The sequence below is a fragment of the Notamacropus eugenii genome, chromosome 1 (assembly GCF_028372415.1).
Source record: "Notamacropus eugenii isolate mMacEug1 chromosome 1, mMacEug1.pri_v2, whole genome shotgun sequence".
Taxonomy (NCBI): Eukaryota; Metazoa; Chordata; class Mammalia; order Diprotodontia; family Macropodidae; genus Notamacropus; species Notamacropus eugenii.
This window is the reverse complement of record NC_092872.1, coordinates 619,398,171-619,542,349: the sequence shown is the minus strand read 5'-3', so window position 1 is coordinate 619,542,349 and position 144,179 is coordinate 619,398,171. Positions and strand designations below refer to the sequence as shown.

Sequence of the window (144,179 nt, the reverse complement as noted above, 5' to 3'; positions counted from 1 at the left end):
TGGGGAGGGTGTTGTTAGAAAAATCTTGCCTCTGCAAGAGGTCTGATCATGTTTGACTTTAGTGCGTGCTCTCTCTCTCTCTGTCTCCCTCTCTCTCTCTCTCTTTCCCTCCCTCTCTCCCTCCCTCCCTCCTCCTGCCTAATCCACAGTGTGGTGAACAGAAGGTGGGGGGGGGGGGGGGGGGAAGCTGTCTGTGAAGACTTTTCCATTGAGCGGCCACGAAACTGCGTAAGTGATTTTAGGACCAAGAATGAACCCCACCCAGTGCTTCCTCCCCATATATTCCCACTCTGAAAAGCTTCTCTTGGCCAAGGGACTTGAAAGAGAGATGGGGCCCTGTTTTCCACTCACAGCATTTCTACCTCTGTTCCCTAGATACCATTACATAAGCAAGCACCTAGAGAAAGCCACTGCTCCCTTTTCTAAGGCTTTTTAGAGATTTACAAAATTCTTTCTTCATTAGAGTCCTATGGAATAAGTATTAATAATAATAATAGTAAATATATTAAATAAAATTTTATATTATTACTATTATGGCTAGCATTTATATAGTGCTTTAAGATTTGGGCAGCTCGGTGGTGCAGTGGACAGAGCACCAGTGCAGGAGTCAGGAGGACCTGAGTTCAAATCCCACCTCAGACACTTGACACACACTAGCTGTGTGACCTTGGGCAAGTCACTTAACCCCAACTGCCTCATCCTGGGTCATCTCCAGTCATCCTGATGAATATCTGATCACTGGATTCAGATGGCTCTGGAGGAGAAGTGAGGCTGGTGGCCTGCACAGCCCTCCCTCCCTCAAAACAAAGTCAAGTGCAAGTCATGTCATCACTTCTCTGATGGCATGGTCTTCTTCGGCAATGAAGGATGAACATACACACACACACTTTAAGGTTTGCAAAGCATTTTACAAACATGATCTCATTTGATTCTCACAAAAACCCTAGGTGCTATTGTTATCCCGATTTTACAGATGAGAAAACTGAGGCAACTAGAGGGTAAGCAACTTCTGTATGGTCACACAGCTAGTAAGTGTCCAAATCAGGATTCAAACTCAATTCTTCCTGATTCCACATTCTGCATTCTATCCAAGTAGCTGCAGATAATGTATGAATTGTTACCACCATCTTAAAGAGAAAATTGAATCTAAGGGAGGTAAACTTGCTGAGATTATGCAACAAATATCAGAGCCAGCACTTGAACCCAGGTTTTTAAATCCAGGGTCCTCAACACTGTGGCAGGCAATTTTCAATATACAGAAGATTCTTAGGGAAACTACTGTTTAGAAATCATGCCCCACCTCCATTCACCTTCCCTGGGTAGCTGAATATTTTATTATCTGCCTTTACTATTTAATATGTGTATATGACCATAGACAAGTCATTTAATCCTAGGGCTCAGTTTCCTTATCTGTAAAATAAGGGTATTGGACTAGATGGCTTCTGAGGTCCCTTGAAAACCTAGAACTATGATCTTATAATCTGTGGTCAGTCAGTCAATAAATGTTTATTAAGCACCTACTATGTGCCAGATACTTGGCTAAGCGCTTTGGTTACAAGAAAGGCAAAAGACAGTCCTTGTTCTCCAAAAGCTCACAGTTCATTGACTAGAAGACAGCAGCCTAGATGGCCATTAAATGCTCCTGAGAAGTATGCTATCCAACAGCCAACATTTTTAATTGTTCCAAAAAGATAAGAAGTTGAAAGCATCGTCTAAGAAGAAAGAATTCAAGGTCTGGCCCTGCTACTTTCTACGCCATAATTTTGATCCAGTGTCAGCTTCTGCACACTTTGCCAAAGAAATAAATACTGGGAAACCAGATTTCCTCTAATTTCATTTGTATGTCAGCAACTGATGGGCACCATCTGGGAGACGGGAGCAATCTAGAATACATCCAAATCTACTCAAATGAATTCACTGTTTTCCTTCTCATAAGGGAAAAGCAACCAAGTTAATTAGGGGTATAGGCAATGCAAGATGCCATCAGCACAGGGCAGAGGGCATAGTGTCTTTGGGAGAAGCTACTTGATTTTCTTGGGAAGTCCCCAAATATGTGCTCTTAGGGAATGTTATAATAGTTCACATTTCTAAGGTAGTTAAAGATTTACAAAGTATTTTTCTTATAATCACTCCACTCCTCTCCTCGCTCTTGATTCCTCTCTGGATTTCTCCTGCCCCCTTCACTGCCTGACACTCTTTTTAACTCCCTTTAATATATTTTTTGTTGGTCAGTCATTTTCAGTCACATCTGACTCATTATGACCCCCTTTAGGTTTTCCTGGCAAAGACACTGCAGTAGTTTACCATTTCCTTCTCCAGCTCATTTTACAGATGAGAAAACTGAGGCAAACAAGATTTCGTGACTTGTCCAGGGTCACATAGCTAGTAAGTGTCTGAGGCCAGATTTGAACTCATGGACATGAATCTTCCTGACTGTAGGCTCAGTGCTCTAGCCACTGTTCCACCTAGCTGTCCCTCTGATATATTTACTTTATTGCCTTCCCCTATTTGAGCATAACTTCCTTGAGGGAATGGGCAATTTTTCTTCTTCCCTTTATTTGTATTCCTAGTATTAAGAGCAGTGTCTGGTACACAGTAAATAAAATGAATGCTTTATCTATGCATTTACCAACCAGCCTATGAAGCAGCTCAAGTGTTATTAAGCCCCTTTCTATAGATGAGAAAACTAACTTGCCAAGGTGACAGAGTAATGAGCATCTAGACTCTCAGAGCTGGAAGAAAGCATGGATGCAATCTCATTGGACTCATACACAAATGAGAATCTCCTTTACAATGTCTCCAACCAGTTGGTCATCTGATCTTCACTTGTAGACCCCAGAGACATGGAGCCTCCTATCTCCCAAAGGAGCCTATTTCCCTTCCGGATGGCTTCAGTTGGTAGAAGTTCTCCCCTGAATCAAGTTGAAATCTGCCTCTTTGCCACTTCCACCCAATGCCCTTAGTTCTCCCCTCCCAGCCTCTCCAAGCAAAACAAACTGACCAGTCTTCAAATCCTTGAGGATAGCTGCCATATCTACCCAGTTCTTCTCTAAATAAACCATTTCTGGACTTCAGCTCCAACCTCTGACCCCTGAGGCCAGTGCTCTCTGTGCCACAGAGACCACTGAAACAAACCAACTCCAGAACTGGATTTGTTTCTACTCATCCCTCTTTTCTGTCTTCTCTCCCACACAGCAATAAATATCTCTCAGTCAGCAGGCTGTGTAGGTAAATGGGTGTGCTAGTAAATGTTTAACAACCCCTCATTGGGGAGCACAGTGGGGTGAAAATGGAGGGGAAGATGGCAAGGAACTTTATTAACATTTTCTCCATCATTTCTTAAGTCTAGACAATCAACAAAAACAATAAATCAAGTCCTGCCATATTTGGGAAGTATCAATGCTCGCCCCGAAAATTTATCAATTTTAAAGTGGCTTTAGCCACTGCATCTCAATCCTGTTCATACCCAAGTAAACAGTATTTGAATAGGGCATGGTTTATTCTAACCATTTCAGACATTCTTAGAACTAGAAAAGCTGTTGTTCAGCCATTTTTCAGTTGTGTCTCACTCTTGGTGACTCCCTTTGGGGTTTTCATGGCAAAGATATTGGAGTGGCTTGCCATTTCCTTTGCCAGTTCATTTTATAGATGAGGAAACTGAGGCAAAAAGGGGTTGACTTGCCCAGGATCATACAACCTGTGGCCAGATTTGTACCATCTAGCTGCCCTATTTTGAATCTAGTAGGTGCTAAATAAATGTTTCCTGAAAATGGATTTTTGTGGTAATTATTGCATGACTACCATGTGGTTAGTCCTTTAAGGAATGCAGAAAAAGTAAAAGATAGTCCCTAACCTGGAAAAGCTAAAAATTTAGTTGGGAAGGCAAGATAATAGGCATGAAACACCAATGCTAGATGCAAAACAGTATTCAATCTATACTAAATTGTTTGGTACAAGATCATACAAAATACAGCATAAGAAAGAAATTGGGCTTTGGGGTCTGACACCAAGATCTTAATCTTGCACCTGTGATTATACTTGCACAAGTCACTTAATTTCTAAGCTTATTTTCTTACCTATAAAATAGGAGATCAGTGGGAGAGCAGGTAGTACTTGCCTTAGGACATTACCTAACTATTATCAGAGAATATCCTTTATAAGGTTACAAATCCCTATGTAAAAGTGAGTTAAAGTAAATATTTAACAAGCTGCTCTCAGAAAACAAGTTGCTTTTAAATTTAATCTGCATTATGAACATTTTCTTAATCACTTTCTTAGGTCTAGACAATCAACAAAATGTTACATCAAGCCCTACATTATAGTTTGCTAACCTCCAAGGTATAACTTACACTAAAAATTTAACAACTGGCTGCTTAGCTGATCAGAGCTGGATCCAGTGCATGGTCTGGAAAACTGGAGTTCCAGAGTAATGTCTCAGCGTGGATAAAGTGCATGTATTCCCTAGGCAAGGTTTGATATCTGTTGTCCTATGTGTTTGTTGCTGTCCACTGGGGGCTTTGGGGTGCATTGTTGTTAAAATATTTAATTTGTCTCTCTTTTCTCATCTGTGTCTACATTCTCTCTCTTATTTATCGTACCATTCTCCTCCATTTAGTTATTATCTCTACATAGAGGACTCCTCGATTGACTTACTCAACCTTGGTCCCTCTCCTGATTCACAGTCCTACAGCCCCAACTTCCTATTGGGCATTTCCAACCAGACATCCCATAGGCATTGCAAACTCAACATGTCTAAAACGGAACTCATTATCTTTCCCTCTCCACTGCTCTTCTTAAATTCCTTATTTCTATCAAAGGTACCACCATCCTTCCATTTACCCAGATTTGCAATCTCAATCACTATATCTAATCAGTTACCAAGAGTTGTCAAGGGAAAGGAAGGGAATAAACCTTTATATAGCACCTACTATATGCTAAATACTGTCAATTCTATCTCCACACTCCCTCTTGCATCCATATCTTTCTCCTCCCACATCTACCACCCTATTTCAGTGCCACATAAACTCTCATATGAACTATTTTTATAGTCTCTTAATTCGTCTCCCTAACCCCAGCTGCCAGCATGACATTCCTAAAGTACTTCCATGCTTGAAAAGCTTTATTAGGTGTCTTCTTATTGCCTCTAGGGCCAAATTCAAGCTCCTTTGTATGATTTAACGCTCTCATAATTGGACTCCAGCCCACCTTTTCAGGTTTACTACCCATTACTCCCCTTCACACACTCTATGCACCAGTAAAGATAGTCGGTATTAAATAAATGTTTGCTGTCCTTCATGGTGGTTGTTGTCCTTCATTCTCGAAGAGGACCAAAATGACATTGCTCTGATAAAGTCAAGTTTCAATGTGTCCGACTGTGGCTGATCAGACCAATATGAGCTTGGAATGCTCTACCATAGATCAGGCACAAATACTCCATGTGAACATTTGGGGTGGATACTCCAAATTTATACATCTTGCATTTCCTTTGTGCTGTCTCAATTCTGCTTTGTTCATAGAGCACAGCACTTTCTCTGATGAGAGCATACCATGCTAAGAGGTCCTGTGCCTGTGTCTCCCTTATTACACAATCAATTCCAAAGTTCTTGAGAGAGACCCCAAGAGTGTCCTTGTATCACCTCTTCTGACCACTATGTGATCACCTGCCCTCTGTGAGTTCTCCATAAAACAGTCTTTTTGGCAAACGTACATTTTGCATTAAAACAACGTGGTCAGCCCATCAGAGTTGCGCTCTCTGAAGCATAGTTGAATACTTGGCAGTTCAGCTCGAGCAAGGACTTCAGTATCTGGTACCTTATCCTGCCAGGTGATCTTCAGAATCTTCCTAAGACAGTTCAAATGGAAGCAATTCAGTTTCCTGGCATGGCGCTGGTAGACTGTCCATGCTTCACAGGCATACAACAATGAGGTCAGCATAGTGGCTCTGTAGACCTTCAGATTGGTGGTCAGTCTAACACCTCTTCTCTCCCATACATTCCTTTGTACACAACAGTCTACTTCCCAATTCCATGACTAAAGACTATCCCTCATGTATGCAATTTCCTCAGTTTGCCTCTTAGAGCCTCTATTTGCCATCAAAGCTCGACTCCGTTGTTACTTACATAAAGAAGAAGAAAGGAAACATGCATTTATTAAGCACCTACTATGTGCTAGGCACTATGCTGATGCATTTTTTAAATGTTATCTCACTTGATTCTCACAACAACCCTAAAAATAAGGTGCAATCATGATCCCCTCTCTCCATTTGACAGTTAAGGAAACTGAGGTTTTATTACTTGCCCAGGGTCCTCTTAAATAATGTTAGGAGGCAATAGCAACTGGGGTGTGTGGGGGTAGAGGGAGAGGAGGTGTGAGGTCCTACTGCAGCTAGGTGTCTCACTGGATACAATGCTGGGTCTAGCTGGGTCAGGAGACCAGAGTTAAAATCCAGCCTCAGACACCACAAGTGTGACCCTGGGCAAGTCACTTAACCCTGTTTGCCTCAATTTCCTCATCTGTAAAATGAGTTACAGAAAGAAATGGCAATCCACTCTAGTATCTCTGCTAAGAAAATTCCAAATGAGGTCACAAAAAGTTGAATGTGACTGAAACCATATACTTGGAAGTCCTCCTCCCCTATACCTACAAGGTAGAGCTTTGAAACACATGAAACCTTTCAGACTATGATGGTAGCTTCCCCCCTGCCCCTTTCTCTTTTATTATCCTTTTTTTAAAAAAATTTTTTACAAAAGAAAATGAAATAAAGTCTAAGGGTTTCTTCCTATATTGTGGTCTTAGGTACTTTTGCAAGTACTTATGGGAGATGACATTGGCCTTCTCTCTCCCTCTGTGGCTCTGCTCTCGGGCTCAGCTTTGCTGAACAAAAAGGCCTGCCCTCTCTGAAAGTGGAAATTCTCTTTCCTTGATTTCACCTCGTACATTGAATAAACCCAACAAACAGCTTGGTTTTCCTGGCTAATACATTTTATCATAGGCTAGTGGCTTAAGCATGAAAGTAAACGTTTAGTAAGAGAACAAAGTTTCCACACCCTGTCTACCACTCAGAAAATTCTAGAAGAGACAATGGAAGCATGAAGTCCAAAGGACTGACTAGCAAACAGAGGAATTCTACTTCTCCTGGGAGAAATAAAGGGAGGCTAGAGTCTTATCTTATTTTTTTCTTCCCCTCACTCTATACTTGCTCAGCAATGTAGGTTCAGTTCAATCCACAGGTCAAACCCTCCACACCCCCATCATTCCTTTCCTGGTCATTGTCACCATACCATACCTAAATGACTCATGTGGCTTCACTACAAGAACTACACTGCAAGACCCTTATGGCATTCTCTTTATCCTGCCCTTCAATGCAAACTCATGGTCAGGGACAAGAACCCAGGAACACGGGAAATGTGCAGTCAAATGTGCAGGCAGATCCCTCCAAGTGATCTTGGAGAGAGCAATTCCACTAGCAATGGAAACCGTAAGTATCAGATTGCAGGAGTCCCAGGAGTGCACAGGCAGTGAGTCGGTGGGGACAGTGAATGTGTACCATGCTTGAGGAAAATTCAGCAACGATGGGAGAGAAAGAGAAAGAATAATCTCTTGAGGAAGTGGCAGGGTCAAATGGGAGGTTTTGTTTTTAGGACAAATGAGAGATGACCATGTTTGAAAGAAGAGGACCTAGTAGAGAAGGAAAGCAGTAATGGGTCATGGAGGAGAGAGCAGATTACAAAAGCAAGGAACAACTGGAAGAGTGAGCCTTTGACAAAGAGGAAAGAAAGCTATCCCAGTGAAAGAGAAGTGACTACATAAAGACTAGGTTTTGAGGTGTGGAGTAGAGGAGATCAAAGAATTCACAATGGATGACCTATGACCTCAATCTTCTTTGTAAAAGTTTGAGGTAAGGTCATTTGCAGAGAGAGACAGCTTTGGGGGAATATTGAAGATTCAAAGAAAGAGGAAAATTTGAAACAGGAACTATAGTGAATGTGATAGGAGTTAGAGATTAATAAAGGCAGACTAGGGTAATGGAAAAAGTGATGAATTTTGAGTCAGAGGGATTAGGTCTGAATTGTAGCTCTACTATTTACTACCTGTGTCACCTTAGGCAATCATTTGACCTCTCTGAGCCTCAATTTCCTCAACTGTAAAATAAAAAGGCTATCCTAGTTAACACTGAAGTTCCTTCCCAACTCTAAAGTTATGAGCATCAATGGCTCCCTATTTCCTTTAAGCGAGAATACAAACTTTGAAAGAGTATTGCATCAGAAGTCAGAGGACCTACTTTCAAATGCCGACTCAGCCACTCAGTACCTATGTAACCACAAGCAAGTTATTTCAGTCCTGCAAGCTTCATTTTCATCACTTATAAAATGAAGAAATTGTATTATATGACCTATATATTCCCTTCTAATTCTAAATCTATGATCATATTATGTTTCTTATGTAGGGCTAAGAACCAAGATGAGGTTACACAGTGGTTCTAGTCAGCACAGTTTGGTGATTTCCTCCATAAGCTTTTAGTTCTACATGCATTTGTAAAAATTTGTAAAACTAATTGTAAAATTTAATTATCCCTTATTGCCTACGACCCCATTCCAGCCTTTTCTTCTCAACATTACACTCAACTCTCAACTGCTCCAAAAAGCTGTAGCATGTGCAGCAGCCACACCCTTGTAAAAATCATCTCAGCAGACGTGCTAAACCAGGTTGAGTGTAACCAACAGGTTTCAGACTTGTTAGTAGGGAGCAGAGGGAGGTGTCTACCAGAGAACTGGAAGACTTCCCCAGGCAGAATTGGCAGATGAGAACAATTTGTTCCAACAACCATGAAGGCAGCTGGAGTAGGTTTTATGGAACACTTAGATCTTGGTTAGACATCTAAGAACACAAGGTCATCTACTGAATCCCAGGCCATCACCAGTACTCCTGAGTTTTGCTTTGTCACTTGACTTTGATGACTCTGGAAGAGAAAATGAGGCTAAAGACTTTGTGCAATTCTGCCTCACTTAAATCCAATCCCCATGTAAGCTGAGGCATCACCCAGTGATATTGATGGTCCTCTTTGAAGATGAAGAATGAACAACACCTCACTTGCCTTCCCCTTCGTCTTGACCTTGAGTAAGGGAGATGGAAGAAGAGTTGAGTGGTCAGAAAAGTCCTTGTGTCGGAATCAATGATGTAAAACATTCTAAAAACACAAACCAACCTGGAAACTGAATGCCATGATTTATAGAAAAACAAAGAACTTCCTCCTAGGAAGGCTTTATAAAAGAATTGTAAGAGGTTCGAAAGAATATTCATGGCCCAACTAGGAACAGTCAAGTTTGATCATTACTCAACTGAAACCTGCTCTGTATTATTCTACACATTAAAATGCATCCTGAGCACTTGGGGAATATTTCAAAAGAATAACTACCCTTCACAAATGACTCTAAGATTCTCCCATGAAAAGAAGGAAATCCAAAACCAAAATATTATTACTGGCATTTTTGCCATTATCCAGAGATGAAGAGGATAAGGGGTTGATAATTATTCGTATTTCTATAGTGCTTCAAAGTTTACAAAACACTTTTCTTAAAATGATTCCTTGAGCTAGGGAGTGACATTTCTCTCATTTCGCATATGGGGAAATTGGGCCTCAGGGTCTGAGCTATAACTTGGATAGGGTGACAGGGGCTTTTGTCACGGAGTGCTAGAATGTAAAGGTTACTTTTAAGATCATAGAAACAAACAACTGAGCCTTGCACCTACTTAGCAAAGATCATTTGAGTTGATCCAGAAAGGTATGAGAGCAAATCCTTCCTCTCCGAGGTGTTCCTACCTACCAATGGAATTTGGCTTGAAAAGATAATTCAAGAGTGTTCTATGCTTCTTGCTCCAGGTGCAGTTTTTTTATTGCCTGTCTCAGCAGCTCTGCCAAAAGAACTTAAATGAGTTGACCAAGGTCTTGTGGTTTATACATAGATACTAAAACTAGATCTCCCAATTATTCCAGTGATTAGAGTGTTTGGCCTGGAGTCATCAAGAACTGAGTTTTGGCCTCAGACACTTACTAGCTGTGTGGCCCTGGGAAAATCTCTTAACCTCTGTTTGCCTCAGTTTCCTCAAATGCAAAATGTGGATAATAATAGCACCTACCTCCAAGGGTTATTGTGAGGATCAAACGAGAAAATATTTGTCAAGGACTTGCCACATAGTAGGACCTCAATAAATGCTTGTTTCCTTCTTACTAACTCCCAGTCTCGAGTTCTTTTCACTATATTGCCTCTCCTCAGATGTAAGTTTATTCCTGTAAACTGACAATGAACCTTGCTTTCCATACAGCCTGGCTTCCTTTCAGTATAGGTCAAGTTCAAATACTTAATGCCTCCTGGCGAGTTATTGGGCCTTGAGAAAGTCCAGGTGGTTCTGATTAGGTTTGGGGAGTGCATACTTTGGCTTTGTCCAGTTTCAGAGCCCATTCTTATTCTACAGGTTCAACATTGCCCCCCTCTAAGGTTCAAGTTTCTTTCCTCATGGAATGCAGATTCCCATTTCAGAAAAGACTTCCTAGGGGAGGGAGAGTGGGGAGAGAGGAAAAAGAGAGCTTAGGAGAGGGGCCCCCAAATCCTTTCTGTACATCACATACCTCTTGCAAATCAACATATTGATGAGTTCTGTATGGAAATGAGTCAGAAACACATAGACTATTTTTCTCTGAAATTCACTGGATAGAGGAACACTTAAATTGATATAATCATGGGTCCCCTGGAGTATTGAGACACACCAGGTGGGATGTGAGAAGCATTTGTAATCTGTTGGTATCCCCAAACTTTTCTACAATAATGTGGGAGCCATATAGCCAATAAACAGTCTAGCCCCATAGCTCTCTGAGATTTAGCCACTTCCTGACCCAGCAAAAGCCCCTCCCACCAATTATTCCCTTCCTCTCACCCCTCCACCTCCACAAGTGACCCATGCAAAAAGAACTCACTGGAATTCCTGTGGCCTAGCATATGACAGGCACCTGATGGCTGGGAAAACAGGAATTGATGCTCTGATAATCAATCCCAACCTCAGGGTTGTGATTGGCTCTCCCTGGTCAGGAAGCGTGAGATGAGGAGAACAACATAAGAAAGCCTGACATCAAATTTTCGGTAGGAAACAAGCAATTACATGAGGACACACATTCCAAATGCCACTCATAATCATCTGAACACACAACAGTGCTTATAAAAAACGATAGCAACAAATTAAGACATGGAATGTTCCTGGCTGGGAAAGAATGTTCTCTTTGTGGGGGAGGGGGCCGTGATCCTCTCCCCACTCAGAGTGAGAGATGGAGTGTGTGTGCCCGTGCATGTTTTCAGCATATGAATTACATTTGTCTCAACTGGGAATCTGCAGTCTCTTCCCTTTGGCTAAAACTACTTGTCCCAAATAGAAACATTTCCATCCACTGGGATAAGAAGAAAATAATGACTTTGGAGGGAAAGAGAGAAAGACTTCCCCTGAACTGACCCTGGGCAGGATCTAGAAAGTGCTAAGTGCCCAGGCTTGAAAAGGAAGCTATTGTTGTGACTTGGGGTGTTGAGTTCACTTCCCATGACTGGCAAATTGCTAAAGTTGGAGTCATAAGGTAATATGCCAAAGGATCACAGATTTAGAGCTGGAAGAGACAACAGAGACCTTTGGGTCCAAGTCCCTCATTTTATAAATGAGAAAACTGAGGCACTGAAAAGTCAAGTGACTTATTCAGGATCACACAGCTAGTAAGTACCTAAAATGAGATTGGAGCCCAAGTCATCCTGACTGAAATACCTTAAGGATCAGGACTGGGGAAAGCCCATAGCCTTGAGCTTACTTTTTCTGTAAGTGAGCTCCATTCTTTTCTGTAAGCTCCAGTCTTGATTTCCCATGAACTCTTTCTTTTTTCTTCTGACTTGGGTTTACATACATACTTCCAAGTAGGGACCAAGATCCTAAAACATGACTTTTCAAATGCAAATACAGTTTAAGTTCATATGTACCTCTCTGGTCAATCTATTGGTCAATCATTCAATTTTCAACTCGTTAATAAGCTTTAATTGTGCACACCCATCTATATGACCTTACACAATAGAATCATAGAATTTAGGACTGGAAAGAGATCTTGGAACTCATCTAGGCCTAATCCTACCCCTCCTTTATTTTTATGGATGAAGAAACTTGCCAGAAAAATGACCACAGGTAGGGAGTTAGAAGGAAGTAGGTCAGAGAAAGTTTCACATTGAAGTTCATTTGTCTTCTTACATCCTTCAACAATGATTTTGTTGTTCAATTGTTTTCAGTTGTGTCTGACTCTTTGTGACACCTTTTTGGGGTTTTCTTGGCAGAGATGCTAAAATGGTCTTCCATTTCCTTCTCCAGCTCATTTTACAGATAAGGAAACCAAGACAAACAGGGTTAGTGACTTGCCCAGGGTCACACATCTAGTAAAGATCTGAAGCTGAATTTGAACTCAGGTCTTCCTGATTCCATGCCTGGCATTTACTACATGGCAGGTGCTGTGTTAAGTGCTTTTTAATTTTTTCTCATTATCCCACAACAACCCCAGGAAGTAGGTGCTATTATTATCTCTATTTTACAATTGAGGAAACTGAGGCAAAAAAGACATTTAAGTGACTTGCTCAGCATCATTCATCTAATAAGTATCTGAAACTGAATTTGAACTCAGGACTTTCTGACACAAGTCCTGGTACTCTTATTGACCATGCCACCAGTTGCCCCAGATGCAATGATTAAGAAGTTGTATGACATCATTGTCATGAATATTCCTTCTACAAGTGATGACTGTACCCTATACACGTCTTAGCAGACCATCTTCAGAAGTTGTCTTCACCAAAGATAATCAGTAATTGATCACTGACCTCTCTGAACTGAGCTAGGCAATCCTTGGAGAATCAATAGGGCTTATATTCAGAGCCTTTAGACCTAAGTAAGACTTGCCAGTGTTCTGCCAGCATGGCCTTGGAGTACACAAGGCTATAAGAAGTCATCCCATTTGTTCTTAAGTTCGCACAGGAGCAGTCATAAGGACTGGACCTGGGATTTTAGTGATTTTACTAGGAAGTTCAAGGGAGGAAATCCCTCCACCAATGCAGAGCAGCACTTTCTCAACAAACTACAGTCCTCCAGAGTAGCCTAGACGAAAGCATTAAGATGTTAAGTGACTTGCCCAGGTTCACACAATCAGTAAGTATCATAAAGAATCGAACTCAGGCTTTCCTGGCCTAAGGCGGCTCCCTACTTGCTCTGGCAGAGTGACTACGCCTTAGTTGGCATACTAATGCTAATTGTATTGTCTAATGCTAATTGTATTGTCTAGCATGGCTGCTACCTTCTTTTCTCCCTTCTCCAGCTGTCTTGGGTCTGAGCTAGGTCAATTGCCTTAATAATAATCTAAGAGAAATTCTGTTTCCAGTGTTCACTAAATAACCAGCCAGGAGAGATTTGACCAAACTTGAATCTTCCAGTGGCCCCGGTTCCCAAAAGTTGAGAGACACTGAATGTTGGTGACAGTCTGAATTACTAAGCAAACGTCTCTCTAGGACAATAATTTCTTTGGGCATTCAACTCTCTCCCCCAATCTGTGGGTCTCTACGCATTCACTTTTCTAAGGACTAAGCAAACTTACAATTTTGTTGTTCAGTTGTTTCAGTGTGTCAGTCATGTCTGACTCTTCTTGACCCCATTTGGGATTTTCTTGGCAAAGATACCAGAGTCTTTTTCCCCTTTCATCTCCAAAACTTACAACAGATAGCATCAACATAGGGCTTTAAGGTTAACAAAGTCCTTCAGAGGTGTTACCTTCTTTTATTCTCACAGCAACCCTAATTTAGAGATGAGGAACTGGAACAATGACAACTAAATGACTTGCCCAGTATCACACAGCTAGTAAATGTCTGAAGTCAAATTTGAATTCAGGTCTTCCTGGTCTCCAAGCTCAGAGTGCTTTCCACCATACCACCTGACTGCAAATTAACTGAAGCCTTCTCTAGAAGCACCTCTACACCTTCCTCCGTATTTCTTATAGATGAAAAAACAGGATGAGCTGTCAGAAAATGACAACAGACAGCTGAAAGAAATTAGAGAAGATTTTGTATTGGTGTCAATTATCGTGTTAATAATAACTAGATTTCTATAGCACTTTAAAGTTTGCAAAACACTTCACAAATATCTCATTTTATCCTTACAATAACCCTCAGAGGTAGGTGCTATTATGAACCTTAAGGCACTATATGAATGCTAACTCTTATTACTGATCTTCTTATTATTATTACAGACGAAGAAACTGAGGCAAACAGAGCTAAAGTGATTTGTCGAGGGTCAGACACTTAGGGTATGTCTGAGGCAGGATTTGAATTCAGGTCTCCCTAACTGATAGCCCAGAGCTCTTTCTATTGTGCCAGAAAGTAATATGATTTTAATGCTGTGAAAATTTGTTATTGATTTGTTTTTCAATCATATCCAAGTCTTTGTGACCCCTTTTGGGATTTTCTTGGCAAAGATACTGGAGTGGTTTGCCATTTCCTTTTTTAGCTCATTTTACAGATGAGGAAACTGAAGCAAACAGGGTTAAGTGACTTGCTCAGGGTCACATAGGTATTATCTGAGGCTGGACTTGAATTCAGGTTTTCCTGACCCCAGATCCTACAGTCTATCCACTGTGCCGCCTAACTGCCCAGCTGTGAATACACATTTCACCAAAGCAGATTAGCCACGGCCACTTAGGAAAAGAGTATACTGAGACTCAGAGGCGAGAACATCATATAATCAGCTGGTTGCTAGGTGTGTACAATCCTAACTCAGGTAGAGTGAAAAACTGGGAGGAGACTAAGTGCCACAGCAAGTGAACTACAGCAACCCACCCTAAGTATACAATTTGTGACGTGTTTGGATTTTGTTTACCTCCTCTTTTCTGAAAAATTCTCATTTACAGCCCCTGGTTTTAATTGCTAAACTCATATTTTTAGTTACAGATGATCAGATAATTCAAGGATAACTTGGTATATGAGCATGTGCACACACACACATATACACACACCATAGAAAATTAAATTAATGTCATGTTTGAGGTGTCAACTGATAATAGATCATAGAATCATAGATTTGGAGTCAGAATGGATCTTACAAGCCCCTGAGTTCAACCATTTCATTTTATAGATGAGGAAACTGAGGCATAGAGAATTTAAATGACTTAGGGTTGTGTAGGCAATAAGTTTCTGAGGCAGGACTTGAACTCATGTCCTCCTGACTCCCAGTCCAGCAGTCTAACCACTGAGACTCCATTATAAGGGTGCACTATCAGGTAATACTGGATGGCAGCTGTTTTTATCTTGGCCTCCCAAGGTTCCTTGATCCATCAAGATGGAATAAGGAAGCTAAGTAAGGGTTTATGGGTGAAGCCCTACTGAGCACTGAACACCTCACCTTCGGAAACAGAATCTTGGTGTTGGAAGAGATGTCAGAGTTGATCACTGACTTTATTTAGGATTGAAGGAGACCTCAGTGATCAACAAATCCACATTACAGGTAAAGAAATTATTGAGACCTGGAAAATTGAGATTTGCCCAATGCCTTACAGATAGTAAATGGAGCAACTGTGATTTAAACTTCAGGTTTCTGACTTTCAATCCACAAGTCTTTCCACTAACCTGAAAAAGTCTTCTATGTAAGAATGGGAAGTCCCTCTACAACATCTTAAACAAGTAAGTGATCTATTCAGTCTATGCTTAAAGATCTATAATAATGAGGAGCTCTCACCTTCTTCCTCTGTCCTACTTTTCAGAGAATATAGAGGCTATCCAAATGAAAACCACATGTCTAAGTTTCTGCCATGGAAAAACCCTGACACCCTTTCCCCCCCTCCTAACTTTCTCCTCTCTTCCTAATTCTCCTTAAGGGGGAAAAAAAGCGCAACTATCTATTTTTTAAGGAAACACCTCTCAATATAGTCACTTCTTATCTAAATAGTAGACAGATGTTATCAGGGCTTGGAACCTTTCTTTCCTGGAAGGCAGGTGTTCTGAGACCCATGTCCTTATCCTGATGGGGTCACCTGTTCCTCCCAATAGTGTCATAACTAAAGAATTTTCAAGAAACAACACAGTGCAGTAGGAAGGGTACAAGGCTGAAAGTTAAAATCCTGATGACCATACTTGCTACCTATGTGAGGAAGTTACTTAACCTCTCTGGACTTCAATGTCTTTATCCATAAGTGAGAGTGGTTGAAATAGAAGACTACTAAGTTTTCTTCCCTGTGGTCCTATGATTTTTGACTTTTTTTCACTGCCTCCATTTTACTCACATCTCACAATCTCACAAGCTTGAAGTTATCCAGAAGTGAACAGATGTCATGATGAGAAGCTCCAGTCCTGTTATCAGATTTTCAACCCTACTTTAACTGTCAGGTAAAACATTTAGGGAAAAGATGCCAGGTTTTCCCAATGGCCATGTTTGATGAGCCCTGATGACAGCATTGACAATGCAGGGTGCGTATCCTCTGCACTAGAGAAGAGTCCAAGTTGAACAAGGGGATCCCCTGTGTTGCTGCAGTACTGGCTGAAGAAGAAAAGGAAGAGATTGACTGAGGGAGGGCTCTCATTTAGAATCACAGAGTCAGTAGCAGTCAGTTTCCTAAATGGAAATAAGCAGGCAACAGTGCCGTGTGTGGAAGGAGGTATAACTTAACTGGCAAGGTTGTGTGGTTATAGTTGCCCCAATGTAGGATCTATTGCTTACTTCTGTTAGGGGAGCTAGAGAACAATTCCCCATTGGTATATTCACCACAGTCATTCTCAAGTTCCCCAATAAGTGATCTTAAAACACAAAGAATTTCCAGATTCTGATACCTTATGTAGAGGCACAGGTATGGCATTGCCATTAAAAGCCAACAGATGGGTAAGATCATTCTTACATTCAACCACATTCTCCATAGGGAGGCACTTATCAGTTACCTTACAAAAGGTTCATGGTCCATGAATTCATCAAATTGGTCAGGGAACTCCACAGCTCAACTCTTCCACCTAACACCTAAACTATAGAACACAATGTGATATTATAACTATGTGTAAATTGTATATGTGTGTGTGTATGTATATGTATGGGTATATATATTATATATGTATATCTGTGTGTGTTGTGTGTATGTTTGTATATAATATACATATTATATATATAAACCAGGGAGGAGGTGGAACCAAGATGGTAGAGAGAAGTCAGGAAGTTGCCTAAGCTTTCCCCAGTTTCCCACACAGACAATGTTAAATCAAGCCTCTAAAAGAATTCTGAAGTGATCAAATTCACAAAAAGACAGAGTTAAAAAATTTTCCAGCCCAAGATAATTTAGAAGCACTTCAGGAAAGATTTGTCTCACTTGGGTAAAGGTGGAGCAGATCCTAGTGCAGGTGGTGTTGGAGCAAGCTAGTGGGAGGTTCTTTAACACAGCATAGATCAGCAATTGAGGCCCCATGGTCCTGGCTTAGCAGTCCAGTGGTACAGCAGTCCAGCTGTGAGGACTCCAGCCCCAGCAAAGCCAGCAAACTGCCAGCCCCAGAACCCAAGGCACAACAGGCATAACTGGGCCACCAGGCTGGGTCACTTAAGCTCAATGGGCAAGCTGCCAGCCCTGTAGGTCAATCCACAGAAAGCCAGTGACCAGATTCCTGACCTCCAATACAAGAAGCTCGAGACAATGTCTCTTGTACCCCAGGAGCAGAGCTCAGCTTTTAAAAAGGAGCAAAAAGCCAGAAAAAAGCCCTGACCATAGAAAGCCACTATGTTGACAGGGAAAACCAAAACACAAATTCAGAATAGGGCAACAATGCCAAAATACCTACTTGCAAAACTTTAATAATATAAATTGATCTCAAGCCCAAAAAGTCCTATTGGAAAAACTCAAAAAGGACTTTAAAAATCAAGGAAGAAAGGTTGAAGAAAAATTGGGAAAAAATGAGAGTTGTGCAAGAAAAGTATGAAAAAAAGAGTCAACAATCTGGAAAAGGAAGCATAAAAATGGACTAAAGAAAACAACTCCTTTACAAATAGAATTGGCCAAATGAAAAAAGAGGTATGAAAGCTAACTGAAGAAAATAATTCCTTTAAAATTAGAATTGGGGAAGTAGAAGCTCATGACTCTATAAGACATCATGAATCAGTCAAGCAAAACCAACAGAATGAAAAAATAGAAGAAAATATAAAATATTTCACTGGAAAAGCAACTGACCTGGAAAATAGATCCAGGAAAGATAAGTTAAGAATTATTGGACTGCCTGACAGGCATGATTAAAAGATCCTGGACAACATCTTTCAAGAAATTATCAAGGAAAACTGCCCTAATATCCTAGGACCAGATGGCAAAATAGTCATTGAAATAATTTACCAATCACTTCCTGAAAGAGATCCCAAAATGAAAACTTCAAGGAATGTTGTAGTCAAATTCCAGAACTATCAGATCAAAAAGAAAATACTGCAAGCAGTCAGAAAGAAACAATTCAAATTGAAGGGATCACAATCAAGATTACACAGGACTTAGAAGCTTCTATGTTAAATGATGAGAGGGCTTGGAATATGATATTCTGGAAAGCAAAGGAGCTAGGATTACAACCAATAATCAACTACCCAGCAAAAGTTATCATAATCTTTCTGGGGAAACAATGAATTCAATGAAATAGGGGATTTTCAAACTTTCCTGATGAAAAGACCAGGGCTGAACACAAAATGTGAACTTCAAATACAAGACTCAAGAGAAGCATAAAAAGGCAAACAGGAAAGAAAAAAAAGCACAGTATTCAATAAGGTTAAACTGTTTACATCCCTACATGAGAAGATCATACTTGTAACTATTAAGAATTATATGTCTATTAGGGCAGTTAGAGGGAATATGCATAAACAGAAGTTAGAGGTAAAAGTTGTCTTTGATATGATGATAAAAAATTAATTAAAATTAATTAAATTTTTTAAAATTTTTAAAAATTAAGGGAAGATAAAAAGGATTATACTGGGAGAAAAGTAAAGGGGGAGGCAGAATAGGGTAAATTATATCACCTGAAGAAGCATGAAAGACCTATTACAGCAGAGGGAGCTTTGCTCTCATCATATTTGGCTCACAGAAGGAATAACATACACACTCAGGTAAAGAAATCTATCTTACCATATAGAGGAGTAGGAAGGGAAGGGGAAAAGAAGAGAGGGAGAAGTTGATAGAAAGGAAGGCAGCTTGAGAGAGGTGGTAGTCAGAAGCAAAACACTGGTAAGGAGGGACAAGGTAAAAGGAGAGAGAGAAAAAAAGTATAAATCGGGGGGGAATAGGATGGAAAGAAATACACAATTAGTAATCATAACTGTGAATGTGAATAAGATAAACTCTGCCATAAAATGCAAAAAGATAACAAAGTGGATTAAAAGCCACAATCCTGCAATATGCTGTTTACAAGAAACATATCTGAAGCAAAAAGACACATAGAGTAAAGGTAAAAAGCTGGAATAGAATATATTATGCTTCAGTTGAAGTAAAAAAAAAATCAGAGGTGGCAATCCTGATCTCAGACAAAGAAAAGCAAAAAATAGATTTAATTAAATAGACAAAGAAGGAAACTACATCTTGCTAATAAAAAAAAATACCATAGACAATGAAGTAATATCAACACTAAACATATATTCACTGAGTGGTATAGCATCCAAATTCTTAGAGGAGTTAAATGAGTTACAGAAAAAAAAATAGACAGCAAAACTATACTAATGGGAGATCTTAATCTCCCCTCTCAGAACTAGATAAATCTAACCACAAAATGAACAAACAGAATTTAGGAAGGGGGATAAAATTGTAGAAAAGTTTTGTGATAAACCTATGGAGAAAAGTGAATGAGGATAGAAAGGAGTACAGCTTTTTCTCAGTGGCACATGGCACCTACACAAAAATTGACCATGTATTAGGGCATACAACTTCACAATCCAATGCAGAAAGGCAGAAATACTAAATGGATCCTTTTCAGCTCATGATGCAATAAAAAATTATATGTAATAAATGGTCATGGAAAGAGAGATTAAAATTAATTGGAAACTCAAATCCTCAAGAATTAAACAACAAATCATAGGAACAATAAATAATTTCATCAAAGTGAATGACAGTAATGAGACAACATGACAAAATTTAAGGAATGCTGTCAAAGCAGTTCTTAGGGGAAATTTTATATTGGTAAATCTTACATGAATAAAATAGAGAAAGAGAAGATCAATGAATTGGACCTGTAACTAAAAAATATAGAAAAAGAACAAATTAAAGACCCCTAATTAAACACCAAATTAGAAATTTTGAATATCAAGGGAGAGAGTAATAAAATTGAAATTAAGAAAACTATTGAATTAATCAATAAAACTAAGAGCTGGTTTTATGGGAAAAAAACAATAAAACAGATAAACCTTTGGTTAATTTGATTAAAAAAAGAAAGAAGAAAATCAAGTTACCAGCACCAAAAATGAATTCACCACCAATGCAGAGGAAATTAAAACAATAGTTAGGAGCTATTTTGCCCAACTGAATGCAAATAAATCTGACGATGTAAGTGAAATGGATACTTACAAAAATATAAATTGCCCAGATTGACAGAGGAGAAAATAAAATACTTAAATAGCTCCATTTTAGAAGAAATTGAATAAGCCATCAATGAGCTCCCTAAGAAAAAAATCTCCGGGGCCAGATGGATTTACAAGCAAATTCTACCAAGCATTAAAAGAACAGTTAATTCCAATGCTATATAAACTATTTGGAAAAATAAGTGAAGAAGGCCCCAAACTCCTTTTGTGATACAAATATGATGATGATTCCTAAACCAGGAAAAGCCAAAACAGGGAAAGAAAATTTTAGGTCAATTTCTCTAATGAATATTGATGCAAAAATTTTAAATAAAATATTAGTAAAAAGACTATAGCAATTTATCAAATGATAACACACTGTGATTGGGTGGAATTTATACCAGGAATGCAGGGTTGATTCAATATTAGAAAAACTATTAGCATAGTTGACCATATCAATCAGAAAACCAATAGAAATCATGTAATTATCTGAATAGATGCAGGAAAAGCTTTTGACAAAATACTCCTATTTAAAAAAACACTAGAGAACGTAGAAATAAATGGAACTTTCCTTAAAATGATAAGTAGTATCTATCTAAAAGCATCAACAATCATTGTCTATAATGGGGATAAGCTAGAAGCCTTCCCAGTAAGATCAAGGGTGAAACAAGGATGCCTGTTATCACCACTGTCATTCAATTTTGTGCCAGATGTGTTAGAAATAAGAAAGGAGAAAGAAATTGAAGAAAAATCGAAAGGGCAAAGAGGAAACAAAGCTATCACTCTTTGCAGAGGATATAATGGTATACTTAGAGAATCAGCTAAAAACTACTTGAAATAATTAACAGCTTTAACAAAGTTTCAAAATATAAAAATAAATCACAGGAATCATTAGCATTTCCATATGTTACCAACAGAGTTCAGTAGGAAGAGATAGAGAAATTCCATATAAAATAACTATAGACAATATAAAATATTTGAGAGTCTACTTGCCAAGACAAATCCAGGAACTATAGGAACACAATTACAAAACACTTTTAGCACAAATAAAGTCAAATCTAAACAACTGGAAAAATATGAATTGCTCATGAGCAAGCCAAGCTAATATGATAAAAATGGCAGTTCTACCTAAATTAATTTATTCACCACCATGCCAATCAAATGACCAAATAATCATTTTATAGAGCTAGGATAAAATAATAACAAAATTCATCTGGAAGAATTAAAGGCAAAGAATGTCAATGGAATTAATGGGGGGATAATGCAAAGGAAGGTAGCCTTGCTGTACTAGATCTAAAACTATATTATGAAGCAATAATCATCAAAACTATTTGGAACTTGCTAAGAAACAGAGTGGTATATCAGTGGAATAGGTTAGGTACACAAGACACTAATAAATGACTATAAAAAACAACTATTTGATAAATCCAGACTCCTGCTTCTGGGATAAAAATTCACTATTTGACAAAGACTGCTGAGAAAACTGAAAAATAATATGGCAGAAACTAGGCATAGACCAACGTCTCTCAGTGTACTGAGATAAGGTCAGAATGGGTACAGGATTTAGACATAAAAGGAGATACCATAAGCAAATTAGGAGAGCAAGGAATAGTTTACTGGTCAGATTTACAGAAAAGAAAAATGAATAATTTTGATTATGTTAAATTAAAAAGGTTTTGCATAAAATCAATGCAACTAAAGTTAGATGAAAAGCAGAACGATGGGAAACAATTTTTGGAGGGGGGGAAGGCAAGGAAATTGGGGTTAGGTGACTTACCTGAGGTAACACAGCTAGTAAGTGTCAAATGTCTGAGGTTCTCCTGACTCCAGGGCTGGTACTCTATTCAACTGCACCACCTAGCTGCCCCAAAAACAATTTTTACAGCAAGTATTTCTGATAAAGGCCTTATTTCTCAAGTATATAAAGAACTGAATCAAATTTATAAGAATATAAGTAGTTCCCCGACTGACAAATTCTCAAAGGAAATGAACAGGCAGTTTGCAGATGAAGAAATTAAAGCTATCTATAATCATCTAAAAGAGTGTTCTAAATCATTGTTGATTAGAGAAATACAAATTAAGACAATTCTGAGGTACCACCTCACAAATTGGCTAATATGATAGAAAATGTTGGAAAAGATATGGAAAAATTAGAACACTAATGCATTGTTGATGGAGTTGTGAGCTGATCCAGCCATTCTGAAGAACAATTTGGAATATGCTCAAAGGGCAATCAAACTGTGCATACCTTTTGACTCTGCAATACCACTACTAGTTCTATATCCCATAGAGACCATAAAAAAGGGGAAAGAACCTACACGAACAAAAATATTTCTAGCAGTCCTTTTGTGGTGGCAAAGAATTTGAAATTGAGGGAGTGCCCATCATTTGAGGAATGGCCAAACAAGTTGAGGTATATGAATGTAATGCAATATTGTTGTGCTATAAGAAATGTTGAGCAAAGGGATTTCAGAAAAACCTTAGACGTACATGAACAGATGCTGAGTGAAATGAGCAGAACCGGGAGAATACTGTATTAGGCAACAGCAACATTGTAAGATGATCATCTATGACTGACTTTGCTCTTCTCAGCAATACAATGATCCAAGACAATTCTAAAAGACATGTAAAAAAATACTACCCACATCCAGAGAAAGAACTATGGAGTCCGAATGCAGATCAAAGAAAACTGTTTTCACTTGTTTTTTGTTTTTGTGGCTTTTCCCTTTTGTTCTGTTTCTTCTTTCACAACATTACTAATGCAGAAATATGTTTACATAATTGCACATGTGTAACCTATATCAGATTGCTTGCAATCTTGGGGAGGGAGGATGGAAGGGAGGGAAAAAAAATTTGGAACCATATTGAAAACTATCTTTACATGTAATTGAAAAAATAAAATACTATTTAAATACATATGTGTGTGTATAAGGATACACACACAGCGATGAGGTGGCACAGTTGACAGAGTGTTGGGCCTGAAGTCAGGAGAACCTGACTTCAATTCTGGGCTCAGACACTTACTAGTTGTGTGACCCTGGGCAAGCCACTTAACCCCAATTGCTGCCAAAAAATGTGAAGTTAGATATTATTATATATTAATATAATATATGATCATGTTATATAATATCATATAATTATATCACATATAATATTTTATATAGTATAATAATATGTTTTTATATAAATCATTAGGTAACTGATTTAAAAAGAAAGAGGAAAACCAAATATCAAATGAACAGAACATGAAATAGAAAATTTAACATCTTGATTTATTTAATTAAAGTTTTTGGTTTTGTTCTCATATAGTTGGGCAAAATATATTATTTTCTAATATTATCCTTTATTTCTTCTTCACTTGTTGCAAATTATTTTTTCTTTTTGATACTGATGATTTGATCTTCCTCTTTCATTTTAATCAAGTTAATTAATAGGTTTTTTTTTAATCTAATTTTACTTGGTAATTCAATGGTTGTTTTGGTTTTGTTTTGGCTTTTGGTTTTCAATTTTTGTTCATATCAATTTTTAATTGTTAAATTTAAATTTTCAGTTTTTGTTGACTCATTCCTTTCTTCTTTATTTTTTTAATTTCAATTCTTTAATTTTCAGGATTTATATATTTATATTAATTGAGGTTTCTAAAGTTAATTTTCTAGTATTTTTAAATGCATCCCTAATTTATTGGTGTTTATTCTCTTTTTTATTAAAGGATTTAGAGATACAAATTTTCCCCTAAGAACTGTTTTAACAGAATATCAAACATTTTGGAATGTTACCTCATTATTGTCATTATCTTTAATGATGTTTTCTATTATTTCTATGATTTGTTCTTTGACTCAACAAACACTGTCTTATATTATGTCTTCCTTTGGCTGCCTCCTATAAAACGAGAGTTTGAGTTGCACACCTCACCTTCCCCTGCCCCTTCTTCCCCTTTCCATTTCCCTTCCCCTTCCCCTTCTTTTCCTTCCCCTTTCCCCCCATAGGAGTCCTTCATATGCCTGCTCAGTTGCACCTCACCAGCCAGGGAAAGAGGCCCTTTCTTTCCCAGGCAGTCAGCAAGCAGGAGATAGTCATAGAAGACTGAAGTACATATTAAGAATGCCATCAGGCTGAGCACACTTTTCATGTTCGTAAGAGCTGGGCTCTAATTTCCCCATCACATCAAGAAATAGAGGGTGGGAGGGGAGACAACAGAATCTTGATTCCTCCTGATACAGTTATTTGGATAGTGCATGTCCAATTCAAATACATTTACCTAGACCATGGTACCCAAGTATGCATTCTTTCTAGGGGAAGTCTAATTTATGGACAGTTTTACAAATATGGGAGAGATTATGTGAGACCTCTAGGAGACCTAGGGATTCATCACTCTGTTGCCCCACCAGCAACCCCAAGTTCAGCTCCTCCTGAGGGTATGGTATCATGGGGCTCTGGAAAAGAAGGCTGGATTTGGAATGAAATGGCCTGGGATCAAATCTCAGCTTTGCCATTTGTTTCTTGTGTAAATTTGGGCAAGTCTTTTAACTTCCCTCTGCCTCATTTTCTTCATCTATATAATGAAAATATAATAAAAAATACTCCTATAACAAAATTATAGAACCTTAGAACCCACATGAATCATTTTTATTCATGCTTCGTTTGTTAGGGTTAGTTCCTGTGAGTTCTTTGACTTATATGTCTTTTTCATATACGGGCTCCCATTAGTCCTTTGTACCTTTTGGAGTTTGAGTGAGATGAAACAGAATCTGTCTTTATATCCAGTATACATCTATTCCCTTGAGTTCTTTTAAGGGACCTGAGGATCTCCTGTCAACCACATATGTGGAAATGTACACATAAACTATATTTGGAGATGCTCATGGAATAAATTATAGATGAGAGAAATGAGCTAAGGCAAGCTAACCTTCTTTATTCATTCCTCCAACTCCCAGGATTAAATCCAGTCCATTATAGTCCAAAGTCCTGGGTTACCATAGTTGTCTGTACTATATATCTTATTCCTCCTTCTAGAATGCCTTTTATGCCAATGGAGACCATGTCCCATCTAAATTTTGTACTTTCTTCAACACGTAACATAGTGTTCTATACACAATAGGGAAGTGGTATATGTTATGAATGAATGAATGAATGTACTAAAGTCACATGTATTATAGCAAAGGCTCAAAGCTTTCAATCATATCAATGGAAGAGGTGATAATAGTTCTCAAGTCTTCTCAAGGTTCTTCCATTGTGTGGCCTAGAGCAAATCATTTTAACCTCTCTTTGCCTCAGTTTTCTCTTTTTCAAAATGAGGGGGTTGGACATCTAGGTTCCCTTCCAATTTTATATCTATGATCTTGTGATCCTTATTCTATTTCTAGGGAAAAGCTAGCATCTAGTCATAAAGCTTGAGTTTGTATTTAATCCTGCTGCTTTTAATAACCACTACAATTCATCAGAGGGACAATATGGCTCAATGGGTTTGGAATCATGGCCTTACTATTTACTGCCTCCATAACCTCAAGAAAACTATTGTCTTTTTCTGGGCCTTAGCCTCCTTATTTTTAAAATGAGGAGGTTAGTCTAGATGATTTCTCAGCTCTCTTCCATCAATAATTCCATAAATAGATTTTTTAAATATATGTATATATGATATATACATATATATTTTAAACCATAAAGAAAATTACTATGCCAGTATGAAAAATGCTAAAGAAAGTCAATAATGGATGGGGAAAAAGGCAAAAATAATCCTTTTCCCAATTTCAAATTTTATATGCCCTTTTCTATTTGGGTAAAGATTCTCTTTTTTCTTATAGAAGTAGTGAATAAGAGGCAGAAACATGCAATGTTTAGGTTATATGAGATCTCAGAAGACCATATAATCTAGCTCTGAATAGGAATCCATCCCCTTGGCAACACTGAACAAGTGGACATTCAGACTTTGCTCAAAGGTCTCTCAAGAACTAGAAGTTATTAACTCTGGAGGCAGCCCATTTCATGTCTAGAGAGCTCTAATTGTCTGACCATCTGCCTTTTAATCCATTGCTCCTGGACCTATCATTGAGAGCCAAGCAGAATGAGATTAATACTTCTTCCACTGACATCCCTTAACGTACTTGAAGAAAATTACTAAGTCCCTCACTAAGACTTCTCTTCTCCAAGATAATTCAACTGATATTCATAGGCCATGATTGCAAGGTTCAATGTCATGATGATATTTCCTCTCTGTAATGGCAACCTCTGCAGTCAATGCCATGGGACTTCCTTAAAGACAAGACCGCTGCACAGAGAACAAAGTGATTTGGGAATACCATGAACAAACTCCCTTGGATGGGTTCTAAGATAGGTTCTATAATTATGTTATAGGGTATTTTTATTGTATTCTTTAGGGTTTTTTATGGGAGAATGGAGAATCTTGTCTACTGAGGTGTTATTGTCATTGAGTCATTTCAGTGGTGTTTGGCTCTTCATGACCCCATTTGGAGTTTTCTTGGCAAAGACAGTGGAGTGGTTTGCCATTTCCTTCTCCAGCTCATTTTACAGATGAGAAAATTGAAGGAAAAAGCATTAAGTAACTTGCCCCAAGATCACACAACTGGTGTCTGAAGCAGATTTGAATTCAGGTCATCCTGACTCCAGATCTGGCACCTTAGTTGCCACTCTGTTGCCCATTGTGAGTTGTCGTGATTCAAAATGCCTCATCTTGTGCCCAAGCTTCTAGAGATGAGGCTTTCTGCACTTCACTATGCCTGTCTGGGTATGGCAGATGCTGTTACCTACCATTGATTGGTTCACACTCAAAGCCCTTGGGAACTTTGCAGAACTTTTGGGAGCTTACACTTTGTGGCCCCTGCCTTTGAGACTTTAGGCTTACTCCATTACAGGATGAGGCAGAGGAAGAAGACTTCAGGGGAGAGTTGCTAAATAGAGGGAAGTTAAAAGGACAAGGAGGCATTTTAACTTACTGCGCTGAGAAACTACCATAAAACTCACCCAACTTTGCAGAAAAATGTACAATGGAACAATGTGGTCAAGTGTAAATGGCACTAGACTAGACTAAGGCATGTGGGCTGTATTCTGGGTCACTTGGGGAGTATTTGTACAATGTTATTTTGTGCTATTTTTTACTATGTTAAAATGCGAGGGTTTTGGAATTTGAGATAGCTCTATTAATTCAGGAACTGCACCCACAAATATGTTGCTGCTATTATTTTGAAGAATTGACTGCAGCATTGGAGACTTCTCCAGGTTAGAGAAAGGTCTAGCATGGGGCAGATCTGTCCAAACAAGTGTAGGCTTTTATAACTACAGAGTTAGAGTAATAAAGCCAGGATTCTGACCTCATTTCTGCCACTAAACGATCATGTAATATTCTCCTTTATAGGCCTCAATGTCCTCCTCTGTAAAATAATAGATGAGGTGATCTCTCATGTCTCTTCCAAATCTAATATTCCATGATTTTAATTCAATGGTTTGTTCACTATTGAACAAACCCATGACTGACCAAATTTTTCAACTTTCCAACTATGCTATTGGCCTTGCATGAGCACCACCCAGGACTGACCATGGCAAGGGAAGTAAGTCATGTGACCACAGGCCAGAATACAATTGGCCCTTACCTCCTTCATTCCAGAGGAAAGACTTCCCTTCAATACAACCTCCACCTACGTAAGAGGTGAGTAGTCAAGATGACATTTAGTGAACACAAGGATATATACCATCCTAGCCTTTCCTTTTTTTTTTAATGCTGTGGCTGCCAAAAATATTAATGTGATTTTAAACAGCATTAAGCAAGGAGTAACTTTCAGAAGCAAGGAGGTTTTTCTGAACTTTACCCTGCTGAGACCTTTACTAACAGACTGGACCCAACCCCAGCTGCCACAGCTTAGGAAGGGCAATTGGTAATCTAGAAAGCATCTGACAGAGGGCCTTGAATCTGTGACATATAAGGATCAGTTGAAGGAACTGAGGATTTTTGCCTGGAGAGGGAGGAAATGATAATTATCTTTCAGTATTTGATGGGCAGGATTCCTCTTGTTGAGTTTGGCCTCATAGAACAAAGTGAGGAGGAATGGGCAGATGTTGGACAGAGACAAAATAAGGCTTGACATAAGGAAAAAACAGCATGATTAAAGCTGTCCAAAAAGGGAATGGGCTACCTCAAAGGGGAATGGGTTCCCCCTCACTAGAGATCTTTAATCAGATCTTTAACCATTTGGTGGGTATATTTGTAGAGGGGGAGTTCTTTTTCTGAGATGGGTTGGAAGGCATGGCCTTGGAGATCCCCTCCAATTCTGTGATTTCTTGAACAGGGTAAATCAAAGGAAACTCTTGGAAAGATTATAATCAAGAAGGAGAAGGCAAACTCTAAAATCAAAAATATGGAAAAGAAAATCTAGCAGGCCTGGATCATGTATACTTGCAAAACACAGATTTGATATTCTCTGTCTGAACTGAAACACAGGGGCAGTCAGGAGTAATTCTGGAAGTTATTAATAGCAGCAGATGGTCTAAATACATGCAGTGTTCATCCATCCTGCAGCGGATCCCAAATGTTCATTCAAATCCACCCCCGTCCCCAAGCCACATTGGAAAGCCATCAAGCTGAGAGCAGAAATCAGCATCTTTACAAAAGTAGAATGCAGAGAGTTGTACCATTTTGGGGGGAGAGGGAATGGATGGGTAAAAAATAAATGACATTGCCTTGATTAATTGAGCAATTTTAGTTAAGTGAATATTGATACATGGCAGAAAAAGCATGAGAATAAGGTGAACAAATATTGGATTTGCTATTAACATAAGTGATAACATCAAAACATCTGGTAAAATAATGCAGATTAAAAAAAACAACACTGAAATGAGATGGAATGAAAAAACATCTTCACAGTATTCAAAGCTTTCATATAAGACACGGAGTAAAAAAGAGAAGAAAATTTGAGGGCTCCAGAGGGACACACAATTTCTTTGCCACCATGTTCCATAGATTGACTGGCAGATGGTGAGTAGGTGCTGCTGGTCCTTTCCTGCTACAAGTTGCCTGAAGTGTGCTTGGCAAACAGATACTCAGAGGATGAGGCTGACAGTAACCAAAGGAAGATGGTAGAGGACACTCTTCTGGCTATCTCAAGTCCTGGAGGGGAGGGGGCATCTGTTTTGGTGGATTTGAAGGTTTGGGTTTTTGTTTGTTGCTGTTAGGGTTTTTATGAAGGTAGAAAATTGGCAATTTGCAGAAATAAATGAAAACTAAGATTTTTTTCTAGTCATGACTGTCATGAGCTGAGGGTAAGAGGTGTCAGTCAAACATTCAGGATGGTTTCTGCGCCAGGGCAAGGGAGAGCTCCCCATGGTGCCAAGAGAGAAAACCAAGGTGCCATTAGAGAGACCAACAATTTCTCTTTGTACCACACAGACCATGTACTTCTGGTGCTGGCCTATTACCAGAACAGGGATTGATGATTGCAGGGAAAAGGGGATTGATTGTGCTGTCTTTTAAAATTTTAGTTGCTGTAACTTTTTGTGTTGAAGTCAACTTGTAATAGGAATCACATCTCATCCTGGGCATCTCCAAGTGGAAACCCTCAGGGAAACAACCAATGGTTCTGTTCAAAAATTTGGTTTGAGTTTGTTCTGGCTTCAGGAAATGCCAGTATCTCAGAAGGAAAGGCTGTCCTTGGAGGGGAAACAATTGCAAAGCCTCCATCTTTTCTGGAAACTTCTCGCAGGGTCACAGATGGTGCTGGTTGCTCTATATAAAACTAAAGATCTTTGTAACACACATAGTAAAAGCCCAAAGTCCAGTAACTTGAAGGATAAGGTCACACTAGCAAATGCCATTCATACACTAAAGAAAATAATAAGAAATAGAAAAACACATTTTCTTACTATTTAGTTCCTCCCTGAATGTCTTAGAATCCTCACTTAATGGAGATTGACAGGAAGTAGCCTCTCATTCATCCATAAACTTCTTTCTCCTACTAGTGTTAACCATTATAACAGAATTTTATTTTAGATAATTATGGGGGGGGTGGGAAGCCTCTGCTACATTGTAGAAACATCCTCCTGGGTGCTATCAGCTTGATCAAAAGTGGCAGATAGACCAAAAATACTTGAGTTTATGATCAATTATCAAATCTAAAATCCATCTCCATGTAAGTCATGGATTTGCTTTTAAGTTCAGTTTGACATCAGAAAAGTTAAAAAAAATTCTAATCACCTAATGTACATACATGTGTAAAAAAATCAATAAAAACAAACACAAAACCCTCATCTGAAATATTATACACAAATCAAATCAACCTTACCTTTTCCTCCCCAACATTTTATCAGGGACAGGGGAGTCAGGTATTCAAAAGATATTGTCATTCATTAATGATATTATGATGACTGATAACTTTAAAGCGGGCATTCCAAAGGGCAGCTGGGGCATTGAATGGAATTCTTATAAATTTTCCAATGACTTTTAGGTGTTTCTGTCTCTGGCCTGAGTAAACAGTGACTGGCTTCCCAACTCTACTACAGGCTGGAGGAGACACAGGCATCTCCCCAGAAAAGAGTTTTGTACCTACAGACCTTTGGAGCTTCAGAAGTCATAACTGATTTCACTTTTTAAAGTCTGTTAACTAACCACCCTAAACTGAACTACAGAGAAGACACAAGGGAAAAAAATAAATGTCTTTCTAGAAAGTTCCAAGAAAAGGAAGGTTCTTTTTAAAGTGAAGAATTAACTCTATTTATCAAACTCTTAGGCTCTAGGAAATCTTTTGAGGGGCCTGCTGGCATGGTAAGTGATGCTCTTTGCATGTGTCTAGGGATAGCTGAAGAAATAAAAGCCTGGAAACGTAAAGAGGGATAGGATGGGCAGGTTAGTTTGGCTTTCATTGAGCCACTCAGTGGACCTTAATTTCAAGTAACCAGCTTCCAGCTTAACTTCAAATAGCCAGATTTCAAGTGGAATTTTTCTGATTTGCTTTTTTGAGGCCAGAGTAAAAAGGAGAGAGAAAGATGGACCCAGAACGTAACCACCTCTTCTCATCTCCAAGTGGAAACCTTCAGGGATACAACCAATGATTCTGTTCAAAAGTTTGGTTTGAGTTTGAATCTGAATCAAATGAAATTACATGGAATGCTCTTTGCAAACCTTAAAACACTGTATAAATCCTATTACTATTATTGCTGAATGTAAAACTAGCCAATACTTCCTAGAGAGAGTGCCACTCCTATGGGAAAAGGCCTAAAAGCAAACCTGGAATCTTGGTCTGTCTTCATCCCTCCTCTACATTGAACCACAAAATATGGGGGTGGGGGGGTGCAGGGAGCTCGAGGTGGGAATGTTTTTATTTTTTTTTAACCTTGAAAACTAATGCAACAACAACAACAAAATTGCCAGATCTCCTTCTCTCTAGGAGGTACATAAACAGGAAAGTTAGTGAAATCAGAGCCCTGTGCTCCTTACCCAGGCTAACCTGTGATTTATGCTGGGTGAGTACTTATTTGCAAAGCTGTTTTAAAACAGCTTTCCAACTCCCTTCCCCCTTTAAACAAGTTTCTTTAGAACCACTAAGTATTGCCTTAAGGCTCTGTCTGAAAGTGCTGTCACTGAAAAAAAAAGTCATCTGTTTCATGTCAGCAGCTTCATGCCCACAGTATGGCCTCTGCTTGACAGGAAGCACAGGAAAATCTGACCTTCGCCCATGCACCCTGGCCAATCATGAAGCATTACTAAGAAGGCATCTGAGAATAGTTGTGGATAGTATTGCTTGCAGGAAAAAGGGATTCTTTAGAAAAGTGACTGAAGAAATCATGACCAGGCATTTGGGGGAGGGCATGCATTGATGTCATGTGATTGCTTTATTTTGAGGAGGGGCTGCAAACTGTACTTTAAAGATTTTCCTCTCTTCGAACATTACTTTATTGGTCTGAAGTTTAAAAAAAAATACAGAAACACAGAAAAGAAAAATAACCTGTAATTAGGTGCAACTTGATTTATTGACTAGCTAGAATTGGTTCATCCCCTAGGGTAGATTTTTGCTGATGGATTCACGAGTACTTTATCAGCTAAATAAGCAAAGTTGTAGAATTTGGCATTCGGAAGGTTTTCTCACTGCCTGATTCACAAAATGATCTGGCTTTACCTCTCTTTTTCTTTTGTCCCTTCACCACCACCACCACTACCCCTTGTCCTGGGAGACTTCCACCTAAACAGTCATGCCTCTTGGAACTGGATCAGCACCTGGTTTTAGCTAGTGACTGGGGGGCTTTGAATGTTTCGAGTCTTAAATGGCTCTCCAGTGTCACTGTCCCTCTGAGACCCCATATCTTTATTTTTAATATTGACTTGTCTCAGAATTTGGGGTGATGATGGAGAAAGGATGGCAGGGAGGGAGGTGAGGGGGAAAATAAAGGAGTAGAAACTTTGAAGGAAGTTAGAGAACACACACACACAAACACAAACACACACGCACACGCACACAAACACAGAATCGACATAGACACAATGTCCATTACTAACAGAAGGAGCCATATGTGTGAACCACCACGGTTCCAGGGCTGTGTTCTCCTCCCCACCCCTTGCCCCAGCCCACCCTCACCCTCTCACATCCACCCTTTGGGAGGGAATTATTTAAAAACTGACTGAAATGTGGGACATTCATGGTTTTTCATTTTCTTCAAGAAGTTTTTGAATTCTTTGTTTTTCTTGTCCCACTTATGGATGGCCGTCAGCAAGTATTGGGCCTTCACTTTGCGCCCCATGATGAGGAAATGATTGTTGAGATTTTCCAGCTGGTGACAAGGGCAATCAGCCCCGTTCTTTAAGTATAAGACCAGTTTCTTCAGCTCCTTCTTCTTGATGGGTCCCAGTTTTAATGGCTTCTTCTTCTTGGGAATAATCTTTTTGTCTCCATTTTCTTTTTTCACTTCTTTTATTTTCATCCTCAGTGCTGTAGAAGTGAGAGGAGTGGAGAGAAGAAAAGGAGAGAAAAGAGAAGGAGAAAAATGGAAAGAAACTATTTTAGAATAGAATTTCTCTTATAAACCAGCAACTGAAAATTATGATTGCCATAGAGGGATATTTTACTGCCCATACCTGAGCCCACTGAGACAAACAGAACAAGTGGGCAAACACCATAGAAATTTAGGAGGAACACTTGCTTTTTTTGATGCAAAATATGATGTTGGTTACCATGCCCCTCTCTTCTGCCCCTTCATCAATCATTCCCCCACCCCTGGATTTATGACAACTGAATGGATCTCCCTTTTTTTGTGGCAGGGGTCTCCCTTATTTGGAATGCAATGCCCTCTTCATTTCCACCTTTTAGACAGCTAAGTGATGAAGTGTATAGAGTCAGAAACACCTGAGTTCAAATCTGCCCTCTGACACTTATTGGTTGTGTAATCCCAGACAAGTCATCTAATTTCTGCCTGTCTCAGTTTCCTCCACTGTAAAATGGGAGTTATAATAGCACCTATCCCCCACAATTCATTGCAAAGATCCAAAGAAGTAATACTCATAAAACACTTAGCATGATACTCAGCACATAGCTGGTGCTTCATAAACGTCTGTTCCTTTCTTTCCTTCTCCCTCTTAGGATCTCTGGCTTCCTTTAAAACTCAGTTCAAATACCTCCTTCTTTAGGAGGCTTTTCCCCAACTGCACCTGGCAACTGTCACAGCCTTCCCTACAAGGTTCCCTTATATAAGATATATATAGGCTGCATATATCTCATATGTCTATTTGTGTAAATTTGTCTTTTATTTTAAAGGAAGCCTCTTTAGGGCTAAATAGAGTGATTAGCACATAATAAGCGCTTACTAAATGTTTGTTAAATGATCAATTGGAGAAGATTTTGCTGCTCATTTTTTCCCTCTCTGCTCCCAACACCTGCAATGATGAGTGAATGAAAGGGCTGACAGATTAAGAAAGTGTCACCTGGTGGATAGAGCTGTTATCACCTGTTCTACTACTCCGCTGTTCTTTCCCCTGGTACTGAAATGGGGACTGTTCCGTCTAGTGAGAGTTGCCTAATGAGAGTGTAGCAAGTTAAAAGAGGATTCTGTCAGCTTAAGTCAGTGTTTCTGGTTCTCTCCTTTGCCCTTAGCCCCTTGCCTCTTGCCCTCACCTGCAGTACTCTTTTTCCATTGTTGGGCAAGATTTTGTTTACAAAGGTTTCCAAACTTCAAGACTTCACTAGATCCAGGATTTTACCAATGAGACCCTTCCTTACCAAAAGCAGACCTCAGACCCTCCATGTCTCAGCAGATTGAGTCCAAAGAAAATCATCACCTCCTATTCAGCCTTCTAGAGATAGTGCCTCTCTGAACTTGAGTTAGACTGGTTCTCAGATGTTCAAAACAAAAGCCCAAGACAATACTCAAAGCTTTTGGAGCTTGTCTTCTGACAGCTAGGTGGTGTGAGTGTTGGGCTGGGCATAAGGAAGACCAGTGTTCAAATCTAGCCTCTGATACTGCCTAGCTGTATGACCTTGGGCAAGTCACTCAACTTCATCTCAGTTTCCTCAACTCTAGAATGGAAATAATTATACCACCTACCTCTCAGGGTTGTTATGAAGATCAAATAAGATAATAATGATTTGAAATAATAATTGGAAAGTACTTATCACTGTAGCTGGAACATAGTAAGCACTTTTAAAAAAATGCTTGTTCCCTTCTGCTGGAATAGCCTTTAAGAAACCAGAGTCACCTTCATATCAAAATTTTATCTTTAAATCAAATCAAGATATATTTGTCTACCCATGATGCACCAGGCACTTGCCTAGGTACTATTTTACTTCCTTCTCACAATATTGAATGGGGAGGTGGGGAAAGTTCCTTATCCAAAGAGCCTGCCTGATTCAAGCCCCACCTTAATTTCTGAACCTGCCATTTCCTGAATGAATTCAGCAGACTTATGATGGCTACGAACATGTTTTTGTTTAATTTTAAAGAATGTATAGTGCCAGGCCCAGAGTCAGGAAGACTCATCTTCCTGAGTTGAAACCTGGCCTCAGACACTTACTAGCTATGTGATCCTGGGTAAATCACTTCACCTTGTTTGCCTCAGTTTCCTCATCTGTAAAATGAGCTGGAGAAGGGAGCTGCAAACCACTCCAGGATCTTTGCTCCCACAAAGGGGCTCATGAAGAGTTGGACATGCCTGAAATGACTGAACAACAACAGAGTTTCAGCCAATGAACACTAATGGTCTAAATGTTCTGAGCTCAGGACAAAATTTGGGTTCTGAAAGGTAGCTGCAGTGTCACGGAAAGAGCCTTGGTCTTGGTGTCTGGAGTCCTGTGTTCAAATTCTGGTCTGACATTAGCTGTACGTACAAGAGCAAGTCACTTAGTCTTTCTGCCTCAGTTTTCTTATGTGGAAAATAAAAATAATGACACTTGTACTTCCTCTTTTTTAACAAAAATGCTTTGTAAGCCTTATTGTTCTACACAAGTATGAGTTATCATCATCATTATTATTATGCCTCAATGTCAAGTTTCTTCCTCTCTGTCTCTCTATTCTGTGTCTATCTCTTTCTCTTTATGTCTATCTCTCTCTCTCTCTCTGTGTCTCTGTTTCACTGCCTCTGTCTTTATGTTTCCCTGTCTCTCTCTGTCTCTCTCTATCTCTGTCTCGTCTCTCTCTCTGTCTCTCTGTCTCTGTCTCTCTGTCTCTGTCTCTCTCTGTCTCTGTCTTCTCTCTCTCTGTCTCTCTGTCTGTCTGTCTCTCTCTCTGTCTGTCTCTCTCTGTCTCTCTGTCTCTATCTATCTATCTATCTATCTATCTATCTATCTATCTATCTATCTATCTCTCTCTCTCTCTGTCTCTCTCTCTCTTCTCCCCCCCACCCCAAACCTCTTTGACATGACAGACCTTTAAATCTTTGAGACTATGGATAGGCCCCTGCTTGGCTTTCCCTTCTCCAAGCTAAATATCCCCATTATAAGACCATTCAATTATCTTGAATGGTTAAACCATACCCAGATTTTAAACGCATCTTAATATCTAAATATTCTAGGTCTTCAGGCTTGAAAGGGATCTCAGAAAAGACCCTTACACCCCTTGCCCCAGCTCCCCCCTCCAAATTCTCAAGTGATAGCTAATTTCTTTGGGGAACATAATTTCAAATTGCTTCTCAAAGGCCTGCCAGCCAGGAAATGAGCCTTTCCCAATCAGAGAACTACACCTAAAATCCAGTAGCCCAGACTGGTTTGTTTTGGAGCAAGGGAGTCTTTCCCTAGGCTGATGTGCCAAATGTAACATCGGCCTCCCTCCTTCAAACAGTGACATGCAGCTTAATGTAGGATAGAATTAAGAGGAAGAAGAATCTTAAACACTTAGCCCAGCATCCTCACATTATGGACAAAGAACTGGAGATCCAGAAATTAGGACTGATTTGGTCACGCTGACAGTAAACATCAAAGCTGGGACTTGAACCTGTATATTAATTATTCTGACTCCCAGTCCACTACTCTCCCCGACAGCTCCATGCTGCCTCTCTCATGATCTTACTCCAGTGGAAACTATTTTGCCCTTTTGATTGAGTTGCTTTTATAAGTTAATCACAACCCAAATCAGAAATTAATGTTCCTTTGCCATGACCATGTAGAGGAATGTAGTTTACGTGGGAGAGGGGGTGGGGAGGGCAGGAGGGATAAAATGATGAAAATGTGTTGTGCGTTAAAAAATCTTTGTTTCTTGCCATTTGGCTCTACCCATTTTTCTTTTAGGTAGGAGGGGGAGAGCAAAAGGGGGAAGTACATATGGCCAGAAATTACTAACATCTTTCCAGCTTTTAGGGGTTTGTTTTAGGGATGTAGATTGGGAACATGTTTAGAAAGGCAATTAGTATCCTAGGTTGATTGTCCTCTGCCTTGTGGATATGACTGTGCCCTCAACCAATGCAACATGGGGAGGAGACTGGTGCTGGGCAAAGGCGGGGTGCTTGAAGTGGGGTGGAGTATGGACTAGAGTCAACCTGGTCAGACGACTAGGCAGTTTGCAATCGATTACACCCCCTCACTTTTGGCTGGCGTCCTAGCCATGTTGGAAGAGACTGTTCATGGGACTGGGGAACTTGGCCCTGTTGACCATTTCACAAGGGGAAGAAATGTGAAGGGAAAAAACAACAGGAGGGTTTCTGGGGGCATAATGGGAAAAGCATGGAGTCAGAAGGCCGGATTCTGACGGTTGCTAGCTGTGTGACCCTGGATAAGTCCCATTCTGCTCTCTTAGGATCGTAAGTTTCAAACTGAAAGAAAACCATTAAGATTATCTAGTCCAAAATCATTTGTCTTGCAGATGAAACTAAAGCCCAGGGAAGTTAAACAATTTGCAGAGAGTAAATGCAGGAACAGAGATCTGAGCCCATATCTTCTGAATCCTTTGCTCTCTTGTATCTCATCTTCTTTATCTTCAAAATGGGGATTATAATACTTGTTTAACCTTCCATCACAGGCTTGGAAGTTGGTCTAGCTCCAAGTATAACTTTCAAGTAGGCAGTTTCATCATCCAGCCTCAAATGTTCTCTATATGACTTTGGACAAATCACTTAACCTATATTTGCCTCAGTTTCCTCAACTGTTAAATGAAGATTATCATAACACCTACCTCTCAGGGTTGCAGTGAGGATCAAATGAGATAATAACTATAATGTGCTTAGCACAATGCCTGGCACATAGGCACTGTGTAAATATTAGCTATTATCACTATTATTTTTTATCGTTGATTTCTGCCACTTCTTTCTGAGCTCTTTTCTTTCCTTAATACATTTGTCTTAGTTTTCTCATCTGTAAATCTCAATTCCTATTAGGAATCTAACTGAGTATTGCATGAAATGACCTCTAAGATTTATCCCAGTGCTGAATCCATGATTCTGTTTTCCTTCTATATTCATTCCCCCCAAATCATTATCCTGTGTCTACTTTCTACACTGGACAAATAGTGAGAAGAAGGCCCTGCACAAATAGATCTGATAAAAGAACCCTTGAAGCTAAAGGTGAAATGTGTGTAAGATATGACCCTCACCTGGGATTTCTGTGTTTTAATAGACCTGAAAACTTCCCACGTTACCAAGGAGGGGATCTCTAATGACAGAATTTCAGGCCTTGTGACAAGCATTGGTATTTAGTGCAGCCCTCCAGGGTCCTTCAAACAACAAATAATCATCACAATCCCTCCCAATTATATAGCTTTAAACCAACAGCCATTTCTTCCACATCCTTCCCTAATTGTTAAGAAAAGAAAAATAAAAGAAAGCTTTTTGGAAGCATCTCGAGTTATACATAAAAACAATATGCAACAATGGGTCTAAAAGCCAGGGGTTGTCAGCTGCTAACCACAGCCTTAGTCATCCCAACACCTGTCCATCTGGCTTCAGACCTGAATAGGTCACACATTTTCCCCAACAGTCCCTATAGGTACCCTACCTAATGTCAAAAACATATTCTTGAAAACATTGCTTTAAATAAAACAAAAGGACAAAGCACACAAAGTTGGAGAGGGTATAGGGAAATGAGAAGCTTGAAGGAATTCCAATCCTATTGCACCCTCCCTCCCCCACGTTGTCTTCACTCCAGCAAGCTTTCGCTCCCATTTTTCTTCTCCTCCTCTCCTTTTCTTCTTCTTCATTCCTGTCTTCTCCTTTCACTTTTACCTCCTCCATTCTCCTGCTTTCTCCTCCTTCAATCTTTTCCTCCTCCTCTCCCTTTCTTCTCCTCCATTCCCCTACTCCTATCCTCTCCTTTTTACTTTGCAATTATTACAAGAGGGCTTCTTTATAACGTTATTTCAATATGATATTGTTTGGGGAACATCTGTATTGTATGTATTCTGTATAAATATGATGAAAAGAGACCCAGACTCTGAAAGAAGCCTGGACTGAAACTTCTCCTAACTGAAGATAAGACTGGAATCCAAGCATCAGGAGACCTCGGTCCTAGTCCTGACTGTGACATTACCTAAATATCTGACTTCAGGAAACTCATGACCTGTTTTAACCTGTTTCCTCACCTGCAAAATGATCACTAACTCACTCGATTAATATTGGTAAAGAACCTACTATTTGCAACATTGTTCTAAGTAAAGTGGGGAATAAAAAGTTTTAATAGATACAGTCCCAATCCTTAAAGAAAGTAAAGTCGTGTGGGAAAGTTAGAATATATCCACAAAAATAGAGAAGTAACCATGAATACTGAGCTCCAAGCAGCTTCTAGTCTAGAATGGGTATTTTAAGTCAAATACTGTTCCCAGAAGAATTCTAAATTATTAATAATCAGATGAAAGAAGGCTCCAAATAACTAATAAGAGAAATCAAAATCAAAATAACCCTAAGGTTGCACCTCATACTTTGCAAATTGGCTAAGGACTAAATGGGAGGAGAAGTGAGGCTGGTGACCTGCACAGCCCTCCTTCACTCAAAGCAAAGTCAAGTGCAAGTCATGTCATCATTTCTCGGATGACATGGTCTTCTTTGGCAAAGAAGGATGATCACAAAGACTCAACATTAAAGTAGGGTTGGAGGGGTGGCAGAAGATGGAGGAGGAAGAAGAAGACAAAGGTGACAACTAACAAGCTTGCTACCCTTGAGAAACTTATAGTCCAGTGAGGCAAGATAATACTTAGAATGATAAACCAGAAAGGGATCTTAGAGATTTTTTACTTAAACCCTCTCACTTTACAGATACAGAAATGGGGGCCACAAGAAGTATCTTGTTCAGTGTCATATAGCAGGTTAATGATAGAGCCAAGATTAGAATCCAGGGCTTTTTTGAATATTCCACACTTTTCCTGGACAAAAGAGCAACAGGGATGACTGGTAAGCCTGTGAAGAACTGAAGACCAATCAGACAACTGACCTGGACATATTTTCTCCAACAGCCCTTGATAAAATGGTCTTGGTGGCCTGCCATTCACGTCCTTCAGTCTGATACCCAATTCCATTACTTTTTTCAAGAGGGCCAAAGCCCCTCCACAGAGGATTATAAGGGCATGGGAGTTGTCCTACTGCCAGGGATGGAAAGTGCAAAGCTCTCATTAAGACATGGCATGTGACCAAGCTGCTTGGGACAGACCCCTTATTGTCAGACCTGTCAGTCTTAAAGGGGCCTGGGGGCTAGAAATGGTCATGCTTATCCCCCCCCCCCCAAGTCCCTCCCTTATTCCATTTTGGAACTACCTAACCCAAATTCCAGAGTGTGATAAAGTTTTCAAAAGAGAACAGGGCAGGCGAGAATCCCATCTCCCTGGGCTAGCGCAGAGGAGTCTCTTGGGTGGGCAAGGTCAACCTCACGGGAGATCTCAGGATGCAGCCTTGGTGGGGGAAATGCCAGTTACCCCAGCCAACTGTGCAAATCCAATTTGACTAGCAGAACTTTGTAAAGACCCTGGGCTGGCTGTGAGGGCAAGCAGCCTCCCTGGGAAATTACAGCCCAGGGCTCGAGACGTGCTGGAGAACTGGCTTTGAGGCAATAGGGCACAAACAAGGACAGTGAACAAAGGCACAGTTTTGCAGACCGCTCTAATGCTATTCACAGCTAGGGGCAGGGGGAGACATTAATTCATTTAGCCAGACCCTGGATTCCCTGTTTGTTGCAATAGCTGTGGCCTCCCTCCACTCCACCCCCAATCACAAACCACAAATGCATGTTCTTTCCTAAGTTGTCTGATTTACTAAAGAGGTGTAGGCAGGAATGACCAACAGACTAGGGGATTGAAAGCATAGTTCCTCTTCTCACCTTGTTCACCAGACACTTCCAATACAGAAAGGGCTCCTGGGTGGCTCAGATAGGACAGACTATTTAATTGGAGCCCAGCTGTTTTGCAGCCCCCAGACACCTGTGTGCAGGGGGGAGCGGCGTAGGAGTCGGAGGGGCTCTGTTATGCAGGCAAACAAGGTGAAGCAGCCGTTCTTCTGAAAGATCTGTCCTGATGGAAGCCCCCAAGCTTGACCTGGACACCTGTGTGTGGAGCAGGGTGGGGCAATGCTGTGTAGAGGTGCAAGAGGAGCCCTCCCTGGACAGCAATTCCTCCCTGTGAAAATCTGCCCTGATGGAAGCCTCCAAGCTTGACCCTAGACATCTGTGTATGAAGGACTGAGGTGAAGAAGGGTGGTGGATGACTCCTCCCTGGACAACACCCTTTTGAGGTGAATATCTGCCCTAAAGGAAAGCTCCAGGGTGGATGGATGGAAATTCAGTGGGCTTGGTACCTTCTGCCTTAATAATGAAATAGTGTGCTAGGACCTGAAAACAAAGTCTCAGGTGTTGAGATCTCTTGGGAGGGGGACTCGACTTGAGTTTTTGAAGCAGAAGGAACAGGGGCCTCAGACCTGGTGAAAGTAACGGCTTCAGCACTTTGACTTCCCAATAAACACCTTAACCCTCACACAGAGCCAACGAGAATAGAAAGCCCAGCACTTCAAGAAAGTCAATCATTAAGATGGATTGAACCTTGGCTCTGGGTCTGAGGTTGGGCTGCCAAGGCAAACAGATTTTTCTGCCATCAGGGCTCTTGTTTTCCATCCTCAACCACCCTACCCAAGCTACACCCAGCTCCCTATCTCCCCCAACAGTCATCCAGTGACAATGAGAAAGGCCAGAGAGGATCCAAATCAGCCCTCCTGGAAGGGGGCAGGGAAGGGGTTAAGTGTTGTAGGGATCCAATGAACTGGAAAAGGGATCAGCTATTCAGGCCTCTGAGGAATGCTTCAGGGTCTAGGGTTTGGGGTTTGGTTTGGTGAGGAATGTGGAGGAGGGGATGGAGTGGAGAAGAGGTGGAGTGGGGGCAGGGAGAACAGTTGTACCTTGACTTTTCACCATGGGTGCTCATTGAGGAATTAGGTATGTTGACAGATGGGCTAAGCCTAGAGCTAGCCCAGGGCAGCCCTTCAAGGCTCACAGTAGATTCAGGCTGAAGTCAACAGGACAGTCACATGAATGTCTCTGCTGCAACAAGGTGACCTGGGGGAATTTTGTTATCAAAACTTACCATAGGTCACCCTTTCCCAGAAGAGGGACCTGTCCCAAACTCCTAATATCTCCTGTCAAGACACCATGAAAACAGAGGGCTTTTTTTGACAATGACTCTCAGTCTTCCAATCTCATCCCCTTTGGTCAATTATACATTCATTCATTAAACAGAGTAGCTAGGTGGAACCAGAAAGACTTATCTTTATGCATTCAAATCTGGTCTCTGATACTTACTAGCTGTGAGACCCTAGGCAAGTCACTTATCCCTCTTTGCCTCAATTCCTAATCTGTAAAATGAGATGGAAAAAAAAATGGCAAAACACTCCAATATCTTTTATGGGGTCACAGAGAATCGGATATAATTGAAACAACTGAACAAGATAGCCTTAAAGAACCTAGACTTAATGAATGATGTGGATCATTTATGGAAGAAAATGGTAGAAACAGTCCAACATATTGCTTCAGTTTACCAAAAAAAAAAAAAAAAAAAAAAATCAGTGCCTACCAAATCCTAGAAAGATACAATCGGGGAGTCTACCCACTAAAACAAACCCAGGAATTATATGAACACAATTACAAAATACTTTTCACACAAATAAAGTCAGATCTAAATAATTAGAGAAGTATCAATTGCTCATGAGTAGGCCAAGCCAATATAATAAAATTGACAGTTCTACCTAAATTAATTTACTTATTGAGTGTCACACCAAACTACCAAAAAATTACTTTATGGAGCTAGAAAAAGTAACAATAAAATCCATCTAGAAGAACAAAAGGTCAAGAATACCAAGGGAATCAATGAAAAACAAATGTGAAGGAAGGAGACCTAATGGTATCAGATCTCAAAGAGTTCTACAAAGCTGTAATCATCACAATGATCTGGTACTAGCTAAGAATAGAGTGGTGAAATACTAGAATACATTAGATACATAACACACAGTAGTAAATGACCATAGTTATCTAGTGTTTGATAAACACAAAGGTCCAGGTTTCTGGAACAAGAATTCACTATCTGACAAAAAATGACAGGGAAAATTGAAAAGCAGTTGGGCAGAAACTAGATATAGACCAACATCTCACACCATCTACCAAGATAAAGTCAAAATGGGCACATGATTTAAATATAAAGGGTGAAATCATAAGCAAATTTAGGGGAGCATGGAATACTTTAACCTATCAGATCTATAGATAAGGAAAAAATTTATGACCAAATAAGAGATAGAGAGCGTTACAGGATGTGAAATGGATGATTTTGATTATATCAAATTTAAAAAGAGTTTACACAAAGAAAACTAGTGCAGCCAAGATTAGGAGGAAAGCAGTAAACTGGGAGTTGCGAGGGGGAGTTTTTATATCACATTGACCTGATAAAGACTTCATTTCTCAAATACATAGAGAAATGCACCAAATGCATAAGAATACAGGTCATTCCCCAACTGATAAATGGTCAAAGGATATGAACAGGTAATTTTCAGATAAAGAAATCAAAGCTATTTATAGTCACATGAAAAAAATAGTCTAAATCACTACTGATTAAAGAAATGCAAACTAAAGCAACTCTGAGGTACCACCTCACAACTTCAGATTGGTTAAAATGACAGAAAAGCAAAATGACAAATGTTGGGACATATGGAAAAATAAGAGACTCTAATGCACTGTTGGTGGAGTTGGAAACTGATCCAATCACTCTGGAGAACCATTTGGAACTATGTCCAAAGGGTTATAAAACTGTGCATGCATATCTTTTGACTCACTAATACCACTACTAGGTCTCTACCCCAAAGAGACTGAAGAAAAAGGAAAAGGACTTATATGTACAAAAATAGGTAGCAAAGAATGGGAAATTGAGGGAATACTCATCAATTGAGGAATGATTGAACAAGTTGTGGTATATAATTGTGGTGGAATACTATTGTGCTATAAGAAATGATGAGAAGTATGCTTTCAGAAAAACCTGGAAAGATTATGAACTGATGCAAAGTTAAGTGAGAAGAACCAGGAAAGCATTATACATAGTAACAGCAATATTTTACGCTGATCAAATGTGAATTGACTTAGCTATTCCCAACAATCAATAATCCAAGATATTTCCAAAGGACTTATGATGAAAAATATCATCCACCTCAGGGAATTAACTGATGAAGTCTAAATGCAAATCAAAGCATTCTTTTTTATTTTAGTTATCTTGGGTTGTTTTGGTTTTGGTTTTTTTGGTGGGGAGGAAGTTTGTGTTTTCTTTTGCAACATGGCTAATATGGAAATGTTTTATATGACTGTACGCAGATAATCTATACCAAATTGTTTGCTTTTTCCAGAAAGGGGAGGGGGAGGGAGAGAATTTGGACCTCAAAATTTTATAAATAAATGTTAAAAGTTGTTTTTTACATGTACTTGGGGGAAAATAAAATATAAAAATTTTCAAAAGAAAAAAGATACAATTGGGTGGCTAGAATTATACACCAGAAGATAGCTTTCCTTCATAAACTAATAGACAATAAATCTCCATATTCTAAATATAGGCTCGAAAATAGACTTGAAAATTCAAAAATCAACTATATTGGAATCAGAGTGTTAACATAGAGTAATATGAGATAATTTTAAAGCACTTAGCCCGTTACCTGGCACATAGTTAAGTGTTATATAAATGTTAGTGATTGTTTTTTATTATTATTATTATTATCACAGATAAAAATATTGCCTACAGTAGATCAGACATAACATCATTCCATAAAAATTTAAGAACAATCTTTTTAATAGATGTCTCCATACCAAATACTCAGAATCTCTGAACTATGTAGAATGAAAAGCTCTAACAAGAAATCAAAACCACATGCAAACAGGATGAAGTACATATTATGCTTGTCATTCTGTCTGCTACTGGAGCTGTCCCAAAGATGCTTTCAGTGAGTGCATATAAGCTTACATCCCAATACTTTCATTCCATTACAAAAAGTCATCATTTTATCCACCTGCACAATTGTCCACAGAACACAAAATATTAAAGGATGATCGCAGAAACATGACTTGTCCTGGGAACCTTTCTCTCTGAGCTCCACTGAAAAGATAAGACCAAGATGAGAATAACTGTAAACACTTTGAATTTTGCAAAGCTCTTTAAACTACATTAACTTGAGTCTCACAACAAATCTATGAGATAGGCAGTACAAATACTATTACTAGTATTTTACAGATAAGGAAGTCATTTCAGAAAAGTTTAGCAACTTGCCCATGAGTTCCACAACAAATATGTACAAGAAGCGGAATCTTGCTTATTTCAGGTCTAGCATTCCATATAATATGGCAAATTTCATCTCAATATCAATGGTTTGAGTGAGTACCATAGGAATCTAAGTTGTTCAACAAACATGCCCTTAGACCTAAAGTAGGGGTGGGGAACCTGTGGGTCAAGGTCGCATGTGGTCCTCTAGGTCTGAGTCCAAGATTCAGAAAACAAATCCCCTTAATAAAAGGATTTATTCCATAAAACTTGGCCACATTTGAAAACCTACAGGGCTACATGTGGCCTCGAAACACACAGGTTTCTACACCTAACAGTGTAGAGTCTGCCTGAATCTTCCCTTCATAGAAATGTGAACTTGGTCACATCAATTTCTTTCTCTCTGGCCCTCAATTGCCCTGCCATAAAAACCAGGTGGGACTACCTGATGTCTATGGTTAATGGCTTTAAAACATAACACCAGATAAAGCAATAACAATTAGATCATCCTCTACCCCAGAGGTCTTAACCCAACTTCCTCTATTTCTGTTTCTATTCTGTTGTCAGGCATATTGAGCAGAAGTGGAATGAGGGAAAGGTAGAGACAGGGAGAAGAGAAGGTCAAGTTCATGATCTAGAATGATCTTCATGGAAGTCCAGTGGAGTAGGAGCTGGAGCAAAACCAAAAGGGAAAATCCAGCCCATTATGGTGGCTCCACAAGGTCATTGCAACCTCATGGTGTGCCACTAGTCAGGAAACCCTGAACCAGATAGTCAGTAAGGCCATATCTGTCACACTCTCCATGAAATCTTTTGTAAAAGGAAGCTGAAAGTATCCTCTATCCCCAACTCCCTGTTCGTAGCTTCCAAGGAATCAAGCCCCTTAACCAACTGCTGAAGGTTTCTCCCAGCAGAATGGCTTCCCTGGAGCTATTTTCCCTTTTGGACTCCTTGGCTTGGTGACCCCAGGCTCAGTTACACTGGTTCCCAGAAACAGTATGGTATGGCAAAAAGGACAATGGCCTGAGTTCAAATCAGCTCTAAAATCCACCAGCCATGTGACTCTGGGCAAATCATTGAAGAGCTCTCAACCTCAATTTCCTTACCTGAAAAATGAGGATGATAATATCTACACCTCCTCCCTCCCCAGGTTTTTGCCTTCTCTTTAGCAAGCCCATGCTCTGTAAACTGTAAGGTACAATACAAATGTGAGCTAGTACTAAGAAACGAGAAAAAAAATGTGTAAATTCTGACTTTCAATCCCCTGGAGTGGGAAGAGGAGGAAGGGAGAAAAGAACAGCTTTTGGCTTTAATAAATAAGTCTGTCTGTTAATAGGTCCTGAGAGGTTTCTTGAAAATCAGAAGAGCCATAAAGACTGGCCAAACATTGACAGCCACTTCTCATGTTTGATGATTTCCTTGTAGTTAAATATAAATTCTTTAGTTCTAAGACACAACAATTTGTACAATATTTCTTGCAGCAAATGGTATGCTAGGGTCACTGCAATGATTCAGGGGGTCTGGGTTCTGTTCTTAGCTCTGTTCCACTGGGTATCCTTGGGCAAACTTCCTGGCTCTGCATCTCTATATCTTGGGTGCGTAAAATGAGGAGGAACTGGTCCCTCTCTGCCACCACTTCTCCTTCTGTTATTACTGAGAAGCACTTATGGAGGTTTGTGAAGTACTTCAAAATTGTTGAAAATTACTAATACTTATTAAGTATTTTCTGAATCAAAAGCTATGAAACGCAACTAAGGAGTAAAGCTGAAAAGAGGGCCATGCAAAACACATACAATAAACAGTCAACTCTCAAACCAATTGTGATTTAGATGAGAAGACAAGAAATGTTGGACAGCACCATGACATCATGGAAAGAAAACATGATCTGGAATCTGAAAGACTGAATATGAGCCTTGGCCCAGCTACTCACTTGAGCCTGGACAAATCATTTCACTTTTGTGGGCCCCAGTGTGCTCATCCTCAGACTGAGGGAGATGGATGAGATGGTTTCTATGATCTCCTCCAGCTCTGAATATCTAGGCTCCTCTGAGGAAGGTTATGACAGCTCTGGGGAGCACATGAGCTGTATGGAGGCAATGGTGGCCAGAAATTGAAAACCAATCATCTGAGGAACTCTGAGGTGGTAAGATGCTGCCACTGAACTGAAAAGATATCACAAACTTTCAATTTAAATTACATTCTGAAGCTGGGTCTATTAGTTTAATTGATCCCCACAGTTTTCGGTCCTTCCTCAGGCACCAGTAGAAGAAACAGATACCATTAGAGATCCCAAGGGGCATCACCATTCACTTTAGTTCAACAGACCTTTATTAAGTACCTGCTGTAGGCAGCACATAGTCCTCAGTATTAAAGGAGACAGAAAGATGAACAATAATATAGTCCCTGACCTCAAACTTGTAGTATTTAGAAAGGGGATGATATATGCTTATGTATGATTTGAAGTAGAATGGGATGGAACAAAAGGATCCAGACTTAATGCTATCAGCAGAGAGATCCCTTTTATCTGGAGGGATCAAGGAGGAAAGAGGTAGGATCTCAGTTGTGCTGTGAAAGAAGAAAAGGATTCAACTGACTAAGAGATACAGGGGAAGCATGTTCCAGGCATGGGTGGAAAAGCTACATGAATGAATGGAGGCATGAGAGGACAATATGAAATCCAAGAAAGGCAGGCAGCCCAGTTTGGCTGGAACACATAAGTAGAGTGAGGGTAGAGTTGGGAAGGGTCATGTGGGGAGGGGGGAAGGCTGAAAGAGAAATTGGAGACAGATTGTCAAGGGCCTTGAAGGCCAAGTTTGTAAGTTTACAGTTAATCCTTTAGGCATTGGGGAGCTATCTTATTGATCAGGAAGATTCTTTTGCCAACTTTTTGAAGGATGACTTGAAGAAGGGAGATTATGAGGCCAAAAATTTAGACCACAGATGCAAGGAAAAGACCTTAGAGGTCAAGAATGGAGGCAGAGAGATCAGCTTATTGAAATAAATAATCTAAGCAAAAGGTGATGAGGGGCCAAAATAAGATGCTGGCAGGATGAGTGGAAAAGAGGGAACGGATGAAGGATATTTCCAAGGAAAATCTGAAAGAAGATCTTATGGGGGGGAGGATGAAGGAAAAAAAAGAGTCAAAGATGATGCTTAAGTTTAAAATCATGGCCAATAGGAGGATAAACGTGCCACCGACAGGTATGGTCACAGTTAGAAAGCAGGTCAGACAGTGAGGAAAGGTGATGACATTGATTAAAGATATTAAAGGTCTATTTGTTTATACTCAACCATGCTTTCTCAACCTATGTGGTACAAGGTATAGTGAAAAGACCACTGGCTCTGGGATTAGAAGAGCTAGTTTCACATTCTAATTCTGCCATTTATTGGGCATCTTTGAACAAATCATTTAACCTCTTTGGGTTACAGTTGCCTCTGTTAATAATAGCAACACTAGTGATAATAATAATGATAGTGCCCACTATGTGTCAGGCATTGTGCCATGCACTTTAAACTCATCTCATCTGATCCTCACCACAGCCCTTGGAGGTAGGTGCTATTATTACCTCCATTTTGTAGTTGAGGGAACTGAGGCAAACAGAGCTTAAGTGACTTGCCAAGGGTCACATATCTAGTAAGTGACTAAGGCTGGATTGGCAGTCAGCTATTCCTGACTCCAGAACCAGGGCTCTATCCACTGCCCCACCCAAATGTTTACATCTTTTAGGCTCTTTCCAGATGGAAATCCTATGATCCTGATATACTACACCACATCATGGAGATGTCTCAAGTGTGTCTCAAGGTCACATCCTTTGTACAATTTTTGATGAGGAAAGTAGAGGTGATCATAATCAGGGTGGCGGAAAGAAGATGCCTGTCTGGATGTATAAGCATACATATGTCAATATGTTGAGGACATGTGGAAAAACTCCCAGAGAATTGATGCCACCAATACCTCTGCCAACCTCTCTGTAACTCAGAGTCTTACAAAGTTGCCTGATTCTCAGGGTGACTAAATGCTCATGTTCACACAGATTCAAACCCAGGTCTTCCACATTCCAAGTCCACTATTCTGTATAAAAATATGATTGGATGAGATATGTACTGACAACTAGCTATACAGGGAACAGGGGGGAACCTGCGGCCTCAAGGCCACATGTGGCCCTCTAGGTCCTCAAGTGTGGCCCTTTGAAGTTCAGCCAAAGGACCACACTTGAGGACCTAGAGGGCCACATGTGGCCTTGAGGCCACAGGTTTCCCACCCCTGGGCTATACCAATAAATTGTCACTAAGAATTTTGAAAGATAGAAATTCTTTACCAGCCCAAACTTTGCCATTGGCCAATGTATCCAGAGCAGCCTCAGCAAGTTCACAGATGTGATTGAAAATTTGGAAAAACACTGTTTTAGAAGTTACAAAGTAACTCTCCTTGAAGACCTTAGAATCTGTATTGCAGAGACTATTAGAATTAGAAGGTACTATAGAAAATATTGTCTTTAAACATCTGATTTTACAAATGAGATGAAACTGAGGTCCAGAGAGCTGGTGATTTGTCTAAATGCACAAAGCTGGGGAGTAGCACAGTGAGACCAGAGCAATGAAAGCTGAGGGTTGAATAATACCAAAGCCTCCATATTAAGAGTTGGAGGAAACCTTACAGAAGACCTAGTCCAGCTCTTACACAAACAGGAAATCTAGTCTATAACACCCTTGACAAGTAACCATCAAGCATTCACTTGAATATCTCCAGTAACGGAGAACTCACTATCCTATGAGGCAAAACTCACCTTATCTTTGGACATTTCTGTTATTAGGATGTTTTTCCTTATGGAGAGCTGAAATCTTCCTCTCTACAGCTCCACCCCAATAGTCTAAGTCCTGTGCTCAGGGATCATGCACATCTAACCCCTCTCCTTCATGATAACATCCTCCTTGAAGACTGCCATCATGTTCTCCTGGGACAGCTAGGGGGTACAGTGGATAGAGCACTAGTGCAAGAGTCAAGAGGATCTGAGTTCAAATCTCACCTCAGACACTTGATAGTCACTAGTTGTGTGACCTTGGGCAAGTCACTTAACCTCAGTTGCCTCATCCTGGGTCATCCCCAGTCATCCTGATGAATATCTGGTCACTGGATTCAGATGACTCTGAAGGAGAAGTGAGGCTGGTGACCTGCACAGCCCTCCCTCACTCAAAACAAAGTCAAGTGCAAGTCAAGTCATCATTTCTCTGATAGCATGGTCTTCTTCGGGGAACGAAGGACAAACACACACACGTTCTCCCTGATTCTTCTCCAGGCCAAACAGCCTCAGGCCCTTCAACTAATCCTCAAATGGCATCGATTGGAGATCCCTCAGCATCCTCGTTATTCTTTTCTAGATACATTCATACTTATCAATGTTCCCTCTAAAATGTACTGCTCAGAACTGGACACCAAGCTCCAAATGTGGTCTGACAAGAGCAGAAAACAATGGGGCAATCACCTCCCATCCTCTAGGAACTCCCCTTCTGCTAGTGAAGTATATGTTTGTACTGGCTTTTTTGGCTGCCACATCGTATTGTTGACTCATGATGAGCTAACCTCATTCTACCCTCCAGAGACTTTTTTTTTCATATTAATTATTGTCTAGCCATATGGCCTTTAGAATACTTCTAAAGTATCTATTCTAAAGAATCTTTTTTTAACCTAAATACAGGACTTTACACTTATCCCTATAAACTTTCATCATATTAGATTTAACCTTTAATAGCAATGGGTTGCAAAAAGACTGCAATCTTGGAAGGAGAACCCACATCAATGACATCATGATTCCCCTGACTTATTGAAGTTAGATTTGGCCCATCATTCGAGCATGTTGAGATCTTTTTGGCTCCTGAGTCTACCATCTAACATGTTAGCTATCCCTTCCAGCTTTATGTCATCCACAACCTTGATAAACATGTCACTCATTCCTTTCATCCAAGCCATTGATTAAAAGCTTTGAACAGAAAGAAGACCAAGGACAAAACCCCAAGACATGTCTAGGTGATTCCCAGTCTCTCTCCTAACACTAGCCTTCTAAGATTCAATCTTTCTGTGACTCCCAGTGCAGGGCTCTTTCTACCACACCATGTCATTCCCCAGTTCTGGATAATAAAGGGAAAGATTCTCATTCATTCTTGGGCAAGAAACTGAAGACTATAGGAGCACAGGTGGTATTTTCACAACTGTTGCCAGTAAAAGGAATGGACTTATCAAAGGTAAAGGCAGATCTGGGAAGAGAACAGTTGGTTAAAAATATGGTATATGAGAGTAAGATTTATATTTCTGAACTACAGATTAAAATAGAGGAATTAGAAGATACTGGATAGAGATGGAACATGCATGCACACACACATACATATACACACACACACACACACACACACACACAAAGGATGAGGGTAAGAATGTATTCATCTCAAGTCTGGCAAATAAAATAAAAAAAACATATTAAAATGAGAGAATTCTACCAATTTTACCAATATAGATACCATGAGAGTAACTGTAATGGAGAAAGATTAGTGCTAAAGATGCCCATAAATTCACAGGAGGCAAATTCCTGTGAAGAGAGCCAGAAATAAAATGCATGGCCTCGAGTATCTTCCCATAAAGACAGAGGTGGAAAGAAAGAAATTTGGCATCACATGTATCACTGAGATTTGATGAGGATAGGACCCATTACTAGACTATGGTTCTGCAAAGGACTACTTTATTAAAAAGGAAAAAGATAGGGAAAAGGAAATAGAGGGGTAAGATTACATTTTGAGAAAACATTCTTGTGTAACGAACCCCAATCCACGGAGTGGAAATGCGTGGTGCTAGAGTATTTGGGTAAAGATCAACAGAAATACAATACGACAAATTATTGTAGTTGGTGAGTATGACAGGTCATAGAAAGAGATCACAAGTCTGACTGAAGCATGGAGAATTTAGTTGTCTGCTGGAGTTCTCTCTCTCTCTGTCTCTGTCTCTGTCATTCTCTCTCTCTCCCCTCTCTCTCTCTCCCCTCTCTCTTTTTCCCCCTTTCCCCCTCCTCTCTCTGTGGCTCTGTCCGTATCTCTGCCTGTGTCTCTCTCCTGTCTTGCCACTATTTTCTCAACAAAGACAATAGCCTTTCAAAAAAAGGCTACTAAATAGGGAGTCAATACCCAAGATCAGAAAAAAAATAATAAGAAATCACCTGCCAGTCCTTAATGAGTCCAGGTCCCAGATGAACTACATCCAGGATACTGAAAGAAGTGGGGAATGAATTCCGAGAAGTCATGAAAAATTGAAAAGGCATTACAGTCTAGAGAAGGACAGATGTCCTGATTTTCAAGAAAGGAAAAAAAGTGGAATTTGCCATAAGCCAATTCTATATAAGCCAGTGAGAATCAATCAAAACAGCATTTATTAAGTGCTTACTATGTGCCAGAAAATATCTTTTGTTTCCTTGCAAATCCAGAACATGTTATTTAAAAAATGGCTAGTGACCAACTAGAAAAGGAACAGTGGGCCAATAATGGCTTCCTCAGGAATGGATCATGCATGCTAGACTGATCACATTTCCTTTGTTAACAGGGCTACTAGACTAGAATTCAAGAGAATTCTACAAATGCAGTTTACCTAGATTTTATCAAAGCCTGGCAGTCTCTTGTGAGATTGGGTTTTTGTTGTATTTGTGCATTTGTACCCTTAAAACATAGCACAGTGTCCAGCTCATAGTAGTCATTTTAAAATGCTTGTTGATTAGAAAGAATGGAGAGAAATGGACAAGATGATAGCATGTTAGGTAGGTCTAAAACTATTTCAATGACTGAACTTAGAGAAGTAGTCATTAATTATTCGATGTCAACTTGAAAGACCTCAAAGGGAGTGCCATAGACAACTGTGGCTGACCCTGTGCTGTTAAATATTTTTCAAAGTGACTTGGCTAAAGGTTTAAATGGTGTGCTTATTGTACATCAAAAGTAGCTATCCTTCCTACTAAATCATTTGCAAAGTCAGAATCCAAAAAGATCTCAGCTGATGAAAAGTCAGGACACAATCAATAGGACAAAACTTAATAGGGGTAAATGTAAAATTATGACTACATATATATATATACATATATACATACATGTAATATGTAAAATCAACTTCATAAATAATATAGGGGAACTATGACTTCATAGTAGTTGGTCTGAAAAAGATCCGTGGAGTTTAGTGGACGTCAAACTCAGTGTGAATCATCAACATGAAACAGGAATACACAAACACTTTGTGATTTGCAATCCAGGTTAAGAACACCCTGGAATGTAATCAATAATTGAATGAGAAATCCCTCCAAAAAACTCACCAATTAGTCATCCAGCCTTTGAATTCCTCCAGTAGAAGGGGAAGTCATGACCTCCTGAGGAAACCCACTTTAGAATAGCCTTAACTGTTAGGAAGTTTATTCTTAAGTCAAGCATAAATTTGCCTTTTTGAAATTATGATCCATTTCTTTTGGTTTGTTTTTCCCCCTTTGGGTACAAGCAGAAAAAAAGTTTCTGGGGGAAATTCCTGGTCTGGGGATCCACCAAAGCTCATCTATGAACCTCGTATGAAGACAGAGTGACTTGCCCAGGGTCACAGAGCTCTTAAGTATCAGAGATGGGATTTAAACCCAGGTCTTCCTGACTGCCAATCCTGCACTAGCGCCCCATACCACACTGCCTCTATGTAAATATACTATGGCAGCCAAAAAAAAGCTCATTTGAATTTAAGCATCAGTAAGAAATGCATAATATTCTGGAGAAGAAGGTGATAGTTCCACTATACAGTGCCCAAGTCAGGACACATCTGGAGTATTGTGTTTGGTTGTGAGTGTTATTTTCAGGACACTGTTAAGTTGGAGGGCATCTAGAGCAGGCCAACCAAGATCATACTTGAAGGAACTGAGGTGTTTAATCTAGAGAAGAAAAGAAAGACAGGACATGATAACTATCTTCATATAATTAAAAGACTAGTACATGGATAAAAGATTAAACTTTTTTTTTTGCCTGTACCTGGCAAAGTGGGGTGGCAGGGGGAGAAAACTAAGAAAAATGATGGCAATTTCAAAAAGCAAATTTATGCTTGACCTAAGGAAAATTGCCTCACAATTACAGCTACCACAAGGTGGAGTGGGCTGCCTCAGGAGGTCATGAGTTCCCCTCCTATTGGAGGAATTCAAGCAAAGGCTGGATGGCGGATGGGTGACTTTGTTAGAGGGAATTCTTGTTCAGTTATTGATTGGATTTTAAGGCCTCTGAGGACCTTCCCAACAGAGGGATTCTGGGACCATTCCATCCTCTACCTGGATTCCCAGGGCTACCCCAAGACTAGAAGGATTCAGAGGAGGAAAGGGCTTCCCCTGAGGTAAACTTGTCTCACTGTTCTTTCAGGTAACTCTGAGGCAAAAGGACCAAGTAATCCAGAAAGAAAACTTTGCTTCCCAGGTCCTTCACTTGTGCAGCTGTGTCCCATCATCTGAACCAACCCTCCACTCCCAGCCAAGTACCTTTTATCTCAACTTCCATTTATGCTCAGATCACAGTGACACATAAGCTGCTTCTTACTCTTCAGAACTGAGATGCCAAATATATGCCCAGTTCCTTACACTTAGACAGAGGTCTCCACTCAAGGCATCCAGTGGCTCATTGTGGGGTGAAGATAAGCCTGACTCCTCAAGGTCTCTGGTCTGGATCAGAACACAATCTCTAACAGACTCAACCATGCTGGAATGTCTTAATGCATTGGACTAGGGATGGATTAGGGGTCTCTGGTCTGAGTACTGACCTAGCTAAGTTTGAGGAAGCTTATCAATAGGAGTTTAGCCAACAGGTCCTTTTTTTCCAGTTATAACCATTCATGAAAACTGTCTCCTGAAGCCTGGAAGGGTTGTTTCTCTCCATCAGAGGAGGGAGCAATCACACTTATCAAATCATGACCTCTTGAAGTATTGAAATGATAATTAATAGCAGAGAGACAACAAATGCCATGCCAAGGGCTCTGAACCTTACCACTTGGCAGCAGCAATTATCTGGCCCCCTAAACCAGGCCATCACATACTCATTGCCTTTTCCCATCAGGGAGAAGTCAGAGCTCTGGCCCTCACTACAAAGAACCTAAAGTGGTTGACAGTGAGCACATGGCTCAGTTATCGTCAGCAAGGACAAAGAGCCGCCAGAGGCGTACAGATGCCCAGTTGGATTATGGTTCACATGAAACAGAGTAGAAACGGATGCTGGTTCCTAAATATTGACATTTGTCTTGGCTCAAAATGGATGCTGGATAATGGCAAATCAGCTGAGGAGTTTACAGGGACTAACTCCAAGGCCATTATCAAGACTAGGCCCTATGGATAAGGTTCTTGGGAATGCGAGTGGGAGGGGGCAGAGTTCTTCAAGGTTCTCAGTTCAGAATCAGTTGGCACAAATATAAATGAGGTCTGGTGGTCAGGATTCTGGTTTCCATGTCCAGTCTTCAAGTAAGCCACTCTGTGCAGCAGTTCTCTGGTTACAACATGGGCAATACGTCTGCCTCATAAACAGGCTATGAGAATAAAAGGGACCAGAGGCAGGGAAGTCCTTCAGGGATGTTAGAGGTGGGGGGAAGGATATGAGAAGAGAAATCCTACAAAGTCATATCACTCAAATTGGTGAATATCTCCAATCTACATAGATGGTACTACTTAGCTTCTCTGGTAAGCACACTTAAGTGGTACTAAGAGAAACATAGTGCTGTGGAGACACAGAAAGTCAGGACTGAGAGAAAAAGCTTCTAAGATGGGTCTGGGAAACGAATATGTATGCAATACTGTCATCTTAGTACTACTACATTCAACAACATTCCTGCTGCCTACCAATTAAAGTTCAATACCCCTGACCTTGGCATTCAATGATCTGTTATGTTGTAAGTTCCTTGTGGGCAGTCTATGTCATATTTCATATTTGTATTATCACTGATACAACAGATATTTTTTAAGCACATATTATACTGTGTTAATCACTGGGTACAAAAATCAAAAACAACACAGTCTCCCACATGGTGCTTAAAAACTGTTTAAAATACATTCTTAACATTCTTAGACTCTTACTGAAAATCACTGGCTGACTCAATCAATAAGTATTCGCTGGACATATTCAGACATTAATTGGTTTCTAAAGGTTATCATTTTTTAATCTTCTACTACACTCTTCATTTATGTTGGCGTTGTCCCTGTTGCTCAATCGTATCTGACTCTTTGGTTTTCTTGGCAAAGATGCTGGAGTGGTTTGCCATTTCCTTCTCCAGTAGATTAAGGAAAACAGACTTTAAGTGACTTGCCCAGGATCACACAGCTAGTGAGTATCTGAGGCTGAATTTGAACTCAGGTCTTTCTGACTCCAGGCCCAGCACTCTGCACTACTCCTGTCTCCTCCCTACTATACTTTAAATAACTACTACCCATAGGGGTAGAGACCTCAACGTCCTACATTTAGAGGTGGGAAATCATATCCTATCATAACCAGTCTTACAAAGAATGGAATGGAGGCCCAGTAAGGTAAGTTCCTTGCCTAAAATCAATGTAGTTATTAAGTGGAGGAGCTGGAATTGGAACCCATGTATGATGCCCCTTTGACTCCCCCATCCCTCTGGGGCAGGGTGCCTGCTCACAGGCTCCTGCTTAAACCTTACCCAGTTCTAATCATTTTTTGACATGACATCTCCTCTGTACTTTCACACCTCCATCTTCCATCCCTCCATCATTTGTTGACCACAACCCATGGATAACTTAATAGATAAGTCTGAGGCAGTCACCTGAGTCAGAATTTAAGTGATTTGTCCAGGCCACAAAGTATCAGAAACAGAATTTAAACTCAGTTCTTCCTGCCTCAAGGTCCAGCCATTTTGCCACCCTCTGTCATGCTTTGCCATGCTTTTATAGTTTGCACTATTTGCATTTGCTTTTCATTGCTTTTCCTATTGCTTGTGCCCTGTCTCCACTAATTAGAGGGTAAGCCCCTTTGTGGTCAGAAACCATCTTTTATTTCTATGCTTTCTTTTATTTCCTTTGCCCCAGGCACACTTTGATGCACTCTGCACAAGACTGGAGCTCAATAAATGTTGTCGACTACTCCTTGCTTATATGATTACAAAGTGGGTTATGATGTTGCCAGGTGCTGATGGGCTTACAGGAAACACCAGTGGAGTGACAGACTGGAGACCATAGAAACTCCCTAGCACAGCCACTTCATTTTACAGATGAGAAGATTAAGGCCAAGAGGGAAAACATGATTTGCTCCAGATCACATAGCAAGTGAGTAAAAAGGTCAGACTTAAAATCCTCCTCTAGTTTTCTCAGTGTAGGGCTTTTGATAATCTGTCTAACTGCCTCTCAGTATAATGTTAGCCTCCATAATTTGAAATAATGAATAAAGAGGCATTTGCTAAGTTCCTATTTTGCACCAAGCATTTTACTAAGTGTTGTGGAATATAAATAGAAAAGTAAGACTTTCTCAAGAAGTTCCTGTTCTAAATGAGGGAGGCAACCTATAAAGATAAAGGGCAAATGGAAAGGCCTAGTGGTCCTACACCAACAGCAGAGATGAAAAGGCCTAAGAGTACTTAGATCACATTGGCAAGTCAAATGGTAATGCCCAGGGGTCTGGAAGACATAGTGTCACAACAGACAGTAAGACCCAGTGGTCTTCCATCTCACTGGAAGGATTATAGTTGGTGAGTCCTTATTCACCTAAGAAATGTAAAAGGGCCCCAGATTTGGAATCAGAGAATGTGGGTTCAAATCTCATTTCTATTTCTTGGATAAATCACCACTTTTCTGAACCTTAGTTCTCCCATCAGTAAAATAAAGGAGTTAGACTATGATCTACTTGTTCAGTACTTAATGTATTGTCTTTTACATAGTAGATGCTTACTATATGTTTATTGAATTGAATTGTCAAATTCATCCCCAAATCAAAGGTTCTTTTAAGCACCTATGGCTAAAGTACTATATCAACCCCAAATAATCTCTACTTATGTTCTACTTGTAGCTAGAAATGTGGGACTATAATTTAGAAGACAAGTTTCCAAAGAGAATGGGGGGGTTGTTATTTTTGTCACAGCCAATATCAGATACTACCCCAAAACACTTCACTGAATATTCAATGTAGATCTGTATAAACTATATCAAATTGCTTGCCTTCTCAAGGAGGGGCAAAGGGAAAGAAGGAGAGAATGTGGAGCTCAATGTTGTTTAAAATTGAATGTTAAAAAGATTTTACATGTAATTGAGAAAAAGTAAAATAAGACAAAAAATATTCAGCGTAAAATAGAATACCTGGAAAACACCCTGACTCCTTAAGGTATGAATAATTTGATCTTGCACATTCGATAAAGGTGCAGTTTCCAAGTGAGTTATGGCTTCAGCGGATGCTTTCTAGTTTTCTGAATATTAAGCAATGCTTTAGGAGGTCAGAGATGAAGATGATTGTCATGTCTTTTAGGCTATAGTATTTTTACAGTGGAAAGAACTATGATTCTAGAGTCAGAAGATCTGGGTTCATATTCTGCCTCTGACATTTACTTGTATGATTTAGGACAAGTTATATCCTCATCTGAAAAATGAGGGCTTAAACTAGATGCTCCTCAATAGAACCATCCATCCTCAGCTCTAGATCTACAATTGCATGATTTTGTCCTTCCTCTACTAGCATACTCCAACCAGGAAGCAGATCTCCATCTCCACATCATTTCTGCTGATATTTTTTTTTTTTTATTTACTGAGGCTGAAAGCAGTGTTCACCTAGTGACCAACCTTCATACACTGAGTACAGGGCACTTTTCTAGCCTGGCAGACTCCAACAGATGTTAGTTCTATACTCATACAGGTATTTCTCCCTGACAGATGCCAGGTTCATCACCAGAGCTCTGTGTTCAATTCCTTTCCTGATTGGTAGAACCTGCCAGAGCTTGGGTTCCATTAATAGAGCCTTTGAGAACCTAGGGTCACTGTCATAGTATGATATGACATGTCTATTAAGATGTAAGCCTTTAACAGCAGCTAAGTACTTTAGTTAATAATAGAATAGAGCATTTATTAAGTATCTTCTGTGTGCCAGGCACTGTGATAAGCACAAATGCATAAAAGTATGATGGTTTCTGCTCTCCAGGAGTTTGCATTGTAATGAAGATGAAACATCAATGGAAGTTAGGAAATCATAATGTGAGGATAAGGGTGTCCTGGAACCAGCTCTAACCAGCTCAGGAGAACTGACTTGAATTTTCAGTATGAATATTTACAACCCAGAGTAGCTAGGTGGTGCGGTGGACAGACCTGCATTCAAAATCTGGCCTCAGACACTTACATAGCTGTGTGACCCTGCCCAAGTCACTTAACTCTGTTTGCCTCAGTTTCCTCATCTGTAAAATAAGCTGGAGAAAGAAATGGCAAACCACTCCAATATCTCTGCCAAGAAAATCCCAAATGGAGTCATGAAGAGTTAGACATAACTAAACAACAACATTCACACTTGAGAAATCAGCAATTACTACAAACCTGGGCTTGATTTATTGGTTTTTTTTGATTGTCTAGACTTAAGAAAATGTTAATAATGCAAATTAAATTTAAAGGTGTAACTTGCATATATTTTCCCCGAGTGGGGGAGGAAGCAGCATAAAGGAAAGTGCCCAGCTTCTGGGGAAGAAGTAGAGTGGTCCAGAGAGCGGGGTGAGCCATCAGGAGAACAAGAGAGCTCTCTTCCAGAGCACTTGAAAGCTACAAAAGTCTCATGTCCATTTTCTTATTCAATCCCCATAGCAGAAGAGGGAAGGGGAGCAAAAGGGGTAGAGATGTAAGTATTAGCATCTTCTTGTGAAAGAGGATTAAGGCGAAGCCCAAGAAAGTGAAGTAAATTACCCAAAGTGGTACAGTTACTAAGTGCTTATGAGGGCTTGGCTCTACTCAAGTTTTCCCAACTGGAAGAGAGGTCCTCTGTCCCCCAACAGGGTACTCTTTGAGTACCCTCTGAGTACAAAGTCAGCCCAAGAGCCCTGTAACCTCACTTCAGGAGAAGGCTTCCGGGGGAAAGGCTTTGGGAAGTCTTGGAACATTTTCTCTTTACAGGCTGAACATATGAATTTCTCTCCTCTGGCCCCAAAGTCATTATCCTCTCACCTCAAATGTTCTGGGCATGTCTGTCCTGTGGCTCTGGGTTTTCTTTGGCATTACTCACAAAGCTAGTCTGCAATGTTACAAATTAGGTCTTGTAAACCCCATCAAAGCAGCCAAAGAGGAAAGCCGCTGCCTACATTCTGTCCTACTCCCTGACCATCCTGGGGCCAGCTAGAAGCCAGGACTTGAAGCTAGCTAGAATTCCCTCTGCTCCCAGAGTGACAATGCTTTTTATTTCATTCAGAATCAGTTGGCCAGTTAGCTGTCTCCCCAATCCACCCCTGCAAGAGGCCCCATGACAACATCAGCTCTTTCTGGTGCGGTGGAACAGAACAACACAAAGAGTGCTGGAATGAAGATCAGAAGAACAGATCTCAAGTCAAGTTACTTTGTCTTGGAGTCTCAATGTCCTCATCTTTAAAATGGGCCAATACCATTTATACCCTATTCCTTATAGCACAGTTGTGAGGAAAGTGCTTTGTAAACTGTAGCATATCAGGGAACCTCTGATAAACTGAGGACCCCCAACCTTCTTAAAAATCACAAGATATATAAGGAGCAAAAAATGAAGACCACAAAGCTATAAAGAGGTATTGCTTTCCAATTCTGGGTGGTTGCATTTGCACATTTAGAAGTGATGAAGCATGAAAGGGGGAAACCTACATGGCTGAGGCCCATGTGAAGATAGTCATGTCACACCTCTGGTGCTGCAGGGAGGCTGATGCCTTCACACTGTTTCTCAGTCCCAGATGGAGGCTGCTTCACCTCTGATTTCTGTCTCCCTGAAGTCCTAGTCTAAGGGATTTTCTATTGCTTTTTTCTGGAAAGTACCAGAGCCCTTTCCCTCAAATCAGCAGGATCCTGCCTGATTCTGATGTTTCGGGTTCGGCTCTAAGGACAACCATCTCCCAAGCAGCAGTCGCCATCTTGGCCTCTGTCTTCTTTTGCTGGGAACTTGACTTGACTTGATAGTCTGACTCGACTCTCCTGATGCTAGTATGCTCTGTTGCCACCATGCACTATTGCTAAAGGAGAAGGAGAGGGAGGGAGAGAGAGAGAGAGAGAGAGAGAGAGAGAGAGAGAGAGAGAGAGAGAGAGAGAGAGAGAGAGAGAGAGAGAGAAAGAAAGAAATCCCCTCTCTCTCCTTTGACTGCAGTGATGGCAAACTCAAATAGAAATGGGGGCCACAATACCTTTCATAAGGATCCATAAGCCTGCTTATTCACTTAGAAAATCATCTATTAACATTATCTATGCTCTACTGTATTTTTTCTTGTTTTGTAAAATATTTCTCTATTACATTTTAAAATGGTTTGGGTTGCAATGCAATCTCTGGATACTTGACTGTATACTTGTTGAAACCCCCTTCGGGAATGATCTGAACTCTTAACTGCCAATAGGGTAAACCCACCCTTTTTTACTGCCACTTCAAGTTTATACATTCATTGAGTAAACAGAGAAAAGGGCTCATTGCAGATCCATTCATTCTCTTTATCAATCCCCAATTTTTTTCTGATTATTTAACACGCAAATGGATCTCTCAAGGTCTACAAGCTTTATTACTCTTCCAACCTATAAATTAGCCCACTCTAAGACTGAAGCAGATACTCCCTTTTATCGCTCATTTTTTTCTTTCTCTAATTTCATTAAGTGGACTGGGGAGACCAAGTTGAGTCCCTGATTAATTCCCTACAATACTAGTTATAATGACATTAGCACATATTTCAATGATATTTGATAGAGAGACTTTCATGTTTTGAGTGAGCATTCTGATGTGCCATCATCTGCTTCCACTGCCTTAAGTAAATGTGTCATGAATCCTTTCTGCAGTACCTAAATGCAAAGGAAAGAAGGAAGGGAAGGAGGAAAGGAAGGAGGGAGGGAGGGAGGGGAAAGGAAAGAAGGAAGGAAATAATGAAAGAAAGAAAGAGAAAGAAAAAAGGAAGGAAAGAGGGAAAGAAGGAAAGAAAGGAAGGAAGGAAGGAAGGAAGGAAGGAAGGAAGGAAGGAAGGAAGGAAGGAAGGAAGGAAGGAAGGAAGGAAGGAAGGAAGGAAGGAAGAAGGAAGGAAGGAAGGAAGGAAGGAAAAATGCATTTATTAAGCAACCACTGTGTACCAGGCACTATGCTAATCACTTTACAAATATTAACTCATTTGATCTTCCCCACAACCCCAGGAGGTAGATGTTATTATGATCCCCATTTTCTAGGTGAGGAAACTGAGGCAGGCAAAGGTTAAGTGACTTGCCCAGAGTCATATAGCTATTAACTACAGTAGGGTGTCAGGTTGCGAGGTGCTGATGGGCTTATAGAAAACACCAGCAGAGTCACAGACTGGTGACTCCAGAAGGGATCGTAGAGACTCTCACAATCCCTTCATTTTATAGATGGGAAGTATTTTTCTCAAACACAGCAAGGGAGTAGCAAGGCCAGAATTAGAGCCCACTTCGAGCTGTCTCAGTGCAGGGCTCTTGACACTTTATTTCCCTACCCCAGCACCCTGAATACTATTTACTGCTTGCCTCCCTCAAGGCCAAGGCACTTGTGCGACCCCAGGGCCGGTGATGTTCTCAGCCTGATACATGTTGCTCAAGCTGTTGTCACCTTCCTCCACTTTTGAGCCTTGATCAAGTCACTTCCCCTACATTGGCCTCACATTTCTCCTCTTTTAAAATAAAAGTAGAATGACTGATATCTAGTTCCTTTACAATTCTAAAGTCTATAATTCTGAATGAAAGGGAGAAAATGCCAGTGGGGAGAGGAAGGGAGAAAGGGAGAGAGACAAGAGAAGATACTCCCACGTCTCATGGTGAGGCTTAAGTCATCAGCCTCACTTTCTCTGCCAGAGTGACTTAAGTCCAATGACAGGACAAAAGTCAAGAAGACTGAAGATGGCTCAGGATGCCTTGGCATTTTTGATGCTTAGACCAAGCTCTAAGCGCTCCACAGCATCCGCTTCAACCACCTTCATGGCCACTGGAGCAAATTGCTCTTATCTTCCCATTCCATCTTAACATGCTTGGGGTAGACATCTCCCCAAATCACTTTTATCTTTTACCCTCAACCTGGATTAGCCTATGTGCCAAGATGGTTTTACCAGAGTGTGGTCACTGCACATGCTATAGCTTCTTGGAGCCACAAGTGGCAAGTGGATGGCAGGTGGACACCAAAGGTGGATGAGCAGCCCTGAAAAGGGCTCAATAAACCCTCCCACTTGAAGATCTAGTCTGCCCCATAGAAGAACCAAAACTAGAAGCCAGGTTTCCTGACTCCTTTCTCCCTGCTCTTTGTTCCTCAAGTGTTTTCCCTCTCACTTCTGCTCTCTCTCATCGGTTCCACCTCAGAAATAGGGGCATCAAGCCTCCCTCACCCTCCTGTGTGATGCAAAGCTTACAAGCTCAGAATTCACCCAATTTACTTCCCTGGAAAAAACAAAGTCCAATATCAGAGCCTTGTGTCTTGTCTCAGAGCCAGAATGTGTTGCCAAAAACTAGAAAGCTGAGTCTCCTTCCAAGACTGCAGAGGCTGAATCCATCTCACTATCAGAGAGATCATTTCCTGTGAGAAACAGGGCAGTAGTCAATAGCAAAGCTGGGAGCCCCAAAGTTCCCCTAGCTAGAGGCACCACAAAGCCAGGGGGGAGAAAGAGCAAAGGAGCTGAGAGGTACATTGGAGGGAATTAAATCAGAGAACCTAGGTCTGGATCCTAGCTCTGCCACATTATCTGTGTGACTTGAGGCAAGTCACTGAAACCCCCCGTCTTCATTTTCCTTATCAACAAAATGAAGGCAGTGGAGAGAATGGAGGAATAAATGGAGTCCAAGATCCCTTTCTTGATCTAAGATCCTGTGACGCCGGGCAAGCTGCCCAGGTGCCCACCGAGGGGCTAGATTAGGTATAATCACACAAAGGCACTTTGCTGCTCCTGCTCCAACAGCCCAGCATTCCTAACACTTATGGATTTAGGCTTTTGCATTGTAAAGAAGCTTAGAAACCATCAAACCCCTCATTTTACAGAGGAAGAAGCTAAGCCCAGAGAGAAGTGACCTTCTATATTTGTTTGCCTTCCCTCTCTTGCCAGTTATTTTTAAAAGGAGGAAAGAAAGAGAAGTAATGTGAAATCCTGAAGAGCTATCTGAAGGTGAAATGATACTCCTCAGGAACTAGTGAGTCCCCAGTTACTGGGAGCTGGGGGGTGGGGTCTGCAAACAGAGGCTAAAGAAAATTTAGGAACAGAGATTACAGTTCTGTACAACATCACAGAACCTCAAAGGTGAAAAAAAAGAATCTCAGAGAATGAAAAAATCCTTTCTTATAGCGGCCAGGTGGCAGGCAGCAGAAGACAGAGGGCTGGACCTGGAGTCAAGAAGACCTGGGCTCAAATACAGCCTCAGACACTTCCTAGCTGTGTGACTCTGGGCAAGTCACTTAACCTCTGTCTGCCTCAGTTTCCTCATCACCTGTCTCCCAGGAGTGTAAGGATAAAATGAGATAATATTTGCAAAGTGCCTTGCAAATCTTAAAGTGCTAGCTATTATTATCACCAATCACTCATTCTCTAATTTAAAAATCCCAATGAGGGGGAATTTACCACCTCCTTATCACCATTCCATTTATGCACAGCTCTGATAATTAGAACATGTTCATTACATTAAACTGAATTCTGCCTCCCTGTAACTTCTAGCTATCAGCCTTACTTGGAGGACCCCACATTAAGTCAAGGAGAATTCAAACCCCTCTTTCCTATCAAAGACCTTGAAAAATTTGAAGAAAGTTAGCCTGACCCTCCCCCACCTAGTCTTTTACTTCCCAGGCCAATCCTCCCCACAGACATCCCTTCCAGCATGGGGATTCTGAGGCTATGCCCCAGAGCAAGTGGGATTTAGGAATATGACTAGGATAATAGACACTTCTGAAAACATTACTTTTAAAGCAAGTCCTGAACTCAGTTGCCTTCATCACTGTTTCCTCCCTCAGGTAGAGACTACCATTATTTAGTCCTATTCCAGAAGATCTGGAGTCAAAGAGCTTGAGTTCAAATCCTGACTTTGTTACTTACTACTTTGTGACTTTTGCCAACTCACCTCATTTCTTGGGCCTTCAAGGACCTCACTTATAAAAGGAGCTTTTTTTCCTTCCCAGATCCAATTCAATTCAGCAAACATTTAGAGAGGGCCTCCCTAGCATATGTCAGGCACTGTGCTAGGAACTAGAGCTCCAAAGACAACAATGAAATATGCTCAGACTTTCCATTTGACTGAGGGGTTATCGCATGTATACTAACTGGAAAAAATAAAGATGAAGTACATATTCAAAATGATTTCCTAACAAAGCAAGTATTAATGACTAAGAGGATTGGAAGAGGGCTCACCTAGGAGATGGCCCTTGGTTTAGAAGGATGGGAGGAATTCTGCAAGGTGAAGGAGAGAGGTATGTACGTTCCAGAAATGAGATCCATTTGTGCAAAGGCATTGAGGATGGAGAGTCAACTCAACTCAATACACATCTATTAAACACCTCCTGTGTACCAGGTACTGTATGCTTAGACATTGCGAATACAATGGGAAAAATAAAAGTTTTCATTCTTGTGAGTGTGATACCCCATGTACACAGATAAGTAGTAGAAAATATATACAAGATAAATACAAAATAATGGGGAAAGGGCATGAATAACTGGGAACGGCCAGAGAAGACCTCTTTTAAGAGCTCAAGGCACCTAAATTAAGCCTTGTGGGGAGTTAGGGACTATATGAGGTGGAGACAAAATGCTTCCATATATGGGAATACTTAGCAGGCCAGTATGACTAGTACTGAAATGCCTGAAGGGGAGTAATATGAAAGAAGAATGGTGAGGCATGTGGGAGCTTTATTGTGGAGGTTGTAAATTCCAGGTTAAGAAGTCTGTATTTTATTCAAAGGCACTAGGGAGCCATTGAAAGTTTAGGAGGAAGAAGACATGACATGGTCAGATCTGCATTAAATGTCTTACAAAGTTTCTTCCAGCTCTCCGACTATGATCCTAGGAGCATTTTCCCCCAGATTCCTGTGCCTTCCAGTTGCCTCCAAGCTATGAGTTCCCTCCACAGGGATGAGTAAAAAGATTCCCTGTGTTTACCTCCAGCCACAAAATACACAGAGTTCCTGGGGCTATTCATAGAGAACACGTAACTTGGCTGGGGAAGCCTGAAAGGTCAGAGAATCTTCTCAAAAGGTCTACTGTATGCACTGACTGGTTCTCCAGTGGCCTGAGAAAAGGGGGAGTGAAAGGGGGAAGAGAAGGAAAAGAAAGGGAAAGTTCTTCTTTTTCTTAAGCCTGACTGTTCTCTCCTTTAATGATCACTCAAAACAAGGAAACCTGCCAGAAGACACATTAAGGCTGCAAGAGAAGAAGGCTGCAGGCAAGGACCTGTCAGTCAAGAGGAAAAGTAAACAGACCATATTGATTTTTCCCCTTCTCCAGGGCAGGGGAAGCTTCATGTTCAGCATCCATTCTCCCTTCCCCCAAACACACACATATGCACCCCCGCGCTTTACCCCCTTCCCCCAAACTGAGAACAGCAAAAACAATAAACAGAATCACCAGAAGAATTCATTCCAAAGGCCGTGCAGATGGGCTGACTCCATTCTGGGGTGAGGGGTGAGAATGAATGTTCCTTCTTCGGAGAATGGTGGGGGAAGGGAGGAAGAAAATGGGGTGGGGGTGGGGTGGAGGATAGTAGAAAAGGCCTACTCTGGTAGCCAGACTTCATTCTTTGACTTCACTGGAAAATTGGAAGACAAATTAAATAGGCAAGTGCCATAGTGTAGCAGAGAACACACCAGCCTCTGAGTAAGAGACCTAGGTTCAAATCCTGCCTCTGGTATTTATTAGTCATGTGACCCTGGGCAAGTCACAGATGGTTCCAGGGCTTCCATTCCCTGATCTGTAAAACACTAAATAAATACTCAAATGGACTCAAACTGAACTTACCAGTTTGGGAGTTCATTTCAATAATGTCTGCCTATCCTACATGACATCTTCTTAAAGTTTTTCATATGGTAGTCCCACCAAAGTCTTGGAAGTGTTCATTGCTTTTTATCATGAGGGTACCAATGAAGCACGCCAGCTTTCATCTCCTCACTCTCAACATACGACCAGACCACCTCTCTTTATCTTTAACAGAGAGTTTGTCATTAGGTATATGTGACAACCATCTGGCATCCACCTTTAGGCATCTTTCCATTGACCTTTGTGTGATATTTATCTTTACCCCTTCAGAAGTAGCAGTATTCCAGGTCTCACCTCTGTACAAGCTATAGTAAGATTTTGTATTTTTTAAAAACTGAGCTCTTGCTGTCATGGAAAGCTTGGGATCAGTAAATGTACTTAGTGATTTCCTAAAATCAGTGTAACCCACTCTCTTCTTTATCAGCTCTGAGTCCAGCTCATCATTCATCTGTCCTGCTTGTCCCAGACACATTTATCAGACAAATTCTATATATGGCGTCTATTCAGATGCATGTTGAAACTAGATAACAGACCTATTTGGCCTTCGTGAATGGATAGTCCAAGCTCTTGATTATAGATCTCCTTCAGGAATTCTACAGTGTTTGGGGGCTTGATGATCCACAGAAAGAGAGTATCTGGAGGACTTTACCATCCACAGATCATTCTTCCTCTACTTCGACTCTGTGCTGGATCTCCACCATCACAATGGCAAGTATTTCTGGCAAGCACACACCTCCCTGTTTTATGCCTCATGGAATATTTATTATCAGAAGGTGAGTAAACAGAATTATTTGTGTTGTTACATCTTCCAAGGAATCCTGAATGATCAGTCCCTCGATGCCATCAGAACTGAAGGACATATAGTATATAACTTTTCTATATATACCTGATCCAATCAATTTCTTTTCTTATCTTTTTTTTTGTTGGTGTCATCCCTATATCTCCTCTTTCAACAAGTCAGGGATTTTGATGATAGGATCTAAGTACGGCAATTCCACTATCTTTAATGGGGGAAAAATCTGTTTATTGAAATAGTTTTTGTAAATATTTTCCCTATTTTCTTCTGTTTCTGGTCCTCTTTCCATTTAATCCTTGAATGCCCTTGGGATGATTTTACTTAGTTGGATAGCCTGCCCACTTTTATGAGGTTTGACCCAGCATGCCTTCTCTCTGCTTTATGAGACAATGCTGCTCATAATCATCCATCATCTTCTTTTTTATAAGATTTTATAGACAAGTTTATATTCTAACCCAATGTTGCCTTTGGCAGCCATCTCTCTCCAATTGGCAAGTAAGTCAAATGTTTACTGACTTAGGCATTTCCTAGGCTCTTCTGGTTTTTTTGTTGTCACAATTAATTTATATCAGTTTAATTTCTATATTAAATTATTATGATTAGTGACAATGCCCTTTCTGTTATCTTTTTTAAAAAATGTTTTATACCTGTACTATCCACCTCATGGAATTGTTCTAATGATTAAATGAGATAATGTATTAAAGTGCTTAACAAAATTTAAAGCATTAATAAATATAAATGATCACCCCTGGGATACTATGCTATTTGATATTTATCCAAAGACAAATATATAATACCATGTGAAATCTATTTATATAAGGTGCTGGACCCCTCCCATTCCTCCCCAGGTTAACACAGAATTACCTAAGTTAATACTATTAGGTTAGTGTCTGTTTTGTGGTCAAATTCAGATAGCTCCCAGATATTTGTATACTCTATAAGCTATACCATATATCCTCAACTATATTCTTTCTTATCCAACGGGGTAAAAAAGTACCTTATGTTCCAGCCAATCAAATGTATCCACTTTCATAGTAAACACTATCATTATGAGACAGACAGGTGCCACAGTGGAGACAGTGCTGAAGTCAAATATGGCCTGCAACACTTACATGCAGTAGGAACCAGGGCAATTCACTTAACTTCTTGTTTGCCTCAGTTTTTTTTCCTCATCTGTAAAATGGGGATAATAATAGCACCATCTTCTCAGGGTTGTTGTGAAGATCAAATGAGATAATATTTGTAGACTACTTTGCAAACCTTAAAGAGTTATATGAATGCTAGATATTTATTATTATTATTAATTATTATATCAACAAGAAAATAATTAATGCCCTAAGGAATCATGAAATCACAGAACTGTAGAAAAACCTTAAAAGTCATCTATCTCCTGTCAATTACAATAATCCCTTGTACAGTAACCCTGACAAGCAATTGTACAGCTTCTATCTGAACACCTCCGGTGATGAAGAACTTGCTACTTTACAAGGCAATCCATTCCATTTCTTGGAATCCTTTTCTTTATGGTGAGTTCAAATTGCTATCCCCATAACTTGCACTATTGGTTCCAGTTCTTTCCTCTGAAATTACCAAAGGAAGATGAGGAGAGGGATAGATAGGGAAATGCATTTGCTCATGTTTCAAGTGGGCATTGGACCAGCTGACCTCTGAAAGCCTTTCTACCTCTTGACTATTTCCCTCAGATATTTAAAAGTGAGAACAGAATCTCGCTCCCCCACAATCTTCTCCAAGTGAAACATCTGTAATTTCTTAAACCGTTTCTCTTCATGCGGCATCCGTTCAAGACTAATCACCATCCTGATCACCTCCTCAAGGTTGAAGTGAGTTTGTTAATTTGGAAGAATGTGAAAAATTCCAGATTGCAAGTCTACACAAAGTTGGAGCAGAGGGCACAACCAGGGTCACTCAGCTAATAAGTGTAAGAGCCAAGGTTTGAACCAAAGTCCTTGACTCCATGTTCAGCATCCACTTCACTATACCATGTTTTATCCCCACTGAAAACTAAGCACCAGATCTTGGTGAAAGAATTGTTACCTCCTTGGGGATGGAATGAAAAACGGACATTCAAACAAACAGTCTGGATTTTCATCATGAAATTTCCTCTATCACCAAACTTCTTGTGCCTCAGTTTCTTTACCTAGAAATTGGGCTAATAGAAACTGTCCATCTTCCAAGCTGACGGGAATGGTCAGGGGTCAGGCTGGGTGTTAATCATCTCTAAACTGTATAGAACTCCCTGGAGAGAGACCTTATTGTTACAAGCCTGTTCCAGAAATGGTGTGTCTGCAAAATACATTAATGCCATTTAAAGAAAAGAGAGAGGCTGAGTGTGTGGGCTGCTGGCACAAACACCCAGGGCAACAGTTCTCGTGGGTATCTGGGCAACCTCAAATGGAACAGAAAGACTTTCCTGGGGCTCTCCAAGTAGGGCAGCAAGATTCCACTGTGATTAGGTGCTGAGGGGCTTCCTGTGATGCCCCCTGGGTGTTAGAGTTAAGACATGAATGGCTGGGAATGCCAAGGGCATGTCAATCGGGCTGAGACCAAATGATTCTAGATAAAAGCTAGGTTGTGGGCTCAGTTGGCACAGCAATCAGGGAAAGTGAAAGGCACTAAAGCACTGACAGTAAGATTCAGATCCCCTTGTCTGCTAAAAATCATTCAATTATTCAATTAGTGCCCTCGAGGTCACAGGTTCTTAACCTGGGATCTGTGAATTTGCTTTTGAAAATATTTAGATAACTATATTTCAGTATATTTTGTTTCCTTTATAATCCTACATATTTCATTGTATGCATTGAAACATGATTCTGAAAAGGGGTTCATAGGTTTTTACCAGTTAACAAACTGAGGCATGACACAGAAGAAAATCAAGAACCCCTACTCTAAGTCATTTTTCCTCTGTACTATAAGGACTGCTTATGTTCTTCTATTTGCAGTGCCTCTCTGTTTACACCCTCCTAAGATCTCAGATTTGGACGGGAGCTCAGAGACTCTTCAGTCCAACACACACCTAAGAAGGAATCCCCTCAGAAGTAGTCACTTAGCCACCTCTCTCCTAAAGACCTCTAGTGATGGAAAATCACTTCCAAAGAAGCTCCCTCCACTTGGGTCAACTCGAATGTTTGGGAAGCTGTTCTTTATATTTTGCTGAAATCTATGTCCCTGCAACAGCTACCTAAGATGTGAGAGAAAGAACTCCCAGGGTCCCCTACTGTATAGAACAGAGTAGTTTTTCCCTAAATGGCATGGAAATTATCCCTGGGCCTTGAGGTCTAAAGTTTGAACTATTGATAGAATTTATTTGTATAACCATAATGTTGATGATCATGATGATAAGTAACTAGCATTTACAAATACCATCCAATTTTTTCCTCATAACAATCCTGGAGATAGGTTCTGTTATTGTCCCTGTTTTACAGATGGGGAAACTGAAGAAGAAAAAGGTTAAGTGACTTGCCCAGGGTCATAGAGCTAGTAAGTATTTGAGGGCAGTTTTGAACTCAAAACATCCTGACTCTAGATTCAATACTATCCAGCGTGCCATCGAGCTTCCTAAATGCATAAGTCAACTCATGAGAAGTCTCCTCAGAGTTGACAAATGCCTCATAGACCTTCATGTCACCATACTGTGCCCTGTTGACTGGATGTGTTTCTGTATGGAAACAAGGAGGAATGAGTCTAACTGAGCTAGTTCAGTATTCTTTCTAAATATCTTTTCCATGATACAGCTAAGCAAGCCTTCTTTTACTCAAAACGAACTGTGCTTGTCTCCTTTGATTCTAGTCTTGAAACTGAACCATTCCACTAGGCTGAGTCATACCTGGTCTAGCCAATGCTCCTAATTCTGAGCCCAAGCAAGACTCAATGAGTCCATCTTCCACAGGATCACCATTCAAATACTGAAGAGAGGGGCTGTGTTCTTCCCAAGCTTTCTCCTATTCAGTCTACAGATGTCAGTTCTAGTACCATCCTAGATTCTAGAATGGGTCACCCCTTAATGCCATCCCCAATCTGGTAAGGAAACCATCTAACTGTCTTCCTCATTCTGGGTGATGCATAATTACAGACTTTAATGAGATGCAGGTAGTAAACAATAATCCCCTATCAGAACTCTTGGAAAACAATCAATGTACCCTGTTAGAGGTCCTCTAAAATCCTAGTGGCCATCTTGATATAGCCCTCTCCTTACTTGGAAATTAAGGCTTAGAACTGACACCAGTAATTAAATTGGTCCAGCCATGATACCCTTTTCTCAATGTTCAACTAACCTCCTTCCCACAACCATTTTTGTTTGTCGTTGTTCAGTCATTTTTCAGTCATATCTGACTCTTCGTGACTCCATTTGAGGTTTTCTTAGCAAAGATACTGGAGTGGTTTGCCATTTCCTTCTCTAGCTCATTTTAAAGATAAGAAAACTGAGGCAAATAAGGTTAACTGACTTGCCCAGGGTCACACAGCCAGTAAGTATCCAAGAGACCAAAACAATGTACCTTGTTGCATCTTGTGTATACATATATACAAACATATATATGTATATGTATGTATACATGTGTGTATACATATATGTATATACATATATATAATATAGCAATGTTGTTTTGTGTTTGTCTTTCATTTTCAAAGAAGACCATGACATCAGAGAAATGATGACAGCACTTCCACTTGACTTTGTTTTGAGTGAGGGAGGGCTGAGTAAGGTCACCAGCCTCACTTTCGCCTCCTGAGTAATCTGGATCCAATGATCAGATATTCATCAGGATGACTGGAGACAGTCCAAGATGCAATGGGGGACCTTGGCCCCTTTAAGCCAAGACTTATTCAGGTACTCACTTAGGGTGAGGTAACACCCATTCAGTGAACAGACCTGTTTAAAAAGTAGTCAGGGGATGGCCCCTTTAATGAGTTAAAGAGAAAGTAACTAACAAGAGCTGAGAGGGAAACAGCAAAAGTTACTATTGATAATCACTCTTAAGCCAAGAGGGTTCAGAAAACAGCCCTTAAGTGGAGCTTGGGCAGGAACCTAGAGTTGTCCAATCTATGGGCTTCAGAGTACAGTAGGTTTAAGGTTTTGGGAAAGGAAAGGAAAGGAAGGGAAGGGAAGGGAGGGGGGGAGGGGGTGGAGAAGGGAGGAGAAGGGAGGGGAAGGGAGGGGAGGGGAGGAAAGGAATAAATCTAGCCAGTAAACCCCAAGTTAACTGGGCATTCTCTGGCAATCCAAATTAGCCTTCCTTTGGAGAAGAGAAGGAAGGGCAGGGGGAGTCAGATAGGAGAGGAGAAGCTGAGTTATCCAGCTAGCTGGGTCCCCATTCAGGCAGCTGAGTCTACTCACAGATTGTGTTCAAACAATTTATATAGTATATATGTATATAACATATGTAATATAGCTACACACACACACACACACACACACACACACACACACACTAATAAAATCGAAAGTCTCTCTTTACAAAACATCTTCTTTGGAAAGCCCATGCTTTGTGCTCTAGGTCTACTGTGCTGGTAATAAGAAGAGCATGCTTCTCATTCTAATTCAGCTACAAATTCATTGTGTAACTTGAGGCAAGTTGCTGTCATTCTCAGAGCTGCTCTCCTCATTCACATAAGAAGACTGGACCAGATTATTTTTAGCACTCCTTCTAGGCCCAGATTCTTTGGTTTTATGTTATTGGAGCAGAGCTAGGAAAGAAGCAAAGTTTTTTAAAGATAAAACAGAACACAAGAGTTCTTAGAATTCAAACCCCTCATTTTCATAGAGAAAGTTGCTGATGTCCAGAGAGATAAAAAGGTCTTGCCTAGGTCCTGGAAACAGCTATTTGATTGAGGGGATAGAATGCTGGGCCTGAAGTCAGAAAGATCTGAGTTAAAATCAGGCTTCAGATACTAACTCTATGACCCTGGGCAAGTCATTAACTTCTGTTTGTCTCAGTTTCCTCAGCTATAAAATGGGGACAATAGTAGCACCTGCCTGGCAGGACTGAAGATCATATTTGTAAAGCACTTAGCCCAGTGCCTGGCCCGTAGTAGGTGCTTAATAAATGCTTCTTCCCTTCACCCAAGGTCATACAGTTAGTTACTAGCAGAGCTGGAACTAAAACTCGCAGAGTTCCTATCTCCTAGGCACTTGGTCTTTCAGTTATTCCACAGTGTAAGCTTTTGTTCCTATTCATTAGGTATTCCCTGAGTGCCCTTGGGGGCTCTTGCACTAGAAACACAGAAAAGGTATGCAATTACTCTCCTAAAGGAGTGTGTCTTCAATCTGCAGATTGGTGTGTCTAACTGAGAGCTTTAAAAACAGGTTCAGAATCCTAGAATCATGGTATTTAGAGCTGAGATGGACAGAAGAGATTATCTAACTTAACCCCTCCCATTTTACAGATGAAGAAACTGAGGCCCAGAGAAATGGGTCACCCAGATTGTGAGTTCTGGAACCCAAAGCCAGGTCCCATGCTCTTATCTAACTCTCTCATCTTATAGATGAGGGAAATAAAATTCAACATCATAGAGAGCCTGGATTCAAGACAGTTCCCTGGAGTCTAAATTCAGTTCTCTCTCCAACACCAAAAGCACTAAAGCACCTGTTCTCAAGAATTTTTTATTTCTCATGACCTTGGCCAGATCACTTATTCTATCTGTACCTCAGTTTCCTCACCTGTAAAATGGGAATAATAAATACTGCACTATTTACCTCATAAAACTTTAGGGAGAATTAATTGTTTTCTTAAATTTGTAAAGCACTTTTTGTAACTGTGGGTTGAACCATCATGCTTGGCTCTTTGTGACCTCATTTGGGGTTTTCTTGGCTTGCCTTTTTCTTCTCCAGCTCATTTTACAGATGAGAAAACTGAGGCAAACTGGGTAAAGTGACTTGCCCAGGGTCACACAACTAGTAAGTGTCTGAGGCCAAATTTGAACTCAGGTCCTCCTGACTCCAGGGCCAGTATTATATCTGGCAAATAAAATTCTTAAAACTAAAACAATTTTTAACTTGAACCTTACCTTCCACTGTGGCAGATGGAAACATGAGAGTATTGTACTGTAGATTATACTATTACAAATCTGTCTACCTTGGCCACCCTCTGAAAACCAAGGGATAGGTGGTTGGGAATTTAGTTGCTATTAGTGGAAGACGCCAAGATTGGAGAGGTCTTGATATCACCTCTGACAGTCTGTCCTTCACTGTTGGTGGATGTCATTAGAAATTGTGAAGAACACACAAGCTTGAAATAATCTGTCAGCAACATCTGCTTCATGCACCATTTGAGATCCTTAAGGTCTTGGCATATTGGGAGCATAGCAGAGGTGAATTGATGTTTAACCTTGGGCTGCAATTGATGATGGGATTGGCAACCTTGAAGTCTCTAAACAGCTGGTTGATTTCACCAAGCCTCCCTTCAATCTTGGAAACTGTGAGTGGCACAATCAGGTTTTTTCTACTACATATACCCATGAAGGTACAAGGTTTCCAATGCAAAAGTGAAAATAATAATTTTTTAATTTAATTTAATTTAAATTTCAAAAATAATAAAATCACACAGATATTAAAGCCGAGAAAGTGAACTGCACAAACACTGAGGTTTGATTGTATTAATATCTAAATCCAATGGCCTTTTTTCAGTCCTCATCCTACTTAAGCTCTATGCAGCTTTTGATGTTGTCAAACACCCCTCCTCCTGAACACTCTCTTCTTGGCTTCCATGATTTCTCTCTTGAGGTTCTTCTCCTACCTGACTGACTTCTCTTCCTCAAACTGCTTTGAAGTTTCATCATCAGTTTCTTGCCCCTAAAATGTGGGTGTCTGTCACTTCTCTGTTCTCAGACCTTTATTTATCTCTCACTGAGAGGTCTCAATTGTTCCCAAGCATTCAATTTTCATTTCTTCACAGCTGACATCTGGTCCTAATACCTCTCCTGAACTCTAGTTCCACATCACCAACTTCCTGCTAGATATCTCATATGTCTCATAGGCATATGAAACTCAACATATTCAAAGTAGAACTTGTCATCTTTTCCCTAAATCTGCTCCTGATACAAACTTTTCTCCTCCCAGTTATCCAGGATAACAACCTCAGTCATACATATCTCTCTCTCTCTCTCTCTCTCTCTCTCTCTCTCTCTCTCACACACACACACACACACACACACACACACACACACACACACACACACACACACACACACCTTCCCCTACATCCATTTGGTTGCCAAAGGTTGCCATTTTGACCTCAACAATATCATTCTACATCCATCCCCCTTCTCTCCATTCACACAGCCACCACATTAGGCCAAACCTTCAGTTTCTTCCATCTAGATTATTGTAATAACTTCCTGATTGGTCTTTCTGTTTCAGGGGTGTACTAAAGCTAGTTTAAATTGACTCATGGGAGCTAATTGTTAAATTTTCAGTGTGAGTATTCACACCTCACAAATTGGCAAATGCCATAAATTTGGTTTAATTTCTCATGTTGTTGATTGTCTAGACTTAAAAAAAGTGATGGAGAAAATGTTAATGGTACAGATGAAACTAATAAGTATACCATGGTACATTCAACCACCACCACCCCACCCAAGGTCTGGTTGTTAAACATTTACCAGCAAACCCGGACTCTGTTTCCAGTGTCTCAGAAGAACAAAGAAAGTAAGAGAAGAGGTTCAGGAAAAAAAAAACAAGGATTCTGTCCTATGACACAATCTTGGGAAGAGCAGTAGACTCAGAATCTGGAGACTTGGGTTGGAATTCTAGTTCTGACACTTAGCAGATGTTTGAGCTACCTAAATCATAAGACTCTTAGAGTCTAACCCTCTCATGTTACAGATGAGGAAACGGAGGTTCAAAGATGTTAACTGACTTGCCCAGGGTCATGCAGTTTTTACACAGTAGAGCCAGGATTCAAATGCAGGTTGTCTGATTACAAGCTCCTCACTACTCATCACTGGAATCCCCTTCAGAAGTGGCCCAAGTTCAGGGAGCCTCATGTATCTACTTCAAACTTCAGAGATCATAGAGGACTGGGACAGCTTCTGTTTGATTTCCAGAATAAACCCTAGGCTCAGGAATGAGAAGAACATTCTTCCTGTAAGTCTGTACATTAGGGAAATTTCATGAAGCAAGTTCCTTCTGACATTATCTCTCTATCTAGTACCACTCACTTGTAAGAGGTATGGTCATGAACTCCATATTCCCCCAATGCATCAAGCCAGGACAGTTTCAGTCATTGGGAGCAATTCTCCGTGGACTACTTCTCCCAGAAGGCTATGTTGAGGATCACAGGGTGATGACCTCACCTAGAACGAATGCTGATTGGGTAGTGTGCTTCCAGCATGTGCAATTTTAAAAGAGAACAGGTGTAATTTTGTGAATTGTGGCAAAGATAGTGTTACAGCAGCCACAGAAAATCAGAGACATGAGAGAACAGTGAGACAGGACTGTAGTGGAGAGAGAGACAATGGGAAGTTCCCTCTAGTTGCCTAGCAGTAAACAATGCTCCCTCCACTCAGAGAAGTCAACAGTGCTCCCAGAACTGTAGAGCCAACCAGAGGACTTGGCAGCCTTTAAATAATAATATTTTATTGTATTAAATAAAATAATAATGAAAATATTTGCTATCTGCTTCAACTCTGCATTATTTATCTTGTCCTTCCAATTAAATCGCTTTTGCTTTTAATTCATGTTATTTTCTCTGATCTAGTACAAGGATTAAATGGAATAAGAAAAAAGAAACAAGCATTTATTAAGCACCTACTGCATGCCAGACACTGTGCTAACTGCTTTACCAATATTCTCTCATTTGATCCTCACCCCTACCCTGGCAGGTAGGGGCTATTATGATCTCTATTTTACAGTTGAGGAAAATGAATCAAACAAAAGTTAAGTGACTTACCCAGAATCACACAGCTAGTAAGTATCTGAGGCTGGATTTGACCTCAGATCTTCCTACCTCCAGGCCCAGCATTCTGACTGTGCCACCACTTAGCTCAGTACCCTGGATTTGAAGAAATGCTAAGAGAATACAGTCATCCTGGGAAGTAGCTAGAACACAAGTTCCCAGAACCGTATTAGCACCAGAAGAAATCTATGTTAGAGTTAGCACTGGCAAACCAGAATAAATGTTCTTAAAATTCTTCTTTCTCTAAAACCACCTGGAGGAAAGGCTACAAAGAAGTCTTAAGCGGCAGGTGCTCTGTTAATAAAACATGTGGCAAGAGCCTTTATTCTCTCTAGGTAAAATGCGCACACACACACACACACACACACACACACACACACACACACACACACACACACACACACACACACACACACACACACACACCATGTCCTGGCACTAACAGGTTCACAGACCTGCCCCCTCTCACTTGCTCACTTTTCACCTCTCACCAAAAGAGCTAACACTTGGCCCCAAGAAATAGTCCCTCAAGACAACATTCTCTGGAACTAGCCCCAGGCCCTTGGGGCCTTCACAAAGGCCATTACACATGCAGGAATCATGAGCTATGCATTGGCTGCTGTCCTTGGCCTGGAAAAGAAAGCCACGGGAGGTTTATGACAGCTCCTAATGACAACGTCTCCTGGTAATGAACAGTTCTGTGGTGACTGAGGTATAGGCTGATTACGTGCTCTGGATGCCCACTCAACACACTTGAAACAAAGGTTTCCTAGTAGCATGAGCCACGGAATGGATCTACTACTTCCCACAGCTTGTGGAGCCAAAAGCTTACCCCAAACTACAATGGTGGCCTTGTTGACATCATTGATGCCTCACCTTTGGCTCCTGTAATAGGAATCAATAAACATACGTTGGGGGCACATCTAGGTGGGACAGTGAATAGAGCACTGGCCCTGAAATTGGGAGGACCTGAATTCAAATCTGGCCTCAAATCTGGTCACACTTGCTGTGTGACCCTAGGCAAGTCACTTAACCCCAATTGCCTCACCAAAAATAAAGAAGGAACAAAGTTTTTTTTCAGAGCTAGAAGAGACCTGAAAGGTCATCTAGATGAACCCTAAATTTGACAATGGAGGAAAAGGGAGGGTCAGAGAAAGAGATGCTTCATATACCTTTATTGGTTTGAATTGGTCTTGTGAAATTTTATTCTACATAATCATAACCTCAGAAGTAAGACAATATAAATTCCTCTTCTAGACTCAAAGATCATTAGTCCAAAGCTATTAGAAATCTCAAAGGCCACGTAGATCAACACTTTTATACTACTAATGAGGAAACCAGAGCCCAGAAAAGTTAAGTTACTGATGGGTCACACAAGTACTAAATGTCAGAGGTGGAATTTAGACCCAGGTCCCCCTAACTCCAAAGGCCACTCTACCATGAGCCCCTTGATGCCTGGGATCTCATCTTCTTTATCTTTGTTTCTGATTCAATTTCAGTTCAAAAGGTGTTAGTGGGCAGGAAGCATACAAAGATAAAAACAAAAAATAGTTTCTTCCCTTGAGGACCTAAAAAGTCTCCTGATGGGATATGTACATAGAAAAGCCAATGCAATATAAGTTGAAGGAAACAGACAAGGCAAATGCAGAAGAGACTGGAACAGTGAATTCGGGAAGAATGAATTCCAGGGGACCACTAAATGCACATAAGAATTCCTATAGCTACGTATCAACTTAGAAAACCATAGAATAAGATTATTTGGGTTCTATTGTTATTTATTTCATTATTTCCCAATTACATTTTCATCTGAGTTATTACGGTTTTTAGTTATTTTGTTCATTTTTCCCAATTACATTTTAATCCAAGTATTGCAAGTAGTAGCCTTTAATATCTCTCATCTATTAGTCCACTTTTGCTGGACTACTAGATATAATCTGGCAAATAAAATACTAATAAAATCCACCAATCAGTCAACAAGTCTTTATTAAGGACACTCTATATTCCAGGAACTATGCTGTGTGCTGGGGACCAAAAAACAAGCAAAACAGTCCCTGTCCTCAAGGAACTTATCTTCTTGGGGAGGAGGTATAGCATATGGGATGACAACACATGGGTGTATGATGTATATATGTACATAGACATTTACACATAATACATAAACATATACCTAGATACAAGGAGGTAGGGGTGGAGGGACTCCTAACTGGGGAGATCAGGAACAAGTTCAGTTAGAAGCTAGTGACTGAGCTGACTCTTGAAGCTAAAGAAAGGAGTAAGGAAGGAGGGGCAGGAAAGTGTTGGAGCAAGGGATAGATTGCCATGTGTGAAGAACAGTAAGCAGGTTAGTTAAACTGAAGTGTGTAAAGAGTAATAAAAGTAAGGCTGTGGAGGGCTTTCAATGCCAGACTCAGGAGTTTGCCCTTTATTCTCAAGACAATAGAAAGCTACGGAAGGCTTTGGAGCAGGGAAGTGTTATGGTCAGCTCCGCGCCTCAGGAAAACTATTCTGGTACTGAAGACAAAGTTATATTGGAGAATGAAATAGAAGTAAGGAAACCAATTAAGTGGTGATTGCAATTGTCCAGACAAAGGATGATAATTGTGCGAGTATAGAAAAGGCAAAGGATACCAGAGATGTTATGGAGATAAAATGACCAACAGTTAGCAAGTAACTTAGATTTGGGTGCTAAGGGAGAGGAAAGGTTACATGATAACTTGGGATTTATAAAACTGGGTAATTAGGTAAATGTTAGGGAAGTTTTTCAGAGGGGCAGCTTCAAGGGAAAAGATTATGAGTTCTGAACATGAGTTTGAGATGGCAATGGTATATCTAAGTAGAGATGTCTACACAGAGCTGGCATTGGGTGAGTATTGTTCAAGAGGGGAAAAGTGGTGAATATGGGGGGAGAGGTAGAAGAGAGAAAGAGAGAGAGAAAGAGAGAGAGAGAGAGAGAGAGAGAATAATTTAATTGATGGAACCTGATCTCCAAGGGAGACATCATAGAGAGAGGGAAAAAAGGCAGTTCAAGATAAACCGTTGAGGGCAATGCATGCTGAGGGGGTTGTAGACTGGGGAAAAGGAGACTGCAAAGGTGCCATCAGTTAACAGGAGCCCCTGAGAGAGTAGTGTCACAAAAACAGGGGGTTGAGCCTATCCAGTCAGAAGGGGTATTTATCAGCACTTAAAGCTTCATTGCAGTCAAGGAGGATGAAGGTTTCAGAAAGACCACAGGATTTAATAATGAAGAGATCACCAAGAACTTTGTATGAAGCACTTTCACTTAAGTGGTGGGAAAAGAAGAGTGTAAGGTGCTGAGAAGTGAATAGATGGTGAGGAAAAGGAGGCAGCAAAACTGGGAGGCTCTAAGAGCTTAGCAGTGCCACATCAAGCACTCTACCCACTTTATCACACTCTTGCTTCAAAATATCATCAATTTTGAATCCAACCCTCTCCTTCAAAGGTGACAGAATTGAGGCTTTGAGAGTTTATGTGACTTACTCAGGATCACATAGCTAGTAAATGTCAGAGATGGGATTGGAGTCTTCTTGACCCCAAATCCAATGTCTCTCCACTATGCTAAACTGACCCATTTCTATTCCTGAGGTCTTCATTTGATATGCTGAAAATAAAATTCAAGCTCAGTAACACTCAGTAAGTAGGTGATTTTACTTTCTAGTCCTCGTTCCCAAACTCTCTGCCTCCCAAATGCAAATTCTGCTATATCCTTTCCTCCCTACCCAAACCAATTTGGTTAAATGAATGAGAAACTAAACTGATGGAAAGGACACTGGAATTTGTATTGCACAAGAAAAAAATGGGAGAGATATAAGTACACATGAGTTCTCCTGAAAAAGACCAACACAAAATGAATCAGGTGTATGTGACGTGGCAGTCAGAAAGGTTGATGCTATATTAGGCTACCTGAAAAAAGGTAGGCTGTCTGAGATTAGGTAGGTGGAAGTCCCATTTTCCTCTGTCTTGGTTCAACCATAATAAGAGGACTGCATTCAGTTCTACTTCTCACATTTCAGATTAGTAAACCAGAGAGCATCCAGAGGACAACCAGGATGATGAAGAGTCATATAAGGTGTGGTTCAAGGAATTAGAAATGTTTAACCCAGAGAAGAGTTACATGAGAGGTACAAGAGAGTTGTCTTCAAGCATATGAAGTGATATCACATCAGAGAAGGATTGTCAAAGTTATTTTGCTTGGTCCCAGAGGACAGAACATGGGGTATATTATAGGCAGATTTAGACTTGATGTCAAGATAAACTTCCTCACAGGTAGAGCACAAAAAATGAGAAATGGGTTGCCTGAGAAAGTAGTGAGTTTCCCTACACAGAAAGTCTTCAAGCAATAGCTAGATATCACATGTTGCAAAGTATTCTTTTTTCAGGTACAAGATAGACTGGATGACCTCTGAGAGCCTTTCCAACTCTAAGATTCTGTGATTCTGAGTCCAAGGACAAAGGTTTAAATCCAGTCTTCTCTTTACTATCTATGTGACCTTGCCCAAGTCACTGGAGTCAATTCTTCTGGGCTTTGACCTCATACTCTATAAAAAGCTGAGGTTATACTGGATCAGCAGTTCTTAACCTTTTTTGGCAAAGCCTGTAGACCCCCTCCTCAAAATAATGTTCTTAAATGCATATCATAAAATACATAGAATTACAAAGAAAATCAACTTCACTGAAAATTAAGATGTCATTTTTTCTCATCCAACTTCACAGATTTCCCCCCCCCCAAAAAAAATCTACACACAGATCCCTCAGGGGTCAGTGGGTTCATGGTTCAGAACCCTTGAACTAAATGGTGTCTCCAGTGCCTTCAAATTCTACACTCCTATCAATGCCTGTCAATTTTAAGGGAAACTTAAGCTGCTTGCTTCTGGCTCATTTCCCCCATAACTCATCCCAAGGCTGTTTTGTTTGGTACTTAAGGAAGCCATTCGAAATCTTTTCTGTGAACCAGGAAGTCTTGGTTTGCCAGCTCTAAGCAAGGCACTCGGCCTGGAAAGAGGCCCACATGTCAGCAGCGGCTCCTGGGCCTGGCAAAGGGCCCTGCCTGTGCTCTCTCCTAATGGTGTAGATAAGCCAAGCCAGCCAGGCCAGTGTCAGGGTCCTCCGGGGCAGAGCCAGAATGACAGCTCCAGTGACAAGCTGGGGCCTCTTACACAAGCAAAGCTTTCCTTTAAATATTTATTGTACACGTCTGGCTTTCACACGGAATTTGCAACCTGCCAGTTATTCATGTTTACCTTGGTGGAAATTCACGGGAAATCTTAGTCTGAATAGCCCGGGAGTTTATTTTACTGCCAAATAAACAACTTTCTTTGATAAATCACCCGTGTGACAGTACTCCTGAAAGACTAAACAAAGATTTCAAGAGCGATCTATAGCCCTTTGAGTTTTCTAAAAGCTAATGCTTCTTTAATTGGCTGCTCTGAGCAGGTTGGGGCAGGGCAAGGTCCAGAGCATGCTGGCATTTTCTTTTTGGCCATTTGTTCCCCCTTTTAAGGAAAAAAAAATGCTGCAGTTTCAATTTACTGAGTAATTTCTGTAAAATTGAAGAGAATTTAAGCAATGAAGGAAAAAAAAACCATGCATATCTATGGCTTGCTGCTTACTAGATTTACAGAGTGCACCAGGCACATGTCAGGAATCATCGGTAAGGCCTGGGAGGTATTTGGACAGTGGAAGAAAGGCAAATTGGATTTGGAGTCAGAGAGCCAGGGCTTAAATCTGAACTCATCATCACCATCAATAAGCACTTATTAAGCCCCTACTGTGTGCCAGGTACCAACCTAAGTGCTGGGGATTCAAAAGGTAAAATTAAGTCCCTGCTCCTTCAGAGCACATGCAATCAACTTTGGATAATCTAGAGTAATTCAGTGAAAATGGCCCATAAACTCAAAGGGAAGGAGGGAAGTAATAGGGGATGGGGGGAGACCCTCAAAGGCATCCTTCAAAAAGCTCTATTTGAGCTGAGGCTTGAAGGAGATAGTCAGGGAAGTCTCTTGTTAATTACTAGCAGTGCGACCTTGGATTACTCACTTCCCTTCTAAGTGGTCTCATCTGAAAAAAGAGGGAGTTGAACCCGATTTGGTCTGTAAAGTTCCTTCTGCTCTGAATGCTGTAATAATTTAAGATTTTAATCTGTTCCTCATACTATCCTAACTAAAGAAGGGGCATGAACTTGTGCTTTAGAAAAATCTCCAACAATAAAGGTGGAAACCAAAGCATTTTAAGTTTACACCCTCATTAGCCAGAGATGCTACAATCCTACAAACTCAGTTGTACAGAACATTTCATTCCTCTTTTATATTCTCTTTTCACAGTAGGCAGCTGAGTGGCTCAGTGGATAGAGTGCTGGCCCTGGAGTCAGGAAGACCTGACTTCACATCCAGCCTCAAACACTTCCTGGCTACAGAGTGACCTTGGGCAAGTCACTTAACTTCTGCTTGCCTGTAACTGTAAAATGGGGATAACAATAGAACCTACTTCACAGGATTGTTGGGAGGATTAAATTATATATTTGTGAAGTACCTGACACATAGTAGTTGCTAATAAATGCTCCTGGCACACAGTAGGTGTGATATAAGATATGAATGCTTCTTCCCTTCCTTAGTCATCCTTCTCCATGTGTTCTAACCTCGAACCAAACCGGACTCCTCCTTCTTTCACCATTGCATCCCTGTCTTTCCTGCCTCTGTGTCTTTTCTCACACTGTTCCCTGTATCTAGAATCTTCACACCCAATAGAAGATGTGTATAGACTTATATAGAATGAAGTAAGCAAAACTAGGAGGAAGGGAACAAGGAAACAAGCTTTTATTAGGCACCTAATACATGCTGGGCATCATGCTAAGTATTTTACAAATAGTATCTCATTTGATCCTCACAAGAACCTTGGGCGAGAAGGGCCATTATTATCACCATTTTATAGTTAAGGGAGCTGAGACAAACAGATTAAATGCCCTAGCCAGGTCACACAGCTCATAACTGTCTGAGGTCAAATTTGAACTCGAGTCTTTCTATCTCTAGGTCCAAAGCTACCCTATCCACTGCATCACCTAGCTACCTTTAAGAGAACAATATGTAATCATTGACCACAATAATTCAAATAACAACAAAACTGACAGATCTCCAGGCTGTCCAGTTTGGAAACCTATTACACCTTCAGAAGACCAGGTGAAGCAGGCATTCCTCCTTTCTGCAACCGCAATTGCAGGACAAGTCACATATTGTTAGATGAGGCCAATGTGTTGATTTTTTGGTTTTGTTTTTGCTTATTTGTACTTCTTTGTCATAAGGAATAAATAGTTCTATTCATGGGGAAGAAAAAGTTCATTGGGAAATGTAGTGTATTTCCCTGTCTCTTGTCTAGTTTATCTTTTTTCTGTATATGTATGTATGTATGTATAGGTTCTGAGAGGCAGTGTGGCATAGTGGATAGACAACTGACCACAGAGACAGCATAGACCGGAGCTCAATTCCCATCCCTGATATATACTGTCTATGTGACCCTGAACAAGTCACTTACTCTTGCAAGAATCTAGGCAGCTGTCTAACACTATAAATTGCAGAGAAAATGTCAGATTACTTTGGTAGAGGGAGTATCCTCATCTGGAATCTCCCTCTATCAATGAAATCACTTTCTTTATCCCTATATATGTGTACGTGTTGACTCTCAAGACTAAGGCACTCCCACTTCCCATGCCCCAGAAGGCAAACTTATTAAGAATAGGAATTGTTTCTTTTCTGTGTTTGTATCTTCACAGCCTAATAAGTATTTGTCGATTGGTTGATGGACATTATAGCAATGTAAAAAAGCATCAATAAATCATTATCTACTTTAATTAAAAATAAAGAAAGTCTACTCTCATTCTTCAGGAATCAAATCAATTGCCACATCCTCCATGATGCCTCCTCCAGCCCTCCTGAAGCAGACATGATGTCTTCCTCCTCTGAGGCACTTTTTTTCCTTCTAAAATACTTGTGTGCTATTTAGATTGTAGTCACCTGTGAACCCATCTTAGCACTGTTACTAGACTATCAGGTCCTTGAAGGTGGAGGCTGTTATGACTGAGATTTCCTTGAATCACCCTCAGTGTCTAGCACAATGATTCACACATAATGAGAATTTAGCATCTGCTGAATGAATGAAAGAATGTAACTCCTAGAGTCATCTATCAACTCTCTTATCCTGAATCGTTTTTTAGAGAAGGAAAAGCACCTCTCTTCTTTCTTAAAGGAAGCTAACAGGTGAAATAGCCACTGAACGAGAGAGGAGGGGAGAGTAGGGGATGGAAATATCCACATAAAAAACAAGAAGAATCAAGGGAAATGGAAATAAATGGACCACAAAGGCAACCACTCGGGAACAGGGATAGGAGAGATAATGGAGGGAAATGTTGCAGTAGAGTGCCCAGTGCTCTTCCATTACTACCATCACATACACAATCTAGACCCCAGAGACCTAGCTGCATCAGAATCTTCTTCCACTTTTCTCCTCAGGCAAATTTCACATACATGTCAAATGGTGAAAATGGAGCAAGTGACAAATTATCCCATGAGCAATTCAAAGCATAGAGGAAGATAACCATGGTCAAGTCTTTCTTCTTTGCTAAGCCTCAGTTTCCTAATTTGTACAATGAAAGGCCTGGACTAGAAGATCTCTAAGGCCCATTCTAGTTCTGATTGTCTACAAATCTGAGCAGCCCTGTTCCAACCAATGATGCACAATGAGAAAGCTCTATGCTGGCCGTTAAGCAGCTAGGTGGCACAGTAGACAGAGGGCCAGACCTGGAGTCAGGAGAGCTCCTCTTCATGAGTTCACATCTGGCCTCAGATGCTTACTAGCTGTGTGACCCTGGACAAGTCACTTTACTCTGTTTGCCTCCATTCCTCATCTCTAAAAATGAGCTGGAGAAGGAAATAACAAACCACTCCAGTATCTTTGCCAAGAAAACCCCAAAGGGGATCACAAAGATTCAGACAGGACTGAAAGGACACAACAACAACAAGAAAACCTAATTATGCTCAGATTGAAATTGTAAATGGGACAGTTGTGGGAGAAATTAAAAATGGAATTAAGTTATATCCTTGGGCCAAGAGATGGCTCCAGCTGAAAATAAATTTCTCTCTCTCTCTCTCTCTCTCTCTCTCTCTCTCTCTCTCTCTCTCTCTCTCTCTCTCTCTCTGTCTGTCTCTCTGCCTCTGTCTCTCTGTCTCTGTCTCTCCCTCTCTCTCTCTCTCTGTTTTTCTCTCTGTGTGTCTGTTTCTCTCTGTCTGTCTGTTTCTCTCTGTCTGTCTGTTTCTCTCTCTCTGTCTCTTTCTCTCTATGTCTATTTTTCTCTGTGTCTGTGTGTCTGTTTCTCTCTGTCTGTCTATTTCTCTCTCTGTTTCTCTGTGTGTGTGTGTCTGTTTCTCTCTGTATGTCTGTCTGTTTCTGTGTCTATTTCTCTGTGTGTGTGTCTGTCTGTTTCTCTGTCTGTCTGTCTGTTTCTCTCTCTGTCTGTCTCTCTCTGTGTGTCTGTTTCTCCTTCTCTGTCTGTTTCTCTCTGTGTGTGTCTGTTTCTCTCTGCCTGTCTCTCTGTGTGTCCGTTTCTCTGTCTGTCTGTTTTTCTCTGTCTGTTTCTCTCTGTCTTTCTCTCTGTGTCTGTTTCTCTGTGTGTGTGTCTGTCTGTTTCTCTCTGTCTGTCTGTTTCTCTCTGTGTATCTATCTGTTTCTCTGTCTGTCTCTCTCTGTGTGTCTGTTTCTCTCTGTCTGTCTGTTTCTCTCTGTCTGTCTGTTTCTCTCTCTGTGTGTCTGTCTGTTTCTCTCTCTGTCTGTCTGTCTCTGTGTGTGTGTCTGTTTTTCTCTGTGTGTGTGTCTGTCTATTTCTCTCTCTGTGTCTGTTTCTCTCTGTCTGTTTCTCTGTGTATCTGTCTGTTTCTCTGTCTATCTGTCTCTCTCTGTGTGTCTGTTTCTCTGTCTGTTTCTCTCTCTCTGTGTCTGTCTGTTTCTCTCTCTGTCTGTTTGTCTCTCTCTCTGTCTGTTTTTCTCTGTGTGTGTGTCTGTCTGTTTCTCTCTCTGTTTCTCTCTGTCTCTCTCTGTGTCTATTTCTCTGTGTCTGTCTGTCTATCTGTTTCCCTCTGTGTGTGTCTCTCTCTGTGTGTCTGTTTCTCTGTGTCTGTGTGTCTGTTTCTCTGTGTGTGTGTGTCTCTCTCTGTCTCTCTCTCTGTCTCTCTCTGTCTCTCTCTCTCTCTCTCTGTCTCTCTCTCTCTCTCTCTCTCTCTCTCTCTCTCTCTCTCTCTCTCTCTCTCTCTCTCCCACACATACATTCACATATTCCATATTCAGGTACTTCTGGAAGGGATAAATGTTAGGAGAAGATGTTTGGGTACCTTTGGAGTCTGGATCCCCATGGGCACCTTGGTGCCCTCCTCCATCAGAGACAGAATGCTGGACTGGAGGGCCCATGAATCTGAAAACATGTTACTTTCTATGTTTCAGTTTATACAGGCTCAGGCTAAAAGTAGTTAAAAGCTTCAGCACAGAACTGTTCAGAATTGCAATGGGATGCTTTGAAAGATGGTGAGGCATTCGTTGCTTAAGATGTGTATTCACACATGGGATGACTACCTGACAGGGACTGTCTCTCAGATTTGGGATCAGACTGGATGATCTTTCATCTTTCTAAGGTATCTTCCATCTTTCTAAGATGCCGGACTTTAAGTAGAAACAGCTCCTTTTCAAGGTGTCTCAGTGCCACGGGAATGGACAATAGAGAAACACATGGAGAAAAGTTGAACTTGGCCCTTCAGAAAGGAAAAGTTGCCTTTCCCCTTATCTTGGCTAAGCCAGTTCTCTCCATTCCTTTCTCGTGGACACCACACACGGGGTCAAATTGTAACATGACCATCCTATGGCCCCAGCTCAAAGTGCCTTAGGCCTCCCTGAGCATCTACGGCCAACACCACAGGTTCATTTCTTCCCAGGAATTCCATAATCTCTAACAATCATTAAGTTGGGACCAGTGAAGGAGGTGGGAGTGGGGGAAAGAGGATGGGAAGGGGAGATAGTTTATTTCACAAAACTATTCCAGGGTTTGAATATTTCTGGTTTGGCCTTACATTTTTGTACTTATAAAATTCAACCCAAGACATAGGAAGAATATTTAGGATGGGATATTAACTACAAGTATGGGGTTCGGTTGTCAATTTCATTTACTAAATAAATAGCTCCATGCTTTCCCACAAACAAAATGCTATAACAACTTCTTCCAAACACTGAAATATCTGAGGATATGATATGTATATTAGAGATCTTCAATAACAATTAAAACCAGTTGTTCTAACACTGCCAACTCCACTCCAGGGTAATAGCTCTTTCTCCTGTGTCTGCTTAATTTGACTTTGACTGAAATAGATTTCTAGATTATAGTCTTTTTCCTTGCATACAAATATACACAAAACCAACCCCTAAGCAAGAGTTCTTAGCTTTCCTTGTTCTTAAACAAATGGTGCATATTAATTTGGGTATGTGTCCTTTCCTCGCTGGAAATAAAGTTCAACTTCTCCTCCCAACTCCATCATTCCCAATTATTTCATTTGTTTCCATCAGCATTGATTACCTCCTACGACCATGGCACAGATGCAGCCTCTATCCTCCAAAAACTTAACAATTAACTAATTAATTCAACAATTAATTTTTAAAAAACAGTAATTATTGAGCTAGCTGCCAGGAGTATCCTCATCTCTGGGGTAAGAAGTTTCCAGTATCTGGCAAAGGGAAGGGCATCTTAAGAACTCAGTTCCTCCAAGTCAGACAGGCAGACCATTCTTAGACTGAATATTGAACTATTTGGTAGCAAAGTAACCAAGTCACCTTGAAGAAAAGACATTACAATGTCAAAAGTGTCACACTCGGAATCAGTGGACCATAGGTCAAACACGAGTGCTTTCACTTACTAGCCCTGGGATCATAGGTAAGTCCTTTTGACCTCTCTTGAGACTCAGTTTTTTCTCATTTGTAAAATGAAATTAGCATTACTTTCTCCATCACAGATTATCAGTCAGTGAAAAAACTTTCATTAAGCACCTGCTATGTGCCAGGCAAGGAAAGGGCTTTGGGGACCCTAAAACATTACAGAAATATGCATCACTACCCAGCATCTTGGCAAATGCCCCATAAACCCCAGGCATCTCATAAGCATCTGCTGTGTCAGAGTATAAATGAAGGTATGGGCAACTTAGAAAAAGTTTTCTACTCTGGGACAAGAAAGTTTCTGAGAGCAAAGAAGATCTTCATCCATAGAAAGAACCAGTCAGAAGTTGCCATGTGAAATCTCTCAAAATCAAAAAAAAAAAAATTTAGACAATTCAATACAGGAGATAACTGTCAAAATCTTGGAAAAGATGCATTGCTTTGCCAAGTCTGATTATGCCAGGGGAGTTTAAGAGAATTTCAAGATACCAAGTAGAAAAGAAGCATGAATCTGCAGCCTGGGGCAGAGACACACTAATCTCATTGGAACCACGAGGGACATCATATCACCTGGAAGGAACAAACAAGCCAGCAAGAACGATGCCTGCCAGGCGCTGAACTCTGTCTCAGCTCTCCTACAAGGTAGAACACCATAAATCCCATAGCAAAGAGCACAGAGAGTGAAGGAGACTCCAATCTGGGCAGCATTCTTACCTGAAAAAAAAGCAGTTAAAAAAAACCAACAACAACAATAAACCCAGTCCAGAGCATCCCAGCCTGAGCCCGACAAGCAGGCCAGCTGCCACGTTGAACTCAGAGCTTGTGCACCATCAAACTTTTGGCTTCTAACATCTGTTACTTGATCCAGGCCAATCCAGCCGCATTCCTAAGCAGCAACACACAGGTGTTCCTGCTGGTCTTTTTCCCTATTGGGAGAAAAAAAATGTGGTTGGAACTGGGAGAGAAATGGGAGGGAGCGGTGGTGGGAGGGAGATTGTGACCATACAGACCTGCAAGAGAGTGGAGAACTCATTACCAAAAGAGAAGTTAATGGGGGGCCAGGCATGCCCAAGTGCCCTGGAGGCTGTCGGGTCTGAGGAAGCTTTGGCAGAAAGGAAGGTAGCATGCTAACCCTATTGGAATGTCCACCTTTGGACCTAGGTCTTTTTGGAGAGCCTTCCAGGAAACTTACATCCTCTTTCCCCTCTGGGATTGTCAGGTTCATTTGTTACTGAGTTTGAGCTGATGAAAAAAAGAAATCCTACTACTTTTTTTCTTACTTGCTATGTGTGCATTTGGATTAGTTTTCCCTCTCTCCAATCAAATCCTATTGACATAGGTGCTGTGTAGCTAACCAAACCATGGTGGTGCTGGTTTGTGAGATCTCAATGAGAGCTGTCTGACCAAATTTGGGGACCCTTTCTGGGGTCTCCTTCTGGCAAAAAGAGCTCCAATGGAAGGTCAAGATGAAGCTACTTACTAGCTCTGGAAATGTATGTAGATTACTTTTCCTCTCTGGGTCTCAGTTTTCTCCACTGCAAAATGAGGGGAGTTAAATCAGGTGATACCTGGAGTTCTCTTCTAGCTTGAAGTTTTGAGACTGACTCAAAGGTCCTAAGAATTCCTGCTGTTTCATGATGATATGAAAAAGAAACTGTAATATTACAGTCAGTCAATAAGCATTTATTAAGTGCCAACTATGTGCCTAGGGACCATTAAAAGTCAGGGACAGGTACCATCTATAGCTATCAGTCAACCAGCATTATTAAGTACCTACTATGTGCCAGGTACCATGCTAACTGATGAGGATACAAAGGAAAGCAAAAACAAACAAAACAAAATGGTGCCTGTTTTCAAGAAGCTCCATCAAATGGGGGAGCCAAGATGTAAACAACTATGTACTAACAAGATAGAAATATAAATTGGAAGCAGTCTCAAAGGGAAGGCACTAAGGTCAAGGAAAGCTGAAAAAGGCTTCTTACAGTAAGTGGGACTTGTTGCATGAGTGCTTCTACCCACATCTGAGGGGGCTAAACAATTTCTGCTTCCCATGATTCCATGAGCTCAAGAAGAAAACTTTCTTTTGCGTTAAGCTAAAGACCCAGACTACCAATGACAAAATTTACCAAAATTTGACTATTTCTCAAATTAGGACCTGCCTGTCCTTCTGGTAGGGCAGCTAGGTGATACAGTGGACAGAGCACTTGGCATGGAGTCAGGAAGGCCTGAATCTGTCCTCAGATACTTACTAGCTATGTGATCTTGGGCAAGTCACTTAACCCTGTTTGCCTCAATTTCCTCATCTATAAAATGAACTGGAAAAGGAATACCAAGCCACTCCAGTATCTTTGCAAAGAAAACCCTAAATGGGATCCCAAAGTGAAACATGACTGAAACAACTAAACGACCAAAAAATCTCCTTCTGGCAAAGAGCAAAGGTATAATAGTTTTCTGCCTGAGTCATCAATATTAGTGTGATACAGATATTCAGTCTCAGAGTACCCTAAGGCTCCTCCTCATGACCCTCAATTCCATTATATAGTTTGAATCAGGTAAGGAGCACATACCCCCTGCTAAGTTTATTAGGATAAATGACAGTATTCAAACCTTTCCCAAAGACTCAGCTCTATTCCAGTATTTCTGAGGGATATATCCAACTTGTTTACTTGCCATAAGTTCCCAAAGGTTCCAAAATCTGGGATGGGAGGTAGGCTCAGGGGAGATAACTAAAGCCAAGATTCCATGTAGATGGGCTCTGAACAAAATATAGATACAGATGCAGCAAGACTTTACAGAGTGAGCAAGAAAAGGGCAGCGATGAAAGAATTCTAATTCTCCACCATATTGATATTCACCATGTGCCTGAGTCCCTTCGGTTCCATCTCCTCAGGTTAGGAAATTAAAGAGGAGCTAATGATATTAATGAGTTAGGAAAATGGTTAATGATATTAAAAGATTATTAAAGAGATTAATGATACTAGTAAAATTCAGAGGGATTTAAGAGTGCCAGTCAATAAGCAAGAGATGAGAATTATAAAAATTCTGCTTATTTTATGTAAGGTTGATGTGAAAATTAAGTTGATTTTCAGTAAGACAAAAAAGTTTCACACATGATAGATAATAAATTTGCTGGAAGACATGGGCAGAGAGGGAGGGAGGAGAAGGAAAAGGGAGGGAGAAAGAGTAAACAATGAGACAAAAAGAAGAGAGAGGAAGAAAAGAGGGGGGAGGAAGGAAGGAAGGAGGGAAGGAAGGAAGGAAGGAAGGAAGGAAGGAAGGAAGGAAGGAAGGAAGGAAGGAAGGAAGGAAGGGAGGAAGGGAGGGAGGGAGGAATAGAGAGAGAAAGATAAAAAGAATTTCTAGAGACAGCATTTCCCCTTGGAAATTGGCAAATACTATTAATTAGAGCTTTTATAGTTTTGTTGATTGTCTAAACTTAAGAAAATGATGGGGGAAATGTTAATAATGCATATTAAACTTAAAAGTGTATTCTTCAAATATTTTTCAGAGAGTTTGTTATTAAAGAATTTCCAGAAACACCATCTCCAATATTCCTGAAAGTCAATTTAGCTTCTTTTTGAAAACCTCTGATAACAGAAAATTCATTACCCTCTCTATGGCAGTAGACCATTTCAGCATAGCTCTTATTGGAAAGTATGAAATTTTTCTTCTAATTGAGTCAAAATCTGCCTTCCTATAACTTTTAGCTATTGTCCTCAGAGACATAGTAAATACATTTAAATATTCTTCCACATGTTAACCCAGATATGTGAAGACAGCAATCATGTCCCTCCCTGAGCCTTTTCTACTCTGGACAAGGTGACATCAATTCCTTCAATAAATTTTCATGTAATTTCAAGTTTCCTCCCCATCCTGGTTGTCTTCCTTTCAACCTGCTCTGGTTTTATTTTGATCCTTTTATAGTGAAATGCTCAGAACAAAATACAAAATACAAAACTCCAGATGTAGTTTGACCCTTTGTTCTGCACACTAAGCCTATTAATGCAAGATCACATTGATATACTGAGATGTTATATCACAAACTGTCAACTTATGTTGAGCTTGCATTCCCCCAAAACTCAAATCACAACTCTTATCTAGTCATGTTCTCCCATCCGGTACTTGTGCAATTAATTGATTTCTTAAATTCAAGTATAGAACTTTACATTTGTCCCTAATAAATTTCATCTTGTTAGATCTGGACCATAATTTTAGCCTCTAGATATATTTTTGAGTTGGCAGTCCCTCAAAGTTTCATGTCATTTGTAAACTTAAGTGTGTTATCCACCCTTTATTAGGTAACATCAGTTAACTGAAGGACACTATGGTTCTGATGAACCAAACAGCTAAAGATCTACACTGCTTCACATCTATATTCTGTTTCCATAACAGTTTTGTGATTTGTATTATAAATTAATAATTTAATTCCTTCTTTGTGGCCAAGAGATCTTGTATCTGACCATGATGTCACTTCTTTTTCTCCCTCCTTAGTCATGCAAATACCCTCTACCATACTTCCTCCTCCAGGTATATAGATCTCCATTGAGATCTATACCTGTCATCTTCTTCATCGAATTTACAGAGTGCTCATTTGATCCTCACAAGAACTGTGGGAATTAGGTGCTGTTATTATCCCCATTTTACAGATGGGAAAACTGAGGCAGACAGAGGTTAAGAGACTTGCTCAGGGTCACATAGCCCATAAGAGCTTGGGGAGGGATTTGGACTCTGATCTTCCTGACTCCAGATCCAGTACTATCAACTGTGCTACCAGTTGCTTCACGTTCTCCTTGTTATATATTGTTACCCTCAATATTCTTTCTAAATAATCTATTCCTATTGAGTATGGTGGTCTCTTTCATTGTCATATTCAAGTCATCCTATTATACCTACTCTGTTTATTGGTTTATAGACATCTAAGGTCATGAGTATCATCTCTTCTCTTCTTCCATGTTGTCATCTCCTGTGAATTACTAGACACCTCCATGGTTACTCTTCTTTCCCCCAAAAAACCCCGCTATTTTCTACAGTATTTTTTAGCAATTATAACTGAGAAGTTTTCTCTTCTCTTCTCAATTCTTCATTTAAAAATCCAGTTAGCAGATCAGCAAGTCTCCGGGTAGAAATATTTTTCTTGACCCTCATTAGATACACTCCATCTCTAGCAAAAGGTCTGTGATTCCTATATCTGCAGCCAAGACTCAGAAAACTAAATTCCCCCTTCTTATACCATTCTCCTAGCTAACTGATTGCTTCTCATACCCTCCTTTCTATTGTAAAATCACTGCCTTCACAGGAAAGTAATAATGTAATCACCCATTCTCCCAACTCTTTCAATTTTCCATCCAAGGCTTCATAACTACCAAAGATTCTTTCCAGATTATTTCTAAGTATCATTATTTCTACGAGTCCCCAAAAAGGGGTAGCACTTATTAAGTTCAGAAGATTTTCTTCTTTCCTTCTTTTTTTGTGTCACATGCATCTTTCCCCTCACCTCCTGACACATATTTGAATTTCATTTGGCCTCCTGGGAATGGTTTTTAATTTGTTTCCCACCTGAATCATTTCTTCCAGCCTATTACAGAAGATCTCAGCCTCCTTTGATAAACCAAATCGGAGAGCAGGCTTTTCTCAAGCTCTTTCACCTTTCCCTCTACCAAAGAACCACTTTGAACTTAGTAGATACCTAATTGTTCTATACTTGCCTATGTAACAAATACAAAGATAACACTGTCTGAGTCAATGGAATAGTTCCCTCACTTTCTTGCCTATTACAACTGAGATAAGCAGTTCTATGTGGTTTCTAAAGACTGCTCTACCTGCTAATATGGCAAACTGCCTGCTGCTTGCTGCAAAGAGCTCCTAATGGTTTCTTCAGAGCTGGACTTTTCTACTTTTTTGTGTCTCAGATGCCATCTTACCCAGGTAAGAATCATCTATAATCATCATACTCTTGCCAAAAGATTGCCAAAGTCATCAATGTAAAAAAGCATCTGCAATCAACTATTATCTGCTAACATGGTCTTTTGAAGAGTTCAAATTTCCAGCCATTTCCCAGTTTCTATCTTCTTTTTTTCTCTTCACGTAGGCTATGCTGTGATATTCTTCATCCTGACGGCTGTGCTGTATCAGGCATCCAATTGGGAATTCTTAGGCAGAAAGGTTTTATGGAACATTCTTGTTTCTTATAAGAAAAACAATTCGTCTTTGGAAAGAAGCCTTACATGAATTTGTGTTATTGAGAGTTTATTCTGCATGAGGTCTAGGGGGACTCATCATTTCCTTTTATATGATGGATTCTGTGGCTGCTTTAGCAGAGACCCTGCAGGATCTGTCCACCTTCCCCCCTTTATTTTCCAAACTATGTTTCAGAAAAACTAAACTACTAGCTACTCCTCAAATCCAACCTTCCATCTCACACCTCTGGGCACTTATCATGTAAACCATACCTGTTCCCATGCCTAGGATATAATACCTCCTCCTCGCTCTCAAAATCTTTGTCTTCCTTCAAGGACTAACTTAGGGTGACACCTTCATCATGAGGTCTTCCCTGATCCTCTTCTCCCCCTCCCCACCCAAGTTGTTAGCTGCCTCTCCTTCAATGATTTCCCCTCTACTTTATTTGTGTACATGCCTTATCCCCAGTAGCATGTAAGCTTCTTGAGGACAGGGATAGCTTCATTTTTGTTGTTGTATCCTTTTGCACTTAATACACAGTGCAAGCAAGTGCAAGATATGCAAGCAATAGGCACTAAATGAATGGGTTGAATTTAATTGCCGACCTTTTGTAGCACCTGAAAATATAACAATGGATCATAGATTTAGAGTTGGATAGGACCTCCAGGATCAAATATAAAATCTCCCTAAAGCCCTGCACAACATGGCCTCTTCCTACTTTTCTGGTCTTCTTACATTCGACTCTTCTCCTATTCACTGCGTGATCCAAGTCTCCTTGGTGTTCACTGCTCTAGATGCCCTATCTCCTGACTCTGCCTTTTCACTGGTTGGCCCCCATGCCTGGAATGTTGGCTTCTACTTTCTGGATTCCCTGGTTTCTGTCAAATATTAACCCAAAAGACCTTTTCTCAATTTTCTTCAAATCTTCAGTCTTCCCTCTATTGATTATCTTCAACTTACCTTGTATATATCTTGTATGGATGTAGTTGCTTGCATAGTCTTCCCCATTGGACTGTGAGTTCTTTGAGGGCAGAAAATGGTTTTTGCCTTTCATGGTATCTCCAACATAAAACCCAATACATAGTGACCTGGTACATAGTGACTGCTTAATAGATGCTTATTGACTTGTTAACTGGTACATGGTGACCCAGTACATCGTGGTACATAATGGTACCACGTAATAGTGGTGACCACTTAATAAATGCCTATTGACTTATTGACTGGTACATAATGACCTGGTACATCATGGTACATAATGGTACCACGTAATAGTGGTGACCACTTAATAAGTGCTTATTGACCTGTTGACTGCAGAAGAGGAAACTGAAGCCCAGAGAGGTTAAGTAATTAGTCCAAGCTCACACAACATGCAACTTACAGTATCTTGGGCAAGATGGAACCCAAAGAGGACTCCAAGTCTAGCGCTCTATCCACTATACTACACTGTCCCCAATAACCTCTGAGGGCTGAGCTTATCTGTTAAAACACAAGTCATAGAAAAAGGTGCTAAGACTTTGCATACTCAATTCACATGAAAAATGGCATGCAAGGTCATCTTTCCTGATCTGATGGGATCTGAAGTAACTGTAGGAAAGAAGGCCAAGTCTCCAAGAAAAGAGAAATAAATAATGGACTTTGTCCAAGGCTCACTTCTAGAAAAAACAAGAGTGCAGAAAGAGAAACCCAATCAAATGGATAAAGTTTAAGTAAATCTGGTCATTTTCAAGGAGCCACAATTCCTCCTTTAAAGAGGGAACTGAGCTTTTTTTCCCTCTTATTTCACCCAATTCCATTGCTTTGGTGACTGCTGACACCTGGTTATAATGCTATTTTCCTTCCTCAGCTTGTATTTGAGGAAACAGATAGTAGGGAGATCTGAATGAACATGAGTGAGGAAGATATGCATAACCTAACCCTGTTTGTTCCCAGTTAAAAGTTCCAAATGTCCCAGCCACAGTGGCACACATTTCTACTTCTTGTTAGTGGGGAAAGTTGAAGCTGGCAGATCTCTTGAGCTCAGAAGTTTTGAGCATCATTAAGGCTAAAATCAGGTGTCTATGCTAAGTCACTGGGAGAGCTCTCAGGCACCAATATGGTGAACCTGCAGGAAGGTGGGTTGGCGCACCAGGTTACCTAAGCAGGGTCAAAGTGACCCAAGTCAATGCTTCTGGGACAATCAGTAATGACATCAGGCCCAAGATTAGTCCCTTTCACTTACAACCAGGACAAGATAGGAAGACCCAGTAGAAAACACAAAAAAACATGCAATTCAAACTCAGAAGCCCAAAGCATTGTGGATCATAGCGAACTTGGTCCTCTATTCTTACTCTTACAAAGCATACATGTTGGCGAGGCAGGGAAGGTTTTCAGGGAATTACTCTTTTGGGGCATAATTTGGTAGTTCCTTCTAACAAAGAGACAGGGGAGCAGGATCTTGGCAGCTAAAAAGTATATTACCATGGGGGCAGCTAGGTGGTGCAGTGTATTGAGCGCTGGTCCTAACTTCAGGAGGACCTGAGTTCAAATCCTACCTCAGGCACTTGACATTTACTAGCTGTATGACTCTGGGCAAATCACTTAATCCCAGTTGCCTCACCAATAAATAAATAAAAGGCATATTGCCCTGAATATCAGCCTCAATAGTCAACCTTTCCCAGAGGAGTGACGCTACTAAGGTGGGGAAATCGGCTTGACTGCACAACACAGTAACATGAATACTTAGACTAAAAGTGAGTAAACTTGAACCCTGAATCTAAAGAAACTCACCAGAAAGCCTCTGACAAGTCACTTCCACTCTCTGGGCCTCAGATTCCTCCACTGTAAAGTGTGATCTCCAAGGTCCCTTAAAGCTCTAAGAGATATATCTTCATGATTTTTTGTCTTCCCCAAATCCCTACTACCACCATGGAAAGGGAGAAAAGAGCCTCTTTTATTCTCTATGGGTAAAGGGAAATGAGAAGCCACATATCAAAATCATCGAATGTCTCCTGGTCCCTCCACCTAGCAGTCTGAGCAGGAAAGATGAAGTGGTGGAGGAGAATATTTTGGTCTCCCATCTTTATCCCACATACATGGGCAGAAGATCTGCATTATTCGTAACACCAGAGAAAGCAGGATTGACCCAAGTGATAGAACTTGGATGGAGGGAGAAAGTCATGGGAAGGTGTGGAGGATATGCAGAATTATGTCACTAGAAGGGACTGATCCTCTCCTACTTTGGATAAACCTATAAGGAAGCATCCCACAAAGGAAGCTAACTCAGAAATTCAGCAGTCCTTTTTACCCATCCCTCCTCCTTGAGACTAAGTGCTTTTTATGCTAGAGCTGTGGGGGAGAAAACAAAAGAAAATGTTAGCCCATTATGATGTAGGGTTTCCATGGGTTAGGCTACCCTGATTCAGAGAGGGATGGGCACCCTTCATCCACATGCACACTCTCTCCATCCCTGGGGAGGTGCCCTCCCACCAACCATTCTCACACTTTGATGGAGTAACACTGACACCTAGGGGCAGATCTTGGGGCAGCAATCCAGCTCCCTGCAGAAACCCAGAGGGGACAGTCTCCTCCGTTTCCAAAAAGAGAAGTGCAAGTTTCAGGTTCTTACGAGACTCTTCTGATGGAAGACTCCCCAGGTTTGCCTCTTTCCTTGGAGGCATTAGGCAGCCCAGGAGGAAAGTGAGGAAACTGTTATCAGATGTATGTACATTCTGCACGAGGGAAGCTAGTCCCCCCAGTTGGGAACATGTAAGAGATTTCCAAACCTGTGGAGTCCACAAAGATGTGCTTACCAAATTCACTGGCACAAAGATGCTCTATGATGGCTTCCGATTTCATCTCATTATCACAGGGTGGACACACAGCTGTGCCTAGCAGAAGAAAAAGAACAGGAGGAAAAGTAATGAGCAAGCTGGAAATAGAGACAAGGGGATGGTGAAGGAAGGCATCCCTTGATTGGATCCAATCACTGGGGCCATTCTAGGGAGGCTATGGAGGTGGAAAGAGCCTTGGAATCAGTGTCAAAGGACCTGGGCTCAAATTCTAGCTCTGTGTTACTCTTGCCCTCAGTTTTCTCATCTGCAAAATGAATCTGGACAAGGTAACCTCTAACATCCCTTCTGTTTCTAAAACTATGATTCTGTGAAAGGAAGAATTATCTCAATGTATTCCTGATCTCTGCTGGTTAGGGATAGGAGGAAATGTTGTAGCCTCCCTTAATGAAAGGATCTGTTCTGAAAAACTTGGATTCAGTCCAAAAGCTGCACCCAAGGACCTCCAAGGCCACATGTGACCTCGGGGCTGCAAGTTCCCCACCCCTGCTTGGTCCAAAAAATGTGCTGCTTCTGACTCTGCTTAAACCAACACTGTCTAAAGAGAAGGGGATGAAATATGGGGAATGGTTTAAATCACTCAGTTCCTGGTGAATTTTAAATTATTTCAGGCATTGTTTTCTCACCTGAAGATTGATTTTATTCTATTTTATGGGTCTTTCTTTTCTCTTCCTTGCCTATTGTTTACTACTATAATCAGCAGTAAAAAGCAAACCCTCTTTTTCTTCTCTTTACCCTGCCGTTTCTCCAACATGATCTTACCAACATATTTGGCCAAGAAGTCACTCTCTAAGATACATCGAATCTGGGTGATGGTGGAAAAAAAGAATGCATTCTAAGTTTATTCAGAAACTCCATCCCCAGGACACTGCCACCCTCATCCAGCACCACTCTGCAAAGGGCAGAATTTGTTGGAAGTAAGGAAAGGGAGTTAGAGTGGGGAGGGGTCAGCAGAAAAAAGCTGCCAAATGGAAAGGCAGAAATTGGTGGGGAGAGGCACTTCAGTGGATTTTAATTAGTGAATGCCTGTAAAAGGCTTTGAAAGGTGAGGAGTACTGGGGGAGGGGCCAACCACCATAGGAAGGAACTTCTGAAGACTGATCCAGAATGACTCCTCTGACATGAAACCACTGAACTACAAGCAGCTAGTACTGAAACTTCCCCTTCCAACTCTCACCTCCAGGCATTCACACAAGCCATCTCTCATGCCTAGAATACATCCCCTCTTTAGCTCTGCCTTTCAGAATCTTAGAATTCCCTCAAGGCCTAACTGAGTGATACCTCCTCCATGAGGTCTTCCCTGGTATCCCTCCCCACCACCCAAGAAAAAGAAAAAATCCAATAGGTCTTTAATGAAAGAATGCCTAGTTTAGTCAGTGAAGGCAGTTGTCATAACAGAAGGACCCAGTGGAGCACAGTATCGCTACCAGGAATAGTAGGGGTATAAGAAGCTAGACAGTCTCATGCCCAAGAAACAGCCATGTTTAGAAATGGAACACTGTACATCAACGGTCTGGGGCTTGGTAGACTGAAGCTTCAATGTGTAGTTGCTGCAGCCCGCTCTCTCTGCCCTAGAAAAAAGTCATGGCCCTGGAAGGGAGAGGCAGATTGGTGCTGTGAAAAGAGATTGGGAAGTCATTAGGCCTGGGTTCAAATCCTATTTGGCTGGGAGAACAGCTAAGGTCCCTTCTAGCACTAAGTCCTATGAATTTGTTGAGACCTCACGTTAAGGAGTTGAAGCCAGACCCCAAACTACTCAGAAGGGAGCCAGTGCCCACCCCAGGTAGAGGTGTTCTCTGCTCAGAAACATGTCCCCAATCTTTTTTTCTTATTCCCATCCCCCCTCAAGAGAGTAGCCTACAGCTTCTCCTCCCTCATCAAACAGATCAAAGGAGTTCCTCAGCATGGGACACAGATAGTGAGAAGAATGTAGCTTCCTGTTCCCCAACAACCAAACCCAAACACACACACACACACACACACACACACACACACACACACACACACACACACACCACTTCTTCCCAAGATAAGGGGGAAGGAGTATGAATGAGAAGGATGATGAATAACTTCTCCCAACACATTAATGCACTCAGAGCACCTACACTCCACAGCTAGGGAAGGATTACTGCTGTGTCAGCAATCGGGAGACCATACAGTTCATGGTAGCGTGTAATCTCTTCCCTCTTTCCAAGTAGGGTTCCAATACAGTCTGAAGGCAGTTTATGTTGAAGTTCATAAGACATACGCTTTGCAGAAGAATTACATACACACACACACACACGTATTTAATTTTTCCAAACAGTAGCTACACATGTCCACCCATTCTAAAAATAAGTCCTAACAATCTGGTAAATGTCCAGTGACCTAGATGGGGTAAGAACCTACCCTGCAAACTAAAAAATGGACAGCATTCTATTAGGCTGGCCCACAGTTTACTCTTCACTCAGGACTTGAGAGATGAGAGCTAGTGCTAGTATCTCATGAACAAGGACCAAGTCTGGCTTAGAATTTGATGCTTTGACCCTAGTCTCTGTATATTAAGGGAGGGAGGGATGACCAAGGAAAGATGGGGGGAATCATTCCTAAAGTGTACAGATACAGGAAGCAGTGCCAAAATATTCCCACTGTTAGAAAAATGGTTGCCCTCTCCCAAGTAACAATGAAGTCCTGCAAGGGTAGAATACTTGCAGTTTGTTCCCTGTTTGGGTAAAAAACAAAACAAAAAACTAGAAACCTTCCTTGTGCACAGTTACAAGAATAGAATCTTGACAGACAGCAGCAGAGAAGTTAGGATGTTTGAGGCATGGAATCTAGTTCCACATATTTGGCTTCTCCTATGTACCTATTCTGTGCCCCGCTCTGTCCAGACCACTCAGACATTAAAAATGACTCATGGAACTCAGGATAAGGTCAGTTTCCTTACTCCTAAGTTTAGCCCTGGAAGGTCAGTTTACTACTTCTGATGATGACAAGTGTGGAAGCAGTGACCTCTATGTGTTTCCTGCATTGTTTTCCTTTATCAGAACTATTTCCTTATGGGCAATTCTGGAGCAGCTTTATTCTAAGGGGAGAAGAAGGAATGTGTAATGCAATATTAAACTGTGACTCCTCTGATATGTATTTGGGGGCCCTACAGACTGCAGAAGGAGGAGGAATGAAACAGATCAACCATATGAAAAGTGGAACCAAATCCCAATTTGAAAGTTTGTAATAATCATTTAGGTTTTTAAAGTTTTAAAAGCAAGAAAATCCTGAAAGATTTTGGGGTAGTAGCAGCGGCAGCAGTAGCAACAGCAGCAGTAGAAGTAGCAGTAACAATAGCAGTAACAGTAGCAGTAGCAGTAGCAGTAGCAGTAGCAGTAGCAGTAGCAGTAGCAGTAGCAGTAGCAGTAGTAGTAGTAGTAGTAGTAGTAGTAGTAGTAGTAGTAGTAGCAGTAGTAGTAGTAAAGCATGAAGGAAAAACCAAGCATCCAAGCATTGGGGTTGACTTTCTTTAAGTGAATTAAAACATGCACCTACCAGAACTTACAATCTCTCTCTCTCTCTCTCTCTCTCTCTCTCTCTCTCTCTCTCTCTCTCTCTCTCTTTCTCTCTCTCTCACACACACACACACACACACACACACAGACATATACACACACACAGCAACACAAAGGGCAGGTAGATCAAAATTCAGGTAATATTTATCCCCTCAGCTACAAATACAGGAGGAAGAGAAAGTAATTTTAAAATGCATGATTCTGACAGCATTAGTTTTGTGAAAAGATGGGGACTCCAGTGCTGAGGCATATCTCAGAGAATTCATTCATTCATTTTCTCACACAATGAAGACTCAAGAGTAAGGAAGGAATCATGCAAGTTTCCATTCTTTGATGAAAAGAGCACACACATGCACCCACTCTCCTCCTGGGAGAACCATACAGGAAAGAGAACCCAAGAATACTGTGAGAAGATGGTGGCCCTTATACAACCACAATCTATTGAAGAAAAGGAAATCAGCTTAGATAGTTCATATATGCTAGAGTTTCTAAACAAAAGGAAATGAAACAAAGGCATGAAAGGTTTTTTTCAAATTTGAGTCTGGTAAAACTTAAAAAAAAAAAACTGTGTGGCTTTGGAGGTTTTAAGTGTTGATGGGATTGAAGTGCTTGAGAAATCGCTCTTCTGTAAAGTATGCAATTGCCTGTCCAATAACAGCCCACAGAGGCCTGGCATCCACTCTGAGAAAAGGTGGATTTTGAACTAACACTTGCAAGAAAGGCAGTTTAGTATAACAGTAAAAACATCTGATTTGAAATCTGAAGAGCTGCATTCAAATCCTGGCTCTGAATATCTGAGTACTGCTACATGTAAGGGCACACCCTACCTGTGTGACCTCAGGTAAGTCAATTAATTCCTTTTCCTGAGCTTTGGTGTTCTCCCCCTTAAAACGAGCAGGGTTGGATGGCGTCAACTGGAAGATCCCTTCTAGTTCTGTTCTAAGGTTCTAGGCTCATTTGAAGGAAAACCTGGGTCAGACTAACCAAACCAACCCCCAAAGCCCAAGGTGTGCATAGATATATGTGCATGTGTGTGCACTTGATCCTTGCATGCTAAGCACAGCAGATCTAGATGGAGAGTGAAACTTGGGACCGACGATATCTAAGATTCTAGTCCAAGTCGGGGATTCTCATTTCTGCTTCCTTGTTACCCTGACTTCCTTCAAGTGCTGACATCTTCACTGGGAAACCTTTCCCAGTCTCTCTTAATTCTCTTCCCTTCTTTCTGTTAATTTTTTTCATAATTTATCCTATGTATAGCTTATTTGCACATAGTTATTTGCATGTAGGTTCACCTGGTCATACTGTGAGCTCCTTGAGAGCAGTGGCTGTCTTTGCCTTTCTCTGTATCCTTAGCACTTAGCAATGTTCCTGGGACAGAGTAATCACTTAATAAGTGTTTATTGACTGAATAACTGAACATAGTAACAGTCCCTTGGCTAGTGCTACTTCTGCTGTGGGCAAAGTTATCAACCCTTTTAAAAAGGATTTTGTGAGAGCTGCACTCATGATTGCTTTAATCCAAAACCACCAGTTTATTTTCCCAAATTGCCAGCTGCTTGGTTTCCTCTCAGCACTGTTGTCATTCTATATCATTGACTTCATTCAGAAAATCAGAACCACCAGACCTCCTTACATGGAAGAGGGAGCTTACTTGATGTCAGACCCAAGGATCTTTAAGCAGCTGAAAAGAGGCTTGAGAAGTCAAGATCACCAAGGGAATGCAGGGAGAATGGGTGGCCACTAAATTTCCTTCCTGGCTCCTCAGCTGTAGGACATGGAGGCTTCCTCTTCCTTTGTTCAGTCTAGGCTAAACCAAGGAGAAATGACTACCTGAGCCTCCTAGGTAAGGGCAAGGAGGTGAGGGTGGAGAAAATGGGGGAAACCCCTTGGGTTTTAAAAGTAAAACTGCCAAAGAAGCACTAAGCAAAAAAACACCTGGAAGTTGACGAATCTCTGTCTCTGTCTCTCTGTATCTATCTCCCTGTGTCTGTGTCTCTGGGTGTCTTTCTTTCTCTGTCTCTGTCTCTCTGACTCTCTCTCTTTGTCTCTCTCTTTCTGACTCTGTCTCTGTCTCTCTGTCGCTCTCTGCCTCTCTCCTTCTCCCCCCTCGGAGGGGAGGAGAATGGGGGTGAGGGAAGGAGAGCATTCTCTCAGTCCATCCATCCACTTGTCCCCATCCCCAGTTTCATAGCTATTTTCTCCGTGGCTGCCCCGTCCAAAGCCTGGACTCTTCTATCCCAGGTCGTGTCCGCTTCCGGTCCCCGAAAGTGGCAATTACATGGTAATCGGAGGAGGATTGTGTGCAATAACAGCCGGCCGGGCGGGAGGGCCGGCGAGCGTAGTTGCTAGGGCAGGCGCTGGGCTCGTCCCCCCAGCGGAGAGAGGAAGGCGAGAAGGAAAAGCCTGCCCAGGCTGCAGGCGACGGACCGTTCCACATGGGCAGAACACAACGTGCTTTGTTTGCTCAAGGTAATTGCTCGGCTGGCTCACGAAAGGAGCTGAATTTCCCGTAAGGTTAACCCTGTGCAGACGGGGGGAGTGTCAATCCGTCTTGCCCCCAACTCATTTCATTGTGGCCTGGACTTCCCAGAACCCCTAGTCCAAGGCTCAGATGACTGAACCGCATCCCTCACAATACTTTTCCCCCCTTATTCCACATCCCACTACAGCAATCAACTGTGTTTGAAATTAAGTAACACCCCTCAACAAACACACGCTCATAGTCCCGCTAACTGGGAGTATTTCATCTTTATGTATCTTTGAAATGAAGTAACAACCCCCACCCCCATGCCCCGCGAGCACCCCTTCCCCCTGAACTATTTCTTTATGAATCTACAGGGGATGAGGACGTAAAAGTCACTAGACTTCAAGGTGGCCTGGTAGATGTGTAAGCACCAGCCTTTACCTCCCTCCACTCTAAACCACTCAGCATCTACACACAAACACACACACACACACACACACACATACACACACACACACACACACACACACACACACACACACACACACACACACACACACACACACACACACACACACACCTGAGCTTAGCCAGTCGGCTAAGTGTTATAGTTCATTCTTGTGAATGTAGAAAATTCTCTGTCTCGGTCTATTTCCGCGTCTTCCCTCTCCACACACACATCCCCAACCACGAATTGTCTCTAAAATCTGAGAGGAAACACTTGCTAAAAGCTTCTGAGAGAATAGACGGGTCATCTGGGAGGATTTTAAATTCAGAGCTAGCAGAGCTAATGCTTACCCCCACTGAGACAATAGACAATGAGTTAATTACATTTTTCCTCCTTCTAATTACCCGGGGATTTGTGTAACTGTTCGGTGAGGGGAAGTGGAGGAATCCAAAGATGAGAGAGAGAGGGATCCTTTCACAGCCCCAGATTAACAGTCCTAACCTGAAAGGGAGGTGGGGGGAGGAATCTCCGAAGTTTCTAAACTTTTTTTGTAGCTAGCCCCACTGCTATCCTGGAGCTATTTTGCTTAATGACTGGCTGAAGATGGTGTTTAAGCCTCACTGTACCTATGAAAATAAACAAAATAGCTCAGCATTCTCCCAAAACTGGCTTGCTTGCGCGTGCACACATACACACACGCACACACACGCATACGCACACACACGACTGACTTTTCATTTTCATTTGGGAGCTCTACTCTCTTCTTTAAAAAAAAAAAAAAAAAGTTCCTTGGGAACATTCAAACCTCCCAGAGGATGGTGCAAGAGGTTTCTCTCCTTTCACTTAGAGGTTACCGGCTTTGTTAGAGTGGGAGATCGGGATGAGAGCAGGACTCAATCTCAGAGAAACACTAAGCTAGAAATGGGCAGAAGGGTTTTCAGAATTCAGTGAAAGGGGGATAGGATTGGATATGGGAGCCAAGGCAGAGATTCGACATGCACCTAGCTCCAGGAGACAACAGCAGCTCTTGTAGTTATTCCAAAAAGTTTCAAGGCAACTTCTTGGTAAGCAGTATATCTTAGCCTTGGAGAAAGTGTTTCAGGAATGGAGCTTAGGGATGCCACCTTCTTACAGAGATCCAACTTCATTACGTCCTGCCCCTTCCCCACCTCCCAACCCCAAAGTGTGTCAGAAGATGAAATACGACTAAGGACGGGAAAGGAAGGAGGGCTTTTCGCCTTACCTTGAGGTTTGGAGGCCTCCGTGGCGTTTGGAGGAGTCATAGCAATGCAGACGTCTCCCTCGGGGAACTTGTCACACTTGAGCATCTCTGGCCAGTAGAAGCCAAAGAACTGCATGACGGGCTCACAAGAGTCCCGCACAGCCTCACAGAGCCAACGGCACGGATAAATGGGTCGATCCAGGCAGACGGGAGCAAAGAGAGAGCAGAGGAAGACCTGGGTGCCGATGTGACAATTTTTGTTGAGCAGAGGCACCCAGCTGCTCGCCTGCTGCTTCACCTCGGCCATCGTCTCATGTTCCAGCAGGTTGGGCAGTACCATCTTCTTGTAACCAACATTGTGGCACAGCCGCAGGTCCACTGGGATGTCCACACACTGAGGGGGCTTGGTGTAGAACCGCCCGCTCTGGTAGGAGCCAATGTCCGACTGGAAGCTCACATAGTCATACTCGCTGGCCATGCCACCAGCCCAGAGCCCAGCAGCAAAGGCCACTAATACCCCCACAGGGGGCCAGCAGCGGCCCCGGGAGTGGTGCGCCCTAACCATACTTGGCCCAGAGTCAGATCAACTTTGGGGCTGCTCTCTCTGGCCGTAGAGAGGTCTCACAGTGCAGAAAGTTTGGAGACTCCTGCCAGTGATCCTCAGGGACAAAAGAAGGCTCCTCCACCCCTCGCCCCCACCCTCACAGTTGCTGCACACTCCTGCCCAATCCAGGAAACCTTGTACTCTTCCTGCTGGGGGTGTTTGGGTGGTGGGTGGTGGGCAATGGGTAGGGAGGGGAGGGAAAGGGAGCGGAACAAATCCAGCCCCGTCTGTCCGTCTTTCCCTCCTTCCTTCCCTGGCCCGCAGGGTGAACAGCACCGACTCCCGGAGGCTGCAGGCTGGAGAGTGTGCCCCGTGCTCTTGTTAGAACCCTCTGAGTCTATCCACTCAGCCAATCAGCTCGGAGCTGCGCCTTTCTGCACTCTTTTCCCCATGTCAGTCACGGCCTCAATTAACCAATCGTTTCACTTGCAAGAGGACGCAGTTTGGTAAAGCTAAATACAGGTCAACACCCCTTGAAACAAAACGCAGAGAGAGATCGATAGGCAGACACGGAGACAGACACACAGACACACAGAGAGGGAGAGACACAGGGAGGCAGATAAAGAGAGAAGAGAAATGTCTAGCGCTATAACTGAGTCTGCAGAAAAAGCAGGGGACTCTAATGACTGAAACCTTTAAAGTCCTTTCCAACTTTAAATTACGATCCTGGGATCCTAACAGGCATCTGAGATTTGGGCGATTTTCTATCCTTTCTTTTCTCTTTCTAAACCACTGACCTCGGAGCACCAGGCTGGTAGGTCAGTTCCTAAATTTTGATCTCTGTAGGTCCTGGGAAGGCTGGCCAGTTCAGAGCTACGGAGGTGTGGGGGGAGTTGTGCGGACAAGTATCTCAGAAAGGATACTGTCTGATAATTTTCCAAACAGGACAATCCGAAAATTCTTAACTCCTCAACACCAATAGCTTTGGGTTTCTGAAGCCACCTTCTGACCAAGTGAAAAGGGGTTGGGGCTGACATGTTTCTTGTTTTGGAAATGTACCACCTTTCACACAGAATGGGGGAAAGTTGCTCTCAACCAATACTGAAGATTCTCTGGGGAATTTCAGTGTTCTGTGAAATACTACTTTTGTGTTCACGCTTGAGAAAGGAGTTCTGGATCCTATGATTCCATGCTATCCTTAAATATTAACATTGGTGGAGTATGTGGAGAGTATATACATATGCAAATATCATGCATACATGTGTGTATACAGTCAGGACATTAGAAACACATGCTCATATATTAGCATTACTTCTATCTCAACCCTAACTCAGGCACACAGGCTGTAAGATGGGGCTGAGTCCAGAAACATAAACAGGCATACTACAAATGAGATGTCATTCATGATCATGACCTGGCCCTCTATGGGGCCCTCACCCATATTTTATCCCAGTCCGGGAAAAATGATCACACAAGGTAGAAACAAAGAGAACTTTGGGGCCTTTTGTCTCTACTCTGAGATTGACTCTTATCTAAACAGAATTCTGCCTTGGGAGTCAGGAAACCTGAGAGTAGGAACAACTACATTAAGTACGTTGGTTCACATCTTGGAGTCTGTTTCTTCATTTGAAAAGAGAGGTCTCCTGCCAAAGATGGGCTTTGAATTGAGTCTTGAAGAAGGCCAGAAAAAGTGAGTCAAGGGTAAGGTGTCCCAGGACAGCACGAAGACAAAAGATAGAGTATCATGTTTAAGTGTCTGAAAATAGGCTAATGTTAGATTGAACAGTATGTAAAAAGGAGTAACATACAGATAGGAAGACCAGAAAGGGACTGGTTTATGAAGAACTTTAAATGAAAAACCAAAGAGTTTACATTTGATTTCTATAGTCCACTTCAGGATTCACAAAGTCCTTTATATACATGTTCTCATTGGATCTTCACAATAGCCTTGGAAAGGTCACACCAGGATTATCATACCCATTTTACAGATGATGAAAGTGAGGGACAAAGCAGTGCAGTAATTTGCCTGTGGTCACACAGTAAGTCTCAGAGCTGAAACAAAGACCATGAGGTCAGAACTCTTTCCACTTCACCATGGATATGACTCATTCTCAGAAAAAACTGAAATAACAGAAAACAATTTACTATAGAGTTCCTCTTTTTTTCCATTTTGTGGGTATTCTGGCATGTGGATTGAGTGAAGGTGAAGACCCTGTAGAGAGCCAATACTTGTTCATGTATATTCCAGTTGAACCAAAGGATTTCGAGCTGGAAAGGTCATAGCATCATAGAGTTAGAGATGAAATAGTCTTTAGAGGTTATCTAGTCTGATCCCATCCTTTTACAGATGAGGAAACTGAAGCCCAGAGAAGTTAAGCAATATGTCCAAGGTCTCAAAAAAAAAAGTAAACAGCAAAGTTTCCAATCAAATTGAGATCTTCTGATAATAAATCCATCATTCTTTCCACTATCCCATTCTTCTTAGGCATGATGCCACCCCACCTGGCACAGGGACTCAAGAACCTGAATGACTAAGACAGGCATGGTAGAAACTCAGCCTGGCTCTGCTAGCTTGTTTGCTAAACTCCAGAATGCTTCAGGGAAGCTTGGTCTCAACCCCACAGACCTCATTTCTCTTTGGAATGATTCCAAGGAAAACTATGGCACTTGTGAAGAAATAGAGCTCTTTTCTTAAAGAGATAGTACCACTGACACAACTAGGACTCAATTGTGCAGGTATGGAGTATTCAAAGTCTTCCCAAGGCCAAAGGAATGCTGCAAACAGACTGAGAGACAAGAAGTTAAATCTGAAACAATTGCTAATGCTCTCTCAAGAGTCTACAGAGCCATACTCCTCAGAGAAACTGGCCAGCAGAAGCTCAGGGGACATTTGAAGAAAAAGTATTGTTTGCTTCTGGAATGTTTCTAACGTTTGGTCCAACTCTAATTCCAAGACAAATTTCCCTGCTTAATGAATGTTTGGGAGGGAATGTATTTGCAGACATGCATTTCCCCCCAGTACAGGCTTCCCTGGACTTACAATTTTATTCTTCTCCTTTTGCCACGGATGATTTTCCCAGCCTTTGTTGCTCTTCTTGTTGTTGTTTCAGTAGTGTCAGGCTCTTCATGATCCCTTTTTGAGGGGGAGGGGATTCTTGGCCAAGGAACTGGAGGGGATTGCCATTTCCTCTCCAGCTCATTTTTCATACAAGGAACTGAGGCAAACAGGGTTAAATGACTTGCCCAGGGTCATACAGTTAGTAAGTGTCTGAGGTCAAATTTGAACTCAGGAAAAGGCCCGGCTCTCTATCCACTTGACCACATAGGTGCCTGTTTCCCAAAACTGGTTCTGACAACCAGTCCCTTAATTCCCTGCAGCCATATCCCTTTTCGTATCAAACTATGGCAGGAAATGAAGTGGAGGTCGACTTGTATAAAACCTTAGGGAATCATTAGTGCTCCTGAACAAGGTTTCCCTAAGAATATCTCCAGCTTTGCATAGGTTTTGTCTCAGAGGCTCAAGCAGCCAATGACATGCCAACTAAAACCTTTCTTGAACTTTTATTCAGGTCTGGTTCTTCACAATGCCCCCACTCCTTTCCAAGCACTCTTATTGGCCTAGCAATATGCCATGGAGTAACGATGGGATGTAATTGTCTTGAGGACAAAGGGAGAGGGTCTTGAAGCCTCACTAAGTAATATCGCAAAACCTCAAATCCAGAACTATCTGGAGGTATAGAGCTAGGGTTGTCTTGAAAACCTCCATCCATATGGTCATCCCATTGGTACCATATATAGTTTCCAGATGGAGAGTAGATATCAGCCTTGACCAGAAGATGGGAATTAATTATAAAGGGCTACATCATGCCAGGATGGTCACTACTGTTGAGGGCATCACCATCCTCCCAGGCTTGAGACCTCGATGTCATCCTCAATTTTTGACTTACTCTTACCCCATTCATATCCAATCTTTGCCAAGTCTTGTCATTTTACCTTCATAATGTAATTTACATTGTCCCCTTCTCTCCATTCACACAACAGCCCTCATCACTTCATATCTGGACTATTACAATAGACTATTGGTTGGTCTTGGTGCTTCAAGTGTCTTCTCCATTCCTCTATCCTCTCTTGGGCTGTCAAAGTGATCTTCTTAAAACACAAGTCTGACCATGTCACATCAAGCCCTCAATTCCATAAATTCCAGTGGCTCCATATTATCTCCAGAATCAAATATGAAACTCTCTACTTGTTGTTTCTAGTCCTTCCCAGTCTGGCCCCTTTCTATCTTTCTTGCCTTGTTAAAATTTACTTCCCTGCATGTATTACATTATCCAGTAACATCAGCGTTCTTGCAGCTGCTCATACAAAGCATTCAACTCTCCCTTCTGTACCTCTTCACTGTCTTCATCCATGCCTGAAATAGTCCCCCTCCTCACCTCTGCCTCCTGGGTTTCCTTCAAGACTCAGCTGAAGCCCTACCTTCTGCAGGAGGCCTTTCCTCATTCTCTTTCCTCCCTACACTCTCTCCATCCTGTCCTTCTTAGATTACCTTCCTTATACTCTATATGGATATTACATATGCCTAGTTATTTATATATTGCCTCCCAATAGAATTTAAGCTCCTCAAGGGGACACTGTTCTTACCTCTCTTTTTATCTCCCTGCACTTTGTCTGGCATGCAGTTATGTTGCATACTGCAGCTTGTTGAAGTTATACTGTATGATTTAATGGAATACTATTGTGCTTTAAGAAGTGACTAGTAGGACAGTATCAGAACAATCTAGAAAGACATATATGAGCTGATGCAAAGTAAACTGAGAAGTGGGAGATCATTGTGCACAGTAACAACAATATTGTAAGAATAATCAACTGCGAAAGACTTAGCTACTCTGATCAAGACTGTGATCCAAGACAATTTCAGAGAATTCATAATGAAAAATGCTGTCCACCCCTAGATAGAGTGGAAATTGAAATGTATTTTTTCAATTTGTTTTTCTTGCTTTTTTGCACCATAACTAATATGGAAATATGGATTCCATGATTTCGCATGTATAGTTGATATCATATTTTTGCCTTCTCAATGGGTGGAAGAGAATTTGGAACTTAAAATCTTTCTTAAATGAATATTAAAAATAAATAACAAAATGACTAATATGGAAATAGGTTTTGCATGATTGCACACATACAACCTACATCAGATTGCTTAGCTTCTCAGGGAACAAAGAGATCAGAGAGGGGTAGAACTTGAAACTCAAAACTTTAAAAAATGAATGCCAAAAATTGTTTTGCCATGTAATTTGAGGGGAGGAAGTAAAATATTATGTTAAATACATAAGTAATAATTTGAAAAAGAAAACATATACTTGTTGCCCAACTGACTAACCAGTAGTCTTTTCATTTTCAGGATATGTTCAACTTTGGAATCAACTGAGATCATATTTGCACGTAGTAGGTGCTTAATAAATTTTTTTCCCCTTCTGAAGATGTAATTACTTTCTAATATAAGAAGCACAAAGGAAATTTTTCTAATGGTGAGGGTTGTCCCAAAGTAAAATAGAGAACCTTGGGAAGGTAGGAAAAAGTTCCCCATCACTGGTGGTTTTCAAGGCAGAGTCTAGACAAACTCTCATTAGGCACAGTGCAAAAGGGATAAAAACTTGGTTAAGTTTAGGTTACCTTCTAGATCTAAAATTCTATGATTCACAATGAATTGTAACACTGCATTGCTCCAATTTTGTATGTGGAAGTTCAGTTTCTTTGTTCCTTACTAGGGTTGTTGAAGCAGTGGAGGCAAGAATAGAGAAGAGAGGAAGAGAAGGAAAAGAGGGATTTTGTGGAATTATATGAACATTGGGTCTGTTATTTCCCATTCCTGGGGCTCAGTTTATTCAACTATAAAAGAGTTGGGTTTGATGACTTTGAGAACTTTTTCAGAGCTTAGATCCCATGACTCTAAGTTCTGGGGAATTCTCTGTCATGTTGATAGAGTCAAAGAATTCTAAAGTTCCAATCTGTAAATTGAGAGACAAGTCCTTGCTCCTTTCTGGATGGGGGAAGTGGGAGGGGAGGGAAGGAATGAACAAAGGAGGGAATGAAAGAAGGAATGAAGGGATGAAGAGAGGGAAGGAAAGTAAGAAACAAGGAAAAAGAGCTTTAAATATCATTTCCCATTTCAAAAAAGGTTCCAATCTTTCCCATACTGTCAACTGTCCAGTCAGGAAATCAGGAGCCCAGAAGCAGACATAGTAATGCCTACCATGGAAAGCTGTAGACATCCTTAGCAAGAGCTTCAAGAGAGAAGAGGAAAGGATGAAGAGACCTCATCGTGATGGAAGATGCCCTAGTATTGTCTCCAGAGTGGCAGGAGAAGCAAGAGAAGACCACTCACAACTAGTAGGCCAGATCAACCACCTCTTGACACTTTGGGGTAGCTCTAGAAAATCGAAAGTGAAGCAGCACATGCTTCAGTGACAGGAGGCCCATAAATCTGCCAGGATAGCTGCAGGAAGGAGACTAGTAGCCAGGATGCGTTCCCCATGGAGCCTGGTGCTTGTTTACCTAACCTGTTCACTGCAGGAAAGTGCCCTGGCCTCCAACAGCCTTTCCTAAAGGACATAGCTATGTTGGGAGGAGGGGTGGGATTTGGGGCAAAGAAATGAACTGCATCTGTTTCCCAACCATCTCCCTACCAATAGTACCTTTCACCCCACTGGCCATGGGAGCAAGACTGTTAAACAGGGTGTGGCTGTAGGAACACTTCCAAGAGTATATCACCCCCTACAACACACACACACACACACACACACACACACACACACACACACGCAAACACACACTGATCTTCTCCTCCCACACAATCATTCATGCCTGAAATGCCACCAGAATCATTATTTGGGATCCAAGTCTAGAACATGCCTCCCACCCCTTGCCCAAAAGTAATCAGCCATTAACACTTCAGAATGTATAGATCTTAAGGAGTTAATTCTTATATATAGTCTACTGAGAAGAACAAGTTTAGCTAGAGGAAAGGATGGAAAGGCAGGTCTATGTTATAGAAAGGATCCTTTGTCATGTATGAATTGGATTAGAATGCCATTGAGATCCCTTCCAATTCTAAACATCTAAGATCACGAAAAGATATATGTGAACTGGGGGGACTGAAATAATAAGTGAAGAACAAAAACTATCTCTCTGACGATCATCAGTGATGCAATGTGGTCCCCAAAAGAATTAACAGAGGACTAGACAAACAAGTTTTTACAAAGCCGACAATACAGGGTAGAACTAGAGGCAATGGTAAAAGTTGTAGAAAGATGAGTTTCAATTTGATGCAAGGGAAAACCTTTTCAATAATTAGAGCCATCCAAAAACTAAATGGGCTTCCACTGAGGGATATAGAATTCCCAGGCACTGGACATCATCAAATCATAGTTCTAGAGCTGAAAGCAATCACTGAGGTCATCTAATCTAGCCCACTCATTTTGCAAGCAATGAAATGGAAATCCGAAAAGATTCAGTAATTTGTCAAGAACACATAGGTAGTGTCAGAAGCAGCATTTGAACACAGCTCTTCTGATTCCATAGCCGACACTCTTAACACTGTTGTTGTCTGTTCTTCATAACTGAAGAGAAGCAAAACGACATCACAACGTTGGGGTCAAGGTCCAGTGTGTTTGACTGTGACTGATCAGACTAATACAAGCTCAGAATGCTCAACCACAGGTTGGACACAAAGAGTGTTAACACTACCACAAAACCAGATGTCTGCTTCTCAGGGATGTTATCATGGAAATTCTTGATCTGAGTAGGGGGCTGGATGGGAAGGCCCCTGAAGTCCTTTCCAGCTCAGTCTGCGATTTGGATGGTTTTATTCTGTCATTTGTGAAGTATTGCATGGTTTGAAGAAAAAAACAAGATGGAGTTATGAACTGGTCCAATTATTTTGGAGAACAAGTAGAACTATGTACAAAGGGCTATTAACTATACATGCACTTTGGCCCAGCAATACCACTACTAGGTCTGTATCCCAAAGAGAGAAATGAAAAGGGAAAATGACCTATTTGTACAAAAATATTTTAGCAACTCTTTTTGTGTTGGCAAAGAATTGAAATTCAAGGGGATGCCCAACAGCTGGGGAGTAGTTGAACAAGTTGTGGTATATGATTGTGATGGAATGTTATTGTGCTGTAAGAAATGATGAGCAGCATAGCTTCAGAAAAACCTGAGAAAACTTACATGAACTTATGCAAAGTGAAGTGAGCAGAACCAGAAGAAAATTGTACATAGTAACAGCAATATTGTAACAATAATCAACTGTTAATCTGGTCAATACAATGATCTATGACAATTCCAAAAGACTCATAAGAAAACAAAACATTATGCCCCTCCAGAGAAAGAACTGGTGAACTCTGAGTGCAGACTGAAGTATATTTTTTTCACTTTATTTTAATGGCTCTTTTTTTCACAACATGGCTAATATGGAAAAATGTTTTTCATGACTTCATGTGTATAATAGGTATTATATTTCTTACCTTCTCAATGGGTGGGAGAGGGAGTGGAGGGAAGGAGAGAATTTAGAACTGAAAATAATTTTTTAATTAAAAAAAAAACAACCAAAGAGGGGCCCTAAGGCAAAGTTCCGGCAGCAGACTAGAGACTCAAGGGATGGAAGTTCTCATTTCATCTAAATTCTATGTAACCCTGGACCATATGTTAAACTACAGCATATACGTGTCTCATTTCTAGAGTGATAGAACCATGAAGTATTAGATCTGAAAGAGAGCTTACAAATAATCTAGTCTAACCACTTTACAGATGTGGGGAAAAAGTCCCAGAGAGGGGAAGAGACTTGCTCTGGTCAGCATCCTCTTCTGACTCTAATACCAGTGTTCTAGTTATCAAATGCTGTATCTAATAAGATGGAATATAATAAGGAAAAATGTAAATTCTTTCATTTGACTACAAGAAAAAAATCAACTTCACAAATATTAGATAGGAGAGGCATGAACAGATGGCAGTTGTTCTGAAAAAGATCTAGGGATTTTAGGGATGTGACAACAGTAAAAAAGCTATGTATTCTTAAGTGCATGTTAAGAAAGGCATATCATCCAGAAATAGGGACTTGACAGTCCCACTGCCCCTCTGTCTTCATCAGATTTCAACTGAAGTCTAATGTTCAGTTCTAGGGACTGCAGTTTAAGAAGGATATTGATGATCTGGAAAGTATCTATAGGATGGCAATCAAGATGCTTAAGAGCCTTGAGACCAGGGCATAGAAGGATGGAGGTTGAAGGAACTAGGCATGTTTAGTCTACAGAAATGAAGACTCAGAGGGGTTGTGACAACAGTCTTCAAGAAATTGAAGGCCTATCAGGTGAAGAAGTGGTTAGATTTGATTCTGTTTGACTCTAGAAGGTCAAAGTAGCAGTGATGGGTGGATGTTGCAAGAAGAAAAAAGAAAGAAAGAAAGAAAGAAAGAAAGAAAGAAAGAAAGAAAGAAAGAAAGAAAGAAAGAAAGAAAGAAAGAAAGAAAGAAATAGAAAAGAAAGAGAAAGAAAAAAAGTCAATTCTAGTCTGGTTATCAGAAATATGTTCTTATCCACTGGAGCTTTCCAAAAATGGAATGACCCACCTTGAGAGGTGGGGTTCCCCCTCTTTGGAAATCTTTACACAGAGCCTGGACTATCTCTTGTTAGGTATGTTATATAGGAGAATTTTTTGTGCATATATGAGTTGGGCAGGATGCCCATTGAGGTCCCTTTCCATTCTCAGATCCTGGGATTCTGTGACACAAGAGTGGTAAAACAGTCAGAATATTCTAGGTGATTGATATTACCCATTAATAAAAAATAATACCGAATCCTCTAAAGTTTCTATATGCCCATCTATTTCTCCATCAACCAATGAGAATTTTGTTAAGCATCTATTATGGATAAGTCACTGTGCTAAGAATACAAAGACAAAAATGAAATGATTCCTACCTTCAAGGAGATTTAGGAGGCAATGTATAGACAGACAGACAGACAGACAGATAGAGGTGAATATGACTAGATAAACATATATATGAACACACATTTATTAACATACATATATAATTTTCTTCATCTGTGAAACAAGGGGGATTTATAAGAAAGCTTCCAACTCCAACATTTCATGTTTCTATGATTCTAAAAATGAAAAACTAGTATTTGTAAGATAAATAGTAAGTGTTCTTTTGCTTTTGTGTTTTTTAATGGGGTAGACACTAATGCCTGAGAGGATCGAAAAAGATTTCAGGTAGGAAGCGACACATGGGCACAACTTTGAAAGAAACAAGGAATTCCAAGAGGTGGAAGTGGTGAAGGAGAGCACCCTAGCCAGTTTCTAAGGAAGGGGAGAAGGGAGAAAAGAATAAGCATTTATTAAGTGCTTATTATGTGCCAGCACTGTGCTGAGTGCTTTACAAATATTATTTCATTTGATCTTCACAACAACCCTGAAAAATAGGTGCTATTATTTTCCCCATTTTGCAGTTGAAAAACCTGAGGCTGACAAAGGTTAAGTGACTTGCCCAGGGTCCCTCATCTAATAAGCATCTGAGGCTATCTTTGAACTTCCTGATACCAGCCCCAGTCCTCTATCCACTGTACCACCTAGCTGTAACGAGCAATAAGATGATCAATCAATAGAGGACGAAGAGTGAGGAAGGCAGAGAAGATAAGATTAGAAAGGTAGATTGGGGCTAGATTGGGAAGGTATTTAAAAGCCAAACAGATACATTTGTATTTGACCTTAGAAGTAACAGGGAGTCATTAGAGTAGTCTCAATTTAGTATCAAAATAGCTTATTAGAAGGGACCTATAAAAGCCCCACTTTACACAAACATACAAAAGGATACGCATAACTCCAAGAGGTCAGCAACCTTCCAGGAACACATATCCTTCAGACACTCAATTTACAAAAATAATCTAGTTCGGAAGGATGGAGGCAGAGTGAGACCTGCCAAGAAACCCAACTCCACAAGGTACTCACAGTGTTCCCAAAGAAGCTCTCAAGGAAATACCTGGACAGACCAAGAGAGATGAGCATTGACTTCCTCTTCCCCTTTGCTTTATTCTGAGCAAAACAGAACTTCCATTCTGAAGATATTTCCAGTACCCAATAATATAAGCAGTTATCCTATACTTAAGGTTTCTGTAAACCTATACCAGCTTCCATTAAAATGTAAGTCTGATCTTAGACATTTACTAACTGTGTGACTGCCTTAGTTTCCTCGATTGTAAAATGGGGGTAATAATAATACCCTCTCCCCAGGGATGTTATGAGAAATAACTGAGCTAATACTTGTAAATCACTTAGCATAGTGCCTGGCACATGGCAGGCTGTTTCAAAGGAGTGGGGGGAGGCAGTCTGGGTTAGATGACATGCCCAGAGTCATCGGGCTAGGAAAGGCCATTGAACCATCTACCTAACTATCCACTGGGGGTTTTTTTGAGACAACAGGGATTAAGTGAATTGCCATAGTATGCTCTTAATAAATGCTTATTTCCTTCTTTCCTTACTCTTCCTAGAAATAGGAGACCATCACAAGTCAGGAATTCTGCATTCTGGTCCTGGCTCTGCATTGAATATTGAATATATTGCATTGAATAAGTCAATGTTCCTCTGTGAGTCTCAGTTTCCTTCAATAAAAAATCAGTGGCTGGATCAAGAGCTCTTCCACCTCTAAAAGCCTATGTGCTGTGACCCTTGCTGTCTCTCCTGTCTATGATTTTTGAACATTCTTGTTGTTCTGTCCCTTGAACCACTACTCAATCAACAAGTATTTAATATTTAATATCTGCATTTATAAGAACATTACTTTTTATCAAATCCCTCATAATATTGGAGGAAAAACCATAAACTTTCCCAAAAACCTAATTTGTCCAGGAAGGATTTTTTTTTTGCTTTTTGCTTTTTTACTACAGTCTAGACCACCAAATTGCTTAATACACCATATAAAGCCTCATAAATAACAACTTCCCAAACAGAAACACTAAGTCTCGGAGCCCTCTCCAGGTTCTACATTAACTCCTCCAGTGTGAAGGCTTTTCCAATGATTTCAGTCCATAAATATATAACTAGCTGCTTCTTATATTACTGTGTAATCCTTAATACTATGCACTTATGTTTTATTGCCATTATCCTGGGTCCCATGACAGTAGAATAAAACATTCTCCTTGAAAGTGGAAATGCTGTAGCATTCACCATGATTGTAACTGATCCTACTTTTCCAGCATCTTGGTTTTACTTCTAACCTGTCTGGAATTGCTATTGAGTTATTAATGAGCACTTCTGATCCGCACCTTTTAACCTTGATCCTGCCTTAGTAAAGCAATGGGTAGGGTGAAGAGAACCCTGGCCACATCCAAATATGTATTTCATTCTGAAAATTTCATACATCACACCTCCCTGTCAGGAGATGAATATCAGTCTTCATCATGTGATAGTTGCTTTGATTGGCGTTCTTAAGTCTTTCAGAACTGTTCATTTTACAACGTTGCTATAATTATTCTATAAATTGTTCTCCTTGTTCTACTCGCTTCACTCCATATCAATTCATGCAAGGCTTTTCTGGTTCCCCTGAAATCATTTCTCTCCTCATTTCGTATAGCATGGTGGTAATTCCATTACATTTGAATACCCTAATTTGTTCAGCCATTCCCCCAATTGATGGAGATGGCCAACACAGGAATTTGTTTTGATTAAGTATGCACATATTTGTTACAAAGGTTTTATTTTTTCCTTTTTTTCCCAATGTGTGAGGGGCTGGGGGGGTGGATGAGAGGGAGGAAAAAAACTCAATAAACTAGCATTTATTAAGCACCTACTATGTGCTAGACAGTGGGATAAGTTCTGAGGATTAAAAAGGAGAAAAATAAGTCCTGATGTCAAAGAGTTCACAGGCTCATGTGATTAAAAAATAATAATAAAATAGAATTTAAAAAAAGAAAAGAATGCTGGAATGGAAGTCAGGAGACCTAGGCACGCGCTAGTCATGGTTCTGACAAATCATTTTACCTCCCTGGTCTTAGTGTGCTCCTCTGTAAAAGATGATTCAATGCTTTCTAGAATCCCTTCTTAACAGTCTATGATTTTCTATCCAGTCAGAACCATAACCAGGAGTTCATATAACTGGGCTAAATTTAGCCTTGGACTGAGATGGTAGGGAAAGGGTGTCTGTGGTCACTATGGTATCTGACTGAGGTACTTTGGAGGCAGATTCTGGGAGTTGAAGAGGTCAATGAACTAGGAAACCAGGGTAGTTGAAGGAAGAAATAGCTGGGATTCAGAAGACAGTGAGTTAGGTTCTGAAGGCATTGAAGAAGCTGGCAAAGGACCAGAGATGACAAGGGTCTGGAGGAGAGGGTGAAGTAGTGAAAACTAAGTAATAGCAGCAGAGAGCAGGTCTGAAAATGGCATCAGGGAGCAAGGAATAAGACAATTCGTCCTCTTGGTCCTGAATATCGGAGAAGGGGAAGTCAGCCTTAGAGAGGGCACCAGAGATGGGTGGTCTGAGAGACAGGGGTGGAGGAGAGAGAAAGCAGGAATAACACTTCCAAAGGCCTCTACCTTAGTCACCTGATAAGTAACAAAGTATCCATGGATAAGTGCCATGACGTAGTCAGGAGAAAGTTAGACTTCAGAGAATACCAGATGACGTTAGGCATGTGAGACGAAGAGATCTAGGAGCACAGAATCATAGACTTGGAGCTGGAACAGACTGTAAATATCATCTAGTTTAATCATTTTACTGATGAGGAAACTGAAGACCAGATAGGTAGAGGGACTTGCCTGAGTCACAGAGCTGTTGTTGAATCACTTCAGTTGTGTCCAATTCTTTGTCACAAGATACTGGAGTGATTTGTCATTTCTTCTCTGGTTCATTTTATGAATGAGGAAACTGAGGCAAACAGTATTAAGTGACTTGCCCAGGGTCACACAGCTAGTAAATGTCTGAGGCTGGATTTGAACTCAAGAAGCCAGTCTTCCTGACTCCAGGCCTGGCATTTTATCCTCTGTGCCACTTAACTGCTGAAGTCATGCAGCTAATAAGAAGCAAATCAGGATTCTAAATTAGAGTTTTTTCCTACTGTACCACAACAGAGGAGGGTCCAGAGGTAGCCTTAGAAATGGAAGGCAAAAGAAGATACAATTAGTTTATTATGGGGGCAAGGGAGAGGGGCAGCCACAGTATATTCAGGCAGTGCAAATAGCCCCTGTACTAATAACTCTCCCTATCTGATCCCAGCATCCCAAGGCCAGTGTGTCCTCAGAGGTGGGGTTGGGGAAGGATCATAAGGAATATACAGTCAATATGGGAAGATGAGACATAGACAGAGGACTTATTACTGGTCAATCTCACCATCTGCTTTCCTTGTACTCCATTTTAGAAAATGTATCTCTCCATCCCTTATCTGAGAGATAATCCAGCCAAGGGGAGGAGTTTGAAACTCTAGGAATAATACCAAATGATAGTCTTCCTATAGTGCTATTTCACGGGAGAACTGCACCCACCCTCTGTTGAAATCTCATCCATCCTTCAAGACCTAGTTCAAATGCAACTTCCTCCATGAAGCAGCCAGAAATATGCATTTCTTCCATGGATATCCCATAGTATTTTGTATCTCTCAAATGTTCTTATCATAGTCTGCCCTGAAGGATGACTAGTGCATGTGTAAATACTTAGGTAATTTTTGTTTGTGCGTCATACCCCTGCCACCCACACCCTCTGCCCTTCTCTGTTATAACTGTGACTGCTTCCTTTTCATTTTTTATATCTCCAGAACAGAGCCTGGTACACAATTCACAATGGTGGATTAATAAACATGTGATCATCTCTTCCTTTCCCTGATGGCTCAATTCAGTGCTCTGAAAAAAGCAGGTACTTAATAACTGTTAATTAGAGCTAGCATTTATATACAGTTGTTTAAGGTTTAAAATAAACTTTCCATGCTTTATCTCATGTGATTCTCCCAACAGCATGGTGAGGTAGAGGCTATTGTCCTTGCTTATATCACAGCTGAGGAAACTGAGCCTGACAATTGTTGGGTGATTTACTTGACTAGCGATTATCTGAGGCAGAATTTGAACTTAGGACTTTTGACCGCCAAATCAAACATTTCTCACTGTGTCACCTAGTTACCTGTGCTGAATAAATGAATGAATGATGCACAGAGAAATCTCACTCCAGTTCTGGGTATTATATAAGATCAGGGGAAAATAATTCTCACTCTAAGGATCATTTTTCAGTTGTGTCTGACTCCCGATGTGAGTTTTCTTGGCAAAGATACTGGAAGTGGTTTACCATTTCCTTCTCTAGCTCATTTTACAAATGAGGAAACTGAGGCAGACAGGGTGAAATGACTTGCCCAGAGCCACACAGCTAGTAAGTGTCTGAAGTCAGATTTGAACTCAGAAAGAGGAGTCTTCCTGACTCCAGGCCCATCACTCTATCTAGTGCACCACCTAGCTGCCTATATAGATATTGATATGTATAGATATAGATATATGGATAGATAGATAGATATAGATATAGATAGATAGATAGATAGATAGATAGATAGATAGATAGATATAGATATAGCCTCCTAATAAGTCTATATCTAAAACTACCTAGCAAATATATATATGTATGTATTCTACTCTATCCTCCATTCCACTGCCATGACATCTCCCTAATCAATAAACTCCAGTGCCTCCCTAAATCCTGCCCCCCACTTTTCTAGTTTTCTGATACCTTACACCACACACACATACACACACACACACACACACACACACATACACATACACACACACACACACACTGAGAGCCAAAGATTCTGGATTTGTTATTCTTCTTCAAACAAGACATTCAATCTCTTAATACTCTTTCCAATGATCCTTCTCCGATACCCTCTGAAACAAAGAAAAGGGATTGTCTTATTCTTTGCTCCCTGGTGCCATTTTCACTGGCTACTTATCATTCCTGAAATGCTCTCCCTCCTCATCTCTGCCTCCTAGCTTCCCTGGTTTCCTTCAAGTCCCAATTGAAATTCCCACCTTTTATAGAAAGCCTTTAATTCTAGTACTTTCTCTCTATTGATTATTTCCAAATTATCCATTATACAGTTTCACTATTCATAGTTGTTTGCATGTTCTCTCCCATCAGACTAATAGGGGCAGGGACCCTGCAGCCTCAAGGCCACATGTGGCCCTCTATGTCGTCAACTGTGTCTCTTTGACTGAACCCAAACTTCAAAAACTGTTTGGATTCAGTCAAAGGGCCACACTTAAGGACCTAGAGGGTCACACGTGACCTTAAGGTCACAGGTTCTCCACCCCTGGACTAGGATCTCCATTCTGTTTGTTTGTTTTTGGAAGCAATGAGGGTTAAGTAACTTGACCAGGGTCGCACAGCTAGTGTCTGAGGCTGGATTTGAACTCAGTACTCTATCCCCTACTCCACTTAGCTACCCCTATCTTTTGCCTTTCATTGTATACTCAGTGCTCATTACAGTGTCTGGTACATGCTAAGAGCTTAACAAATATGTATTGTTCGACTGTCAGATTGGCAGCCCTTCCTGCCCTTGAGGAACTGCAGGGCAAGAGCACACACTTTCCTATAGACCTCAGTGACAATGGTTTAGACCCTTCTCCCATCTAGAAACCAGTTCTGAAAAAGATGGAAGGTTAAACTTAGCCATTGGTTATAAGAGCAAATATCTCTTACACTTTCTTGACTATGTAACGCTAGGGAGACCTATGGTTCAGAACATGGCATAAAATGTTGTCCTAACTTTCCACCAGTCTCACAAACAGAGGATGTGTAGGAGGGGAAGAGTGACATTTCCTAGAGCCTCTGCCTACATGCTGTTTATGTACCAATGTATGTAGCATGTGGGACAGCTAGGTATCACAGTGGAGAGAACACTGGGCTCAGGAAGTCAGGAAGACTCATCTTCCTGAGTTCAAATCTAGCCTCAGACGCTTACTAGCTGGGTGACCCTGGGCAAGTCACCTCACCCTGTTTGCCTCAGTTTCCTCATCTGTAAAATGAAGTGGAGCAGGAGATAGCAATCCACTCCAGTATCTTTGCCAAGAAAACCTCAAATGGGGTCACAGAGAGTTCAGCATGACTGAAAACAACATATGTGGTAGAACAGAAAGAAAATAGTTTCAAACCCTAGCTGTATCACTTTTACTATCTTTGTGGGTATAGACAAGTAACTTCTTTGACCCTATTTTCTTCTTTTATAAAATGAAGGGACTGAGCCATATGGCCCCAGAGATCCTTCCAGAGCTAGAGCTGGTCTCCACAAGCTTGCTGAGTTCGGCTCCAGCCATTACAAGTTGAAGTGGAATCCAGAGTAGAGGTGCCTTGGTATTAGGGGGAGGGGGAAAGAAACAACAAGGGACTGTGTGCATTGACCCAGACTGCTGAGAAAAAAACCCAGGGAAGCAAATCCCCCCTTCCTGAGTTGAAAGGGCACGATAAAGGCTTGAGAACATGACCCTGGCTCTCCAAGTCCTTTCACTCTCTCAGCTTGTCTCTGACACGTAATATTTTCATTGTTCCAAGGATAACTAGCCTCGGAATATGAGACCCGTGGGCTGTGCAGAGCACTGTCTCCCACCCATTATTCTCTGGGGGAGGAATGTTTCTGGTGGAGTCAGACTTCAAGGTACATCTGCAGGGGGGCCTTAGGGCACATAGAGAGGGCTCGCAGAAGCAAACTGCGCAGTTAGGTGAACATAGCCTGCAGCTTTGAGTTGGGAGGCAGGAAGAATGGGGAGTGAGAGATGTGCCCAGGCAGGTAAGCTACCAGAGGCCTGACTCTTCTTCTCACACACCTTCATCAGCCTATTAATGCCTGTCACCCACATTTACTTGCCACCTTTTCACTTCACAAGCTGGCGGCCTTCTCACTGGACTCTCCGGCCCCCTTCCTCCTCATCCATCTATGCTTTCCTAAATCAAAGCAATCCAGAACAAACCCCTTCCATGACTCTTCCTTTCAGCCCTCTCTATACTCTGCCACTACCTGAAAAGCTGTCCCTTCCCCCAGCACTGCAGATTTCATGAGGAGAGCTCAACCTTCTTATGGGTTTGTCATACAAGATTAGGACACGGACAAATCTCAAGCCTTATAACCCTCCTATATTCTCAGACTGATTCTGGGACATGAGGGCCTTCAAGGGTGCAAAACAGTGTGAGATAGGTTGGTGTAGAGTCTCTCCTCACAAACCTTCAGATTAAAAGTGCTCCCCTCTCCAGAGGCCAGGCTAAAGAAACATAATAGAATATATTAGTTGTCCTGACTGCATGGTGTATTTGTTGGCCCTCCCCTGTCCATCTCCCTTCTCCAATTCTCCCTCCCTCCTCCTGCCCCATTCAGCTCTACCTCTCCAAGGACAATGGCAGCAACTGAGATGATTTTTACCAAATGACCGATTTTAGTTCATTAGGCGAGAGGCAGGACCACCAAAGAAAGTCCTCTTGGGACTGCAAATGGGATAATCTCACAAACCCAATGACAAAGGGGTATTCTCTAGAAACTAGTGATTCAGTTGTAGATTGGGTCACTGTAAAAGTGGCCTGTGATAGATACCCAGGCTCAAATTCTACGTAAGATTCTTACATGTTTCCACTTCTGGATGCTTCTCCCCAAAAAGTCCCAGGGGAATTTTGGAGCTCAGACTCAAGCCACTCCAAGGGTATCAAACCACAGAATTTGTTTGTCAGTGTACTCTCCTAAGACCGATCAGCTGATGCCAGGTTAGTTTCATCTTTGCTCTTCTGAGGTGTTTCTGCATGTCTTTAAAGGAAGAAAGGACACACACAGATGAACAAATAGCTTGACTTAACAAGACTGGGGTGACGGTCAAATAACATCCATTCAAACTATGAACAAGTACCCTGACTACAGCTTCTTGCCCTTCACCCCTTACCATTCTCTTTTGCTATGGAAACCCAGTCCCCTGAGATTTCTGCAAGTACCAGAAAAAAAGCAAAATCAGAATAACTAGCATTTACATAGTACTTAAAGTTTGCAAAATGCTTTACAAATATTATCCCATTTGATCCTCTCAACAACTCTACAAGATAGGTGCTCACTTTTCAGATGAGGAAACCGAAGCTAAAAGATGAAGTGACTTGCCCAGGGTCACACAGCTAGTAGATCGCTGAGGAGAGATTTGCATTAAGGCCTTCCTGACTCCAGGTCTGTAGCTCTATCCACTGTTCCACTCAGCTGTCCCATAAAAAGGCACAATCCAGTCCTGGACCTGGAATCCAAATGCTATCACTTCATGCTGAAAAGCCATATGTTAATAGAGGGAGAGAAATAAGTGACTCCCCACCTCACCCTCATGCATACATAGGTACAGGGTCAGCTTCCCAACATATGAGAAGGGTATGCATGCAGCATAACCGTTTACTCTAGGTCTTCTGCCATTTTCCTCTATGCCTAACAGCATCCATACTGAAAGGAGATCTGCAGGTTCTACATCATACTCCAAGCAATGTTTCCCTAAAATATGGTAACTTAGAGATGCTTTGACTCTTCCATGGCTGCATCTCAATTCAAACAATCACTGAGTGTGCAGGGAAGAAGCACAATAGATAGGGCACTGGACTTGGAGTTGGGAATACCTGGGTTCAAATTCTTCCTCAGACCACTTACTACTTGTGTGACCCCAGTCAAGTCATTTAGCCACTCTATGCCTCAGTTTCCTCATCTGTAAAATGAATGGACTGGATTTTATGACCTCTAAAGTAACTTCTATTTCTATGATCCAGCATCCTGGGCAATGAGGAGACCGACAAGAAAAGCGAGCTTCTAGTCTGGTTAGTGAAGGGAGGGGGATAGGACATGTGCACACTGGGATCTATAGTGGGGGAAGTATTCTGAAACCACAACATAATAAAGAGCAGAAGATGATTCCATGAGTAGAAGAGGTGGAAGGGAGTGGGCTGAGACAGAGGTTTCATGAGGTGGTCAGTTCCTGGACAGCACCTTGAAAAAAGGAAAGGGAGTCAGTGGGTAGAAGGCACTACATTCTAAGTATAAGGGATACAAAAGAAGGAGAGCAGAGTGAGATCAGAGTCCCAAGGTCCCAAGGAGACTTCCTTGGAATAAGTCTGAAGAGGCAAGTTAGAACCTAACCTACCTATGTTGTGGCACAACAGCCTAAAGGCTTTCATTGCATTATGTTAGTAATAGGGAGCTATTGAAAGTTTCCAAGCAAAGGTGAGACATAAGATTTCATAGGATCATACCCTCTCCCTAAAAAAAATAAAAATAAAACATCAAGAGTTTGTACAAAGTATTTTCTCCATTGTTCTAAAGCAGAAGTTCTAAACTCATGGTCCTTGAAATGTTTTTTTTTTAATATTTTAATAACTATATTTAAATATAATTTATTTCCTTTGTAATCCCATGTATTTTATTCTTTGCATTTAAAAACATGATTCTGAGAAGGGGTCCATGGGTTTCACCAGACTGATTGCCAAAAGTGTCCATTACATACACACACAAAAATCTTAAACCCCAGCTCAAAAGCAGCCTGAAGGGCAAGCATCTGAAACATGCTCAAATAATTTAAATGATTTGCCCAAGCTCACATAGTAAGTCAGCTGTGAAACTAAAGGTAGCAGCCAGGCCTCTTGACTCGCCATCCTGTGCCTAGATCCTCCATGTTATCTTCTACTTAAAGAAATAGCTGCTTGTAGTAATCCCTTGTCTAAGAACTGTGCCAAACAGAAAGAACTCGATGGTCATAGACCATGTCATACCAAGTGAGAACTTTTTGGCAGCTGCTCATTGAAAATACGTAGGTATTTTTCATCTTGTAATAACTTGCCATTTAAAATTTATCTTCCTCTGTGGGACTGGACTGTGTCCCAGGCAGGGTGGAGATGGCACGAGGTGCTGCAAGGCAAAAACATGTTCTTCAGATGCCTGAGTTTCCGGCAAACACCAGAAAGGGCATTGATTCCAGGGCAACACAGGGCAAGCAATGTTTTATTCATCAACAGTGGAGCAGGGCAGAGATAACAATGAAGGTTGGCAGCTCAAGGGACCCCAGTGAGCCTGTACACATATCAGTGCCATGAAATCTTCGTATCTCATTTCCCAAGGAACCAGTCTGAAATGCTAACAGTCATATATAATGATCCATCTTCTAATGGAATGAGACCCAACCTCCCCAGAAGAATTGATTATGTGTATGTATGAATTGAGCAATTTCCCATCATTACTTCACCTCTCCCTCCTCTATGGCCTCCCCCAGACATCTGGCACAATAGGCAGAGTTGAATCATTCTCTCCAATAGGCTGTCAGATTCACACCCCTCATCTTTCTAATTGACATCTAATTGATAATTGGACATTATCAATTAATTCTCATTCCCTCTTTATTGGCCTCCACCCTGTTTTGCCCCTGGCTGAACAGAAGGTGAGACTAATTAAGGACTAATACTCTCCTACCAGTGGATTTTTATAAAGTATAAACAACTTAAGCCTATTTTCAAGTCTTAGACCTTGCCTGGGTGAGTCTTTATGCCCCAGGCCAGATTACATTCATCCGAGCCATATCTGAAGGTTTCAGATGAAAGTTATATTTAAGGCCCTGGCACCATTTCCTATAATATCATTGAAAAATCCCTAGATTTTGAGTCAAAAAACTCAGATGGGTTCAGTTTTCCTAGCTCTGTATGATCTTGGGAAAATCACTTCCCTTCTCAATGACCAGTGTGACTGGATATGTGTCAGTTTTCTGTGTGTCACATTTCCTAAAAAAAAACAGTAAGAAATGTTGATAACCAAAGCTTATGGCTCATCTTCTCATGTAAAATGAGAGGGTTAGAACAGATGATGTCTAAGGTCCCTTCCAAGGTCCAATCTTAGGAAACTCCATTCTTTTCTTTCTCCGCACTACACTCTCTCTCTCTCTCATCAAAGTCATCTCATCAATTTGCATGGATTCAATTGCCATCCCCCTGCAGATGATTTCCAGTCCTGAATTGTCAGCTACCTGTTAGCCACCTCCATCCAGATGTCCCATATTAAACTCAACTTGTCCAAAGCAAAACTCATGTTTTCTCAAGAATTCAACCTTCCTCCTAACTTCCCCTCTTCTGTTGAGGATACCACCATCTTTTCAGTCACCCAAGTGTGCAACCTTGCCATCATCTTTGACCCTTCCCTCTTTCCCATCCCATATAGACAGTCAGTTGCCAAGTCTTATGGATTCTACCTCCACAATATCTCTTGCCTCTCTCTCTTTCTCTACTAACACAACTGCTAATCTAGTTCAATCCCTCATTACCTCTCACCTTGAGAGAGTTATTGCAATAACCTCCTAGTGGAAGTCTTTGGTACCAGCCTCTCTCCTCTCCAATGTACCCTCCCCTGACAGCTGCCAGACTGAATTAAAGCACAGTTCTGACCACACCACTTTCCTTTTTCAAGAAGCTCCCAAGACTTCCATTTCCACTAAGACAAAATACAAACTCTTCTATTTAGTATTCAAAGTGCTCCGGGGACTACCTTTCCAGGCTCATCCCAAATTACTCCTCTTCATGTATTCTATATTCCAGCCAAACCACCTTACTTGGTATTTCCCACACATGACGTTCCATTTCCTATCTCCACGCCTTTGCACAGACCATTTCTGTGCCTAGCTGTCACCCTCATCTCCATACCAGAAATACATTCCCTCCTGAACTTTATCCCTTAGAATCCTATCTACCTCCAAGCCTTAGCTCTACCACTACTTCTTAGATGAGGTCTTACCTGGCTTCTCCAGCTTTCAGGACCCTAACATCCATATTTTCCATGTACGTTTCATATATTTTGCATTTGACTCTCAATAGATAGAGATAAATCTACATAAAATATGTAGAGACATTTATATAATATGTTATATATTTTATCGTATTTACTATGATATTACATATATATTCTCACCTGTCGTTTATATTATACTATGCATAATATATAATATTCTAATATATTGTATTATATCTTTTTATAATATATTTGTATACTTGTACTATTTAAATATATTCTTATATATTATTTTATATCATATTTTAATGTTATATAATACATTGTTATATATCACCATAGCTATAGGATATATGATAAATAGATGGATATTTGTATGTGGGTATACATAGATCTACAGGTCTATATGTAGAGACTTTACCACAGTAAGACAGAAGCTTCTTGAAAGTAGATACTTGTTTCATTTTTGTCTTTGTACCCCTAGTGCTTAGCACATTGCCTGGCACAAGGTAAGCACTTAGTTAATGCTTATTAAAAAGCAGCTAAAAATTACTCTGCACTTAATAGTTTTATGGCAAGCACAGTTCTCACATATGGCGACACCAACCTTGAGTAGCCCAGAAGATCTAGGTTTGGGAATTATTTTCTAGTTTAGGGGAGATTTTTTTTCAATTCAATTAAATTTTGTTATAGAACAATGAGGCCTGTAATTGTATACTGCCTGCTTGGCTGCTGTTTTCTTTGCCCTGTCTCATTAAGATGGATGGGACGGCTGCCTTATTAATAATTGGGCTCCTTACCCTTTGTTCTCTCCTCCTTTCTGCTCACTAACGATGCCTTGCTTCAGTGGTTCACAAAAGAGACTTCCAACCCTTCAGGGAAAGCTGAGTATCTCCACCCAGCTCAGGGTCACCAATTTGATGGGGAGAATTAGGGTTTTTCATGGACTACAATCTTGATATGAGTAAAAAATGTGACATGGAAGCCAAAAAAGCTCATGCAAACTTGGGCTGAATTTAGAAAAAGATCATGTCCAGAATGAGGGACATGATAATCCCACTGTGCTCTTCTCTGGTCAGAATACCTCTGAATTATATGTTATCTTTACTTCTGAATATTTAAAGAAAAATAACAAGTTCTATTGATAACTTTGTTTTTTACTTCCAGAGACATTTCTGCATATACTCCCCAACTACACAAAGAAAATCTTCGTTACAAAGAAAACTAGTTAAGCAAAATAAACCAACACAAAGACTGCCTCTGATAACATATGCAGTATTCCACATCTGGAGTCCCTCATCTCTTGATTGAAATGAGGGAGGTGCATTTCATCATACTTTTCAGGGCCAGGATTGGTCATTACAGCCACTCAGATGTTTGACTTTATTTTAATGTTATTTTCATGTACATTTCTGGAGTCCTTGTTCACTTCACTCCACATCAGTTCATGCAAGTCTTCTCAAGTTTCTCTGAAGTTTTCATTTTATCTCTATGTCTGGTATAATAATATTCCACTGAATTCAAATACCATTTGTTCAATATCTCCAAAATCAATGTGTGTCTACTTCATTTCCAGTTTGTTGTTGTTACTACATAAGCTACTACTATGATCATTTTGACACGTATATTTTATATGTGCATATGCCATAATACATTAGACATATTTACATTAATATAATATTATGTATATAATATTATCACATATATTATTACACAACATTTTTCTTTCTTTGACCCTCTTTTGTTATACACCCACATATACTGTCTCCCTGGATATAGATAGTTTGGTAATTTTCCCCAAATAATTCCAAACTCTTTTCCAGAACATTGGGACAAATATGTAGCTCCTCTAATGTAGCTGCCTTCCTATAGTCCCTCTAACATTAATTTTTTTCTGTTTTGCCACCTTTGCTAGTTTTCTGGGAAGGTGAAAAGTGATCCAACAGAGTTGTTTACAATTGCATTCCTCTTAATATTAATGATTTAGAACAATCTTTCAAATGATCATTAAACTTGCAATTCTTTTGAAAACTGTTTATATCCACTGTTGAGAACTGTTCTTTAAGGAATGATTCTTGGTCTTATTTATAGCATTGTTTCAATTCTCTGTAAATTCTGTCAATCAGACTTGTATCAAAAATATTTGATGTGAAGATTTTTCTCACTTGGCCGTTTCTCTTCTTATTTCAGCAGCATTATTTTAATCGTGCAAAAACTTTCTTAATGTTATGTAATTGAAATTGTTTTCCTTTTTATGATCTCCATTCCTTCCTTGGTTAAGAATTCTTCCCCTACCCAAAGCTATGAAAATTACATCCTCCAATTCTTCTCTAATTTATTTTTGAAATAACCTTTTATATTTAATTGGCCTATCCACTTGGAAATTGTTGTAGTAGGGATTATAAGGAAAACCCTTGACAAGTCTCCCAAGACAGCTATTGAGTTTTCCATATGGCATAATTAGAAGAGGGGATTTCTTGTGGAGCTAGATATGTATTCTAGCCCCTTCGTGGGAAGACACAGTGATCTCTGATTAGTCGCTAATAACTGTGACTGCCCTTCAATGACAGGCAACTGAGACTATTATCAGAGAAACTGCTCCACTCTGTGATATATAAGAGCAATCTATGAAATGGTTCTGCCCTTATGAACCTTGTCATTTTTGACATGATTTCTCTCCTTCGAAATTCCAGTAAGCAAATTGGGAAGAGATTTCTTGTAACTCTCTCTCCAGCCCCAGGATTAATGTTGACTTGTAATAGTAACATGTGATCATGGAAATTATGTGACTGCCCAAGTATGCCTGAAACTGGAGACCATGGGGCTCTGAACTCCTGGCTGCCTTTTTTACTTTGATGTTTTCTTTTCTTAACACAGGTTAACACCAGGTAATACTAAGAAATGGATTTTGCCAGTTTTTATCACATGGATAATTTTGAATCAGATACCTGCCACCCAAGGGAAGAAAATTTCCTCAATACCATGCTTCTTAGAGGAGAAGAGTGCCACTATTAGGAGGATAACTGCCCTATAGTTGAAGTATGACTTTGGGCAACTCCTTTAACCTTCCTTGAACTTAGTTTCTTCTATAAAATGGGGTTGAACTAGATGACCTCTAAGATCCCTTTGAACTCAAAATCAATGATTCTATGTGAGATTATGACTAAGGTCAAGTGATGAAATGTCAGATCTGTCAACCATTCATAATAACTGATATGAGTTGCTTGGATAATTCAAATCTAAGGTGAATGGGCAATAGCTGCTCGACAGTCTTCAAATGGTCTTTACCTTCCAGAGTAGTATAATGAGTGCAGTGGGCTATTTGAGTATTTTACATTTCGTATATTTCCTCATGTGCAGCTGTGAGTCTTTTGTGTTTTATATAGTTTGGTATTTTTTTGTAATGGAAGAAATAAAAGGCTATCTCTTACCTGATATCTATATTTTACTTTATGTACCTTAATGGAAGGGTACCGTTACCCACATATGTGGAAACTCCTAAATACGCTGTACCTAAACATTGTTTTAGAGTTATTCCTGGAGTTTCACTCTCATGTGGGCACACTAAAATAGGAAAGAAGTACCCTCCCCCAGGGTAGATCAGATTTGTGTGGCCTCAGAATTGCTGGGGGGAGAAAAGGGAGGAGAAAAGGGGAATGTAGGAGACAAGGGGATGAGGGACATCTGAAGACATCTGCTATAAAATGTTACTCTAAACCTATCTTCTGCCAAATTGTTTTTCAGTATTCCCAGAAATTCTTGAATAAGAAGTCATTCTCAGAGTATTTACCCCAAACACAGGAGAATACTGTGTTTGTTTCTGGTTATGGCTCATTAAGTCTATTCCAGTAATCTACTTTTCTGTTTCTTAACCATTACCAAAAAATTTTCATTACTGCTTTATACCATAGTTGGTATAAAGTTGGAGGTTTGGGATTTCTATGCCTCCTTCATTCCGACTTTTTTTCATTATTTCCCTCTGGATTATAGACCTTTTGTTCCTCCAAATGAATTTTGTTATTATTTCTGCTAGTTCCATAAAATAACTCCTTGTTATTTTGGCAGGCATGCATCTAAATCTGTGAATTAATTTTGGCAGCAGCATCATTTTTATTTTATTGGTGCAGCCTAACTATGAGCAATGAATATCTTTGCAAATATTTGTCGTCTTTTATTTCCGTAAAGAGCGTTTTATAATCATATTTGTAAAAGCTTTCATTGTGTTTTGGTAGGTTGACTCCCAGATATTTTATTCCTTTTGTGGTTATTTGAATGGGATTTCTCCTATTATTATTTCCTCCTGGTTTTTTGTTATTACTGTATAGAACAACTCTTAATTTTTGTGGATTAATTTTACATCCTGCTAAAATTGATTCTACCATTTTGTAAGTAAGTCATCATGTCATCTATAAACAGGAATACTTTTATCTCTTCTCCAAGGCTTATGCCTTTATTTGTTTTCTCTTCTCTTATTGGCAATGCTAATATTTCTAGGATTATGTCAAATACCAATGTGGAGAGGAGATATCTTTGCTTTATCTCTTTATTTTTTAAAAAAGTATTTCATATTTTTCCATTGCAAATAATGATAGTATTTAATTATATACATGTATATACACATACACATATGTGTATGTGTGTAAATCTATGGAGATTATATATAGGTAAAGCCAAAAGCTGTATGTGTACATACATATTCATTTGTGTGTGTATCCTTATAGAAAAGAGCCCTTCACTTAGGATTTTAGCATAAGAAAATGATATTTTTGTCAAAGTCTTATTATTTTGTCAGTCTTATTTGTCAAATCTTATTATTAATAATCATTTAGCTTTTATCTGAAAGACTAATTAAATTATTAAGCATTATAGTTTATTAATTTAATTATATTATTAATACATCCATGTGATTTTATTTTGATGTTTAAATGATCAATAATGATTTTGTTTGCATAATTAATTAATATTAATAACTCAATGAACTAATGCTTAACTATCTTTGTATTCTTGGTAAAAGAAATAGAGCTTAACCAGCTTGAATAATTTTATAGATAGTTTTTTGTAGTCTTTCTTAGAATTTTATTTAAAGTTTTTACATCTAAAGTAGCTAGTGATACAACCTATTTCTATACTTCTTTCTATACTTTAACCTTCCTTAATTTGGGTATCAGGCCCACATCTGTCTCATAAATGAAGTTTGGTAGAATGCCTTCTTTCTCAATTATTGAGAATAAATTTTGTAGCATATAGTGTTTTTTATATGTGTGAGAATTTACTTGCAAGTCCCTATTGAGAAGAAGGTTTTAAAAACTTTTTTCAGTTCATTTATGGCTTGATCAATTTCTATTTCTGAGGATGGCCTATTGAAAATCTCTTATTTTGTGAGGTTTTTTTTTTTAATTAATCATCCATTTTAGATTTTTAGTTTTACTCTCATAATTACATGTAGTAATTTTTGATGATTCTTATTTCATCTCAATTTGTCAAATTCATCTTTTTTATATTTCGCTTTGGTGACAATTTTCTTCTCTCTTTTTCTATATTGGCTTAGCTAACAGTTTATCAGTTTTCATTAGCCTTTTCTTAAAAGAAGCCCTAAGTTTTATTATTTCTATAATCTTTTTCTTTTTAATTTTTCCTTCTCCCTGAATTTTTAAGGTTTCTTCTTTTGTCCATATTTTGGGTTTATGAATGATATTTAAAAATTTTTTGTCAGTTATACGCTTTGTTCCTTCATTTCTTTTTCAGTTTATTAATTTATAGTTTGGGACATGTATTCTTCTCCTCAGACCTGGTTTAGCCTCAGCCTCGAAATTTTGGTACATTTTCCTTTTATTTTCACCCCTTTTATATGGGACTTAATTGTTTCTTTGACACTGATTTTTGAGGATGTTGTTAGTTTTTATTTAAGCCTATCTTCTTGTTTATGTTACGTATACATACATATACGTAACATAAACAAAAGTACAGGCCTACATACATATTACTTTTTTTTTACAATGTTTTCTATAAAGAATGTTTAGCATTTCTGCCTTTTTACATTTACTTATAATTGGCTGTGCCCTCACTAGTATGTGGTCTATCTTTACAGATTTACATATCACATATATCACATAACTAGTATGTGATGTATGTTTATCACTGATATTGAGAATTTGTTATTTGATATTGATATTTATTGATATTTAGAAATTGATATTTATATACCACAGATATCATGTAACTAGTACATGATAAATCTTTATCACTGATGTTGAAAATTTATATATTCTTTCACGTTTCTGTTCAGACAGCACTTTAAGTCTTTTGACTCTATTTCCAACATGCCATTAAATTCTGCATTTTCCTTTTTGTTTGTCATTTTGTTAGATTTATCCATTCTGAGAAATGAGTATTAAGAACTCCTATAATTATAGTAAATACATTATATGTAGTGATGTGGTTATTTATTTTTGTGAATAGAATGCTATGCTAATTGGTGTATATAAGTTTAATAGTTATATTTTTCATGATCTATGATGCTTTAAATCATATTTTTATCTCTCTTGACATCACAGATTTTTATTTTTGCTTGGTCTAATAGCATTATCGAAATTTATGCTATTTCAGAATCTTCATTTAGTATACCGTAAATTGTTTCAGCATCTCATTTTAATTATGTACATGTCTGATTTTTTTAAAAATAACTTCTTGTGTGGAGCAAGTTGTTGATCTTTGTTTTCTTATTCTATCATCTTTCATTTTATTAAAGGGTTTAATATATTCACATTCAAAGTTATAATTGTTAAGATTTGTGTTTTCCTGCACTTATTTTTTATTCCCCCCTTCTTTTAATTCAGTGCATCTTCCCTATAGCTTCACTTAAATTAATTTAAATCTTTTCTCAAAACTCTCTCCTAGTCCCTCTACCTACCCTATCCAAATTACCTGAAGTGACTTAATCTGTTAGTTTCTCTTCCTTTTTAAAACACACACACACACACACACACACACACACACACACACACGCATACCCTTTAAAACCCTTCTTTCTCCATGCCCAAGTAAGAGTAAAGTGCACAATGCTCCATCCCTTCCCTCCTCAAAACCACTGATTTTAAATAACTCTTTTGTTGCACTTTCTTGAAATCTATTTACTTTGTTCACTCCCTTATTTCTACAATTGTACAATTTCTACAATACAAAATATATTCTGAAATCTATTCTAATCATTTGCTACATACTTACATGTTCTTTCTTTATTCTTTCTATGTCTTCATGCTTCTGGAAAGTAGAACTTTTGGAAGAAAAGAAATGTTCCTTCCCTTCTCCTATTTACTTATTAGAGCTTTTGTAGATCATATGCTGTTCTCTTTTCCCCGTATTTACTTTGCTTCTTTATTTTAGGGGAGCCCTTTTATACTTTATCTCATAACTGGAAAGATTAATTCATGAAGAAGAAAGAGTGAGGTAGCAGGAATTGCTCTGAATGGTGATAAGGGTATCTCACTTTTTTATTGTGCTTTAAGGTTCACAAGGGTCTTCAAATTTATTCTCATTATGAAATTATGAGGTCCCCACCCTTACCATTGTCATTAATCCCTCTTCTCTATTTAAGCATTTTCTTTTTTTCCAATCACATGCAAAAAGCAATTTTAACATTTGTTTTTTTTTTTTATTTTGAATTGCGAATTCTTTCTCTCCTTTCCTCCCTCCCCCCTTCATTTTGAGAAGGCACGCAATTTGGTATAGAGTATACATGTGCAGTTACGCAAAGCTTATTTCTGTATTAGTCATGTTGTGAAAGAAATCACTGACAAAAAAAGAACTCCAAGAAAAGTATATTTTTATTTTCATTCAGACTCTATCATTCTTTCTCTGGAGGTGGATGGCAGTTTTCATCATGACTCCTTTGGAATTATCTTAGATCATTGTATTGCTGAGAATAGCTAAGTCATTCACAGTTGTTCATCATAAAATATTGCTGTTCCTATGTACAACATTTTTCTGGTTCTGTTCACTTCACTGTGTATCAGTTTGTGTAAGTCTTTCCAAGTTTTTCTGAAATTTGCCTGCTCATCGTTTCTTAGTTCTACATATGTGTATACACACACACACACACACACACACACACATACATTATAGACCAATAATACTCCACAACTTGTTCAGCCATTCTCCAATTGATTCCTCAATTTCCAATTCTTTGCCACCACAATCACCCATCCCTCTTAAGGCCAGGATATCCTTCCTCTGAATGTATGTCCTGCCTTCTACCTTGGATATAGACCATTCCCTAAGAATGCTCTTAGGGATGAGAACAATTTCTCTTGCTTAGAAAGGGTGGTCTCCAAGGGTGCCAATTCCCCCTAAACAATATTTATTGTGAGATTTCTATCATTCTTCCCAAGAAAATGTTTGTCAGTGATACGTCATTGATTTTCCCTCCTCCTTTAGAGCAGAATCACCCTCTTATTCTCCCCAAACCTCAAATCCTCCCCCTCTTCTCTCTTACTTTAGATTTCCATAGCCTTCCATGATTGTCTAGAGACCAAAGAAATTACTATCCCTTTTTTGCATGCAACCAAGCTGGGTAGAAATGTATCCCCCATTGTCCTCTGTGGAGATGTAGGTGACATTAAAGAAGAGGTACTAACATCTACTTTGCCATTGTACTTGAAGGATCATGAGTGTTTTCCATCTGATTTGCAGCTGAAACTTTCCATGTTTGTTCTCCATCTTACTAGAAAATGAGGTCCTTGAAATCAAGGACTATCTTTTCTCTTTGTATTCTCAGCCCTTAGCACAATGTTTTACACACATTAAGCTCTTAATAAATGTTTTATTCATTCACTCCATTCATTTATTCTTACCTTCTTTCCCTCCATTCAAGCAACTTCTCCCTATGCAATAAAGTCCAATGGTTCCCTATTACCTCCAGGATCAAATATAAATCCTGTTTAGCTTTTGAAAACCTTCACAACCTCGACCCTTCCTACCTTTCCAGGCTTCCTACAGTTTGCTCCTTTCTACATAATCTATACCAACCTTTTTGCTGTTTCTCAATCGTGACCCCCCACATCTTGATTTAACGCCATTTCATTAAAATGTTCTTTCTCCTCGTTAGAATGTTCTTCCTCCTCACCTGTACATTAGGACTTCCCTAGTCACCTTCAAGACAGCTCAAATTCCACCTTCTGCAAGAGACCTTTTTCTGACCCTATCTCTCTCCCTTCACTGCATCCCCCACACTGCCAGGGTGTCTGGAGATTACCTCCCATGTTTTCCTTATCTATTCTGTAGGTACATAGTTGTTTACCTATTGTCTTTCCTATTTGAATATGAGTTCCTCTAGCGTAGGGACGATGTTTTTGCCTTTCTCTGTATCCTCAGCATTTTTAGCACAGTGCCTGACATAGTAGGTAACTAATAAATGCTTGTTGATTGATTGATTGATTGTTATCTGTTCCTCTCCCTCTCCACTTTAAAAAGTGCTGATTCATTTACAAATGCAGAGTTTAGTCCATTAAATATTAATTAAATTTTTCTGCCTTCCTTTTGATTACCTGTTATATTCCCCTTAAAGTTTTAGCCTCTTAGATACTTTTGACTTTGCTTTATCCTTCTGATCTCCCTTTAACCTCCAATTAGTGTTTCGGAGATTTTTTTTAACAATAGTCTTGTCAATTCAGCATGAAAAACCGACTTCATTGCTTATATCTTTTTATTAATTACTGTATTTTGTTTATGTTTATTTTATTTCTCTTGTTCAGATTTTTTTTTGCAGGTCTATCTGTTGGAGAAATGGCTCAATGCCTCTTACTAAAGGTACATCTTTCTTCATTGATGATCAGGCTCAGTTTTATGAAATAGGATATTTTGGAAATTCATTCTGATCTCCTTTTCTTTGATTTCTCATAGATAAGGAGTAATCCTGAGTTACTCATATTAAAATTATTTCATTGCTAAAGGTCTTTGTCTTGGCTATTTACAGAATTTGTTGTTTTGCACTGAAATTCTGATATTTAAACATTATATGTCTTAGAGTTTTAAACTTAGGCCTTCTTTCTATTAGACATCTATGGATTCTATGGACCAAAACTTTGTCATTCAATTTCAATATCCTGTATAATTTTCTTGTATTAATTCCTGCAGAATGACACTCAGCCTTCTTAATTAATCATCTTGTTTTCTCCACAGGTTATGTATAATCCTTAAATTATCTCTGAGCATACTATTTCAAATCCCACCTCTAATAATTAATAGCTATAAGACCATGGAAAAATCATTTAATCTCTCTGATCCTTAATTTCCTCATCTGTAAAATGGGGGAGAATAATGCCACCAAATTCATAGGATTGTGTTTAGGATCAAATGAAATAATGTATGTAAAGGGCATTGCAAATCTTGAAGTGCTATGTAAATATCTCCTAGTAACGGTAGTAATGCCATTGTTAAGTAATTTCAGTCATATCTGACTCTCCATAACACCTTTGGGGGGGGGGTAGATTTTGACAAAGATACTGAAGTGTTTGCCATTTCCTCATTTTACAGATAAGGAACTGAGGCAAACAGAGTTAAGTGATTTTCCCAGGATCACATAGCTGGAAAGTGTCTAAGGCTAGATTTGAACTGAGGTCCTTTTAACTCCAAGGACAGTGCTCTATCCACTGCACCACTTAGCTGCTCTAGTGGTAGTAGTAGACACAGCCATAACCATCATCATCATAGTAGCATTTAAGATCAGATACTTTGGTTGTGATAGAATTTTTATGTTTTTCCCTGTAGGGTGGGAAACTTCCCTGAGACCAAATTCTGACATGACTTGAGAGATAACTCGATTGGACTCATTCCTATGCCTTCCACTTTCTTTCCACACACCTAATTTGACCTGGTTTGTGGTGGCATCAATTGTGGTAGAGTAGAAAGTGTCCTGGATTTTGAGTCATGCCACAAGGATTTAAATCCTAGCTCTGTCACTTTATGATATGTATGAGTGTGTGACCTTGGGCAGGAGGACATTAGGTAGAATAGTCCAGTAGAAAGAGGAATGAATGAGTGGCTCTGGAGCTCTGGGTTCAAATCCCACCTTTGACACATAAAGTCTAACTTAAGCAAGTCATTTGTCTTTCCTGGGCCTTGGTTTCTCTATTTGCAAAATGAGGGCACTAGCCTACTTGATCCTTAAAATCCCTTCCAACTCTAAATCTTGTGAATTATAACAATGAACAATGAAGAAAAGGCAAACTTGTTCCCATTCTCTCTCTCTCTCTCTCTTTTTTTGCTTTGTTTCCTCTGCCAAAGACAATTATATCTGAAGCAAAAGAGTGGAACAAAAATAAATAATAGGGTGTTGGTACTCAGGATTCAATAAGTAGGAAGATAATAAAAGCTCACATAGTTGCTCTTGGTTTCTGTTCACCAGCCCCAAAAGAAGCATATACTTTAGGATACTATAAACACCGGCAGATATTATGGCTAAGCCACCCCAGGGATCTTGGACAAACCATGCAATATGGGTGAGGTACCTTGTGATTTAAAAGGGACCATTGTCCTGAATTTTTTTTTAAGAATGAGGAGAGTCTGCAACTATAGGCCAAAGTGTTTGAATTCAATGTCCAACAAAATTCACTAACATATTATTAAAGGGATTGACCAGAGGAGATTTAGAAAAGGAAATCACTATTACAAAGAACAGGTAAGAACAGCCCATTCCCAACTAACTTCATTTTTCTTTTTGATGGAATTACTAGATTTGCAGATCAAGAGAATGCAATCCCCCAGGCCTGGAATGTTTTTTCCTCTCTTCCCTGCCTCCTAATTTCTTTGGCCTCCTTTCCATCTCTACCAAAGTCCCACCTTCTGCAAAAAGCCTTTTGCAGTTCTCCTTCATCTAGCACCTTCTCTCTGAAATTACACCCAATTTATCTTGTAGATATCCTGTTTGTTCAGAGTTGTTTTCATGTTATCTCCCAATAGGTTGTGAGCTGTCTGAGAGAAAGGATTGCTTCTGCCTTTCTTTGTATCCTCATTGCTTAACTCAGTACCTGGCATATAGTGTTGTTGTTCAGTCGTTTCAACTGTGTCCAACTCTCCATGACCCCATTTGGGGGTTTTCTTGGCAAAGATACTAAAGGGGTTTGCCATTTCCTTCTCCAGCTTATTTTACAGTTTAGGAAATTGAGGCAAACAGGGTTTAGAGACTTGACCAGGACTGCATAGCTAATGAGTATTTGAGACCAGATGTGAAATCAGGAACTTCTGGGCAGCTAGGTAGTGCAACAGATAGAGTGCTGCACCCAGAATCAGGAAGACTCTTCCTGAGTTCAAATCTGGCCTCAGATTGGTACATAGCAATAAATGCTAATCGTCTGACTGACTGTAGATAAAATTTACCTAGAACTTACCAAAATATTTGACAAAGTCTTTCATGTTCTTCTCATGCAAAAGTCTGAGAAATCCCAAACAAGTTGAATGGTTGTTCTTCTTCAGTCATGTCTGACTCTTTATATATAACACGCCAATACTGTGCATGGGGTATTCTTGGGAAGAAACTGGAGTGGTTTACCATTTCCTTCTCCAGGGAATAAGACAAACAGTGGTTAG

The 144,179-nt window shown here is 40.4% G+C and overlaps 1 protein-coding gene across 1 annotated transcript; it reads right to left on the bottom strand.

Annotated features, from left to right (window-relative positions):
• Positions 1-29,281: 29,281 nt before the first annotated feature.
• Positions 29,282-109,189, bottom strand: SFRP1 (secreted frizzled related protein 1). The gene is made up of 3 exons (XM_072635099.1): positions 108,282-109,189; positions 100,543-100,620; positions 29,282-33,515 (listed from the first exon to the last, which is right to left on the bottom strand). Exons 1-3 carry the CDS (start codon positions 108,823-108,825, stop codon positions 33,193-33,195), a joined length of 945 nt encoding a protein of 314 aa, XP_072491200.1. The 5' UTR covers positions 108,826-109,189; the 3' UTR covers positions 29,282-33,192.
• Between the last annotated feature and the right edge of the window lie 34,990 nt (positions 109,190-144,179).

What these genes read in the sequence shown, in the direction of transcription:
- SFRP1 (XM_072635099.1), bottom strand. Translation starts at nt 108,825, where the DNA reads ATGGTTAGGGCGCACCACTCCCGGGGCCGCTGCTGGCCCCCTGTGGGG. An exon ending in GGAGGCCTCCAAACCTCAAG is followed by an intron (nt 100,621 to 108,281) that starts GTAAGGCGAAAA and finishes TTCTTCTGCTAG; the next exon opens with GCACAGCTGTGTGTCCACCC. An exon ending in TCTTTGTGCCAGTGAATTTG is followed by an intron (nt 33,516 to 100,542) that starts GTAAGCACATCT and finishes TCACTTCTACAG; the next exon opens with CACTGAGGATGAAAATAAAA.